General features: G+C 42.9%; 1 protein-coding gene across 1 annotated transcript; it reads left to right on the forward strand.

The window, feature by feature from the left end:
- Positions 1-257: 257 nt before the first annotated feature.
- nmbr (neuromedin B receptor) lies at positions 258-65027 on the forward strand. The gene is made up of 3 exons (XM_059986766.1): positions 258-661; positions 27016-27364; positions 64641-65027. The coding sequence occupies exons 1-3, from the start codon at positions 258-260 to the stop codon at positions 65025-65027; spliced, it is 1140 nt and encodes a 379-aa protein (XP_059842749.1).
- Positions 65028-144179: the final 79152 nt, after the last annotated feature.

The raw sequence follows: 144179 nt of genomic DNA on the forward strand, positions 1-144179 counted from the left end.
GCGAATACCACTAAAAAGTAAAATGTGATGTTTTTGTTAAATTAATATTTCCAACTAATTCCCCATCAATTCATATGTGATGCTTCCTTTCTGGTTCATTCTATATTGTACGGAGACTGTTGTATTCAAGGCTTGCGGATATCACGGCTCTCCATCACATTGACCGAATGCAGAGTGCACATTTGGCAGGTGTTTCCATACATTGTGAACGAGAGCAAGTTTTATTTCTCTTGGGAAGTTGAGGAGACTCTAATAGGATGGCCAGCGGTCTGTTTTCCAACACCACCATCTTTCCCCTGGACAAACCATCTTCGAACAACTTTACCAAGGAGATCGCCTACCCTGATACCGTCTTTTTCGCTATTAGATGCATCATCCCACCAATTTACCTTCTGATCATCACCGTGGGCTTACTGGGGAACATCACTCTAGTTAAGGTCTTTGTGTCCAACAGCTCAATGAGAAGTGTCCCCAACATCTTTATCTCCAGCTTGGCGGTCGGGGACCTGCTTCTCTTAGTGACCTGCGTCCCCGTGGATGCTGCCAGATATTTTTTCGAGGAATGGGTCTTTGGCACAATGGCTTGTAAACTCATTCCCCTTATCCAGCTCACTTCAGTGGGAGTGTCCGTGTTCACACTAACTGCTCTCAGTGCCGACAGGTAGGAGGATCTCCCAGACTATATGATTGTAATTTAAGTAAAAAAAACTTAAGTTAGGAAAAATTCTCTGCCTGCATGCCTATCTGTCTGTCTGTCTATCTATCTATCTATCTTTCTTGAATTCCTCGTGTTTATGGTTTGTTGCTCCACCGCAAAGTCTCTTTAAGAGATGCCTACTCCTGAAAAAGTTTAAATTTTCTTTTAACAGGAATTTATTGAGATCCTCTTTCACTGCTCCTACTCTGTCATATCCGCACTCCTCCAATTCTCCGAGCATGTACTCAGCCAGACTTGCTACCACAGCCACATATTCTTCCTGGCTAGCTATCCCCCTTCTCCTACCACCACTGACATTCTGGCATCTTCCCCCTTCCTTTCTAGTTCTGAAGAAGAGTCTTGGTCTGAAAAGTTGACAGGTTGTTCATTTCCATGATGCTGCCTGACCTGACCTCTATCACCTCTATCATTGTGTGTGTGTGTGTGTGTGTGTGTGTGTGTGTGTGTGTGTGTGTGTGTGTGTGTGTGTGTGTGTGTGTGTGTGTGTGTGTGCGTGTGCGTGTGTGTGTGTGTGTGTGTGTGTGTGTGTGCGTGTGCGTGTGTGTATGTGTGTCTATATCAGCCCAAGGACTGCAGACACTGGGATCTGTAGCAACATATTGGTAGAACTCAGCATCTGTGGATGAATGGAAGGGAAAGGGTGCCGGTAGACCAAGTGAATAAATTGACAAATGTTTTTCTTGTCAGAATCTTACATATGTCTATCATTTTGCTAGTCTTCCTCACCTGTTTCCTTCACCCCTCTACTTGCCTTCTATGTTTTCTGTGTTGGTTTTGAGTGGAGGGTCAATCTCATCAAATAGCTCTCTTGCTGTGTTCTAGGCAAAGTTTCAAATAAGTGTGCAAGGTAAACAAACTCCCTTTGTAGAATTTCTAGTTTAGTCATCTATAAATTTTCAGCTACTTATCTACTCTGTTTATCACCTATCCATCCATCTGCCTCATAATTAGTTGGATTGCTTGTCTCTCTGTTGGTTTCTTAGTATATACACTCAATTGTCACTTTATTAGGTACACCTATACACTTGCTCAGTAATGCAAATATTGAATCAGCCAATCATGTGGTAGCAACTCAGTGTGGAAAAAGCATGTAGACATGGACAAGAGGTTAAGTTGTTGTTCAGACCCTACAGCAGAATGTGGAAGAAATATGATCTAAGTTACTTTGATTGTTGGTGCCAAATGGGATGGTTTGGGATTCTCAGAAACTGCTGATCCCCTGGGATTTTCACAATGATCTTTAGAGTTTATGGAGAATAGTATGAGAAACAAATAGAAATAGGCATCAGGTGCGTGGCAGTTCTGTGTATCAGTATACCTTATTAATGAGAGAGGTAGGAGGACAATGCCCAGACTGTTAAAGTTGACAGGAAAGTGATGTGTTACAACAGTGATGTGCAGAAGAGCATCCCCGAACACACAACATATCAAACCTTGAAGAGGATGTGGAATAGCAATAGAGGACCATGAAAATATAGTGAGTGACCAAGATGCATAAGAAAGTTCACACTGAGTGAATATTCCAGTATCAGAAGCAGTAGCACCGACAGGCTAATATTAAAACTGAAAATGCAGAAGGAAGCTCAAGGTCATCCTTTTTGATGGTAAAGTGATGTCAATAACTTCACAAGAATTGAAAGCAGAATAATTGGTATAACAAATTTGCTCAGCTTAATTGCAGTACGAGCCTCATTGATGATGGAAAGGATTTTCTGATATTTCCTGCTTTGATTTTGCTTCAGGGATATGTAAGTCTAAGAAACTGTTAGATTCAATTGCAACAGAGCTAATAGACATGAAAGGCAAACGCTCTAACATTTCCCATCATAGTGGTTAGTTGGGAGTATTTGACCTTTTCTATTACACATGTATTTCATAGCTACAGTGATTTTCTTGTCACTGACCTATGAAATGAAATTTTTTGTTTGAGGCATCCCATTAGAACTTATTGAATATTGAAAGGCCTAGATAGAGTGGATATGGAAAGGATGTTTCCTACAGTGCTGGTGGGGTGGGAGGGGGTTGTCTAGGACCAGAATAAAGGATCATCACTTTAGAACAGAGATGAGGAGGCCAAATCATTGTGTATATTTAAAGTGGAGGTCAATAAATTCTGGATTATTAAGATGCCAAAGGTTAAGAGGAAAAGGCAGGAGAATGGAATTGAGAGGAATAATACACCCAGTGGCCACTTTATTAGGTCCACCAGTAGAACTGCACATTCTGTAACTATTTAATCAGTCAATCACGTGACAGCAACTCAATGCATAAAACCATGCAGACATGGTCAAGAGGTTCAGTTGTTGTTCAGCTTAAACATCGGAACAGGGAAGAAATGTGATGAAAGTGATTTTGACTGTGGAATGATTGATGGTGCCTGACTGGATGGTGTGCATATCTCAGATACTTTTGACTCACTGGGATTTTTCATACAACAGTTTCTAGAGAGAATGGTGTGAAAAGCAAAGAAAAACAAATCCAGTGAGCAGCAGTTCTGTAGGTGAAAATGATTTGTTAATGAAAGAGGTTGAATGAGAATGGTTTAAACTGATATGGTAGGCAACAATAACTCAACTAACCACACATTACAACAGTGGTGTGGAGAAGATAACACATTAAACTTTGAACTGAATGGGCTACAGTGGCAGAAGTCCATGAACGTACACTCTGTGGGCACTTTATTATGGGCAGAATGAACCTCATGAATTGGCCACTCAGTGTAAATCACAAAAAATGGGGACCCAGCCTGAACTATCAACTGTTCATTCACTTCCATAGATGCTGTCTGACTTGTTGAGTTCCTCCAGCATTTTTTGTGTGTTGCTTTGGATTTCCTGTATCTGAAAACTTCCTTGTGTCGCTGAGTGTAAATCAGTCTGAAAGGAATGGTGGTACGGACTTGATGGGCCAAGTGGCCTGATTCTGCTCCTAGCTGTTGCAGTCTTACGTTTTGTGGTAGCAATACTGTACAGTAGAGACACACAAATCTATAAATTACAAAAGGTAAATAAATAATGCAAAAAAGGAATAACAAGTTAGTGATCATGGGTTCAGAAATCTGATGGTGAAGAAGATGTTGTTCCTAAATCATTGTGTGTGTGTGTGTGTGTGTGTGTGTGTGTGTGTGTGTGTGTGTGTGTCTTTGGGGTCCTGTACCTCCTGCTGATGGTAGTAATGAGAAGAGAGCATGTCCCGAGAAGAGGGTGAGACAAGATTCTCTGATGATGAATATCAGTCGTGGAAATTAAACAGATGTACACTGATGTGGATTACTTAATTTAGTTCTTAATTTCAGAGAGAAAAGTTTATTTAAGTGTGTAATCATGGCAGGATGATGAGCAGAACAAAACATTAATGTGTAGGTGTGCAGTTGATTGCAACGGGCAAAGAAACTGCCCAGCTGGTTGTTAGATTATTCTAGTTATTGCAAACAGGATATTGCAGAGGCATTCTCTGCAGGATCCCAGGGTCCTAGAGCTAATAAACTAAAGAACCTTCAATGCTGCTTAAAAAGTGTGCATGTTAGGTGTAGAAAGTGAAAGGCAACAGAAATAAAAGTTGCATGAGGAGCTCCACACTTCACCTGCAGATCTGCTGGAACTGTCTGTTGTGTCCAGTGGTCTTGATGCAGCCTCCTCCATATTGGTGAAACCCATCATAAATTGGGGATCACCTCCGCACCATCCACCACAAGTGGGACTTCCCGGTGGCCAAATACTTTAATTCCGATTCCAATTCCCATTCCCAGTCCAATGTGCTGCGCCAAAATAACGCCACCCTCAGAGTGGAGGAGCAACACCTTTTATTCCACTTGGATGCCCACCAACTCGATGGCATAAATTTCAATTTCTCCTTCCGGTAATCAAATTCCTTCACTTGTACTTTTATGCTGTTGTTGATTTCAATTGTCACCAATGGTTGCCTCATTCTCCCTTTAGAGTACTTCTTTGGGGTATACTGTATCTATTGTGTATCTTCCACATTGCTCCCAGTAACTCCAGCCATTGCCAGTCTGCCATCATCCCTGCTAATGACCCCTTCCAATCAACTTTGGCCAGCAACTCTCTTGTGCCTCTGTAATTCCCTTTATTCTACTGCAATAGTGATGCATCTGACTTTACCTTCTCCCTCTCAGACTTTAGGGTGAATTCTATCATATTGTGATTACTGCCTTCCGAGGGTTCGTTTACCTTATGCTCCCAAATCAAATCTAGTTCACTTCATAACACCCCATCTAGAATTGCCTTTCCCCTAGTTGACTCAACTATGAGCTACTCTAAAAAGCCATCTTATAGGCATTCTACATATATCCTCTCTCGGGATCCAGCACCAATCTGATTTTTCCCATCTAGCTGCATATTAAAATCTGCCGTGACTATCATAGCATTGGCCTTATCATAGTCCTGAAGAAGGGTGTCAGCCTGAAATGCAGTCTATTTATTCATTTCCATAGAAACCACCTGGCCTGTTGAGTTCCTCCAGCATTTTGTGTGCAATGCCCTTATTACATGCTTTTTCTAATTCCCGTTGAAATTTATATCCCACATCCTGGCTGTGGTTTGGGGGATTGTATACAACTCCCATTAGGGTCTCTTGACTCTTGCAGTTCCTTAGCTCTGCCCACAAGGATTCTACATCTTCTGATCCTATGTCACCTCTCTCTAAAGATCTGGGTTAATTGTTTACCAACAGAGTCACCCCAACCCCTCTGCCTACCTGCCTGGCCTTTTGATACAATGTGTATCCTTGGATGTTTAGCTCCCAGTTATGATCTTCATTCAGCAATGACTCAGTGAAGTCCACAACAACATACCTGCTGCAAGATCATCTACCATATTCCGTATACTCTGTGCATCCAAATATCACACCTTCATTGTCTTAGTTTAATCCCTCCCCAACAGCTCAAGAAAACTTGGCTACCAGGATACTGGGAGTCCCTTAAGTTCAGGTGTGACCTGTCTGTTTTGTACAGCTCATACCTTCCCCAGAAGAGATCCCAAGATCAAGAAATCTGAAACCTTAATCCCTATGTCACTTCCTAAGCCACTCATTCACCTGTACCATCATCCCATTCCTGCCCCGACAAGCACATGGCACTGGGAGAAATCCAGAGATTGCAACCTTAGAGGTCCCGTTCTTCAGCCTCCTAACTAACTCCCTATGCTCACTGTGCAGGATGTCTTCTCTCTTCCTGCCTATGCCATATGCTCCATGCCATCTGGCTGCTAAACTCTCCTTCTTGAGGATCTTCTGCACTTGCACTAGGACATTCTGGACTCCAGCACTTGGGGGCAACACACCATCCTGGATTCTCTTTTGCGTAAGATAAGATGCATATTAGATTTTTGGAAAATTATAGAAGGGATTTCATATCAGATGCCTAGAGAGTGTGGACAGCTAGAGAATTTTTCCCAGGATGGAAATGGCTAATCTGAGAGGACATAACTTTGAGCTGAACGGAGGGATGTACAGGGAGATGTTTTCTATACAGAGAGCAGTGAGTGCATGGAACGTGGTACCAGCTGGTGATAGAGGCAGATGCAATAGGGATATTTAATGGAGGTCTATGTGAGGGGAGGGGTGAGGCAGGGTGGAAGAGTTTGATTGATCTTGAAGTAAGTTAAATGGTAGGCATGACATTGTTGGCCAAAGGGTCTGCATGGTGCTGTATTGTTCCATGTTTTCAAGTCAAGTCAAGTCATGTCACTTTTTATTGTCATTTCGACTGTAACTGCCAGTACAGTACACAGTAAAAACGAGACAACATTTTTCAGGACCATGGTGCTACATGAAACAAGACAAAAACTATACAGAACTACTTAAAACAACACAAAGAAATACACTAGACTACAGACCCACTCAGGACTGCATAAAGCAGGGGTCACCAACCTTCTTTACACCGCGGGCCAGTTTAATATTGACAATATTCTTGCGGTCCGGCCGACGGGGGGGTGGGGTGGGGTCGGGTGGGGTGGGGGTGTTAATCATGACTGGAATATAGGTGATGTCAACTATAACTCACTGATAAGTGGCTAATACACTCAGTTTTGTTTCTAAAAGGGTTTATCTATCGAATTTAATATTAAGCACACAGCGCATATTTTCCTCACATGAATATAGTGATAAGTCAATTATAACTCACTGATAAGTCAATAGCATCCTAACATTTTAAGTAACCCTTGGATATTAAGCACACAGCGCATATTTTCCTCGTATGAACATATAAAATCATTGCAACGCACCAGTGAGAAGACAAGGTAAGGGCCGGAGGTCCCCGTACCGGAGCCGGGGCAGTCGTAGTCCGGAGAGAGCGACCGAGCGAGCGAGCAGTGTGACAGGGCACGTGCCCGCCCTCCTTTGTAGGTCAGTAGTATCTATTGGCCGACAAAAGTTTGGCTCGATGACTTTCAGTAGATCGCAGCGAGCTGCTTTGCAACTTATGAAACCCTGAGCCCGAATTAGATCGTCTGTGAATATTTTAGCACTGGGTTCCCCATGAACATTCGGTGTGCTAAACAAGTTTAGAGGCGGCACCCATCTCTATGTTCCAGGCCAGTAGCAACGGCACTTCTCGCCGGCCGTGCAAGGTGGCCGGGTACCCAAGGCCAACCAGTGATCACTGCAAGGGTATCTCTGCGTTTAGGCGGCTGATGACCTTGTGTGCATTCAAGTTCAACAGTGGGCATGACAGGGAATGAGGAAAGGTGCAGCTGACTCATATCGTTTCATATCGCCAAATCATATCGTTTCCTCACAGCCCGGTAGCACATGCTTTGCAGCCTGTTACCGGTTCATGGCCCCGTGGTTAGGGACCACCAGCATAAAGTGCACAGAACAGTGCAGGCATTACAATATATAATAAACAAGACAATAGGCACAGTAGAGGGCAGTAAGTTGTGTCAGTCCAGACTCTGGGTATTGAGGAGTCTGATAGCTTGGGGGAAGAAACTGTTACACAGTCTGGTCGTGACAGCCCGAATGCTTTGGTGCCTTTTCCCAGATGGCAGGAGGGAGAAGAGTTTGTATGAGGGGTGTGTGGGGTCCTTCATAATGCTGTTTGCTTTGCGGATGCAGCATGTAGTGTAATTGTCCATGATGGTGGGAAGAGAGACCCCGATGATCTTCTCAGCTGACCTCACGATCTGCTGCAGGGTCTCGCAATCCGAGATTGTTGAATTTCTGAACCAGGCAGTGATGCAGCTGCTCAGGATGCTCTCGATACAACCTCTGTAGAATGTGGTGAGGATGGGGGTTGAGAGATGGACTTCCCTCAGCCTTCGCAGAAAGTAGAGATGCTGCTGGGCTTTCTTTGCTGTGGAGCTGGTGTTGAGGGACCAGGTGAGATTCTCCGCCAAGTGAACACCAAGAAATTTGGTACTCTTAACGATCTCTATCGAGGAGCCGTCCATGTTCAGCAGAGAGTGGTTGCTCCATGCTCTCCTGAAGTCAACAACCATCTCTTTTGTTTTGTTCACATTCAGAGACAGGTTGTTGACTCTGCACCAGTCCGTTAGCTGCTGCACCTCCTCTCTGTATGCTGGCTTGTCGTTCTTGCTGATGAGACCCACCACGGTCGTGTCATCGATGAACTTGATGATGTTGTTCGAGCTGTGTGTTGCAGCACAGTCGTGGGTCAGCAGAGTGAACAGCAGATCTAAATTCTATGTTATATGTTCTAAGACAACCTCTTAAATTTGTAGGCTGAGTTTTGTTTGTAGTGGTTGAGGTAACTGCCACTTTACAAAAGACCACTCGATGGTTTTAATGGCCAGAACAACATCTTTATCTGGGACGGCAAATGATATTTACAATACAGAGGCTTCCAGGTACCTCGTGCGGCCTGGATGGAGGAACTATATACAATGCATACTGGGAGTAAAAAGAGCGGAAGTAAAGACCCCGCCAACCCCGGATCCCGCCTCTTGCTACCAACAGCTTCCCGATTAGTATTAGCTTACTTTTAATAATACTCACATTACAACGGTGGTGATGATACTTTAAGTCAAGTCAAGTCAAGTCACCTTTATTGTCATTTCGACCATAAATGTTGTGTACAGTACACAGTAAAAATGAGAAAACTTTTTTCAGGACCATGGTGTTACATGACACAGTACAAAAACTAGACTGAGCTACATAAAAAACAACACAGAGAGAAAAGAAACAACTACACTAGACTACAGACCTACCCAGGACTGCATAAAGTGCACAAAACAGTGCAGGGATTACAGTAAATAATAAACAGGACAGTAGGGCAGTGAGGTGTCAGTCAGACAAGAGTTTTATAGTACCTGAGTAATCTGAAAAGGGTTTCTGAGAGTGGATGGTAACTTCTGCATTTTGCTTTAAGTGTGCAACAATTCTCAGCCAATCTGCTGTCCGATTTCTACAATAAAAAATTCTTCGGCCTCATTAAAATTTTACTGGAAACTGTGACTCGGTATAAGTAGGTTTCCATCCAGCAAGGTTAGAATATAGAACATTGATTAGTACAGCACAGAAGCAGAACCGTTGGCCTTAAATGTTGTGACAAACCAATTAAATTAGTAATCAAATTGTCAACTAAGCTAGTCCCTTCTCTCTACACCATGTCTCTATCCCTCCATTTTCTTTGCACTTATGTCTATTTAAACATCTCCTAAAAGTTCCTAATAAAAACACAAAATGCTGGCAGAACTCAGCAGGCCAGACAGCATCTATGGGAGGAGGTAGTGACGACGTTTCGGGCCAAAACCCTTCATCAGGAGTGAAGTCACATGGGATGGTCGAGGGGGGATAAGAAGTGGGGGGAGGGATGAAGTAGAGAGCTGGGAAGTGATAGGCTGGAGGGAAATAGACTAGGGGGAAGGTGGAGAATTATGGGAAATAAAAGAGAAAGAAACGTAGGGCTGGGGGGAGATTATAGTGAGGGATGGGGTAAGGGGGGGCAGGGGTATCAATAGAGGTTCAACTCACAGACCTCCCTGCCCCCTCTTACCCCATCCCTGTCTATAATTTTAGTCTGGTTCTCTTTCTCTCTCTTTCTCCCCCTGTGGTGAACTACATATACCTGTCTGGACACGCCCCCCCCCCCCCCCCCCCCCGCTGACCACTCCTGTGGCTCCTCCCATGGACCCCGGTATAAAGGTGATTGGAGACACGGCCCCGACCTCAGTCTGCAGGATGTTGTGTGGTGGTCAATTGCGACTTGTTCTTTCTTCCAGCCAATAAAACCTATATCTCGCCTCACATCTCCGAGAGTTATTGATGGTGCAACACCCTCCTCACTATAATCTCCCCCCAGCCCTACCTTTCTTTCTCTTTTATTTCCCATAATTCTCCACCTTCCCCCCCCACCGCCTATTTCCCTCCAGCCTATCACTTCCCAGCTCTCTACTTCATCCCTCCCCCCACTTCTTATCCCCCCTCGACCATCCCATGTTCCTTCACTCCTGATGAAGGGTTTCGGCCCGAAACGTCGTCACTACCTCCTCCCATAGATGCTGTCTGGCCTGCTGAGTTCTGCCAGCATTGTGCATTTTTATTTATTTCCAGCATCTGCAGATTCACTCGTGCTGTCCTAAAAGTCCCTAATGTGTTTGCCTGCACCCCCATCCCAGGCAGTGTGTTCCAGGCACCCACCACTCTCTGTGTAAAAATCTTCATCTTCACACATCCTTTGAAATTACCCTCTTCACCTTAAATGCATGCCATCCGTTATTAGAAAAAGATACTGTGTCCATTCTATCTATGCCTGTCATGATTTCATAAACCTTTATCAGATGTTTCTCAGCCTCTACTGCACCAGACAAAACAACCCAAGTTTATCCATCTTCTCCTGATGGCACACACCCTCTAATCCAGGCAGCATCCTGGTAAATCTCTTCTGCACCCTCTCCAAAGTATTGATATCATTCCTGTAATGGGGCAACTAGAACTGAATATAATACGTTTCATGTGGACGGGAAAGAGGTACTTTCACTAACCAAATCCTCCTACTTGCTCGACCTGGCCTCCCAAACTTCACAAGGACCCATGAAGGTTCAGTGTCAAGCTGCAGAAAGGTAACTTAAGGTTAGAGACAGGATCCGATGCAGGTCAGCTCTGGCAGGGTTTTCAGGCCGTTACTTCCTACGGCATGAAACCTAACATCAGTCATCCCAGATTAGCTCAACACCTTTAATGCACGCTTTGATGGGGAAAATAAACCTCACTACGTTTGTGCAAACCCCTGCAGTATCTGTAGATCATTGTATCGAAGGCCGACGTCAGAACATCTTTCAAGAGGATGAATCCTCACAAGGCGCCAGGCCCTGATGGCATACCTGGTAAGGCTCTGAAAAACTGTGCTAACCGACTTGCAGGAGTGTTCAAGGACATCTTCAATCTCTCACTGCTATATTTGCAGTTTTCCACCTGCTTCAAAAGGGCAATAATCATACCAGTGCCCATGAAGAGCAGGGTGAGCTGCCTCAATGACTATCACCCTGTGGCGCTCACATTTATTGTGATGAAATGCTTTGAGAGGTTGGTCATGGCTAGAAATTCACTCCTGCCTAACGGAGGAACTGGATGCACTGCAGTTTGTCTGACACCACAATAGGTCTACAGAGGGTGCAATTTAACTGGCTTTCCATGTGGCCTTGGATCACCTGGATAATATTAAAGCCTACTTCAGGTCGGTTAGCCAGCAGAATTGATTGTGGACTTCAGGAAGGGGATATCATGGGGATACACACCAGTCTTCATCGAGGAAGCAGCAGTGTGGACGGGTGGCAGAGGTACTCAAATGTTGTCAGCCTCCCTCACTTTGTTTCACACATACGCACAGACTCAAAATAGAGGAATGTGCATTTAGGACAGCAGTAAGGATGAACATCTTTCACTAGAGGGCGATGAATCTGTGTAATTAATTTCCACAGGTAGCTGAGGAGGCCAGGTGATTGAGTATAGTTAAGGTGGAGGTTGATAGGTATTTGATTAGCCAAAGTGGGAAAGGCTATGGGGTAAAGGCAGGAGAATGGGATTGAGAGGGAAGTGGATCAGTCATGATGAAATGGTGGAGGAGACACAAAGGGCCGAATAGCCTAATTCTGCTCCTGTGTCTTACAGTCTAACCCCGGGACAGGCACTTTGATGTACATGTGCATGGAATGATCTTTTCTGGATGGCATCAAAGCTTTCACTGTATCTGGGTACATGTGACAATAGTAAACTCATACAAGTAACAGTTTTCCTGTCCCACTCAGTAATTAAAATTTGGCTGTTCTATCAGGGAAATAAATGCCCAAAATCATCTTATCATTGAGTAACGTTGTTAACCCAGGGCAAGGGAAGACTCCTGTGAAGACTCCCATTTCCAACGGCTGGGACTCTTCACCGGAGACCTGTTTAGAAGTCCCAACTTTCAGAGTCAGAGGCTTGATGTCTGTGGGTCTGATAGTCCGGGTGCAAGGAAACATAGAAACATAGAAAACAGGTGCAGGAGTAGGCCATTCGGTCCTTCGAGCCTGCACCGCCATTCAGTATGATCATGGCTGATCATCCAACTCAGAACCCTGTACCTGCTTTCTCTCCATACCCCCTGATCCCTTTAGCCACAAGGGCCATATCTAACTCAAGGACTGGAGGCCTGGTGGTGGTCTGTCCTGTTGGTTTGTGTGGGAGGGAAAGGGTGCTGTTTTCCTGTTGTTGTTTTGTTGGAACTTGTTGTTGCTGCTTGTGCTGTTCTTTTGCTGTTGAGCATTGTGGGTTTGCTCTGTTGGCACCAGAATCTGCAGCGCCACCTGCAGGCTGCCCCCTAAGGGTATTGGATGTTAACGCAAATAATGCATTCCACTGTATGTTTTGATGTACTCATGATAAACGAGTGTGAATCTGAATCCTAATCTGGATAAATGTTTGCTGCCCACTTCCAGAAATATTCCAGAATCTGTTATCTCATAGCATAGGCATGTGAGAATCAGAAGAACATATGCTCAGCAGCCACTTAACTAGGAACAGGATGAACTTAATAAAGTGGCCACTGAGTGTAATTTGTCAATTATCTGGTGTCATGCTCCAGCAGGAATTAGTCAGACTTCTCACTTCAGATTGTTGAGTTGAGCTGAAGACAACTGGGAGGGCAAAATGCACTGAAGATTATAGGAGTTTGCAACAACAGGTCAATTTGGGCAAAAAGCCTGGAAAATTGAATTTAATGTAGGAAGGTGAGAGGTCACGCACCTCAGGAAGCGAATTACCAGATCAACAGGAGGAGGTTGCAGAAGGAGCTCATAGAGATCTCAATGCTCTTATCCAGGAGTTTATGGACGGTCTATGCTGTTTATGGACAAGAGTTTATGAAGCTTCTGTCTGTGAGACATGTTAGCAAGTAATTATAAATAGAAGAGATTCTACAGATGCTGGAAATGTTGAACAATACATACAAAACACTGGAGGAAGTCAGCAGGTCAGGCAGCAACCTTGAAGGAAATAAAAAGTTTGATATTTTGGGCTAAGACCCTTAATAAGCAAGTAATTAAGAAGTTAAATGGCATGGTGGTCTTTATAGATTGGAATTTTAAAACAGCAATGTACTTCTCCGACGGAAAGTCTGCTCTTTTGTAGATTTCTGGTCTCTTTATTGAAGGAAAGAGGCTGTCCTGACTTGATAAATTAAGCAAATTCTTGAAATCACCAACAGGATGTTAAGTACTTCATTTAATGAATGAACGATTCTGAATCATTTGGTAACTTCCTTTTCACTGTCCAACTTCATCCTGATTATATAGAGGCAACATTATGAGAAAAAATCCTCAATGCTCCAAACAGGCTAAATGGGTGCTCACAACATCTACTGGATATGTTCAATTTGCTGACAATACCCGAACAAAAACAATGAAATAACTGGTTGTAAAGAGCTTTATTTTATGTATTTAATGGTTCTGAAGTATTTATCAGCCTTTATTTAATTGTATAACTTAATCCTGATTAGTTAGAGCCCCTAGGATCATTGCTCTCATGAATGAAGCAGTATCTAGGGAGAAGAATGAACAGTTGACAAAAGACTCTGCAGATGCTGGAAGTCCAGAGTATTTTGCAAAATGCTGGAGTAACTCAGCAGGTCAGGCGTCATCTATGCAGATGAATAAATAGCCGACGTTTTGGGCCAAGACAACTTAATCAGGACTGGAAGGGTGATGAAGCCAGAATGAAAAATTGGGGAGGGGGGGGGGTGCGGGAGGAGGGGAAGGATTGCAAGCTAGGTGATAGGTGAGACTAGATGAAGGAGAGGGAAGGTGAGTGGTTCGAGGAGGGGGATGATATAAGAAGCTGGGCGGTGATAGGTGGAAGAGCTGAAAAGGCTGAAGAAGAAGGAATCTGATAGGAAAGAAGAGGGGACCATGAAAGCAAGGGAAGGAGATGCAGCACCAGAGGGAAGAGCTGAAATGTTGACTTGTTTATTGCCCTCCATCGAAGCTGTCTGACCTGCAGAGTTCCTGCAGCAGTTGGTTTGTTGCTCTGCAACTGAGCATCGGCGGATTCTCTTGTGCGTAGATGACCTTGTCTTGACGACCGCCATTGTGGCAATAAGTGTGGCGGCACTTGTGGGCTGCCCCCAGCCCACCCTTGGGTGTGTTGGTTGTTGATACAAATGACACATTTCACAATATGTTTTGACACACATGTGATAAATAAGTTCATCTGAATTTGAATCAATATCACTAAGTACTTCCAGTGCTTCAAAAAGGCTCAATGGGTGTTTGAATTGGAGACCAGACATCTTCATTCCATAAGACCATGAGACTTCGGAGCAGAATTAAGCCATTCATCCCATAGAGACTGCTCTGCCATTCAATCATGGCTGATGTATTTTCCCTCTCGGCTCCATTCTCCTGCCTTCTTCCCACAACCTTTGAGGCCCTTACTAATCAAGAACCTATCAACCTCCCAGGTGATGGGATGGAGATACGTGTCTACCAAAGGAGGTGTAAGGTACCCCTTCCTTCCGCTAGCGTGCAGGTCACTCTTGGGCAAGGTGTGGCACCTGCTTAACCCCCGATCAGGGTCACGTGAAGCCATGGCAGCAGCTGGTGCTCATCACAAGTCCTGCTTATGTGATCACTGACGCCAGGCAGACAATCTCTGAAGAGTATTGATAATGGTTGGGTCACCCATTTTGTAAAGAGCTGCCCAGAAGAAGGCAATGGCAAACCACTTCTGTAGAAAAATTTGCTGAGAACAAACATGGTCAAGAGACCATGATCACCCTCATCCTATGACACGGCACATAATGATAATGATGATGATCAACCTCTGCTTTAAAGATATCCAACATCTTCGCCTGCACAGCTTTCTGTTGCAATGAATTCCACAGATTCATCACCAACTGTCTAAAGATATTCCTCCTTATCCTTATTCTAAAGGGATGTTCATCTATTCTGAATCTGTACCCTTTAGTCCTAGATTCCTCCACCTTAGAAAGTATCCTCTACATGTCTAATCTATCTAGGGCTTTCAATAATCAATAGGCTTCAATAAGATTCTTTTGCATTCTTCTAAACTCCAGCGACTGATGCAAAGGGTTGTAAATCTAGTCAGCTCCATCTTGGGTACTAGCCTATAAAGTACCCAGGACATCTTCAGGGAGTGGTGTCTCAGAAAGGCAGCGTCCATTATTAAGGGCCTCCAGCAGCCAGGGCATGGCCTTTCCTCACTGTTACCATCGGGTAGGAGATGAGTGAAGGAACCTGAAGGAACACACTCAGTGATTCAGGAACAGCTTCTTCCCCTCTGCCATCTGTTTCCTAACTGGATATTGAAACCTTGGACACAACCTCACTTTTTTAATATACAGTATTTCTGCTTTCTGTGTGTTTTTAAAATCTAGTCAATATATGTATACTGTAATTGATCTATTTATTTATTATTATTTATATTTTATCATTTATCATTTTTTCTCTGCTAGATTATGTATTGCATTGAATTGCTGCTGCTAAGTTAACAAATTTCACGTCATGTTCCAGTGATAGTAAACCTGATTCTGATTCTGATATAAGAAATTAGATCTACATCAATTGGAGTTTATAATAACAAAGGTGATTTTATTGCTCCTGGGAAAAAGACAAAAGAGATTTTGTTTCAGCTCTGAATTCTGTCAGAGCTGGGAAAGAGGGAAAACAAGTTAATTTTCAATAACAGAAGAGGTGAGGGAGGGGTGGGTAGGACAAAGAGATGTTGTGGACAGGGTGAGACCAAATAGGTTAATGGGAGTAGTCAGAGAACCAGTTTGAAACAGTTCTTGTTTCTGTACTTGTGAGTTATGTTGTTAATAGAAAAACTGTGAGACGTGCTCAGAATGCTAGACTATACTAACAGAAAAAAGAAATACTGAGTCAAAATGAACAACAGATAAAAACGGCCCATTCTGAAACAAAGAGAGAAGAAGGAGAAGGATTGAGACAGAGAGATAGGGAGAGAGAGAGAGAGGGAGAGGGTCTCAGAGAGAGGGAAGAGGACTCAGAGGAAGAATGAGAGAGAGATAAATAGAGGGAGAGGGAAAGAAAGAGCCCATCCTCATAAAACATGGTCTCTGATCTACACAGAACCCTCTCTAAAGCATCCACATCCTTTGTATATTGAGGGGACCAGAAATTAACACAATGCTGTTCCAAGTGTGATATGACTACAGTTTTATAGAGCTGTAGCATTACCTCATGGTTCTTGAACTCGATCCTCCAACTAATGAAAGCCAACACACCACCCACCTTCTAAACCTCTGTACCAATTTGTGTGGCACACTTGAGGTATTTATGGAGATGGACCCGAAGATATTTTTGTTTCTCCACACTGTTAAGAATCCTGCCATTAACCCTATAGTCTGCCACCAAATTCAATCTCTTCATACTTTTCTGATTGAACTCCATGTGCCACTTCTCAACCCAGCACTGCTTCCTGGTCAGGAGGGAGTTCCAGTTCCTACTAAGCTGTGTGTGTGCGTGGCCGCGTAGTAACTGAAATGCTCCCATGCACATACCCTTTGTTGCTGCAGAGCTGGAATTTCCTTAACATTTAAACATTGAAAGTGCCACGCAGATTTCAGACCAGGTAAAATTCCATGCCCAGAGCACTGGATGGTTCACACATCTGTAAAAGATATTGGAGGGAATATTGACAGTGATGGTAGAGAACTGGTGATATATTTCCAAGTCTCTTGGTGAGTCTGAAATGGTGTATTGGTCAGCCATAGATGTGTTCCCTTGAAGGACATTATGAATCAAATGGCTTTTACAAGTTTTGTCCACATCTTGGATATCAGATTTCTCATAATACACTTTCAGACTAAGCAATTAACTGGATTTAATTAAATTTTCATAATAAAAGTTTGCTGGGAATCAAATGAATCATATCCTTTTCAGCCATGTTTCATAATAGCCCTAGCTACTGGGCTCAATTATTATTTAATAACCAACTAATACAAAGTAAAAGTCAAATTTCTTATCAAAGTTCATATATGTTTGCATATGAAATTCATTTTCTTGCAGACTTTTACAGAAAAATAAATAACTACAATAGTATTTAAGAGAAATAAGATCTGACAGATAACCAACGTGTAAAAGAAAATAAATTTTGCAAATAAATCCATAAATAATACTGAAAACGTACTGTAAAGTCCTTGAGTCTGGAGGTATCATCTAGAAAATTCAGTGTACTGTTGAGTGAAGTTTTCCATTGAGGTTGGGTGGGATGACAACTGGAGGTCATGGGTTAAGGGTGAAAGGTGAACATGAGGGGAAACTTCTTCACTCAGAGGGTCAGGAGAGTGTGGAATGAGCTTCCAGCACAAGTGGTCTATGTGATTTTGATTTCAATGTTTAAGAGAAATTTGGATAGGTAGCTGGATGGAAGGGGTATGGAGGGCTATTGTCTCAGTAAAGGTTGATGGGAGGAGGCAGCTTAAATGGTTTGGCATGGACAACTGGGCCTGTTTCTGTGCTGTACATTTCTGTGACTCTAAGTTATCTACGCCAGTTCAGAAGCCTGATTATTGTAGGGTAATATCTGTTCCTGAACCTGGTGGTGTGGGACGTAAGTCTCCCTTACCTCCTGTATGATGGTAGTAGCGAGAAGAGAGCATGGGCTGGATAGTGGTGGTCCTTTCTTGTGGCAGTGCTCCATGTAAATAAAGCACAAAATTATTACTATTGATGACTTGGGCCACATTTACATCAGGTGATTATTTGTGCAACTACATATTGTAAGTCAATAAGCATCTTCCACTGCTTGGAATCTCAAGGAAAGGGTTGGGAACTTTATTCCTTCTACATAATCTGAAGAGAGAAAGATCAAACCGAGCTGATTTTGTTATGTTAATGACATGAACTCAATAAATGAGACAGAGGTCATTAGCAGTTAGTGTAACACTATGAGAGTGCCAGTGACCCGGGTTCAATTCCCACTGCTGTCTATAAGGAGTTTGTATGTTCTTCCCATGACCACTTTAGTTGCCCCTGGGTGCTCCAGCTTCCTCCCGCATTCCAAAACCCACAAGTTAGTGGGTTAATAGGTCACATGACAGTGATTCGGTAGTGCAGGCTTGTTGGACGTGAAGGGCCTGCTATTGAGCTGTAACTCTAAAAAATAAATAAATAATGCACAAAACCATCAGACAATGACCTGAAGGGAAGCATGCCAGCATCTTTACTTTCTCGGGAGGGTTAGGAGGTTCGGCACGTCTACGGACACTCCAACAACCCCCTACAGATGTACTGTACTGTTGAAAGTATCTGTTTGATTGCATCCTGGCCAAGCTAGAGACGGTGCTGAAGAGATTTAAAAGGATGCTGCCTGGACTAGTGAGCCCGAGTTCTAAATTCTTTGGCCACCTTTATTCCTTGGAATGTAGGAGAATGACGGGTAACTCATTTGTGTGCAGTTCTGGATACCTACCTACAGGGTACAGGTAAAGTTTATAAGGATTTTGCCAGGATGTGAGGGAAGGTTGAATTGGTTGGGCCTTATTCCCTAGTATGTATGCAAATGAGAGGAGATTTGACAGAGGTATACAAAATTATGAGAAGTATAAATAGGATAAATACAGTCTGGCCTTTCCCACCGAGGTCGGGTGAGACAAGAAATAAGGTACATAAGATAAGGGTGAAAGGTGAGCTGTTCAAGGGGAAGATGAGGGGAAACATTCTCATTCAGAGGGTGGTGAGAATGTGGAATGAGCCGCCAGCAGAAGTGGTGAATGCATGTTCAATTTCAACATTTAAGAGAAATCTGGTTAAGTACATGGATGAGAGGGTTATGGAGGGTGATATTCTAGATGGGACTAGGCTGAATAATAGTTTGGCATGGACTAGATGGGCTGAAGGGCCTGTTTCTGTGCTGTAATGCTCTATGATCCTATGAGTCATAGATGTTTATAAAATCATAAGGGGTATGGATAAAGTGGGTGGTCATAGCATTCTCCCCAGGACAACAGAGTACAAAACTAGACACAAGATAAGTGGGGAGAGATTTAAAAAGGACCTGAGACCATAAGACCATAAGACAAAGGAGCAGAAGTCAGCCATTCGGCCCATCGAGTAAAGACATGACTTCTTTACACAGAGGGTGGTGAGTACCTGGAATGAGCTGACAAAGGAAGTGGCCAAAGTGGGTATCATGCCAACATTTAAGAGGCCTTTGGATAGGTATATGGAGGGGAGAGTTTAGGATGTTTGTGTAATGAACACGATCATCTGGGACTACAGGGTGGAGATTGTGGATGGCATAGACCAGTTGGGCCAAAGGGCCTTTTTCCTTGCTGTATTACACTTTGACTCTATGACTCTGTGGTATGACATGACAATTCAAATATGCAGGAGCGTAATAAGCTTCAGCAGGTTGTCGGCTCAGACCAATATGTCACAGGCAGCTCCCTCTCCATCATCAGTAGTATTTACAGGAGCAGGTGCCTCAGGAAGGCAACAACCATCGCCAAAGATCTCAAACATCTTGTGCCTCGCAACTTGTAACTTGGACAGCGATTACAGAAACCTGATGTCCCTCACGATCAGATCCGACTGGCAAAACCCTAAACACTACGTTTTAGCTTTGATCACTCTGTGCTAAAATGGACTAATTAAGTTGTTTGTTTGCCAAAGGTGTGTATAATTTATGTTTAATTTGTTTTGTTGATGACTGCTGCTTATCTGATGCTATGCAAAGTTGCTGCAAGTAGGGTTTTAATTGTACCTGTGCATACTGAACTTGAGCAGATGATGGTGAATTTGACTTCGACTTTGGTAAGCTAACTGCAAGGGTTTCTGCACAGAGATGGAATGTAAGCTTCTCTGGTATCATTGGATTTATAGGTTAAGAATGCTGATTCCAGCTCTATGCTTTTTATGAAAATATATCTTTTGAAAACTGAATTTTGACTGATGACCCTCAGTTTATAAATCAGCTCAGACAACAGGCATTGATGAACAAACTCAGATGTTTTCAATTATTTATCCAGCTTGCTTTTGAAAGAAACTGATGACCTCGAGCCCTTTTGCTGGCATTTCAGCAGTCAGTCCTCAGCAGGGTGCTCCTTCAGCCGGTTTTTGAAATCTGCACGTGAGTTTTACATGGCAAACACGAGGAAATCTGCAGATGCTGGAAATTCAAACAACACACACACAATGCTGGTGGAACACAGCAGGCCAGGCAGCATTTATATGAGTTTTACATGGTGGGTTGTGTTCAAGAGTTGGTAGGATAATGTAACGGGTGCAGATGGCATATATTGTTCATAATAGAAACTGATCTACATACTTCACAAACACTGTAATAGAGCTGTTGAGTTCACTTTAAGAGATGGGGTTTGATGTCGTGATGACAGAGTAAAACAACTTCTTTTGGTTTGTTCAAATTAGAAGTAAATGGCTACAGCTTTTGTTAAGCACATAAAATGACTCTCACAGGTTTTATTCACAAAATCCTACAAGCTGGTGACTTGCTTTGGCTGCTTGACCACTGGACAAACCTTTGAGACCAGGGGCAGAGACTGAACACTCTGAGCTAAGTGGGCAGCATGCACTTCACATCTGACCCCGCGGTTTTGGAGCAGGCGTGGCTGCCAAATGTAACATGACCCCATTCATGTATATGAGGCCACTGTCAATGAGTAAAAAGCTGAGTATTACCAAATTTTTTTTTCTTTATATTACTTTAAAGTTTTTTTGAAATAATTATTTCAATCATAAACGTGTTTAAATCTTTTTAAATTATGTAGCACCGTGGTCCTGAAAAACGTTGTCTCATTTTTACTGTGTACTGTACAGTAGTTATGGTCAAAATGACAATAAAAAGTGACTTGACTTGACTTTAATTGTTTAAATTACTTCTGAATCTTTTAAGTCAATTAAGATCACCAGAAAAGCAAAAACTGTTGGGACAGACCTTTATAGAGTCATAGAGTTGTAGCAGTAGTGCAATCCCTTTGGGAGAGTTTGATGTTCTCCCAAAGGGGTGTCTATTGGTGCATCGTGGAGTGGCTTTAAAGGTTGATCCAGAATCCAAATATTCTGGAGTAGTGTTGCCAAAAGTAAGTGGCGGCTGTGGTCAGTGGTTTGATTGCTCATCCTCTCCTTTCACAGTTTCTGACTACATACTGTCATCCCTCTGGATGCAGTAATCCAGTGAGGAGGTTTTGAGGCTGGCTATTTCCAGCTCCTTTCCTGAGAGGGGTAAGCAGAGTAGATCCTAAATGAGGCTGCTTAGTCCTGGGTGCAGTTGCTGAAATGTTCTTTCTGCCTCAGTCCTAGAGCCCAGCGACTGAATCAAACACTCACTGACCAATGCACCAGCTTGTGACCAGGGACTTCCAGACCTCGTAATCCTCCCCCTTGCATCACTTGCTGATCTCCACAGGACTTAATATGAAATGCTAGTCTGGATCCCCTTACTGGAGAATGCGTGACTTTCTTTAATGTGAGGAGGCTGATGCATGGGCAGCCACCACATGGTCTTTGTCAGATCAGAATCAGGGTCCAGTGGCATTAAATGCTAGATGGCTGGGGACTGTCCTCTGCCTACAACCTTTCTCCACCTTCACTGTCATTGGGACATGTCACCATCTTCCGCCAGCTCCATTGCTGAGATCACTGCTTGTCTGGAACCACTCCCTTGTTCTTACCGCCATGGGTGACCCTACCAGGAGCAAAAGTCCAGACGGCATCACTCTTGGGAGCTCCAGAAATCACAAGCCTTTCCACCGCAACAAGGTGACGATCCTCAGAGAAGAGTCATAGAAACTGACTTTTTGGTTCATCAGGTCCATGTCAACCAAGATTCTCATCTAGGCTTATCCTATAAGTCCGTATTTGGCATGCATCCCTCTTAACCTTTCCTAGCCATATACCTGTCCAAATATCAACACATCATTTCATGAACTTCAGAGTCCAAGCCACGAACAACATTTAAATGTTGTTAATATACTTGCTCAAGTACTTCCTCTGCCAGCTCAATATATAAACTGACCACTCTCTGGATGAGAAAAGATTACCTTCTGAATCCTATAAAATCTTTTCCTTTTTGCCTTAAACCTACAGTATGCCCTCTAGCTCTTCATTCCCCAGCCTTGGGAAAGATAGTACAGAGTCCCTATCCCTTATGAATTCACACACCTCTATGTGGCCACACCGCCATGTCCTACACTCCAGTGAATAAAGTTCCATCCTACTTGTTCTTTCTCCATAACTGAGGCCCTTGAGTCCTGGCAGCACCTCTTAATTGTCCTTTGTGCTCATCTAGATGAGTAGCAACTTTTTTGTAACAAGAACACAACAGTAGCCTGGTGGTTAACATAACACTATTGCAGCGCCAGTGACCCAGGTTCAGTTGTGCCATTGTCTGTAAGCAGTTTGTGCATTCTCCCTGTGACCACTTGCGTCTCCGGTTTCCTCCCACAGGCCAAAGACGTACCGGGTAGCAGGAAAACTGATCACTAATATGGGTTAGGTTTCGACATTTAAGACAAGTTTGGATACATGGATAGGAATGACGTGGAGGGCTATAGTCCAGGTACGATTTGATGGACTGGACAAAATAACAGTTCAGCACGGACTTGAAGAGCCTGTTTCTGTGCTATAGTCCTCTACCAATGTAGGGGACTATGTAGCCTCACCAATGTCTTATGCAACTGGAATTTAACCTCCTATCTCCTATACCCAGTGGCCTGACTGATGAAGGCCAGTGTGCCTGGACATCTTTGCCACCCTGTCTACTTGTGATTCCATTTTCAGAGAACCCTGAACTTCTGTTTTAAAAGGTCATCTGGACAGCTCATAGACAAGGGGAAGGGTCCCAGGAACCTCCACCTATCCATGGGCCAACTTCTCCAGCGACAGAAGTGCCTGCAGGAGAATTGGACCCAAGAGGAAATGCCTCTACAGGAAGAGCCCAGTGAGGCGAGGCGGTAGGGAGAGGGGAGTGCATGTGGTGCGCGTGGAGGGAGTAGTGAGCCCAGGAAGTGGCACATTGGCGTACACAGTACACAAAGCAGCAAATTATATTACTTATAATAAAGCTGAACCTGGTGGGTATTGGCAACACTTATGGCCTGAGCCCAGCACATCCTTCGCTCGTGTTGGCTGTTAACGCAGACAACCCATTTGCTGTGTGTTTCGATGTACAGGTGATAAATGAACCTGAATCTGATTCCAAAACCCCTCTGTACAATGAGAAGCCCTCACTTCAGGCCCAGTTCTTTCACAAAGAGGTTCTGTCAGCCCCCTACCTACCCACATATCGATTATTTATTTATTTTTCAAAAATTTATTGACATACAGAGTGAAATAGGACCTCAGTCCAGTAACCCCCGGTTTCACCCTAACCTAATCATGAGACAATTAATGACCAATTAACTGACCAACCCGTGTGACTTTGGACTGTGTGTGGAAACCCCGGACACGCTGAGGAAACGCACATGGTCACAGAGAGAACATACAAACTCCTCACACGCAGCGGTGGGAATTGAACCCGGGTCACAGGTACTGTAAAGCAGTGTGCTAACCACTACACTACTGTGCCACTCTGCCCTGTCATGGCAGGAAAACAAAATAAATGGAGGGAAGGTGGGGTGGGGGGGGTGGGTTATAAAATCCACTCACAGGGAGAAAGTGTGAACTCCCACCTGGACAGCACTCAGGGTCAGAGCTGAACCTGGGTCTCTGGATGAGGCAGTGGCTCTACCAGCTGGGCCATTGTGCTACCCATTGCCCAGTCACTCAACAGTCCATCCAATAGTTCTACATTCCACTACAGTTTTATGCAACATGTTAAATGGTTTCATGGTACGTTTAAATTGATTCTTGACCTCAAGACCAAGCTAGTTATGAGCTTGCACCTTAGCAGTTACCTCCACTGCACGTCCTCTGGACCTGTTGCAACGTAGAATGGACATTGTGAGGATGCTTCCTTTAGTGTGAAAGCCTAGGACCAGAAGGCACAGCCTCAGAATACAAGGACTTCCCTTTAAAACAGAGATGAGGAGGAATTTCTTTAAACAGATGGTGGTGAATTTATGGAATTCATTGCTGCAGATGGCTGTAGAGGCCACCATTGGGTATATTTAAAACAAAGGCTAATGAGCTCTTGATTAGTAAACGTGTAAAATGTCATGGGGAGAGTAGGATTGAAAGGGATAATAAATCAGCCATGGTGGAGTGGTGGTTCGGGCCCAATGGGCCGGATGGCCTAAATCTGCTCCTGTGTCCTATGATTGTACTCTGCATTATTATTGTTTTACCTTGCTCTACCTCAATGCACCGTGGAATGATTTGATCTGTATGAACAGTCTGCAAGACAAGCATATCAATGTACTTCCATACATGAGACAATAATAAACCAATTCCAATGTCAGTGCCAATACTCAAGTTCTTGGCTGAAAACAATCTGTCGTGTGCCATCGCTTCACTCACCTGATTACATCTGCTACTCGACTGACTGATTTGACTCACTGCCAAAGACAAATTAATATGTAAATGACTAAAATGATCATGTATTGGCACATGGTCTGGAGATTAGCTTAATTACTTCAACTCTATCACTCATTTGGCATTAATAACTGCAACACATTTGCTTTCTGTAAGAAATTAAAGTGGAGAGACTTCACCTCCCTGGACTTATTCCCATTTGGCTCTGCAAAGAAACAGGTTAGGTTGGGAGACTGTTCAAAAGGAGTGACAGTAGGAATATGGTGTAGCAGTTAACACAACACTATCACAGCGCCAGTGATCTGGGTTTAATTCCACCGCTGTCCGCAAGGAGTCTGGCTGTGTTCAAGTGGGTTTCTTCCGGGTGGTTCGGCTTTCTCTCACATTCCAAAGCCATCCAGTTAGGATTAATGAGTTGTGGGCATGCTATGCTGGTGCCAGAAGCATGGCAACACTTGCATGATCAGCACAGTCCTCAGACTGTGCTGGTTGTTGAGGCGAAAATGACGTATTTCACTGTATGCTCGACGTTTGAATGTACTTGTTTCAATGTCCTTTCTAAAAGCAAGGATGTGCTGCTGATAATTGATGAGATTTTGGTCCAGCAGCATTTGAAATATCGTTAGAAATTTTTGACACTGAATGATTGAATGATAGTGTGGTAGTGTTATGATGGTGGAATGATCCTCGAAATGAAAGGAATAACGTGCAGTATGAGGAGTGTGTCATGTCTCTGCAGTACAGGAAAATGAGGGGGAGATCTTACTGAAACTTTACAAATACTGAAAGGCCTGGCAAGAGTGGATGTGGAGAGGAGTTTCCATTAGGAGATTCTAAGATCTGAAGGGTCATTCTTAGAATAAAAGGGCATCTTTTTAAAATTGAGGAGGAATTCTTCAGCCGTAGTGTGGTAAACCTAGACCATAAAATCAATAAACATAGTAGCAGAATTAGGTCATTCAGCCCATTAAGTCTACTCCGCCATTCCATCGTGGCTGATTTATTATCCCTCTCAACTCCATTCTCCTGCCTTTTCTGCATAACCTTTGACACCCTGACCAACCACCCTCCATTTTAAATATACCCAATGACTTGACCTCCACAGCCATCCATGGCAATGAATTCCACACCCTCTGGCTAAGGAATAGCCTGCCAGGGTAGTTGTGAAGGCTTTTTAATATTTGATAGACTTCAAATGTGCTCCTGACTCTATTTGGACAGGCACACGGATAGGAAGGGTTTAGAAGGAGCAATACACAAAAAGCTTGAGGTCTTGGTGTATCAGGCAGCGCACCAAGTGGACTGTTGACATTTGGGGTTGACCATCCATTTCCCTCCTCAAATGCTGCCTGATCTATCGAGATCCTTTTTCTTTTTCAGTGTCTTTCCAAATTCTAACCTCTGAAACCTCATGCCTCAAGGGTTAGGGCAGCACAGAAGCACAGCAGTTAGCGTAATGCTTTCAGTGCCAGCAGTCACCATTTGGGGCTCAATTCTTGCTGCTGTATGTAAGGAGATTGTATGTTCTCCCAGTGGCTGCGTGGGTTTCCGCTAGGTGGTCCCACATTCCAATGGATTAGGGATAGGAAGTTGAGGGCATGTTATGTTGGTGTTGGAGGCATGGTGGCACTTGTGGGTTGCCCCCAGCAATTTCTGGGTCTGAGTTGGTTGTAAGAATAAATGACTCTTTTCACTGGATATTTCAATGTTTCAATGTACATGTGAGAAATAAAGCTAATCTTTAGAAGCAACACAAACAAAATGCTGGAGTAACAAACAGGTCAGGCAGCATCTATGGAGAGGAATAACAGTCAATGCTACTTGCCAAAACCCTTCATCAGGACTGGAAAGGAAGGGGGTAGAAACCAAAGTCCACTGTCTTCTCCTATCAGATTCTTTCTTCTTTAGCCCTTAATCTCTTCCACCTATCGCATCCCAGCTTCTTACTTCATCCCTCCCCTCCCACCTGGCCTCACCTATCACCTGCCAGCTTGTACTCCTTTCCTTCCCCTCACCTTCTCATTTAGGCTTCTTCCCCTTTCCTTTCCAGTCCCAATTAAGGTCATATCCCAAAATGTTGACTTTTTATTCCCCTCTATAGATGCTGCCTGACCTGGTGAGTTCCTCTGTCATTTTGTGTGTGTCATTCCAGATTTCCAGCATCTGCAGAATCTCTTGTGTTTCATCTTCAAAAGATAATCTTTACCAGGATATGGCCAAAATAGAGGAAAATTGGACTAGCCTAGATGGACATTTTGGTAGATATTTTGGTTGACTCCGCTGTGAACTCATTGATGGAGGAACCAGCTGAGGAGGTTTTTATCTGGGACGTTGATGAGTTCAACTTGCATTCCGCTCTTTCTGCTCCAGGTACAAAGCGATTGTGAACCCTATGGACATCCAGGAGTCCAGCGCTGTCCTCCACACCTGTCTGAAGGCAGGCACCATATGGATGATCTCCGTGGCCCTTGCCATCCCGGAGGCAGTGTATGCACAGGTGGTGCAACACCACTTTAGCACCAACAAGACCTTCAGCGCCTGCGTGCCTTACCCGCTCTCCAACACGCTGCACCCAAAAATCCACTCCGTGCTCATATTCCTTGTCTACTACCTCATTCCCCTCAGTATTATCAGCATCTACTACTTCCATATCGCCCAGACCCTCATCAAGAGCGCGCACAACATGCCCGGGGAGAGCAGCGAACACGCCAAGCGACAGGTAAGTGGTTGTTATTTCCCTAGCAGGTTGAAGAGGTTCAGCTTGTCACTGAACACAAGCAAACCTGTACAGATGTACTGTTGAAAGCATCCTGACTGGCTGCATAATAGTCTGGTACTTGGTGCAAAGGGACTTATGCATCATAGAACATAGAAACATAGAAATCTACAGCATAATACAGGCCCATTGGCCCTCAAAGTTTTGCCGACCATGAAAATGCCTAGAGTTACCCTACTGCATGGCCCTCTATTTTTCTGTTTTTCCTCAGCACTACTTTCCACTTTAACTATCTTCATATCGTCCGCAAATACAGCCACAAACCCAATCACAGAACAATTCTATGACTTATATCCGTGAACACAGGAAATAAACACAGATAGTAGTTTGCCTCCCAGGTGCCAGAGTCCGGGATGTTACCAATCGTGTCCATGATATCCTGAGGCGGAAGGAGAACAGCCAGATGTCGTGGTACTTATTGGTACAAATAACATAGGTAGGAAAAGAGAGGAGGTTCTGAAAGCAGACTACAGGGAGTTTGGAAGGAAGTTGAGAAGCAGGACTGGAAAGGTAGTAATCTCAGGATGACTGCCTGTGCCACGTGACACTGAGTATAGGAATAGAGTGAGGTGGAGGATAAATGCATGGCTGAGGGATTGGAGCAGGGGGCAGGGATTCAGATTTCTGGATCATTGGGACCTCTTTTGGGGCAGGTGGGACCTGTACAAAAAGGACAGGTTGCACTTGAATCCCAGGGGGACCAATATCCTGGTGAGGAGGTTTGCAAAGGCTATTGGGGAGAGTTTAAACTAGAATTGCTGGGGGGTGGGAACCGAACTGAAGTTATGGAGGAAAGCTAGGAGACAGTGCGAGAGGGAGGAGAGATAGGTGATAGAGAAGGGATGCGCTCAGACTGATGGTTTGAGATGTGTCTATTTTAATGCGAGGAATACTATGAATAAAGTGGATGAGCTTAGAGCATGGATCAACACTTGGAGCTATGATGTTGTGGCCATCACAGAGACGTGGATGGTGCAGGGGCAGGAATGGCTACTTCAAGTGCCAGGCTTTAGATGTTTCAGAAAGGATGGGGAGGGAGGCAAAAGAGTTGGGGCGTGGCACTGTTGATCAGAGATAGTGTCACGGCTGCAGAAGAGGAGGAAGTCATGGAGGGATTGTCTACGGAGTCTCTGTGGGTGGAAGTTAGAAACAGGAAAGGGTCAATAACTCTCACTGGTCGTTTCTTATAGACCACCCAATAGTAGCAGGGACATCAAGAAGCAGATAGGGAGACAAATTCTGGAAAGGAGTAATAATAACACGGTTGTTGTGGTGGGAGATTTTAATTTCCTAAATATTGATTGGAATCTCCCTAGAGTGAAGTTTGTGGAGTTTGTTAGGTGTGCTCAGGAAGGTTTGTAGATAAGCCTACAAGAGGAGAGGCTGTACTTGATCTGGTATTGGGAAATGAACCTGGTCAGGTGTCAGGTCTCTCAGTGGGAGAGCATTTTGGAGATAGTGATCACAATTCTATCTCCTTTGCCATAGCATTGGAGAGGGATAGGAACAGACAAGTTAGGAAAGTGTTTTATTGGAGTAAGGGGAAATATGAAGCTATCAGGCAGGAACTTGGAAACAGAATTTCTCAGGGAAATGTACAGAAGAAATGTAGCAAATGTTCAGGGGATATTTGCACAGGTTCTGCATTGGTACATTGAAATGAGACATGAAATGGATGGTAGGGTCCAGGAACTGTGGTGTACATAGGCTGTGGTGGTGTAACTCTAATCAAGAAGAAAAGAAAAGCTTACGAAAGGTTTAAAAAACTAGGTAATGATAGAGATCTAAAAGATTAGAAAGCTAGCATGAAGCAGCTTAAGAATGAAATTAGGAAAGCCAGAAGGGGCCATGAGAAGGCCTTGATGGACAGGATTCAGCAAAACCAAGGCATTCTACAAGTATGTGAAGAGCAAAAGGGTAAGACGTGAGAGAGTAGGACCAATCAAGTGTGACAGTGGAAAAGAGTGTATGGAACTGGGGGAGAAAGCAGAGGTACTTAATGAATATTTTGCTTCATTATTCACTATGGAAAAGGATCTTGGTGATTGTAGTGATGACTTGCAAAGAACTGAAAAGCTTGAGCATGTAGATATTAAGGAAAAAGATGTGCTGGAGCTTTTGGAAAGCATCAAGTTGGATAAGTCACCAGGACCAGACAAAATGTAGCTCCAGGCTGCAGTGGGAAGCAAGGGAGGAGATTGCTGGGGCTCTGGCAATGATCTTTGCATTATCAATGAGGACAGGAGAAGTTCTGGAGGATTGGATGGTTGTGGATGTTGTTCCCTTATTCAAAAAAGGGCAGGGCAGATAGCTCAGGGAATTATAGACCAGTGAGTCTTACTTCAGTGGTTAGTAAGTTGATGAAGAAGATCCTGTGAGGCAGGATTTATGAACATTTGGAGAGGCATAATATGACTAGGTATAGTTAGCATGGCTTTGTCAAAAGCCTGTTGTGTCTTACGAGCCTAATTGAATTTTTTGAGGATGTGACTAAACATATTGATGAAGGTAGAGCCATAGATGTAGTGTATATGGATTTAGCAAGGCATTTGATAAGGTACCCCATGCAAGGCTTATTGAGAAAATAAGGAGGCACGGGATCCAAGGGGACGTTGCTTTGTGGATCCAGAACTGGCTTGCCCACAGAAAGCAAAGAGTGGTTGTAGATGGGTCATATTCTGCATGGAGGTCTGTCACCAGTGGTGTGCCTTAGTGACCTGTTTTGAGACCCTTACTCTTTGTGATCTTTATAAATGACCTAGATGAGGAAGTGCAGGGATGGGTTAGTAAATTTGCTGATGACACAAAGGTTGTGGGTGTTGTGGATAGTGTGGAGGGCTGTTAGAGATTACAGTGGGACATTGATAGGATGCAAGACTGGGCTGAAAAGTGGCAGATGGAGTTCAACCCAGAAAAGTGTGAGGTGATTCATTTTGGTAGGTCAAATATGATGGCAGAATATAGTATTAATGGTAAGACTCTTGGCAGTGTGGAGGATCAGAGGAATCTTGGGGTCCGAGTCCATAGGGCACTCAAAGCAGCTGTGCAGGTTGACTCTGTGGTTAAGAAGGCGTACGGTGTATTGGCCTTCATCAATCGTGAGATTGAGCTTAAGAGCTTGTCAGACACCACTTGGAGTACTGTGCTCTGTTCTGGGCCCCTCACTACAGGAAGTATGTGGAAACCATAGAAAGGGTGCAGAAGAGATTTACAAGGATGTTGCCTGGATTGAGGAGCATGCCTTATGAAAACAGGTTGAATGAACTCGGCCTTTTCTCCTTGGAGTGACGGAGGATGAGAGGTGATCTTATAGAGATGTACAAGATGATTGTGTGGATAGTCACAGTCTTTTCCCCAGGGCTGAAATGGCTAGCATGAGAGGGGATAGACTTAAAGTGCTTGGAAGTAGGTACAGAGGAGATATCAGGGGTTAGTTTTTAAACCCCTGACATCTCCTCTGTACTTACTTCCAAGCACTTTAAGTCTATACCCTCTCGTGCTAGCCATTTCAGCCCTGGGAAAAAGACTCTGACTCTCTCTCTGCAGAGAGTTGTGAGTGTGTGGAAAGGGCTGCCGGTGGCAGAGGTGGAAGCGGAAATGATATGGTTCTTTAAGAGACTCCTGGATGGATACATGGAGCTTAGAAAAATAGAGGGCTATGGGTAACCCTGGGTAATTTCGAAGGTAAGGACGTGTTCGGCACAGCATTGTGGGCTGACGGCCTGTATTGTGCTGTAGGCTTTCTCTGTTTCTCTATTAAACCTGATCATGATTTTAATTCTGATCCTCCCATTTTCCACTATCTTCTAGCCATCATTTCCAATCTGTGTGCCTTGGACCTTACCCAAGCCAAGAATAGTTGTAGCTTCTTCATGTTTACTCTGGCTAAACACATGTAAAACTATAGGAACTTGGATTTCAAGTTCAATTTACTGTCATGGTTTAATTAAACTATTCTAAAACTAATTCCTGATTCAGCAGAAAACAGTATTTGCAAACAAAGGAGGCACTGTACATGCATACGTACATGTCGGTTGTCCGTCATATCCAACGGACAACCTGTGCTGGAGAGTTTTTAAGTGGAAAGAGCCATTCCATTGGGGAAGTTCCTCTCCTTCAAAGTTAGAAGTCTGTGTCCAGTAGGACGAGTAGTCGCCACAAACTGGGGTCTTCCTTGGTTCCAGTGGATGACCATGACATCTTCTGTTCCTTGTCACCCCCTTCGCTCTGCACTGAGTGTTGCAGAACCACCTTCTTGGCCATTGGATCTCACCGTCGATCTCATCCGCCCACTCTGCCAAAGCTCACCACATGCTAGGACAGGCATAAGAACTCAAGGTATAGGAACAGAATTAGGCCATTTGGCCCATTGTGTTGAAAGGACTAGATAGGGTGGATGTAGAGAGGATATTTCCTATCGTGGGGGTATCTGGAATTAGAGAGCACAGTCTCAAAATTGAGGGGTAACCCTTTAGAACAGAGGTAAGGAGGAATTTTTTTTAGCCAGAGAGTAGTGAATCTGTGGAATGCTCTGCCACAGACTGTGGTGGAGGCCAAGTCTGTGCACATATTTAAGGTGAAAGTTGATGAAAGTTGATAGTTTCCTGATCGGTCAGGGCTTCAAAGGATGTGATGGGAAGGCAGGTGTATGGGGTGAGTGGGATCTGGGATCAGCTATGCTGGAATGGCGGAGCAGAATTGATGGGCTGAATGGCCTAATTCTGCTCCTATGTCTTATGTTCTTATGGTGTCCGCTCCGCAATTTCATCATGGCTGATTCATTTTACTCTCAACCCCAGTCTCCTGCATTTCCCATTTTCTCATTGAAAGATGTTTCAATGAGATTGGTGAACTTCTGCTGCTGTGGTTGAGTGCCGTCGAGCCGCCAATTACTCATGGCAACCCTCTGGATAGTGTAGTTGTCCATAGGGTTTTTGGGGAAAGATACAGAAGTAGATTTCCAGGCCTTTCTTCTGAATTTATGTTAAAACTATCTTAACAAAAGGAAGACACAAAGACATTGACAGTGACCATAGGACCATAAAACATGGGAGCAGGATCATTCCATCATGTCTGCTCTGCCATTTCATCATGGCTGAACCATTTTCCTCTTAACCTCATTCTCCTGCTTTCTCCCATAATCTTTCATACCTTGAAAAATTGGAGTGCTATAATAACAGGGTTGTTATGACGGGAGATTTTAATTACCTGATATTGATTGGTATCTCCAGAGAGCAAGGGGTTTAGATGGGCTGGTGTTAGGAGTATTCAGAAAAAAATGTCTGATGCAATATGTAGATAAGCCTACAAGAGGAGAGGCTGTACTTGATCTGGTATTGGGAAATGAACTTGGTCAGGTGTCAGGTCTCTCAGTGGGAGAGCATTTTGATGATAGTGCTCATAATTCTATCTCCTTTGCCATAGCATTGGAGAGGGATATGAAAAGACAAGTTAGGAAAGCGTTTAATTGGAGTAAGGGGAAATATGAAGCTATCAGGCAGGAACTTGGAAGCATAACTTGGAAGCAGACATTCTTGCAGAAATGTATGGCAGAAATGTGGCAAATGTTCAGGGATATTTGCATGGTGTTCTGCATAGCTATGCTCCAATGAGACAGGGAAAGGATGATAGGGTACAGGAGCTATGGTGTACAGAGGCAGTTGTAAATCTAGTCAAGAAGAAAAGCTTATGAAAAGTTAAAAAAACTAGGTAATGATAGAGATCTAAAAAATTATAAGGCATCCAGGAAGGAGCTTAAGAATGAAATTAGGAGAGCCAGAAGGGACAATGAGAAGGCCTTGGCAAGCAAGATTAAGGAAAATCCCAAGACATTTTACAAGTATGTGAAGAGCAAGAGGATAAGATGTGAGAGAATAGGACCAATCAACAGTGACAGTGGAAAAGTGTGTATGTAGTCCTTATGTAGAACTTAAAGTCCTTTAACATCTTTGTATTATTTTTACTGTGCCCATGGTCTGTTTTTTTTAATCAATTATGCTATTGTTTGCACTGTTGTAACTATATGTTGTATCTATGTGGTTTTGTGCAGGTCTTGTAGCTTTAGTTTTTGGTCTTGTTTGTCTGGTGGATTTGGAGCTCCTTTCTGGGGAACGCGCTAAGACGGTAGTGTGATATTAATACGCAGCAGCCTCTCCGGACTCTGGATTGGGGATTGCCAAATGTTATGTGGATTTTCTAGTGTAGTCTGTTTTGTCATATGCTTTTGTGATATCATTCTAGAGGAACGTTTTCTCATTTTTTAACTGCATTGCATTTGTTGTTTCTAAATTACAATAAACTGAATCTGAATGTAACCGGAGGAAATAGCGGAGATACTTGATGAAAACTTTGCTTCAGTATTCTCTACGGAAGAGGACCTTGGTGATTGTAGGGCTGACTTACAGCAGACTGAAAAGCTTGAGCATTTATATATTAAGAAAGAGGATGTGCTGAAGCTTTTGGAAGGCATCAAGTTGGTTAAGTTGCTAGGACTGGATGAGATGTACCCCAGGCTACTCGGGAGGATGGGTGGGGGAGGAGATTGCTGATCCTCTGGCGATGACCTTTGCATCACCAATGAGGATGGAGAGGTTCCGGAGGACTGGAGGGTAGTGGATGTTGTTCCCTTATTCAAGATAGGGAGTAGGGTTAGCCCAAGAAATTATAGACTAGTGAGTCTTACTTCAGTGGTTGGTAAGTTGATGGAGAAGATCCTGAGAGGCAGGATTTATGAACTTTGGAGAGCCATAATATGATTAGGAATAGTCAGCATGGCTTTGTCAAAAGCCTTTTGTGCCTTACAAGCCTGACTGAATTTTTTGAGGATGTGACTAAACATATTGATGAAGGTAGAGCAGTAGATGTAGTGTATATGGATTTCAGCAAGGCATTTGATTAGGTACCTCATGCAAGGCTTATTGAGAAAGTAAGGAGGCACGGGATCCAAGGGGACATTGCTTTGTGGATCCAGAACTGGCTTGCTTACAGAAAGCAAAGAGTGGTTGTAGACGGGTCATATTCTGCATGGAGACCGGTGACTAGTGGTGTGCTTCAGGGGTCTGTTCTGGGACCCCTTCTCTTTGTGAATTTTATAAATGACCTGGATGAGGAAGTGCAGGGAGGGGTTAGTAACTTTGCTGATGACACAAATTTTGGGGGTGTTTTGAATAGTGTAGAGGGCTGTCACTTTAAAACTGGGCTGAGAAGTGGCAGATGGAGTTCAACCCAGATAAGTGTGAAGTGGTTCATTTTGGTTGGTCAAATATGATGGCAGAATATAGTATTAATGGTAAGACTCTTGGCGGTGTAGAGGATCAGAGGGATCTTGGGGTCTGAGTCCATAGGACGCTCAAAGCTGCTGCGCAGGTTGACTGTGTGGTTAAGAAGGTGTATGGCGTATTGGCCTTCATCAACCATGGGATTGAGTTCAAGAGCCGAGAGATAATGTTACAGCTGTATAGGAACCTGGTCAGACCCCACTTGGAGTACTGTCCTCAGTTTTTTCACCTCACTACAGGAAGGATGTGGAAACCATAGAAAGGGTGCAGAGGAGATTTACAAGGATGTTGCCTGGATTGGGGAGCATGCCTTATGAGAATAGGTTGAGTGAACTCGGCCTTTTCTCCATGGGGCGACGGAGGATGAGAGGTGACCTGATAGAGGTGTCCAAGATGATGAGAGGCATTGATTATGTGGATAGTCAGAGGCTTTTTCCTCAGGGCTGAAACATCTACCAGGAGAGGGAAGAGTTTTAAGGTGCTTGGGAGATGTACAGAGGAGATGTCAGGGGTAAGATTTTTACGCAGACAGTAGTGAGGGCTTGGATTGGGCTGCCAGCGACGTTAGTGGAGGTGAATACAATAGGGTCTTTTAAGAGACTCTTGGATAGGTACATGGAGCTTAGAAAAATATAGGGCTATGGGTAACCCTAGATAATTTCTAAAGTAAGTACGTATTCAGCACAGCATTGTGGGCCTAAGGACCTGTATTGTGTTGTAGGTTTTCTATGTTTCTAAATCAGGAACCCACCAACCTCCACCTTAAATGCACCTAGTTACTTAACATCCACAGCTGCCTGACTGAATGAATTCCACAGATTGAACACCCTCTGCCTAAAGAAATTCCTGATTGCACTTCTAAAGGGATGTCTCTCTGCTTTGATGCTGTGCCCTCTGGTCTTAGAGCACCCCTCCCCACCAAAGGAAACATCCTCTTTACATCCATGCTATCTAGGCCTTTCAACATGCGAAAGCTTTCAATGAGATCCCCTCTCATTCTTCTAAATCTCAGCACATACAGGCCCAGAGCCTTGAATAGTTGCTTATATGATAACTGTTTCATTCCTGGAATCATTCTCGTGAACCTCTCCTGCACCCTTTCCAATATCGGCAAGTCGTTTCTTAAATAAGGGGCCCAAAACTGTTTACAAGTGAGATCTGAATAATGCCTTATAAAGCCCCAGCATTACATCCTTGCTTTTATATTGGAACAAATGCCAACATTGCATTCACCTTCCTCACTGTTGACAGAGGGGAATGGAAAGAGGTGAGAGGAGGCTTTTTGTATACCCAGATCAACAGAACTGTCTCAATGGGAGAGTGGCCTGTCTCCGTACTGTAATAATCAATAACTTTAGAAAGGTGGTGTGCACAACTTAATTTAGAGCAATGGGTCAACATCAAATAAAAGATAAGTCAGAAATGGAGATTATTTTTTGCTGACATTTGTCTTTGTAAGCAGTACACAGACAGAGTCAGAATCAGGTTTATTATCACTGACATATGTTGTGAAATTTTTCTTTTGCAGCAACAGTACAGTGCAATAGATTTAAATTGCTATAAATTGCATGTACATTAAGCATTTTATATATATATAAAAATAAAATTGCGTGGCCAAGTGGTTAAGGCATTGGTCTAGTGATCTGAAGGTCACGAGTTCGAGCCTCACCTAAGGCAGTGTGTTAGGTGGACTGAAGATGGACTGAAAGGCCTGTTTCAGTACTGTACTTTCCTGTGACTCTCTGACTCTATGACTCTAAAAAGAGAACCAAAGAGTAAGGTAAACATAAGAGATTCTGCAGATGCTGGAAATCCAGAGCAGCACACCCAAAGTGCTGGAGGAACTCAGCAGGTCAGGCAGCATCTGTGGAACTGAATAAATAGTTAATGTTTGGAGCCGAGGCATTGACTGTTTGTTCATTAAAATATTAAAGTGGTGTTGATAAGTTCATGAACCATTCAGAGATCCGCTGGCCGAGGGGAACAAGTTGTTCCTAAGCTGTTGAATATGTGTCTCCAGGCTCCTGTACTTCCTCCTTGATGGTAGTAATAAGATGAAGGCATGTCCCAGAGGTTGGGGCCTTCATTATGGATGCCGCCATCTTGAGCCACCTTTGGAAGATGTCCTCGATGGTGAAGAGGCTGGTGCCCATGATAGGGCTGGCTGAGTGTACAACCCTCTGTAACCCTTTCTGATCTTCTGCGTTGGTGCTTCCATACTGGACGGTGATGCAGCAAGTCAAAATGCTCGACCGCAGTGTAAAGGAAAAAACACCATAAGGAAAAATACACAAGGTTGCCTTGGAAACGAGACTTGTCACAGTTCATTGAGCCTGATTAAAATTAGCCGCACGTCAAGAGCATTGATACCCTAGAACAGGTTATTCCACTGTTGCTCAGATCACCCTTATCTTTAAGGTGTAAGCACCTGTCAGACTTGTTTATATTTAATGCATTTTCTGTGACATGGAGCAGGATGAACAAGTGAAATTGTAATTCTGTCTGAGTGGTGGATGGGCCTTACTTGTAGAATATAACCACACTGGACGTGGGCCAGGGCTGATGTCTGGGTTTGAGTACTGCATTCCAAACCAGTTCATTTGGCACAGGTTTAGCATTGCCTGGCGTGGGTAACTCAGTAGAAAGTGGAACCAAGTACCTACCTCGGGCAGTCACGGTAGCATAGCGGTTAGACCAGGGGCTCTTTCAGTGGTAAAGGTTGCCAACCCCTGGGTTAGACAGACACTACTCCAGCTGGGGGCATCAAAGTTTGGAGTTCATTTCTGCAGTCCTCTGTAAGGAGTCACTGTACGTCCTTCCCATGGAATCCATGGGTTTTCCCTGGGTATTCCAGCTTCCTGCCACAGTCCAAAGGTATTCCATGTAGGTTAGTTGGTCATTGTAAATTGTTCTGTGTCTAGGTTAGCGATACTCGGGGCTGTGAGGTTGCTGGGGTGCCATGGTTGAAAGGGATGGAACAGCCCACTCCACTCTGCATTGCAACATAAAATTTAAGCTGCCCTTCACACTGGAGGGCTTGAGTTGTAAGGTGAGACTGGATAGGCTGGGGCTGTTTCCCCTGGTTCTCTCATGGTCCCATAATATATTCTACACCATCAAGAAGCCTCACCAGTTCCTTTCTGAGAAAGCTGAAAAGAGCTGGACTATGTACATTTATACAACATCATCCTACAGATGTGTGGTAGAGAACACCCTGCTGAATCACTGCTTGGTAAGGAAACTGCTCTACTGTAGACAAGAAGGCTTTACAACAGGTAGTCAAAACTGCCCCTCTTATCACCTCCATCAGTCTAACTGCTATCAAGGACATATATACAGAAAGGTGCTGGAAAAGGGCAAGCAACATCATGAAGGATTCCACCCACCCTGTTCATGGACTGTGTGTCCCACTCCAATCAGGGAGGAGGCTACATAACATCCACACCAGGACCTCCAGGCTCGAAATCAGAAATTGCTGGGGCTCTAGCAGAGATATTTAAATTACCCTTAGCAACAGGTGAGGTAACTGAGGATTGGAGGTCAGTTAATGTTGTTTCACTGTTCAGGAAACTCTAAAATTAAACCAGGAATTATGGAACTGTGAGCCTGACATCAGTCATGGAAAGTTACTGGAACGTATTCTGAGGGACTGGATATATACGCAAAGAATTTGCATAGATAGGCATGAACTGATTTAAGGAGAGTTAGCATGGCTTTGTGCATGGTGGGTCATGACTAACCAATCTTACAGTGTTTTTCAAGGTAGTCACAAGGAAAGTAGATGAAGGCAAGGCAGTGGGTGTTGTCTACATGGACTTTAGCAAGGCATTTATAAAGGTCCTACTTGGGAGGTTGGTCAAGAAGGTTCAGTTGCTTGGCTTCAATAAGGTTCAAAGGTTCAAAGTTCAAGCTTGATGTCGGAGAAATGTATACAATATACATCCTGAAATGCTTTTTCTTTGCAAAACATCCACAAAAACAGAGAAGTGCCCCAAAGAACGTGAGAACTCCAATGACCCCCCCCCCAGCTTCCCCCTCCCGTGTGTGGGCAGCAAGCAATGATCCCCTCCCCCCACCAGCAAAATTAAATGAGCATCGGTACAATCACTGAACCTGAGCGTGTGCTAAGTGATAGCAAAGATACAGACCTTGCAGTTACCCCAAAAGCTTCGCATTTCATCTGAATTTGACGCTGCACAAGTTCTCTCTCTCCCTGGCAAGGGAGAGGGTGGCATCCCCCATTTTCACAGCGGGTGGGAGACATAACAAGAACCCACTGGTTTATGATGTTAAAAGTCCGTTTTGTCGCTTTTTTCGAGCTTTGTGTCCGAAGATCACAAAGACCTGGGGTCCTCGGGCTCATAGCAAAAGATTTTCCGGCCTCCCCGATGACACACGAGTCTCTGGCCATGACACCGACCCGCGATCCGCCTGTCTCCAGGCCTCAAGATCATAGGCTTCCGAACAAAATTGAGACTCTCAGTCCAAACCCTTGGCATGTCAAATAGCAGCTAATTGTGGAACCCTGAGAATGGGTCCCATTCCTGCAAAGGACTGAAGCTTGCACGTAACTTCAGGTCAGGGTCTTCAAAATAACCCTGAAAGAAAAAAATAAAGATATGAAAGGTAGAAATAGAGTTGTTTCTGAAGATGCAAGCCAAGGAGTCGTTAACTTGGAGAAGGAAGTCGGAGGATCAGAGGAGCAGAGTGACGGCTTAACGGCTTTTGCTCAACAGGCTTAGGCTGAAGCGGGCGAGGCAAGGTAGGTTTAGGTTGCAGTTTTTCCTCTTATTTGAGGAAAGGGGAAGTATGAGTGTGAGGCAGCTTGTTGTGCTGGGTGTCGGATGTGAGAGGTCCTGGAGTCTCCTAGCCTCCTGGATGTCCACATCTGCACCAGGTGTGCCAAGCTGCAGCTCCTAAGGGACCGCATTAGGGAACTGGAGCTGCAGCTCGATGACCTTCGTCTGGTCAGGGAGAGTGAGGAGTTGATAGAGAGGAGTTACAGGCAGGTGGTCACACCGGGGCCACGGGAGGCAGACAGGTGGGTCATGGTTAGGAGGGGGAAGGGGAAGAGTCAGGTACTAGAGTGTTAGCCCAGTGGCTGTACCCCTTGACAATAAGTACTCCTGTTTGAGTACTGTTGGAGGGGGGGGAACAGCCTACCTGGGGGAAGCAACAGTGGCCGTGCCTCCGGCACAGAGTCCGAACCTGTAGCTCAGAAGGGTAGGGAAAGGAAGAGGAAGGCAGTAGTAATAGGGGACTCAATAGTTAGGGGGTCAGATAGGCGATTCTGTGGACACAATCAGGAGACCTGAATGGTAGTTTGCCTCCCTGGTGCCAGGGTCCGGGATATTTCTGATCACGTCCAAGATATCCTGAAGTGGGAGGGTGAGGAGCCAGAGGTCGTGGTACATATAGGTACCAATGACATAGGTAGGAAAAGGGAAGAGGTCCTGAAGGGAGAATATAGGGAGTTAGGAAGGCAGTTGAGAAGAAGGACCGCAAAGGTAGTAATCCCAGGATTACTGCCTGTGCCATGCGACAGTAAGAGTAGGAATGGAATGAGGTGGAGGATAAATGTGCGGCTGAGGGACTGGAGCAGGGGGCAGGGATTCAAATTTCTGGATCATTGGGACCTCTTTTGGGGCGGGTGTGACCTGTACAAAAAGGATGGGTTAAACTTGAATCCAAGGGGGACCAATATCCTGGCGGGAAGGTTTAATAGAGCTGTTAGGGAGGGTTTAAACTAATTTGGCAGGGGGATGGGAACCAGAATGATGGAGCGGAGGAGAGGGAAAACAGAAATAGTTCTAAGGTAGTGAACAGTAATGATATCAGGAAGGACAGGCAGGTGATGGAGCAAATTTGCAGCCAATGGGATGAGTTGCAGTGCAATAAAGTTAAAGTGCAATCAATACAAACCGTAACAAATACTGGACTTAAGGTGTTATACTTAAATGCACGCAGCCTAAGGAATAAGGTGGATGATCTTGTTGAACAGCTACAGATTGGCAGGTATGATATTGTGGCCATCACTGAGACGTGGCTAAAGGATGCATGTCTCTGGGAGCTGAACGTCCAAGGATACACAGTGTATCGGAAGGATAGGCAGGTAGGTAGAGGGGGTGGCTTGGCTTTAATGGTAAGAAATGACATTAAATTGTTAGAAAGAGTTGACATAGGATCGGAAAGTACAGAATCTTTATGGGTTGAGCTAAGAAATCGTGGGGGTAAAAGGACCCTGATGGCAGTTATCTACAGGCCTCCAAACAGCTGCAGTGATGTAGACTACAAATTACACCAGGAAATAGAAAAGGCTTGCCAGAAGGGCAGTGTTATGATAATCGTGGGGGATTTTAACATGCGAGTGGATTGGGAAAATCAGGTCGGCACTGGATCTCAAGAGAGAGAATTTGTAGAATGTCTATGAGATGGCTTTTTAGAACAGTTTGTTGTTGAGCCCACTAGGGGATCGGCTGTACTGGACTGGGTATTGTGTAATGAACCAGAGGTGATTAGTGAGATGGAAGTGAAGGAACCCTTAGGAGGTAGTTGTCACAACATGATTGAGTTCACTGTGAAATTTGAGAAAGAGAAGCCAAAATCTGATGTGTTGGTATTTCAGTGGAGTAAAGGAAATTACAGTGATATGAGAGAGGAACTGGCCAAAGTTGACTGGAAAGGGACACTAGTGGGAAGGATGGCAGAGCAGCAGTGGCTGGAGTTTATGCGAGAAGTAAGGAAGGTGCAAGACAGATATATTCCAAAGAAGAAGAAATTTTTGAATGGAAAAAGGATGCAACCGTGGCTGACAAGAGAAGTCAAAGCCAAAGTAAAAGCAAAGCAGAGAGCATACAAGGAAGTAAAAATGAGTGGTAAGACAGAGGATTGGGGTTTTTAAAAGCTTACAAAAGGAAACTAAGAAGGTCATTAAGAGGGAAAAGATGAACTATGAAAGGAAGCTAGCAAATAATATCAAAGACAATACTAAAAGCTTTTTCAAGTATATTAAGAGTAAAAGAAAGGTGAAAGCAGATTTAGAACTGATAGAAAATGATGCTGGAAAAATTGTAATGGCAGATAAGGAGATGGCGGAGGAACTGAATGAGTATTTTGCATCAGTCTTCACTGAGGAAGACATCAGCAATATACCGGACATTCAAGGGTGTCACAATTACGACAGAGAAAGTACTCAGGAAGCTGAATAGTCTAAGGGTAGATAAATCCCCTGGACCAGATGGAATGCACCCTTGTGTTCTGAAGAAGGTAGCAGTGGAGATTGCGGAGGCATTAGCAATGATCTTTCAAAAGTCGATAGATTCTGGCCTGATTCCAGAGGACTGGAAGATTTCAAATGTCACTCTGCTATTTAAGAAGGGGGCAAGGAAGCAAAAAGGAAATTATAGACCTGTTAACTTGACGTTGGCGGTTGGGAAATTGTTGGAGTCGATTGTCAAGGATGAAGTTATGGAGTACCTGGAGGCATGTGACAAGATAGGCAGAACTCAGCATGGTTTCCTTAAAGGAAAATCCTGCCTGACAAACCTAGTGCAATTTTTTGAGGAAATTACAAGTAGGCTAGACAAGGGAGATGCAGAGAATGTTGTGTATTTAAATTTTCAGAAGTCCTTTGACAAGGTGCCGCACATAAGGCTGCTTAACAAGATAAGAGCCCATGGAATTACGGGAGAGTTACATATGTGGATAGAGCATTGGTTGATTGGCAGGAAACAGAGAATGGGAATAAAGGGATCCCATTCTGGTTGGCTGCCGGTTACCAGTGATGTTCCACAGGAATCCGTGTTGGGACCGCTTCTTTTTACGTTGTATATCAACGATTTGGATTATGGAATAGATGGCTTTGTGGCTAAGTTTGCTGATGATACAAAGTTAGGTGGAGGGGCCGGTAGTGCTGAGGAAACAGAGAGTCTGCGGAGAGATTTGGATAGATTGGGGGAATGGGAAAAGGAATGGCAAATGAATTACAATGTCAGAAAGTGGGCTATCATGCACTTTGGTAGAAAAAATAAACGGGCAGACTATTATTTAAATGGGGAGGGAATTCAAAGTTCTGAGATGCATCAGGACTTGGGAGTCCTCGTGCAGGATACCCTTAAGGTTAACCTCCAGGTTGAGTCGGTGGTGAAGAAGGCAAATGCAATGTTGGCATTCATTTCTAGAGGAATAGAGTATAGGAGCAGGGATGCGATGTTGAGGCTCTATGATGCACTGGTAAGACCTCACTTGGAGTACTGTGTGCAGTTTTGGGCTCCTTATTTAAGAAATGATGTGCTGACATTGGAAAGGGTTCAGAGAATATTCAATAGAATGATTCTGGGAATGAGAGGGTTAATGTGTGAAGAATGTTTGACCGCTCTTGGACTGTACTCGTTGGAGTTTAGAAGAACGAGGGGGGACCTCATAGAAACATTTTGAATGTTGAAAGGCATGGACAGAGTGGATGTAGCAAAGTTGTTTCCCATGGTGGGGGAGTCTAGTACGAGAGGACATGACTTGAGAATTGCAGGGCACCCATTCAGAACAGAGATGCAAAGAAATTATTTTAGCCAGAGGGTGGTGAATCTGTGGAATTTGTTGCCACGGGCAGCAGTGGAGGCCAAGTCGTTGGGTGTATTTAAGGCAGAGATTGATAGGTATCTAAGTAGTCAGGGCATCAAAGGTTATGGTGAGAAGGCGGGGGAATGGGACTAAAGGGGAGATTGGATCAGCTATGATGAAATGGCGGAATAGATTTGATGGGCTGAATGGCCGACTTCTGCTCCTTTTTCTTATGGTCGTATGGTTAGGCGCCATCATTCCTCCTAAGCTCCCCCCCAAGAGGTAGCAAACTGGATTAGACATTGGCTTTGTGGGAGAAGCCAGAGAGTGGTAGTCGATGGTTGCCTCTCTGACTGGAGGCCTGCGACTTTTGTGTGACACAGGGATCGGTGCTGGGTCTGCTGCTGTTTGTCATCTATATCAACTATCTGGATGATAATGTGGTTAACTGGATCAGCAAGTTTGCGGATGACACCGCCGTGTATAGTGGACAGACAGGAAGATTATATCATGGCTTGCAGCAGGACCTGGACCAGCTGAAAATGGTAGATGGTGTGCCAATCCTTTAACCTACTGAGCATTCTGCTACCATCCAGTGTAAATGATCTATGACACTGCCAGCAGCAGTATATTTAGCAACATGAGAGGATATTTAGCAACAGGGTAGGATTTGCATGGTGAGCAGTGGGGCACTGTGGTAGAACAGAGGGATCTGGGAATACAGGACCATAATTCATTGAAAGTAGCATCACAGGTAGATAGGGTTGTAACAAAAGCTATTGGTACATTGGCCTTCATAAATTAGAGTATTGAGATGACGGGATGTTATATTGAAGCTGTATAAGACATTGGTGAGGCCCAATTTGGAGGATTGTGTGCAGTTTTGGTTACCTAGCTAAATGAGAGAAAATTTTCAAGGATGTTGCCAGGTCTGGAGGACCTGAGTTGTAAGGAAAGATTGAACAGGTTAGGACTTTATTCCTTAGAACATAGAAGATTGAAAGGAAATTTGATAGAGGTATACAAAATTATGAGGGGTATAGATAGGGTAAATACAAGCAAGCTTTTTGCACCAAGATTGGGTGGGACTCACTGGAGTTGAGAAGAATGAAGGGGATCAAACCTATTGAATGTTGAAAGGCCTAGATAGAGTGCATGTGGAGAGGATGTTTCCAATAGTGAGAGAGTCTAGGACAGGGGTTCCCTACCTGGGATCCATGCACCACTCAGTTTATGGTAGGACCTGAGGGCACAGCCTCAGAATAGAAGAACCATAAGACATAGGAACAGAATTAGGCCATTTGGCTCTTCAAGTCTGCTCCACCATTGAATCATGGATGATCTACCTGCATGTTAAACTCTCCCATGACTATCATAACATTTAAAACAATGATGAGCAGATATTTCTTTAGCCAAAGGGTGGTTAATCTGTGTACAGGACAGCTTTGGAGACCAAGTTATCAGATATGTTTAAAGTAGAGGTTCTAAATTAGTAAAGATGACAAAGGTTTCTGGGAGGAGGCAGAAGAGTGGGGTTGAGAGAGATAATAAATTAACCACGATGGAATGGTGGAGTAGACATGGTGTGCTCCTATGTTTTATGGTCTTATGGTCTAATATGTATTTACCTCTCAAAAGGAATGGCTAAAACAGATCTCTTCGCTTCTGTCTTCTGCTCCTTTCCATTCCAGTTCTAATGAAGGGTCTCAGCCCGAAACATCGAGTGTTACATATTAAGGATCAGCTTTATTTCTCACATGTTCATTGAAACTTTGAAACGTACAGTGAAATATGTCATTTGTGTCAAATCAGTGAGAGTTGAGCTGGTGGCAGCCAGCCTCCTAGTGTTGCCACAGTTCCAGTGCCAATATAGCATGCCCACTGCTCACTAACTCTAACCTGTGCGTGGTTTTAATGTGGGAGGAAAGGGAGCACATGGAGGAAAGCCAGATAAGTTGATTGCTGGTGCGATAAAGCAATTGCGCTAACTGCTATGCTACGCTCCATAAGTGCTGCCTAACCATAAGACCATAAGATATAGGAGCAGAAGTAAGCCATTCAACCCATCGAGTCTGCTCCGCCATTCAATCATGGACTGATCCAATTCTTCCAGTCATCCCCACACCGCTGCTTTCACTCCTTACCCTTTGATGCCCTGGGTAATCAAGAACCTATCTATCACTGTCTTAAATATACCCAATGACTTGGCCTCCACTGCTGCTCGTGGCAACAAATTCCACAGATTTACCACCCTCTGACTAAAGTAATTTCTATGCATCTCAGTTCTAAATGGACGTCCTTCAATCCTGAAGTTGTGCTGGGTTTCTCCAGAATCTTTTTGTGGAAATTTTCCGGCCTCTGCAGTCTCGCTTCTATCTGCCAATCTTTTTTACACCTCTGCGATCTTGCTCCCTGGAAATTGACTTCCCCTTTCTATCGTTTACAGCAATCCCACTTCATTAGATGTAATTAGGTTATAATTTTATTGCTTTGGCCATCCTGAAAAGTGATCTATAAGTTCTGCACAAGTCTTTCATTTTTTATAAGGCAATGATATGAAGTAGTGTCCAGGAGATTAGGCTGCCTTGCTTTACACTGAATGACTTAGTGCCAGTGTGATAGAACATTGAATGTACAACACCTCTGAACAGTATAGGTTCTTTGGCCCACGATGCGGCACTGCCTTTTTAACCCATTCTCTGATCAATCTAACGCTTGTACTTTACTTGTTAATCGGCACTTCTCTTTCTCTGCAACTGCAAAACGTTATTCTGTATTCTGTTTTTCTTTTTGCTAAATTGATTTAATTACAGCAAAGCCAATTTTATTGTCAGTTGTGATGACGAGAAATATTTTCAGCAGCATCACAGGCACCTAACGTCAGCTGAACAGTGATGACAAGACAAAAAACAGAAACAAATTATTCCCAATTTTTACAAAAAGGTTGATTGTAGTTCGAAGTAGTCATAGTGTTGCTGTACTGAGGCCATGTTTAAGGTTCTTTCAGCTTGTTCAAAAACTGAATGGTTGAAGGAAAGTAGCTGTTCTTGAACCTGTTGGTGTGAGACTTCAGTCCTCTGTACCTCCTGACTAATGGTATCATGAGAGAGAGCATGGCTGGATGGTGGAATGGTTGGAAGGTTGATGATAGATATTTCCTTTCTGAGGCCGTCCCTCATGTAGATATTACCTTGGGCAGTGCCTGTGATGGATAGAGCCCACTGCTCTCAGCACTGTCTTATCTAAGGAATATAAGAGTAAGGATGTAATGCCAAGGCTTTATAAGACATTGGTCAGACTACATTTGGAGTATTATGAGCAGTTTTGGACAGCTTGTTTAAGAAAAGATGTGCTGACATTGGAGAAGGTCCAGCGGAGGTTCACTAAAATGATTCTTGGAATGAAAGAGTTAATGTATGAAGAACATTTAATGGGTCTGGTCCTGTTCTTGCTGGAGTTTCGAAGAATGAAGGGGGTATCTCATTGGGTCTGGATAGAGTAGATGTGGGGAGTATGTTTGCTATAGTGGGTGACTCTTGGATCAGAGGGTACAGCCTCAGATCAGAGGGATGTCCATTTAGAACAGAGATGAGGAGAAATTTTTTTAGTCAGAACATGGTGAATCTGTAGAATTCATTGCTACATATAGCTGTGGAAGCCAAGATATTGAGTATATTTAAAGAGGATGTTCTTGATTAGTCAGGTCATCAAAAGTTATTGCAAGAAGGCTGAAGAGCAGGATTGAGAGGGATAATAAATCGGCCATGATGGAATGGTGGAACAGACATGGTGGAATGAATGACCTAATTCTGCTCCAATGTCGTACGCTCTTATGGGCACGCGAAGGCATGTAGCAAAGCTTCCAGAAATGGTGGATTTGAAATATGTGGAGAAATTGAAGACAGTAGTATTTTTATCTAATTTTCTGAAGAATTGGTGCTTCAGCCCACAATATCTGAGCTGATCATGATGTCAATTAAACTGCACTATGTGCCTGAACAATGATTCAAATCTCTCCATTCCCCGTATGTTCATCAGCCTGTTTAAATGTCGATTGAACACCACCGTCATACCTGCTTCTACCACCAGTATTCTGACAGCACCTTCTAGGCACTTATTAATCTTCAAAATTCAAAGTAAATTTTTTATCAAGGTACATAAATGTCACCATATACTCAACTCAGAGTCATTTTCTTTTGGGTATTCACAGTCGAACTAAGAAATACAATAGAATCAATGAAAAACTGCACACAAAGGCTGGCAATCAACCGATGTGCAAAAGTAGACAAATTGTGTAAATACATAGAAAACAAATAATAACAATAGTAATAAATATGTGAATAAATAATACCGAGAACAGGAGTGGTGGAGTCCTTGAAGGTGAGCCCATAGGTTGTGGAATCAGTTCAGAGTTGAGGTGAGTATAGTTACCTACACTGGTACAGGAGCCCGATGGTTGAAAGGTAATAACTGTTCCTGAGCCTGGTGATCGGGGACCTAAGGCTGCTGTACCCACTTTCTAATGGCAGCAGTGAGAAGAGAACAATGGTCCGGTTGTGGAGGTGTTTGATGATGGATGTTACTTTCCCATGGCAGTGCTTGTCGACCATGTGCTCAATGGTGGGGAGGGCTTTTCCTGTCATGGACTGTGCGTTGTCCCTTTAAATTTTGCCTCTCTCAACTTAAAGGCATGGCCTACAGCGTTTGACATTTATACTTCAGGACAAAGACTCTATTGCCCCTTTCCATAACTCTCATAATTTTATAAAGCTCCATCAGGTCTCCCCTGAGTGTCGGACACTCCAGAGGAAACAATCCATGTCTGTCCAACCTGTCCTTGCTTCTAAGGTCAAATTATGCCGAGTTCCTGATTCCCACCACGACTATAGAATGATCACATTTGTGATTCCTTGGAGACCAGGCAATACAGGCAATACAATTACATCCTGAAAACGACTTTAACAGCCTTTAAGAGATTCTATTGTTCAGTTCCCTCTTGTGGTCAGATAGTGAAGCCAAATGGCTTTCAAAAGTTTGTTGAAATGGAAGTGTTACTTTCTTGATTTCTGCTTAGGCCAAAGAGTACTGTTACCATAGTTACAATACTGAACAGCGGGTTAATAATCTGGAGGAATGAACACGAAGGAACTCAGTGGGTCAGGCAGCATTTTACTATCTAACATAATAATCTAGAGGCCTGAGTTTAAATCTCATCACAGCAACTTGACAATTTTACTCTAATTTGAAAAAAATATATAGAGATATAAATCTGAATTACGTAAGAGTTCAGAATCAATGTCAGGTTTATTATCACTGACTGAAATAATGATTATTTTGTTTTTTGTGCAGTGCAAAGATATAATAATTACAGAATTAAATAAATAGTGGAACATAAAAAGAATATCTAGATAGTGTTCATGGGTTCATTGTCTGTTCAGAAATTTATTAATTTATTTAAGCCTTTCTCACCATTCAAGTCACCCGCCCAGCAACCCTGATTTAATAAAGCACACACAAAATGCTGGAGGAACGCAGCAGGCCAGGCAGCATCTATGGGAAAAAGTGCACTTGACGTTTTGGGCTGAAACCCTTCCGTAGGACTCGAAAATAAAGCTGAGTAGATTTGAAAGGTGAGGGGGGGGGGAGGGGAGAGAGAAACACCAGGTGATAGGTAAAACATGGAGGAGGGGGATGAAGTAAAGAGCTGGGGAGTTGATTGGTGAGGGACAGAAGGTCATGGATGAAAGAAAAAAAGGGGGGGGATGAGCATCAGAGGGAGGTGAATGGTGGGCAAGGAGATAACGTAAGAGAGGGGCAAGGAGATGGGAAATGGTGAAGAAGGGGGTGGAGGACATTACCCGAAGTGAGAAATCGATGTTCATGCCATCAGGTTGGAGGCCACCCGAATGGAATATAAGGTGTTGTTCCTGCAACCAAACGTGGCTTTATCCCTACAACAGTGGAGGCCATGGATGGACATATCAGAATGGGAATGGGAAGTCGAATCAAAATGAGTGGCCACTGGGAGATCCGGCTTGTTCTGGCGGACGGAGCATAGATGCTCAGTGCAGCATTTTCCCAATCTACGTCAGGTCTCACCGATATACAAAAGGCCAGACCAGGAGCACCAACCGCAGAATATGACCCCAACAGACTCACAGGTGAAGTGTTGCATCACCTGGAAGGACAACTTAGGGCCCTGAATGGCAGTGAGGGAGGAGGTGTAAGGGCAGGTGTAGCACTTATTCTGCTTATGAAGATAAGTGCCAGGAGGGAGATCAGCGGGGAGGGAAGAATGGACAAGGGAGTTGCATAGGGAGCAATCCCTGTAGAAAGCAGAAATTGAGGGCGAGGGAAAGATGTGCTTAGTGATGGAATCCCGTTGGAGGTAGCAGAAGTTTCAGAGAATTATGTGCTGGACGTGGAGGCTAGTGGGGTGGTAGGTGAGGGCAAGAGGAACTCTGTCCCTGGTAAGGTGGGAGGAGGATGGGGTAATAGAGCAGATGTGCACAAAATGGAAGAGATGCAGTTGAGGGCAGCGTTGATGATGGGAGAAGGGAAGCCCCTTTCTTTGAAAAAGGAGGACATCTCCTTTGTTCTAGAATGAAAAGCTTCATCCTGAGAGCAGATGTGGCGGTGATGGAGGAATCGAGAGAAGAGGATGGCATTTTTTTAAGTAGCAGGGTGGGACGAGGTATAATCCGGGTAGCTGTGAGGGATTTAATCACTGGACAATTTATGACTAATTAACCTACCAATTGGTATCTCCTTGGACTCTGGGAGGAAACCAGAGCACCTAGAGGAAACCCAGATGGTCATGGGGAGAACATACAGACTCCTTACAGGCAGCGGTGGGAATTGAACCTGGGTCTCTGTAAAGCATTGTGCTGACCACTATGCCAGTGTGCTGCTCCACTGATGACAGAGGGGAAGAAATTATCCCTGAATCACTGAGCATGAATCTTCAGGCTCCTGTACCTTCTCCCTGATGGTAGTGATGAGAAGAGAGCAAGTTCCAAATGATGAGGTCCTTAGTGATGAATGCTGCCTTCTTGAGGCATTACCTTTTGAAGATGTCCTCAATGGCGGGGAAGGTTGTGACCTTGATAGCGCTGGCTGAGTCAACAACATTCTGGAGCCTCGTTTGATCCTGCATATTGGAGCTTCCATACCAGGTGAAAATGCAACCAGTCAGAACGATCTCCACTGCAGACCTATAGAAAATTTTAAGACCAAATCTCCTCAAGCTCCTAACAAAGTAGAGCCACTGACATGTTTTATTCTCATGATTCCGTCAACGTGTTGTGCCCAGCATAGTCCTCTGAGACATTGCTGCCCAGAAACTCAGATTTGCACCCCCATTCCACCACTGACCCCTTGATGAGGACGGCTGCATAGTCTCCTTCCTGAAGTCTGGGAAGAATTTCATGGCATTGCCGACACTGAGTGCCAAGTTGTTGTGACACTACTCTACCACTATCTGACTCCTGTGCACTTCCTCATTGCCATCTGAGAATCTACCAACAATAATGGTGTCAGCAAGAAATTTATCAATGGTGTTCGAGCTGTGCCTAGCCACACTGTCATGAGTGTAGAGAGAAAAGAGCAGGGGGCTGAGTTCATATCCTTAGGGTGCACCTATGTTGATTGCTAGTGAGAAGGAGATATTAGTACTAATTCATACTGACTATGGTCTTCAGTTAAGGAAGTCAATGATCCAGCTTTTATTGAACAAGTCTTTGGTCCTCTATGTCTGTTCCAGCCATAATGTCATACTAAGCAAATAACATTTGCTTGCACATTGTCCATATCCTTCAATTCCTGCCTGTACTAACTGCCTCTTATTTATTGCTATCATGTCTGCTTGGAACACTTGGGGTAGCACAGTAGTGTAGTGGTTAGCACAAAAGCTTTACGGTACAGGCGACCCAGGTTCAACTCCCACTACTGCCTGTAAGGAGTTTGTACGTTCTTCCTGTGACTGTGTGGGTTTCCTCCGGGTGCTCGAGTTTCCTCTCACAGTCCAAAGACGTACTGGTTGGCAGGTTAAAAGGTCATTGTAAATTGACCCGTGATTAGGCTAGGATTAAGTCAGAGGTTTGTTGGATGGCATGGCTCAAAGGGCCAGAAATACCTAATCCATGCTGTATCACAATGAATAAATAAATAAACTGGCTCTGGCAGCCCGTTTAAACTGTAGGCGGAAGGAACTGGTGTGGAGTTGGGGGTTCACCTTCAGAACAAACAAGACAAACAAGACGTCAACTCAAAGTTCAAAGTAAATTTCAATACTTAAAGTAAATTTATTATCAATGTACATATATGTCACCATATACAGCCCTGCGATTCATTTTCCTGTGGGTGTACTCAATTAATCCATAATAGAATAATAACCATAATAAAATCAATGAGAGACTGCACTTAAGAGGAGGCCAACAACTGTGTAAATGACAACAAGCTGTACAAATACAAAAAGGAAAATAAAAGAAATACTTCTACCAATAGATATAGCCATTCCAACCACAAACAACTTACAGAAATCAATATGTGAGAAACACCGGAAATATGCTGAATTAAAAGAGGAAATTGAAAGACTATGGAACATGAACAGGGTATACATTGTCCCAATAGTAATATCTACAGCTGGTATCATCTGAAAGGCACTACACAATAGCATTAAACAATTAGGGTTACACAGCAATATCTATGTAAACCTCCAGAAAGCCACAGTGCTAAACACCACTAGAAAAGTCGCAAATTCCTAGCAATTGAGATATGAGTGTGCTTGGCTATGCCTGTACCTCAGGTTTTACCAGCTTGAGCTGAGAAAAAATAAACAATAATAGTAATAATTGTGGCAATACAGTACCAGGAGGTTAACGCAAAGAATTATCAAAAGTACATAATAAAAGACCAACAAATTCAAGAAGATAAATGTAGAAAATGCAAAGAAACCAGGAAAAACCCATCACATTACAAGATCCAGCAGCAGTTTAACTCAATCTGATTCCTTACACAGGCACGATCAAGAGGCAAACATCATTCACCAAAATCTTGCTTTAAAATATAAACTCATAAAGGAAATTGTACCTTACTATAAATTCAAGCCTGGTCCAGTTTTAGAGTCAGCATCCCACAAATTATATTACAACCAATCCATTATTACAAATAGGACAATCCATAATAACAGTCCGGGTGTAATATTACAGGGTAATACACGCCAAGAACAACTTACTGAATAATGAAACCATTCCAAACATACACAACACTCAGATATCCATGAGTGTAAAACACCAGAAATATGCTGAATTAAAAGAGGAAATTGAAGGACCTTGGAACATGAACAGGGTATATTTTGTCCCAATAGTAATATCTACAACCTAAAGTCACTACACAATAACATTAAACTATTAGGGCTACACAGTAATATCTATTTCAATCTCCAGAAAGCCACAATACTAAATACAACCAGAATAATCGAAAAAATTCCTTGCAAATGAGAAATGAGTGTGTTTGGCTATGCCCGTACTTCAGGTTTTACCAGCTTGAGCTTTGAACAAAATATTTTTAAAAATAGATAAGCAAGCAATAAGTAGTGAGAACATGAGATCAAGAATATTTTGAAATTTCAATTACTTGACTTCCTTCTTTCATTTCCAAAATTTTCAGAATCCATTCTTGAAAGAACTTTATTGGATTTTCTCCCTCTGTACCTTCCATAAGACCAACAATTTTAATATTATTTCGTCTACTAGAGTTCTCAAGTGCATCCATTTTTTCCAACATCCGTTTTCTTTCTGTTGTCCAGGCAAGATGATCGTATTCTACCTTATCTACTCTTTCCGTGTTTTCTTCTATTTTTACTTCCATCTCTTTAACTTTATTATCCATCTTCTTTAAGACCAAGATCTCAACAAGATCAAAATCCGAGATCAATTTTGATAAAATGTTTAAGGTACCAAGATAAAGAAATGATCTTGAAGGCAGCTACTCAAGGTGCTAAAAAGAGAAATGGGCCATTGATAATAGAAGGGAAAAGAGTTTTTTTTTATCCAGACATAAGCTACGATCTGTTGAAGAGGTGGAAGGAATTTAATCCAGTGAAAAAATCTTTATGGGAAAAGGGCTATAAATTTTTATTGAGCTATCCAGCAAAATTGATAATTTTCCTGGATAATGGAGAAAGAAGATTCTTTGTTGACTACTGGAAAGCGGAGAAATTTGTACAAGAATTACCTGATGTCCATGAAGAGGACTAAAGAATTATAGAAATGAAATGGACTAATGATGAAGACTGAAACAAGGTTGGACTTATAATGGAATTATAAGAGAAAAAAATGGTCGAGGAGTATTAATTGGGAGTAGAGACATTAATTATTTTTTTCTTTATTAATATATTTTCTTTTTTTTTTGCAAGGGAGCTGGAGGAGCTCTTGATCAATGGCTGCGAGTTTCGCGTGTACAATCATGGCGATTGCCATGACCTGTAAAATGGGGGGGGGGGGTAATGTTGTGTTCTTTCTATTCGCAACATTAGTGGGGGTATTTTGTTTTTTTTCTTATATATTAGTTATCTTTCTTCTATTTTTCTTCTTCTTTGCCTGGATGATTGGGGACAGACTCATAGCAACATGGGGAATTTTAAAGAATGATTAATTTACTTAATTTTTTAAGTTTTAATGTTAATGGAATTAATGGACCTGTGAAAAGAAAAAGAGTTTTAACATATATTAAGAAAATGAAAGGAGATATAGCTTTTTTACAAGAAACACATTTAACAGAAACAGAACACAAGAAATTAAAGAGAGATTGGGTTGGAAACGTCATTGCAGCTTCATTTAATTCAAAATCGAGAGGAGTTGCAATTCTGGTTAGTAAATCTTTACCAATTAAAATACAAAATGTAATAATTGATTCTGGGGGGAGATAAGTGATTATACATTGTCAATTTTTTTCAGAATTATAGACTTTTATGAACATTTATGCACCAAATGAAAATGATGCAAAATTCATACAAGAAGTTTTTTTGAACTTGGCTGATGCACATGATAAAATATTAATAGGTGGAGATTTTAATTTTTGTTTACATCCAGTTCTGGATAAATCAACTAAAGGTGCTATAAAATCAAAAGTAACAAAACTAACTTTATCATTAATGAAAGATTTAAACTTGATTGATATATGGAGAAAAATTAATCAAAGAGAAAGAGATTATTCATTTTACTCAGACATAAAACTTACTCAAGGATTGATTTTTTTTAGTATCAAAAATATTCAAGATAGAGTGAAAAGTGTGGAATATAAAGCAAGAATATTGTCAGATCATTCCCCCCTGATAATGACAATGATAATGATGGATAAGGAGGAATCGATTTACAGATGGAGATTTAATTCAACTCTATTAAAACGTCAAGATTTTTGTGATTTTATGAAAAAACAAATTCAATTTTTTTGGATACAAATCTACATTCAGTTGAGGATAAAATTGTATTATGGGAAGTGATGAAAGCATATTTAAGGGGTCAGATTATAAGTTATACATCTAAAATTAAAAAGGAATACGCAGCAGAGATAGATCAATTGGAAAAAGATATCATAAAGTTAGAAAAAGAATCTCAAAGATATATGACAGAAGAAAAACGAAGACAACTTGTTAATAAAAAACTACAATATAATACACTACAGACGTATCGTACAGAAAAAAGTAATTATGAGAACTAAACAGAAATATTATGAATTAGGTGAAAGATCGCATAAAATTTTTGCTTGGCAGTTGAAAACAGAACAGGTTTCTAAAACAATAAATGCAATTAGAACAAGTGTAAATAAGGTTACTTATAAGCCTTTAGAAATTCATGAAACTTAAAAACTTTTATACTGAACTATGTCAATCAGAATCACAAAATAAGATTGCTGAGATAGATAAATTTTTATCACAAATAACCCTTCCAAAATTAAATTTGGAAGAACAGAAAGGATTAGATATGCCCTTTACATTAAGAGAGGTTGAAGAAGCTTTAGGATCACTTCAGAGTAATAAATCCCCAGGAGAAGATGGTTTTCCTCCTGAGTTTTATAAAAAAAAATAAAGATTTATTAATTCCTCCTTTTATGGAATTAATATAGCAAGTGGAAAGAATGCATAAACTTCCGCAATCTTTTTTAACAGCGATCATAACTGTATTGCCAAAAAAAGATAGAGGCCCTTTAAAACCAATTTCATATAGGCCTATTTCTTTGTTGAATACAGATGATAAAATACTAGCAAAAATTTTATCTAATAGAATGTCTAAATATTTACCAAAATTAGTACATATGAATCAGACAGGTTTTATTAAAAATAGACAATCAATGGATAATATAACTCAGTTACTTAGTTTAATTCATTTGGCACAAAAAAGAGAGGAAATGAGTGTGGCAGTTGCTTTGGATGCAGAAAAAGCATTTGATAGATTGGAATGGGATTTTTTTATAAAATATGAGTTAGGAAAATCTTTTATACAATGGATTAAAACTTTAAATACTAATCCTCAAGCTAAAGTAGTTACAAATGGTTAGATTTCGGCACCATTATGCTTAACGAGGTCAACTAGGCAAGGCTGCCCATTATCACTTGTTTTATTTGTATTGGCAACAGAACCATTAGCAGAACTAATTAGAACAGATTCAGATATTGGGGGCTTTAGAGTTAATCAAGAAGAATATAAGATTAATTTATTTGCTGATGATGTTTTGATTTATTTAACAACCCATTGCAATCCTTGCAAAGATTATCTTTTAGATTGGAAGAATATGGGAAAGTATCAGGCTATAAAGTAAATTGGGATAAAAGTAAAATTTTGCCCCTCACCAAAGGAAATTATAAACAATATTGATTAACAACTCAATTTCGATGGTCAATGAATGGGATAAAATATTTAGGTATTAGAGTTGATAACGATGTAAAAAATTTATATAACCAAAATTATTTGCCTTTATTAAAAAAATAAAAGAGGATCTTGATAAATGGATGATGTTACCAATAACATTAATAGGTAGAGTTAATGCTGTAAAAATGAATATATTTCCTAGATTGCAATATTTATTCTAAACTTAACCAATACAATTACCTCAGAAGTTTTTTCAAGAACTGAATAAATATGTAAGGAAATTTCTTTGGAAAGGAAAGATGTTAAGAATATCATTGGAAAAATTGACATGTAAATTTGATTTGGGAGGGTTACAACTTCCAAATTTTAAGAATTATTATAAAGCAAATCAACTTAGATTTATTGCGTCTTTTTTTGATGAAGAAAAACCGGCATGGATTAGAATAGAATTAGATAAGATAGGAGAAAACATACCAGCAGATTTTATATATAAATGGGAATCCAAATGGATACGGGAAAAAAAAGAATCTCCTATATTAAGAAACTTGATTGATTTATGGAATAAGGTAAATATGGACAATGAGATAAAGAAATCTTTATTAGCAAAAAGAACTTTAATTCAAAATAAGCTTATTCCTTTTACAATGGATAATAAACTTTTGCATAATTGGTTCCAAAAGGGGATTAAATATATAGGTGATTGTTTTGAAGGAGGTATTGATGTCGTTTGATCTATTAAAAATAAATATAAAATATCAAATAACACTCTTTTCTGTTATTTTCAATTAAAAGTCTATTTACGAGAAAAGCTGGGACAAACAATGTTGATGCCAAAACCTAGTGAAATAGAAATATTAATTCAGAAAGGAAAAATTAAAAAATTTACATCTTGTATGTATAATTTGATTCAAAAGCAAACAAGTAAATTAGGAATTCATAAATCAAGACAAAAATGGGAATCTGATCTGAATGTTAAAATTGATGGAAAAAACTGGTCAAGATTATGTTTTGATAGTATGAGAAATACAATAAATGTTCGACTTAGATTAATACAACATAATTTTTACATCAATTATATATAATACCACAGAAAATAAATAGATTAAATTCAAATATGTCTGACCAATGTTTTCGATGTAATCAAGAAATTGGTACTTTTTTACATTCTACCTGGTTGTTTTAAAATTCAACCATTTTGGATAAATTTAAGACTTTTATTGGAACAAATTATTGGAGTACAACTCCCACATAGTTCACTATTATTTTTATTAGGAGACAATGAAGGGACAATACCGAAACTTAAATTGAACAAGTATCAGAAAAAATTTATAAAAATTGCATTGGCAGTAGCCAAAAAAGTTATCGCAGTTAGTTGGAAATCTGATTTATATTAAACTATGGATCGTTGGAATATTGAAATATATAGTTGTATTCCATTTGAAAAAATTACATATAATCTAAGAAATGAATATTATATATTTTTGAAAATTTGGCTCCCATACTTACAAAAGATAGGATTAAATACACAGGTCCTTTGAAGATAAAATTATAGTAATTGGGGAAAGTAAAAACAAATATTAAAATTATTTTGAACTCCATGGAGCATGTGGGGATCCTCTGATATCCAGGCAATCTTTCTCTTCTTCCTTTTTTTTTTCTTTCTTTAGATAGGGGTTGGGGGGGGAGGGTTAAGGGGATGGGGAGGGTCAATATTATTTTTCTTACTATTTTATTATCACATTTATTCTTTGTAATTTCTAAAAGTTAATAAATTTTAAAAAAAGAATATTTTGTAAGTGAGTGAATAGGTTATGAGAACATTTCAATAATGGGGGCAAGTGAAGGTGAATGAAGTTATCCCCTCTGGTTTAAGATGCAGAAGGTTCAGAAGTAATAACTAGTGGTATGAGTCCTGAGACTCCTGTACCTTCTTCATGATGGCAGCAATGAGAAGACAGCGTAAACTGGGTGGTGGGGATCCCTGCTGATAGATACTGCTTTCCTGCGACAATGCTCCTCATAGAGATGCTCAATGATGAACCTGAAAAGATTAGTATCAAAGTACATATTTGTCACCATATACTACCCTGAGATTTACTTTTTGCAGACATTCACTGTAGAATAAAGAAAAATGGTGAAATCGATGAAAAAGTTTGCACAAAGACTGACAACAACCAATGTGCAAAAGAAGAAAAACTGTGCAAATATGAAAAACAAATAATAATATACTGGATTCCAGTAAATTTCTCCATTGATTAATCAGGGCAGCCACTTATTTAGGTCGACTCTTAAAGAACAAAAATTAATTGAGGAAATAGCTGGGATTCCATGCCTTTATTTCGAACACTATGCCAATTAATTGGGATAAGAGACTTTAGCTGAATATTTTTTTAACTAGTGCCAGAAACATGCACTACACAATGATCAGAGTGAACAGTTTTTAAATAATGTCAAGCAATGCCTATACAAAGTATTCACCCCTTTTGGAAATTTTCAAGTTTTATTGTTTTCCAACGTTGAACCACAGTAGATTTAATTTAGCTTTTAATGACACTGATCAACAGAAAAAGACTCTTTCATGTCAAAGTGAAAGCAGATCTCTACAAAATAATCTAAATTAATCACAAATATAAAACACAAAATCATTGATTGCATAATATTCATCCTCTTTAATATAGCACACCAAATCATCAGCCAATTGAAACGAGGGGTGATTGATAAATTCATGGCCTAAGGTAGAAGGAGTCAATTTTAGAAAACCTAGCACATTTATTTTTCAACATAGTCCCCTCCTACATGTACACACTTAGTCCAGCGGTCGTGGAGCATACGGATCCCTTCTTCGTAGAAGTTGGCATCTTGGACCTCCAGAAGTGGTCCACAGCAGGGATGATTGATAAGTTCATGGCCTAAGGTAGAAGGAGATGAGTTATTAACTTCAACCTTTCTGTGTAATCACTCAAAGAGTTGAACTGAACGTGCATGTAACGAGAGCTCACCATATACAGTCAGGGTGTTTCAATTGATTGTGGTAAAATACACCTGTACTTGCAAGGTCGAGCTGCTGGACTGTCACTATCCAGGCAAAAACTACACCATGAAGACAAAAACACATTCCAATCAACTCTGTTTAAAGAAATAAATGGAATTACAGAGGCTTATCCAGGTGGATTGGAGGAGGATACTGCTGGGGATGGGCAGAGCAGAGATGGCTGAAATTTCTGGGAATAGCAGGATAGATATGTCCCATAGAGGAAGAAGGGAAGAAGCTCTCAAATGGCAGGGCTAGGCAACTGTGGCTGACAAAGGACTGCATAAAAGCCAAGGAAAGGGCATATAAGGTGGCAAAAGAGAGTGGGAAGTTGGATTATTGGGAATCTTTTAAAATCCAATAAAAGGCAACTAAAAAGCTATAAGGGAAAATATGAAATATGAGGGCAGACTAGCCGATAACATAAACAGAATACCAAAAGGATTTTCAGTTATATAAACAGTAAAAAGGAGGGTGGAGTTGATATTGCACCACTGGAAAATAATGCTGAGGTACTAGTGTGGGACAAAAAATGACAGATGAATTCAATGGGTACGTTGCACCTTTCTTCACTGTGGAAGACACTAGCAGTGTGCCAGAGGTCCGTGAGTATCACTGTTATTACAAAGTAAAAAGTGCAAAGAAAACTGAAAGGTCTTAAGGTGGATGAGTCACTTGGGCCAGATGGACTACCTCCCAGAGTCCGGAGGAAGGGTGCTGAAGAGATCATTGGTCATGATCTTTCAAACATCACTTGATTCTGGCATGGTTCTGGCGACTGGAGATTGCAAATGTCATTCCAGTCTTTAAGAAGGGAGTGAGGCAAAAGGAAGGAAATTAAAGTCAGTTAGCCTAACGTCAGTGGCTGGGAAAGGGATAGAGGTTCCCTCATTACTGAGGATGAGGTTTCCAGGTATCTGGAGACCAATGATGAAATAAGGCAAAGTCAGCACGGTAAAGGGAAATCTTGTCTGACAAATCTGTTAGAGTTCTTCAGGGAAGTAACAAGCAGGGTGGGAAAATGCAAGGATAAACTTAGATTTTCAGAAGATGTTTGATTAGGTGCCAAACATGAGGCTGCTTAACAAGATAAAATCATATGACATTACAGGAAAGATACTGACATAGATAGCGGAATGGCTGACAGGCAGGAGACAGCGAGTGGGATTAAAAAGGGCATTTTCTGGTTGGCTGCTGGTGACTAGTGGTGTTCTTCAGGGGTCAGTAATGGGACCGCTGCAGTGCAGTGATTTTTCTCAATTACTGTTGGTGAGAAATAAGTCGTAACACAATTCTGTATTGCTTTGCTCACTGCGGTTTCAAGCATTCAGGCTTGCTGATGCTAGAAATGGTTGGCAGTGAAAATTATATGATTTCACGACTTCAACAAGTTAGAAACTATAAAGAATTTGAAGGTATTAACAATCGATCTGAATGTTACAATGAGAATCAAAATTTGGAGGATGCAGTTGTCGAAAGCATTGTATGAAGGCAGTCATTATCCGCTCTAGGTGTCTGTGCTGATTTTGTTCATTTAAAAGAACATGACAACACTACCGTTGCATGAGGAAATCTGCAGATGCTGCAAATTCAAGCCACACACACAATATGCTGGTGGAACGCAGCAGGCCAGGCAGCATCTATAGGAAGAAGCACTGTCGATGTTTCAGGCCAAGACCCTTCGTCAGGACTAACTGAAAGGAAAGAAAAAAGAGATTTGAAAGTGGGAGGGGGAGGGATGAAGCCAAGAGCTGGAAAGGTGATTGGCAAAAGGGATACAGAGCTGGAGAAGGGAAAGGATCATGGGACGGGAGGCCTAGGGAGAAAGAAAGGGGGTGGGGAGCACCAGAGAGAGATGGAGAGCAGACAAGGAGTGATTGTGAATGGGGCAGAGAGAGAAAAAAGAGAGAGAAAAAAGGTGGGGAGGAATAATAAATAAATAAATAAATAAATAAATAAATAAATAAGGGAAGGGGTAAGAAGGGGCACTAATGGAAGTTAGAGTAGTCAATGTTCATGCCATCAGGTTGGAGGCTACCCAGACGGAATATCAGGTGTTGTTCCTCCAGCCTGAGTGTGGCTTCATCTTGACAGTAGAGGAGTCTACGGATAGACATATCAGAATGGGAATGAGACGTGGAATTAAAATGTGTGGCCACTGGGAGATCCTGCATTCTCTGGTGGACAGAGCCCAGGTGTTCAGCGAAGCGGTCTCCCAGTCTGTGTCGGGTCTCACCAATATATAGAAGGCCGCACCGGATGCGATGCTGCGAGCTTGATGGTTGACGGTAATAACTGTTCTTGAACCTGGTGGTGTGCGACACAGACCCTTGTACCTCCTGTACAACACGTACAACAAGCTGGAGGAACTCAGCAGGTCAGGCAGCATCCGTGGAGGAGAGAAGAGAATAGCCTGAATGGTGGGGATTCTTGATGATGGATGCTACTTGAGGTAGTACAAGTGAAAACAATAGCAGAATGTAGAATAAAGTGTTACAGTTACAAACAAAGAGCAGTGCAGGTAGACAGTAAAATGCAAGGCAATAACAAGGCAGATTGTGTGGTTAAATTTCTGCTTTATTATACGGGGGCCATTCAATATTCTTATTACAGCAGTGTAAAAGTTGTCCTTGAGCTTGGTGACGTGTGCTTTTAGACTTATGCATTTTCTGCCAAACAGGAGGGGATGGGGCAAAGAGAGAAAGTCTCGAGTGGGCAGATCTTTGATTATGCTGGCTGCTTTACTGAAGTAGTGAGAAGTTTAGACAGAGTCCATAGAGGGGAGGCTGGTTTCCATGATGTGCTGAGCAGTGTCCAAATAAGATGCTTTCAATGTTACATTGATGAAAAATTGGTGAGGCTCAAATAGAACATGTAAAATGTCATTAGCCTGCTGGGGAAGCTGAGGCATTGGTGAGCTTTCTTGGTTGTGGAGCCGGCATGGTTGGACTAGGATGGGCTATCGGTGATGTTGACTTTGACAAACCTGGCCCCCTCTGCACCATTGGTGTGTGCATCACCCCCTTTCCTAAAGTCAATGACCAGTTCTTTGGTTTGGCTGACATTGAGGGAGCAATTGGAGTGCATAAATTGGCAGAGATTTCCCTTCCTGTGTGAAAATTTTCACGAATGTTGAGTCACCGGATACCTGCTGCCAGAAGTCAGGAATGCACTCGCAGGCTTTTGCCAACTGAGGTTTATCACCCTGGCACCGTTCCTGTAGCAAGAAGATATTTCTCAGCAGTGTTTATGCAACGCTGTGTCCCTTAGCTGGATGACCAAGTGATACGATACTCTAAATTAATTCTGACAGCAGTTTCACAGTTGGATGAGTGGAACTATCTGTTTCTGGTGTTTTACGCTATAATTCTTCCCCACAATAAGCGACTCCAGTCCACTTGGCTAATTCAGCAGTACTGCAGTCAGAAGCTGTGAATGTTCAGACCAGCTTAGAGCACCGAGCGGCTCCCAGCACCTGTCCATCAGTGGTGTAGACCTGTCTCAATAATCTTCACGACACAGACTGAGATCTTACAGAAGCAGTAAGGCGATGTCAGATTCCCAGAATTCACCACAAACATCTTGTCAATTACCTTAGCCTCTATCCCACTGTTATCAGACTCTTGAATGAATCTGAGTAGTGGACCTTTGGAATTCTTTGCCACAGGTAGCTGTGGAGGCCAAGTCTTTATGTATAGCTAAGGCAGTGGTTGGTAGATTTTTGATCGGTCAAGCATGAAGGGATATGGGGAGAAGGCAGTAGATTGGGGCTGAGAGGAAAATTACATCTTGATGAAATGGTGCAAACTCAATGGGCCAAATGGCCTAATTCTTCTCCTATATTTGATGGACTCTTGACCTCACAATCTACCTCGACATGCTCTTGCACTTTATTGTTTACCCACACTTTCGCTGTAGTTTTTAAATTTTATTCTGCATTGTTATTGTTTTGCCTCGTTCTACCTCAATGCACTGTGATGAAACGATCTGTATGAACGATATGCGAGATAAACCTTTCACTGTATCTCAGTACATGCGACAATAATAAACTCCTTTAGCATTACTTATTAATTAATTTTAATTGTAATTTATAGTAATTTTTAAGTCTTGTACTGTTGCCACAAAACAAACTTCATACATGTCAGTGGTAATAAACCTGATTCTGATTCTGAAGAAATTCAAAACAAAGAACCAGGAGACCTAAAAGGAACATGAAATATCCTCAGTGAGCAGGATTAAAGACAATATCAAGGCATTTTATACAAGCATTAAAAAGAAAAGGTTGTCAGGGAAAGAGTATGTTTACTCAAGGACAGACTGTACGAAGGTCTCACACCACAAGAAAGCAGACCGTCACCATGCAGTCCATGCTCTCTTCTAGCTGTTGCCATTGGGAAGGAGGTACAGAAGCCTAAGGTCCTACACCACCAGGTTCAGGAACAGTTGCTACCCTTCAACCATCAGGTTCCTGAACCAGCTTGGATAACTTCAGACATCTCAACTCTAGACTGATTGCACAGCCTATGGACTCTACAGCTCATGTGCTCAGTATTAATCATTTATCTATCAACTGATCTATCTATTTAGTTATTTGCCCAGCTTGCCTGCCTTTGAACAGTTGTCTGCCATTACAGAAACATAGGAACATAGAAAACCTACAGCACAATACAGACCCTTCAGCCCACAAGGTTGTGCCGAACATGTCCCTACCTTAGAAATTACTAGGCTTACCTATAGCCCTCTATTTTACTAAACTCCATGTACCTATCTAAAAGCCTCTTAAAAGACCCTATTGTATCCACCTCCACCACCATTGCCGGCAGCCCATTCCACACACTCACCACTCTCTGAGTAAAGAACTTACCCCTGACATCTCCTCTGTACCTACTCCCCAGCACCTTAAACCTGTGTCCTCTTGTGGCAACAATTTTAGCCCTGGGAAAAAGCCTCTGACTATCCACATGATCAATGCCTCTCATCATCTTATACACCTCTATCAGGTCACCTCTCATCCTCCTTCACTCCAAGTAGATTTTCATTGATTCCGCTCTATACCTCCATTCTACTGTGAATGCTGACAAGGACATGAATTGCAGGATAGTATATGGTGAATATATATACCTTGAAGATAAATCTACTTTGAACTTTGGTGCACTGATGTGATGTGATGACTTGTATGGATGGCATGCAATGTTTTTCACTGTACCTTGGTACATGTACCAATAATAATCCAAACTGCCGATTTAAATGTACCAATTTAAGTTGTAACCCTTTGTCAGCTATCGCCCAGCAATGCTCGATGAACAGATGTCTCAAATTAATCTCTTCACTACTTCCTGAGAGGTAAGGGTAGTGACATGTTACATGAGCAAGTTGCTTCAGATAAGAGAGAGTTGATGGTCGTGTGAGAGGGAATAAGGGCTAAAAGAAGGAAAAGGGCTGAATCACCTTCTGCTACTTAGTTGTTTTCCTTTGCCTTCTAGATGGAAACACGGAAGCGTCTTGCCAAGATCGTGCTGGTATTCGTTGGCCTGTTTGCTCTGTGCTGGTTCCCCAACCACGTGCTGTACATGTACCGCTCCTTCCATTATGGCCAGATTGACCTTTCTCTTGGACACTTCCTGGTCACCGTGCTGGGCCGGGTGATGAGTTTCTGCAACTCCTGCGTCAATCCATTTGCCCTTTACCTGCTGAGCGAGACCTTCCGGAGGCACTTCAACAACCACCTGCGCTGCAGGGGGCGCCACCACCGCTCCGCCTCCAGCAGCTACTTCCAGAGCACCTCCGCCATGCGCATGACATCCATCAGGAGCAGCAACAGGAACATTGTCACCAACGGACTCAGCCTCAAGCAGGAGTCAATGGCTTGAAGCAACACGCGTCTCCCGCCATCACTTCGCACACATCCACATTCACTGGAAAAGCCTCACAATTCTCAGCAGCCAAAATGACGAGTGGAGAGAATGCAGATGCCCCTCTCCCTTTTCTGATCCAAGCTGGGAGGAGACCATTTGACCTGTCGAGCCTCTGCCAGCTTCCTTTCCCTCAAAAACACCAGATTTTATAGACGATCTTGAGCAACACTCAAAATGCTGGAGGAGCTCAGCAGGTCAGGCAGTGTTTATGGAGGGAATAAACAGTTGACATTTTGGGCCAAGACCCTCGAAAGGATTGGAAAGGAAGGGGAGAAGCCAGAATAAGAAGATGGGGGTAGAGGAATAAGTATAAGCTCTAAGGTGACAAATGAGAACAGGTAACTGGGAAATTGGGTGGGTGCGGGAGGGGGATGAAATGAGAAGCTGGGAGGTGATTGTTGGAAGAAGTAAATGGCTGAAGGAGAAGGACTCTGATAGGAGAGGACAGTGGACTATGGGAGAAAGGGAAGGAGGAGGGGAACAAGAGGGAAGTGATGGGCAAGTGAGAAGAGAATGGCTGAGTGTTGTCCCGAAACATTGACGGTTTAATCCCCTCCATAAATGTTGCCTGACTTGCTGAGTCCCGCCAGTATTTTGTGTGTGTTGCACCCCCTCACTTACTCAAGTCACAAACCTATTCTCCCTCTCGAACACTCACCACTTCCCCTTTGAGTCTTGTGCCATTACCCCACACCAAATAGTAATTTACAGTGGCTCATTAACATGCCTACGCCCCCCGGGGATGTGAGGGGAAACTGAAGCATCAGGGTGGGGTTGGGTTGGATGGGGACCGAACTCAGATTACAAACCACGATGCCGCTCTGCTTCCTGCATCTAGGAGAGATGGTTTAAGGATGGTTTCAATACAGTAAAGTAGATGCATTTAAGATCTTGTGATCTCAGCACTCTCCAAGGAGCTATTTCTGAATTATCTCTGGAGTTCAATATAAGGCCATAAGATGTAGGAGCACAATTAGGTCATTCTGCCCACTGAGTCTGCTCTGCCTTTCAATCGTGGCTGAAATTTTTCAAACCTCATTGTTCAGCCTTTTCCATGTATGCCTGAATCCCCTTACCAATTAAAAAATCTATCAATCTCTGCTTTGCATTCACCCAATGACTTGAACTCCAAAGTCCTACGTGGCAATGAATTCCACAGATTCACCACCCCCTGCCTGATCTCCTCATCTCCTCATTTCTGAGGAGATTCCTCCTCATCCCATTTCTGAGGCTATACTCTGAAATCCTGGTCTCTCCTTCTAACCAAAACGTAACAGTTTGGAGAAAAATTAGGCCATCTGGCTGATCTATTTTTCATCTCAAGCACATTCACCTGCCTTCTCTCTGTAACCTTTAACACCCTGATTAATCAAGAACCTATCAATCTCTGCCTTGAATGCACCTAATGACCTGGCCTCCACGGACACCTTTGGCAACGAGTTCCACAGATTCACCACTCCCTGGCTAAAGAAATTCTTCCTCATCTTCATTCTAAATAAACGTTCCCTTTCTCTGAGGCAGTGCCCTCTGGTCCTAGACTCTCCCACTATAGGAAACTTTCTCTTCACATCCACTCTATCCAGGTTTCAATATTCAATAGGTTTCAATGAGATTCACCCCTCATTCTTATAACTTCTAGCAAGTACACACCCAGAGCCATGAAACACTCCGCATTGGATAATCCTTTCATTCCCAGAATCATTTTTGTGAACCTCCTCTGGACCCTCCTCAGCACATCCTTTTCTTAGATGAGGGGCCCAAACCTGCTCACAACGCTCCAAGTGAGACCTCACCAGTGCCTTATAAAACCTCAACATTACATCCTTGCTTTTATATTCTAGTCCTTTTGAAATGAATGCTAACATTGCATATGCCTTCCTCACCACAAGCGTAATCTGCAAGTTAACCTTTAGGGAATCCTGCACAAGGATTCACAAGTCACTTTGTACCTCAGATTTTTAAATTTTCTGTCCATTTAGAAAACAGTCTATATTCTTGTTCCTTCTATCAAAGTGCATGACCATACACTTCCCAGCATTATATTCCATCTGACACTTCTATGCCCATTCTGCTAATCTGTCCTTCTGCAGCCATCCTGTTTCCTCACACTACCTTCCCCTCCACCTATCTTCATATTGTGCACGAATTTGTGCACAAAGCCATCAATTCTGGTATCCAAGTCACTGCATATAATGTGAAAAGAAGCAGTCGCAAAACCAACCCCTTCGGAATACCACTGGTCACAGGCAGTCAACCAGAAAAGTCTCCCTTTATTCCCACTCGTTGCCGCCTGCCGATCAGCCAATGCTCCATCCATGCTAGTATCTTTAGCTTTTATCTTGCTAAGCAGCCTTATGTGTGACACCTTGTCAAAGGCCTTCTGAAAATCCAAGTACACATCAACTGATTCTCCTCTGTCTATCCTACCTTTTATTTCTTCAAAGAATTCCAATAGTTTTGTCAGGCAAGACTTTCCCTTAAGGAAACCCTGCTGACTTTGGCCCATTTAATTATGTGCCTCCATTTACGCCGAAACCACATGCTTAATAATTGACTCCAACATTTTGCCAGTTGCTGAGGTCAGACTAGTCAGTCTATAATTTCCTTTCTTCTGTTTTCTTCCCTTCTTGAGTCCTCTGTAATTTTCCAGTCCTCTGCAGTCATGCCAGAGTCTATTGATTTTGAAAGATAATTTCTAATGCCTCCACAACCTCTAGCTACCTTTTTTGGAACACCATCTTGCCCAGATGACTTATCTATCTTTAGATCTTTCAGTTTCCCAAGAACCTTCTCCCTAGTAATAGCAATGACACTCACTTTTGCACCCTGACAGATCGAAATTCTGGCATACAGGTAATGTATTCCACAGTGAAGATGGATGTAAAATACTTAATTAGTTCATCCGCCATTTCCTTGTTCCCTATTACTACCTCTCCAGTGAAATTTTCCATTGTTCCAATATCTACTCTCGCCTCTCTTTTACCTTTATGTATCTGAAAAGAAAACATTTCCATTTATACTCTCTCCAAAATATTTGGTATTCAGTAGTTTTCAAAGATATCCCCCTGCCATATCCTTCTGAGCTTCATCAAGTATAGATCCAGAGATAAAAAATGCTCCTCATATGTTAAGCTTCTCATTCTTCTGAACCTCTTTGGAATCTTCTCCAGGGCCAACACATCTTTCCTTAGATACAAGGCCCAAATTTGCTGACAATATTCCACATAAGGTCTGTCCAATGCCTGATCAAGTCACAGCAGTACATCCTCATTTTTATATTCTAGTCTTTTCAAAATGAATGCCAACATGACATAGCAGCTAATGTTCACACAACAAGATCACACAAGAAAGAAGAAGGCAAACGATTAAATTATCTTTCTTTGGTTATGTTAGCTGGAGGACAAACACTGGCCAGAGGCAGATGGAATACATTGCATGTAACTGGTAAATAGTGTGTGCCATTTCCTAAATGGGGAGTAAATTCAGAAAATGGAGGTGCAAAGGGACTTGGAAGTCCTTGTTCAGGATTCCCTGAAGGTTAACTTGTCAGTTGATTCGGGAGTAAGGAAGGTAAATGTAATGTTAGTATTTAGTTTGGAAGGACTAGAAAGCAAGGATGTAATGCTGGGGTTTTAGTCAGACTGCATGGAGTATTGTGAGCAGTTTTGGGTGCCTTATCTAAGAAAAAGATGGCAGTGTAGAGATATGTTTCTACCAAAGGAGGTGTAAGGCACTCCTCCCCTCCTCTATCCTGCAGGTCAACCTTGGGCAAGGTGTAGCACCTGTTTAGCCCCCCCCCCCCCCCCCCCCCGATCATGGTCACATGAAGCCATGGGGACAGGCACTGGATGGTTGCATGAGCAGCTGGTGCATATTACAAGTCCTGGTTATACATCCACTGATGCCAGGCAGACAATCTCTGAAGAGTGTTGCCAAGAGGAAGGCAATAGCAAACCACTTGTGTAGAAAAATATGCCAAGAACAATCATGGTCATTGAGACCATGATCAGCCATGTCATACGATGGCACAGCACATAATGATGATGATGTGAGAAAGGATGGGCACAGGGCACAGCCTCAGAATGGAAGGAAATCCTTTTAGAACAGGGGTGAGGAGGAATTTCTTTAGCCAGATACTGGTGAATCTGTAGCAAACATTGCTACAGATGTCTGTGGAGATTAAATAATTGGGTTTATTTAAAGCGGAGGTTCCTAACTAGTCAGGGCGTCAATGGTTATAGGGAGAAGGCAAGAGAATGGGGTTGAGAGGGATAATAAATCAGCTGTGATAGAATGACAGAGCAGATGCAATGGGCTGAATGGACTAATTTTGCTCCTATATCTTAAATGTATCTTCATTATCAGTATACAAATGACCTTCCAAAGATTTACAATCAAATGTAATAGCTATTCTAAGAGATATTCTAATAAACCAACAATGTTCATGGAAAGCAGATTTCCACCTCCATAGCTTAAACAGGAACCTGGCAGGATTTTGAACTCAAAACCAATTTATCTTCATTAACTCCATTTCAGTGAGTGTTCCAGCCATTCAGCATGAAGGAGTGGCAAATTACAAATATCACTTCAATTCCTTTCAAATCATTTCAATTCCTGTGGATAAACCCTTTAAGACCTCACTCAGTTTGAATAGATTAACACCGTATGGCAGCCTTTACCCATTCATGCTTTGGGAAGTGTGCTGTGATTTTTATTTTTGTTTCACATTTCCATGAGAATTGAATCAGTGGTTGAGCAGAGACTATGGTATGATTAAAGATGAGCCTTTTTTTTTTGAGGCACATCGAAGCGTACAGTGAACTTGCTGACCCAAACCTGCATGTCTTTATTGAATCTGGGAGGAAAACCAGAGCACTCGGAGAAAACCCACATGGTCAGCGGGAGAACATACAACCTTTCTTACAGATTGCGGCAGGAATTGGACCCATATCTTCCGACCGCTGCGAAGCATTATGCTAACTGCTACACTGCCGTGCTGCATTTCTATGCTACTGTGACGCCCTTCTATGCTACGCTTGAGGTGGGCGTGTAAGTTAGTTGTGATCCAGTCAGAGTGATGCCAAGACAGGACCAATGGGATGGAATATCTTCGCCTCTTCATTGGGCTTCTACCAAAAGCATGTGTTTTGGGAGTGTTTAGCTGTCAAATTGGCTTGCTCAGCAACCCAACTCCATTCATCTGTCAGGAGTATCTGCATTCATTACAAAAGTTCAGATGTCTAGATCAGTTTCAAGTTATCACCAGAACCCTGGTAACAGCATCTATTTGGTTGCTTCTGCTACTCACCCCACAATGATAATAAAGACAGAGAGGTCATCGCTATGACTCCCATAAGACAGAGATTGAATTAACCTTCCCGCTCCTGACTTGGTCTCCATGAGACCTTTGTGAACAAAGAACATGAAGTGGTACAGGACAGGAACAGGCTCTTCAGTCCATGATGTCCGCTCCGATCGTGACACCACTGTTACGTTTGCTAGTACGTCGTCCACGCCTCTCCATTCACTGCCTCTTCATGTGCCTATCAGAAAGCTTCTTAAACAGGGAGCCCTTGTGGAACAGGACACAATGGAAAAGCCTGGAATAAAACCAGCTTCTGAACACCTCCTCTCTGACTCAACAACAAAGACAACTGTTTTGACCCCGCAAAGAAAGTCAGAAGAGTTGTGAACCAGATCTAAAGCAAAGCCAGGACACAGGAGATGCTTGATGCACAAATGATGCTCTGAGAGGTCAGCAGAAACCCTGATCAGACTCTGGGCCACGAAACAAAAATCTGCCCTCGTTAGAGATTTGGTGATGATATTGAAAGATGAATGATTGGCTTTATTTGTACATTGAAACATACGGTGAAATACATTATTTGCATTAAATCAAATCAGTGAGGATTGTGCTGGGAGCAGCTCACAAGTGTTGATATGCTTCCAGCGGCAACAGAGCATGCCCACAACTCACTGACCCAAACTGTACATCTTTGGAAAGCAGACAGCCCAAGAGAAACCCACGTGTCTGTGGAGAGAACATACAAACTCCCTACAAACAATGGTGGAAATTGAACCTTGACTGGTGATTGCTGGCGCTGAAACAGTGTTATGCTACAATGCTCTTTTTTTTTGCAGAAATTGTTAGTAATGTGATTGCAGAAATACAAGCATGTATATTGGTTAGCTAACAAAATGGATGTATAATAAGACATCAGATGTAGCAGCAGAGTTAGACCATTTGGTCCATCAAGTTTGCTCCGAATAATCATTGCTTCAGTTGACCCACATGATGTGAACTCCGTACCACGCCACTGGGTGTAGTTACGGCAGACGATTGAGGAGGAAGCTTCCCAGATCACACAGTTTTCCCTCTCTTTGGGTGGTCACTCAACAGCAGGCGGCCATGATTATAACACCAATATGGATGATGAAACTCCAAGTGCAATTACCTTCCTTCCAAATGATGTCCGTGGTTTCCCATCGATTTGCCCAAACACACAACCATCAGAATCAGATGCTCTGCACTTTATCTGAGTTACTTGCTTTGAAAATTGCTCTTGATCTGTGAAGTTCAGGCCACTGTCTGAAGGGAAAGCAAAGCTAACAGCTGCTGGAATCTGAGGGAAAAACAGAAATGCTGGTGGAACCTAGCTGGGATGAGACGTCTGTGGAAAGAGAAACCACTGAACAGTTCAGGTCAGGAAGTCCTCCTCCTCCCACTCCTACACACTGTTCATTCCAAGCTTTCTACTTCCCTACTTAACTTTGTTAAGTTTCTGATTTATCAGGATGCCGCCTGGATTAGAGAGGATGTCTTATGGGGATAATTTGAGTGAGCTGGGTCTTTTCTCTTTGGAGCGAAAGGAGCTGAGAAGTGAATTGATAGAGGTGTACAGGATGATAAGAGGCATCAATTGAATGGACAGCCAGAGGCTTTTTCCAGGGTGGAAATGGCTAATAGAAAGGGGCATAAGCTTAAGGTGAATGAAGGAAAGTACAGGGACAATGTCAGAGGTAGGTTTGTACTCACAGAGTACTGGGTATGCAGAACATGCTACCAGGGGTGGTGGTAGAGGCAGATACATTAGAGGCATTTAAGAAACTCTTAGATAGGCAGATGCATGATAGAAAAGTGGAGACAGATATGTGGAGAAGAAGGGTTAGATTGATCTAGGAGTTGGCTAAAAGGGCGGCACAGCTTCATGAGTTGAGGGCCTGCACTGTGCTGTAATGTTCTATGTTCTGTGTTTTCTCCAGGTTCTGGGCCAATTTCTCTTTCTGCAGATGCTGCTAGACCTGCTGAGTTTCCTCAGCATTTCTGTCTGTCGGTTTTGAGAAGAATTCAGGCAGTGAGACAGAATGGGATGGGGCAGCTTGCAGGTGAGACTGACTGGAAAGCCTATGGCTCCGTGATCACTTTCTTGCCTTTAGCCCATGTGTTGGTTCAGGTCCCACTTCAGGTTGAAATCTGGCAGTGTAGTGGGCTGTGAAGAAGGTTGTCTAGTTTACAACAGGATCTAAGTCATCTGGGGAAGTCAGCAAAGGAACAACCACCGGAATTTTGAGTAATGCACACAAAATGGTGGAGGACCTCAGCGAGCAGGCAGTATCTCAGGAGGGGAATGAACAGTGAATGTGCTGGCTTAGACCCTCCAGTGGGTCTGGAAAGGAAGAGGGTAGAAACCAGAATATGAAGATGGGGGAGGGGGAAGTGCTGAAGCTGACAGGTGATAGTTGACACCAGGTGAGGGGGAAGGCGGGAGACGAGAAGATATAGGAGCAGAATTAGACCATTCAGTCTATTGAGTCTGCTCCGTCGTTTCATCATGGCTGATTTATTATCCTTCTCAACCCCATTCTCCTGCCTTCTCACTTTGATGCCCTGACTAATCAAGAACCTCTCAAACTCCTCTTTAAATATTCTCATATTTAGTAGGGTGGGAGGGGGTGAAGTAAGAAGCTGTTAGGGGATATGTGAAAAAGATAACAGGAATCTGATGGGAGAGGAGAGTGGACCATGGGAGAAAGGGAAGGGTAAAGGGCACCAGAGGAAGGTGATGGGCAGGTGAGGGGAAGAGTAGAGGTGAGAAGGGAACCAGAATGGGGAAAGGAAAAGGAGAGAAAGGGGAAGGGTGTGAGATATTGGAGAAAACGATGTCTGTGCTATCAGATTGGAGGCTATCCAGACAGAATATGAGATGGCTGTTCCTCCAACCAGAGGGTGGCCTCATCCTGGCAGAAAGAGATGAATTGGAATGGAAAGTCATATTGAAACGGGTGGCCATTGGGAAATCCCACCTTTTATGACTCATGTTTAATTATTGGAGTATAAGACTATCAAGTGCAAAATGATACATTTGGGAAATTAATGGAGAGAAGGAAATATATAGTGAATGGTGGGGCCCTGAGGAGTGCTAAAGAACATGAAGACCTCAAAGTATAAGTACATTAACTCCTGAAAGGAGCAACAGAGGTTGCCAAGGTGTTGATATTGGTGTGTTACCCATGTGTGCTCATTAGCTGAGACAGTGAGGTTTATTATTGTCACATGTAGCGAGGCACAGTGAAAAATTCTTCATGCTGTCCATACAGATCATTCCATTACACGGTGCATTGAGGTAACTCGAGGCAAAACAAAAGTAGAATGCAGAATATCATTTTACCGTTACAGAGAAAGTGCAGTTCAGCCAAACAATAAAGAGCAAGTCCATAATTAATTATCTTTTAAAGAGTTAGAGATACAGCATGGAATGGGTTCTTTAAGCCCAGCAGACCCCGATTTAGCCCTAGCATAATCACGGAACAATTTACAATAACCAATTAACTTACTACCCCATACTCTTTGGACTGTGCAAGTACCTGAGGGAAAAAACCATGCTTTCCACACAGAAGAAATTAAAACTCCAGAATTGAACTGTAAACTCCAACACCTGGAGCTGTAATAGTGTCACCTTAACTGCTACACTACCATTGTGGTTAATAATGAAGTAAATTATGAGATCAAGATCCATCTTATTCAATGAGAGGACCATTCAATAGTCTTAAAACAGCAGGATAGATGATGTTCTTCAGCCTGGTGCCACGTGTTTTCTGGCTTTTGCAACTTGGGTGGAGGGGTGGAGGTACATCTCTACCAGAGCAGCTGTAAGGCACTCCTTTCCTCTGCTAGCTTGCATGTCACCCTTGGGCAAGGTGTGGTACCTGCTTATCCCTCAGATGGGAGCAGGTGGTGGTCATATAAGCATCTGTTGCATATCACAAGTTCTGGTTAAGTGACTACTGATTACAGGCAGACAATCTCTGAAGTGTGTAGATAATATCTGGAGACACCCAGAAACTGCCCAGTAGGAGGCAATTGCAAACCACTTCTGTAGAAAAATTTGTCAAGAACAATGATGCTCATGGAAAGATCGTAATCACCTATGTCATTCGCTGGGGGCACATTATGATAATGGCGGTGTTCTGCCTGATAGAGAATGCCTGGGGTGAGTGGGGTATTTAATTACTTTGACTGCTTTACTAAGACAGTGAGAAGTATAGATAGAGTCCATGGAAGGGAAGCTGGTTTTGGTGAGTCTACAACTTCTTGTGGTCTTGGGCAGAGCAGAAGCCATGATACATCCAGAATGGATGCTTTCCGGGGTGCATTGATAAAAATTGGTGAGGATTGGTGGGGGGCATTTTGTGTTTCTTTATTCTCCTGAGGTAGTAGGGGTGAGCTTTCTTGACCAAGGTATCTGCACAGTTGGACTAGAACAGGCTATGGGTGATGTTTTCTCTCAAGAACTATAAGCCCTCCACACCCTTGTCCTTAGCACTTCTGATGTAAACCGTAGGGTGCACATCCTACCCCACCACCCCCTTCCTGAAGTCAAAGGCCTGTCAGTGGTACTTTCCCATGCATCCTGGGGTGACATAGCTCCTTGGCTTGCCCCTTCCCTTCCTGCCAACCAACTTCCACCCTTCCCCTTCAACTTTGGCCAAGAAGTCTGGAGCCTGAGGCATCAACCCTGTCTCTCTTTTGTCATCTGCAGCCTGTCCTTCATAAGTGTTTCCATCCTTAAGAAGCATAGATGGAGTGGGCAGCCAGAGGCTTGTTCCCAGGGCAGAAATGACTAATATGTAGGAGTGTATATTTAAGATGATTGGAGGAAATTATAGGGGGAGATGTCAGAGGTAAGCTTTTCTACACAGAGAGTGGTGGGTGCTTGGAACATGCTGTCAGGGCTGGTTATTGAGACTGATACATTTGGGCTATTTAAGAGACTCTTAAATAGGCACATGGATGAAAGTAAAATGGAGGTCTGAGTGGGTGGGAAGGGTTAGATTGACCTCGGAGTCAGTTAAAAGTACTGGGCAGTGGTGTTCTATGTTCTCTGTTTTTATTTTGGCAGTGGTTTGGACGAGTCAGCGAGGTGGTTCTGGGACAGTGGGCACATCCTCTCAATGCTCTACCTACTCTTTTTCTTTGTCACTTTCTCCTCCAGCTGCCTTGTACTCGGAGCCAGCCCTGTACGGCATTGATTAGAGGCCTGTCACCTGTGGTTACACATCAGTTCTTGATACTTTACTCAAGCTCTTTGATTAAAGCAATTTACTGTTAATGAAACATACTTGATTCAATCAATACCAGTGACTCCTGATTCACACAGTGGGGATAACATGCCCTTTTACACAAGAACTGAAATAAATAATGGCAGGACTGGTCTATGATCTCTTCAAGATCACAGAACACCACAGTACAGAAAAAGGTCCGTCGGCCCAAAATGTCTGCCACAAGCACGATGTCAAGTCCATCACAGGAAAAGTCCTCCCCATCACTGAGCGCATCTATAAGACATGCTGCCGCAAGAAAGCAGTGTCCCTCTTCAAGGACCCATCACCACCAAGTCATCCTTCCTTCTTGCTGCTGCTATTGGGAAGGAGGTACTGGAGTCTTAGGTCCCATACCACCAGGTTCAGGAATTGCTATTACCCTTCAATCATCAGGCTCCTGAACCAGTGTGGATAAATTCATTCAGCTCAACACTGAACGGATTCCGGGACCTGTGGGCTCACTTTCAAGGACTCTGCGACTTATGTTCTTAGTAGTTATCTGGATGTTTATCTATCTGTTTATCTGTCTATCAATCTGTATATCAGTCTATCTATCTGAGTATCTATCTGTCTATTTGTCTATCAATGTATTTATCTATCTACCTATTTATTTGATTAATTTTTTTAGTTACATAGTTTGCCTTCTTTTGCCGATTGGTTATTTGTTAGTCTGTGTTTGTGTGTAGTCTTTCATTGGTTCTATTGTATTTCTTTTTTTCCCTGCAAGAATGTCAGAGTAATATATGGTGACATATACATACTTTGATCATAAATTTACATTGAACTTTGAAATTATACAAGATCTCTTTTGCCTGGACATGATCCATGTTCTCCCCATTCCCTACACATCCGTCTGTTTGTCTAACACCAGTCTTGCATCTGCTTCGACCAACACCCCGGGCAGCCCGTTTCAGGCTCCCACCACTCTCTGTGTAAACATACTTTCCTCACACATCTCCCTTAAACTTTCCCCCCTCTCATCTTAAATGCATATCTGGTCACCCCATCACAGGAAGAATGTGGAGTGTTTGGAGAAGAGGTTTAGCATTTCTACCCTGCAAAAAAAGATCCTAATTGTCTACTCAGTTTAATGGTCTCATTTTTTGACAAAATTAAGTTAGTTCTCCCCTCAGCCTCTGACACTCTTTTCATTGTCTGTCATATCCAACAATACCAGCAGATTTTTTTTAAGTGAGATAGCCATTGCACGGGGACAGTTCCACGAACTCGACTTCAGAAGTCCAGGTCCACTGGTACGGAAACGTCATCACAAACTGGGCACTCGCTTGGTTGCAGTAGGTGAACATGACTACCTCCATGCCTCCTAATGCTATTCTCTCTCTGCAAAGCCTTACACAACCATCTTCCTGGCCATTGGATCTCACCGTTAATCTCAACTGCCCGGTGCATTTGAGTTGACTTCACGCGCTAGGACAGGCATGTCCCAATCTCAACAGCGTATGAGGTCACATGTTCTGGAGAAGACAAGACAAGTATGTTGAATTGCTCCTTATAGCTCATACCTTCTAACTAAGGCAACTTCCCAGTGAACCTCTTCTCCAAACACTCTGCACTATTTCTGTGACAGGGTGACCAGAACTGTTCACAATACTCCAAGTGTGGCTGAACCAAAGTTTTATTTAATTCCAACATGACTTGCTGACTCTTGTACACGATACTCTGACAAATCAGTGGAAGCACAGCATAGACCTCTTCTCATTTTCTGGGTTAGCTCTTAATACAATTAATTTCCCTATCTTTCAGTAATATATCTACCTACTCTATAAATTGGGTGGCGGGGTGAAGATATATTTCTAGCGAAGGAAGTGTAAGGCACTTCTTCCCTGTGGTAGCTGGCAAGTTGTCCTTGGGCAAGGTGCAGCAGATGCTTAGCACTCCTGATCGTGGTCACATGAAGCCATGGGAACAGGTGGTGGATGGTCACATGATCAGCTGGTGCTCATCACAAGTCCTGGTTAAGCGACCAACTGACACCAGGCAGACAATCTCTGAAGAATATTGATAATGGCTGGGGTCACCCGTCTTCTAAAGACACTGCCCAGAAGAAGGCAATGGCAAACCACTTCTGTAGAGAACTTTGCCAAGAACAATCATGGCCATGAGACTAGGTAGAAGACCTGTTTGGCATGAACTAGATGGACCATCGGACTTGTTTCTATATTGTAGTGCTCACAACAGCAACCACAATTCAAGAGCCAGATATGTCCCTCTCAGGCTGTCCCCCTTAGTTGGAGAATGAGTTTCTAGCACTCTGCAGTCTTTTGCAGAAGGTGCTTGATGCTAGTGAGATGGTTCATTCTTTCTGTGTTCTCCTGACCAAAGTTTCTCAACCTCATCCTGAATAATCCTTTGAGTGACAGCATAAATTAGAGGCCAGGGGAAGGGCCTTAACCTGTAACATTGTCTATCCATTTCCCTCCACAGACTTGCCAAGTTCCTACAGCAATTTGTGTGTTTCTCCCTGGAGTGTGGATCAGAGGTTCTTGGGACTCAGTGGGCATGTTGCATTTTTCCAATAGGCTTTGAGCACTCTTTCCCTCTGTCTGCTTGGTTGTTCATCTCCTTATGTAAAACTCGGAATCGAGTACCTGTTTCAGGCATGTGGGGTCAGAAATGTGAATGATGTGTCCTGTATTGTGGAGGTAATTGAGCACAATTAGGACTTTTAGTGCTTAAGGATTCTTTGGTGGAGAAGGACACTGGTTTCATCATCTTTTACAAGGAAAATATTGATGTATTTTCCAAATGCTTTGAGATACTTTGGGAGGGTGTGTGGGATCTTTCACATAGCAGTCTGTGGAACACAAGGGGATAGTGCTGGTACCATCCTAGTGCTGTGGAAACATGTCATGATAGTGTCCATCTGAGATACAGTTCCCTGAGAATTCTGCAGCGGTGGTCTTCTGCTGCTCGCTTAGAGACTCATCCTTCAGTACTGTCTCAATGTTTACAAGATCTTTTGCTCTAATGGTGGTGTAGTGGCATCTGCACCTGACTTCAGGGTGAATGGTCCTGAGTTCAAATCCAGTCAGCTCCTCGATACTTTCCATCTCTACTGGGTTAAGTGTTGAGCTGGCAATTTGACCTCGTAAAAAAACAGACAAAAATCGACAGAAATGGGAAGGTTGCTGCTGGATGTGCCAAACAGGGCCGGGGAGGAACTTTTTTCAAACCCTAAATGGCTCTCTGTACGAGTCAACTGACTGACTATTACAATGATATCCTGCTTGACTCCCTCTGTGCTGTTCAATAAACGGAATCTCTCCTTCAGTAGCACTTGTTATGCCTGTGTTTACAGCTCCGTGTCCAATGTTTGCAGTCTGCAATATGCTTGCTGATGACCTGTTGCACTGAGACAGTGGAACCCATTCACTTCCAGCTTGGATTTATGCTTCGCTGTAAACATGTACTTGATTAAATTCGCTGAAGCTGTTCGAGTGCATAATGCTCTGGCAATTTGAAATAAAAGATGAATTGTTCAATTATTTTATACGCTGTCGCCTAACTGCTTATTTTGTGTAATTTTGCAATCAACTCTTCTCTGTACATTTTACTAAAATGTACAGCCTCATCTCCATCCTGAGAACTGTGACCTGGCTGACATGTTTTATAAAGCACCATATATTAAAACAATTGGAATATTCAGCTCTAAAGTCACATGCTCAGAAATTATCTTAGAAGATGCCATTCAGAACAAAGAATGTAGAACAGTACAGAACAAGAGCAGGCCCTTCAGCCCACAATGTTGTGCTGAAGCATTTAAATTAGCAATCAAATGGCTAACTAAAGTCTTCTGCCTACACCAAGTCCAAATCCTTCCATTTTCTTCACATTCATGTGCCTCTCTAAATGTCTTTTAAAAGTCCCTAATGTATCTGCCTCCACCATCACCGAAGGCAGTGCAGTCCAGACACCCACCACTCTCTGTATCAAAAACTTGCCCCTTACATCTCCTTTGAATTTACCCCCTATTAACTTAAATGCACGCCCTCTGGTATTAGACATTTCAACCCTGGGAAAAAGACACTGTCTGTCTACCAGATCTGTGCCGCTCATAATCTTATAACCCGCTATCAAATCTCTTGTCAACCCTTGCTGCTCCAGGGAGAAAAAAACAAATTTATCTAACTTCTTTTTATAGCACATGCCCTCAAATCCAGGCAATACTTTCGTAAATCTCTTCTGCACCCTCTCCAAATTCTTGTAATGGGGCAACCAGAACTGCATGCAATACTTCAGATAGGCCCTAACTATAAAGTTGTCACCAAACTCCCGGGCTTTTATCTACAGTCTGTGGCCTCTCTAGCGAGTGCAACTGTACAGCTGCTTGCTGATGCACCATCAATAACTCACTTTGAGACGTGAAGGCGAGATATTGGCTTTTATTGACTGGAAGAAGGAACAAACAGTGAGTGACCACCATACTACATCCTGGAGACTGAGAGGCCGGGCTCAGGCCTTGATCGCCTTTATACAGGGGTGTGTGAGAGGAGCCACAGGAGCAGTCAGCAGGGGGCGTGTCCAGACAGGTATATGTAGTTCACCAGACTTGCTAATCCAAATATTGAATCAGCCAGTTATGTTGCAGGAGCTCAGTGCAGAAAAACATGCAGCCATGGGGTTTATCCCACCTCCAAGCACATCTTTCCCTCCCCCTACTTTCTGCTTTCAGCAAGGATCGCTCCCTACACAACTTCCTTGTCCCCTCGTTCCTCCCTACTGATCTCCCTCCTGCTACTTATCTTCGCAAGTGGTACAAGTACTACACGTGCCACTACACCTCCTTCCTCACTACCATTCAGGGCCCCAAACAGTCCTTCCAGGAGAGGCGACACTTCACCTGCGAGTCTGTTGGGGTCGTCTACAGTATCCGGCGCTCCTGGTGTGGCTCCCTGTGTGTCGGTGAGACTGAACGTAGATTGGAAGACCTCTTCACTGAGCGCCTACGCTCCGTCCACTAGAATAAGATCTTCCAGTGAACATCTCTCTTAACTCCACTTCCCATTCCCATTCTGACAGGTCATTCCATGACCACACTCAGACTGAAAGCACAACACTTTATATTCCACCTGATGGTATGAACATTGACTTCTCAAACTTCCGGTAATTGCCCCCCTCCTTCTTTATTTCTGTTTGCCTCTCGCACCTTATCTCATTAACTGCCCATCAGCTCCGTCTGATGCTCCTTCCCCTTCCCTTTTTCCCATCATCTTCTATCGGCTCCTATTAGATTCTTCTCATCCAGCCTTTTATCTCTTTTCACCAATCAACTTCCCAGCTCTTTACTTCACCCCCTCCCCTCTCGCTGTTTCACCTATCACCTGCCACCTTGTACTTCTTCCTCCCCCCCACCTTCTTACTCCAACTTCTCCCCTTCCTTTCTAGTTCTAAAGAAGGGTCTTGTCCCAAAACGTTTACTCTTTTCCATAGGTACTGCCTGGCCTGCTGAGCTTCTCCAGCATTTTGCATGTGTTGCAAGGTCCAGAGGTTCAGCTGCTTTTCAGACCAAACATCAGAATGGGGAAGAAATGTAGTCTAAGTAATTGCCACCATGCAAAGACGTCTGGGTGGTTTGAGTATCTGAGAAGCTGCTGATCTCCAGGGATTTTCACACACAACAGTTTCTAGAGTTTCCAGCATGAAAGGCAAAAATAAAATCCAGTGAGCGGCAGTTCTGTTGGCCAAAGTGCCTTGTTATGAGAGAGGTTCAGACTGGATCAACTGACAGGAAGACGAATATTCCCCATCTCTAATTGCCCTTGCACTTAAGGTGAGGGAGTAAAGGTAGAGGAGGAATACAAGGCAGATAAGTATCTGGAACACACTGTCAGGGGTGGTGGTGGAGGTACATACCATAATGGTCTTTAAGAGTTGGAGGCCCATGTGAGACTGAAGGTCAAGGCTCTGAGCTTAAAGTCCTGTGATCGGTGAGTCTTGAGGTTGAATCCGGAGGTCGCAGACTGAAGTCAGAGTGTCTAGAAATCAGAGGCCCAATGTTTGTGAGTCTGCGAATGCAAGCCAATGATTCGAGCATGGAGACCTGATGTACAGTATGCAAGACAGAGAGTCTGGGGCCAAGAACTCTGGTGGCAGCCTGTTCTGGGGTTGGAGGTGCTTTTGTGTGTGAATGGGTGGGAGGGTGGGAAAAGGGGCTTGTTTTCATCTTTTCCTTCTCTCCATAACCTTTGCTGTGCTTACTAATTAAAATCCTATCAACTCTGCTTTAAACATCTCCAATGACTTGGCCTCCATGGCCGACCGTGGCAATGAATTTCTCAGATTCACTAGCCTCTGGCTAAAGAAATTCCTCCTCATTTCTGTTCTAAAGGTACATTATTCTATCTTGAGCCTGTTGTCATAGACTCCCCCACTAATGGAAGCATCCTCTCCATGTTTACTCTATCTAGGCCTTTCAATTCTGATGGGTTTCAATGAGATCCTCGTGATTCTTCGAATCTCCAGTGAGTACAGGCCCAGAGCCACTTCTTCTTTTTGCACAGTCCATTTCACTCCTTTCCTCATCTATTCATGTGTAGAAAGGCCTAGGTAGACAGGCAGCGCAGTGGCCCAGCTGATGGAGCTGCCAACTCACAGTTCCCGTGATGTGAGTTCAATTTCCAGCTCTGGGCCTGCCTGTGGGGAGTACGCACATTCTCCCTGTGTCTGCATGGGCTTCCCCCACCAGGAGGTTTGGCTTTGTCCCACATCCAGTAGAAGTGAGAGTCGGTGGGTTAATTGGGGATCAACACCTGGTCATGGTGGAGAGGCTTGTGAGTTCCTGAGATCCCAAAGGCAATGCTGTCTGGAGTTTAGCCATCTAGCACTTAACACCTGGTAGGGTCACTCATGGCGGTAAGGTCAATGGGGAGGTTCCAGAGAATGAGTGATCCAACCAAGACCTTCCAGTGGAGCTGGTAGAAGATGATGACACATCACGATGGCAGTGAAAGTTGAGGTAGGCTGCAATGGTGAAGAGTTCCCAGTCATCTTGCATTCCACGCCACTGGAATCTGACCCTCATCTGTCAAGGAGCGTGTGGTGGCTGCCCGTGCAGTAACCTCCCTGCGTTAAACAACGTCACGCACAGGCATTCTCCGTTAAGAGAATTCTGTGGATCTTGGATTGGCCTCTATGACCACCGACAACCCACCAATAGACAATCCCTTCAGGCCCTTCAGTTCATCTAGCCCGTGCTAAACCATTTGAGTTGCTTACTCCTATTAACCTGAACCAGGATCATAGACCTCCATACCTCTATCTTTCATGTACTTATCCAAGCAACACATAGAATTCAGCAGGTCAGGCAATACATATGGAAAAGAGTATAGTCAACTTTTCAGGCTGAGATTCTTCATCAGGACTTATCCCAAACCTATCCAAACTTCTCTTAAGTGTTGAAATTGAGCTCACATACACCACTTGTGCTGGCAGCTCATTCCACGCTCCTATGACCCTTTGAGTGGAGAAGCTTCCCCTCGTGTTTCTCTTAAACTTTTCACCTTTCACCCTTAATCCATGAACTCTGGTTGTAGTCTCACCAATCTCAGTGGAAAAAGCCTGCTTCCATTTACCCTATCTATACCCCTCATAATTTTGTACACCTCTGTCAAATCTCCTCTCGATCTTCTACGTTCTAAGGAATAAAGTCCCAACCTTTTCAATCTTCCCTGATAACTCGGGTCCTCCAGACCCAGCAACATCCTTGAAATTTGTCTTTCAACATATTTACATCTTTCCTGTAGGTAAGTGATCAAAACAGTGGACAATACTTCAAATTAGGCCTTACACAACTTCAACATAACAACCCGACTCCTATATTCAATTATGCAGGCCAATAAAATGGGGGGGGGGGAGTTGGATTAGTGTAAAAATTAATGCTTGATATTTGTTCTTTTTTGAGTCACATAATAACTGAACTTGTCCATACCTCTGTGAGCTATTCCCATTTGCATATGTTTGTCCCGTAACCCTCTAAAACTCTCCTATCCATGTAGCTGTCCAAATATCCTTTAAATATTACAAGTACACCCAACACTATCACTTCCCCTGGCAATTGTTCCCATTTGCTCACATCTTCTGAGTGGAAAAAGTTGCCACGCAGGCCTCCTTTAAATCCGTCCCCTCTCACCTTAAACACATACGCTTCCGTTTTAGATTTCATCTTGAAAAAATAGACTGTGATTATATACCTTAGCTACACAGGATTTAAAAACACACTTAAAATACTGGAGGAAATCAGCAGGTCAGGCAACATCCAGGTAGAGGAATAGAGATGACATTTTGGGCTGACACCCTTCAACGGAAAGGAATTGGAAAGGAAGGGGAAAGTAGCCAGAACAAGAAAGTGGGAGGAGGAGGAGTACAAGCCGGCAGGTGATAGACTGAGGAGGAGGGTAAGTAAGCGGGGACTGGTGGATGAAATAAAAAGCTCAGAGGTGAAAGGCTTATTTCATCCACCCCTCCCCCACCTAATTATCCTCCACCTCAGTCAGTCTCACCTGAGGAGGAAGAGGTAAAGGACTGAAGAAGAAAGAATCTGATAGGAGAGGACAGTGGACTCCAGAGGGAGGAGAGGCATCAGGGGGAGTTGATAGGAAGATCCTGAGAGGAAGAATTTATGAGCATTTGGAGTGTCACCATCTGATTTGGATGGCTTTTTCAAGGGCAGGTCATGCCCTGCGACCCTGATTGAATTCTTTGAGGATATAACAAAGCACGTTGATTGAGGTGGAGCAGCGGATGTAGTGTATATGGACTTCAGTAAAGCATTTGATAAGGTTCCCCATGCAAGGCTCATACAGAAGATAACGGGGCATGGGGTTCAAGGAAACCTTGCTTTGGGGATCCAGAAATAGCATATCCACAGAAGGGAAAGGGTGATTGTAGATGGTTCATATTCTGCATGGAGGTTGGTGACCAGTGGCGTTCTGCAGGGATTTGTTCTAGGACCCCATCCTCTCTGCAATTTTTATAAATGACCTGAATGAGGATATAGAAGGGTGGGTTAGTAAGGTTGCTGATGACACAAAGGCTGGGGGTGTTGTGGATAGTCTGGAGGGTTCGCAGAGGTTACAGCGGGACATCAATAGGATGCAGAACTGGGTTGAGAAATGCCAGATGGAATTCAAAATAGATAAGTGTGAAGTGGTTTGTTTTGGTAGGTCAAGTTTGAAGACCAAATATAATATTAATGGTAAGACTCTTGGGAGTGTGGAGGATCAGAGAGATCTTGGATTCCATGTCCATAGGACACTCAAAGCTTCTACGCAGGTTGACAGTGTTGTTAAAAAGGCGTAAGGTGTGATTTGCATTACGTTCAAGAGCTGTGAGTTAATGTTAAAGTTATATAAAACCTTGGTCAAACCCCACTTGGAGTATTTTGTTCAGTTCTGGTTACCTCACTACAGGAAAGATGTGAATACTATAGAGAGAGTGCAGAGATTTACAAGGATGTTGCCTGGATTGGAGAGCATGCCTTCTGACAATAGATTGAGAGAACTTGGCCTTTTCTCCTTGGAGCGATGGAGGATGAGAGGTGATGTGATAGAGGTGTATAAGATGATGAGAGGCATTGATCGTGTGGATACCCAGAGGCTTTTTGCCAGGGCTGAATTGGCTAACGTGAGGGGCATAGTTTTAAGATGCTTGGAAGCACGTACAAGGGGGATGTCAGAGGTCAGTACTTCACACAGAGAATGGTGGGTGTGTGGAATTCACTGCCAGTGATGGTGGTAGAGGAGGATACAATAGGGTCTTTTAAGATACTCTTAGGAAGGCACATGAAGCTTAGAAAAATAGAGGGCTATGTGGTAGGGAAAATTCTAGGCAGTTTCTAGAGTAAGTTAAATGGCGCAACATTGTGGGCTGAATGGTCTAAAATGTGCTGTAGATTTCTATGTCCTATGTTCTATATTAGGGTGAGGAGAACAAAAGGGGGGGGGGGGTGCCTGAATGGGGAAGAGAAAAAGAGAGAAGTGGAAAGGGGAGAAATTACTGGAAGTTTATTGCTTCATCTACTGGCACAATGAGGCTACTTTCACAATGGAGGAGAAACATCTCATATTCCATCCAGGTAGCCTCCAACTTGATGTATGAATATCCAAGCAACGCACACAAAATGCAGGAGGAACTCAGCAGGCCAGGCATCATCTATGGAAAAGTGAACAGTCGACGTTTCCGGCTAAGACTCTTTATCAGGCAAGTATTGGGTAGGTCATGGCAGCTGGCCTACTGCTGCACCTAGTTTCTATGTTTCTATGTTTTTATCAGGTCTCATCCCACCTAAACCAATCCAAACTTCTCCTAAATGTTGAAATCGAGCTTGCATGCACCACTCACTCCGGCAGCTCGTCCCACACTCTCACGACATCAATGTCTACTCTCAGATTCCTTTTTCTTCAGCCCTTTGATTCTTCCACCTTTCACCTGCCAGCTTCTTAATTCTGTACCACCCCCACAGCCACTCACCTTCTCTCTCACCTGCTTTCCCTTATCTCCTGCCAGCTTGCATTCCTTCTTCTTATTACTCTGGGCTTCTGCCCACTCCCTTTCCAATGCTGATGAAAGGTCTCAGCCAAAAACATCAACTATTTATTCCTCTCCATTGATACTGCCGGACTTGCTGAGTTCCTCCAGCATTTTGTGTTTGTTGCTCTGGACTTTCAGCATCCATAGAATCTCTTGTGTTTGGGATTTAATAAACCTCTGTTAAATCAAAATGGTCAGAATCAGATCTATCATCACTTTCTTTTGTTTAGCAGCAGTACACTGCAGAGACATAAAATTACAAAATAAATTAATTTAAAAATAACTTACAAATATAAATAAGTAATGCATAAAAATAGAGAATCAATGTAGTTTTAATGAGATGATGGACCATTCAGATGTCTGCTGAGAGAGGAAGGAGTTGTTTTTACTCACTCGGATTGAAGCTCCTCCCTCATGGAAGTAAAGAGAAGAGGTCAAGTCCTGGATGGGGAGGGGTTCTTGGTGCTGGATAACTTATTATTGAGATACAGCACAAAATAGGCCCTTACAGCCCTTAAAACTGCACTGCCCAGCAATTCCCCCAAGTTAATCCTAGCCTAATCATGGGACAATTTACAAGGACTAATTAATCCATCAGTTGATATGTCTTTGGACTATGGGAGGAAACCGGAGCACCCGGAGGAAGTCCACACAGTCACAGGAAGAACCTACAAACTCCTTACTAGCTCACTGCAACCCTGAACTGAATCCACAACCTGCAGACTCACCTTCAAGGACTCTAAAACTCAGGATGATTTATTTTAATTATTTGCATGATTTGTCTTCTTTTGTACGTTGATTGCTTGTCAGCCTTTATTATTTAGAGTTTTTCAGAAATTCTATTGTTTTTCCATATTTTCCTGTAAATGCTTGGAAGAAAATGAATTTCAAGGCAATATATGGTGCAATATTCATACTTCGATAATAAATTTATTTGAACTTTGACTCAAGTTTTCGAGACTGAATATTTAGATCACCTCCCTGTATCTTGGTATTCAAATGAAGATCTGCAACTTAGTCAAATCAAAATAACTGATACCATCAGCTTTTTATATTTTCCATAATATTCACCAGCCGTTGTGTGGTTATTAAATATTTAATCTCTTGACCTCTCTTTCTTCTCTGGCATTAACATCACAGGGAAGTTATTAGGCTGTCTGCATGGCCTGTTTCCATGGGATGCCACTTCTTTGAGGCACTGCCTTTTGAAGATGTCTTGGATGGTGACCCCTTCTGCCTCTTAGCTCCAGAGAAAACAGCACCGGACTATCCAATTTCTGCTTATAACTCAAGCTCTCCTGCCTCACTAACATTTTTGGGAATGTTTTCTGCACTCTCCTACTCTGTGATGTCCAGATCTTCACACAATATTCCAGGTACAGTCTCAACCACATCTTCCTCAACTATTTTCTCTCTTTCTCAATTCCAGTCATGAGTCTCCAGTCTGATCCAGGAGCTCTCTCCACAGATGATGGCTGGACTACTGAGATTTTCCCAGCATTTTCTGCTTCCATTTTGAACACAGAATATCCACCCAGTGGTACACCTGTACACCTGCTCGTTAATGTAAATATCCAATCAGCCAATCATTTGGCAGCAACTCAATGCAGACATAATGATGAGGTTCAGCTGTTGTTCAGAAGAAACATCAGAAATGAGAGGAATGCAATGACAGATGGGGTGGCATGATGTTGTGGAAACCTATTAACCTATTCAAAGATCAATTCAACCCTTTCCTCCTAAATCTCCTATTTTATCATCTATGTGGCATCTAAAAGTCTCTTAAATGTCCCCAAAGCATCTGCCCCTAACACCTCCCTGTGCAGCTTTTTCTGCACACCTACTACAGTGTGTAAAAAATCTTACCTCTGGCATACTCCTATACTTTACTCCCATCATCTTAAAATTATGCCCTCTAGTATAAGCTATTTAGGCTGTGGGAAAAAGTCACTGGCTATCCACCCTATCTATACCTCTTACCGTCTTGTACACCTCTATCAAGTCACGTCTCATCCTGCTTTGCTCCAAAGAGAAAAGCCGTAGCTCACTCAAATTTATAAAGACACGTTCTCTAATCTGGGAAACATCCTGGCAAATCTCCTCTGAATCTTCCACATCTTTCCTATAATGAGGCGACTGGACAGAACACTATTCCAACTGTGATCTAACCACAGTTTTATTCTGCTTGGCTGTTGAATTCAATCTCCTGACTAATATAGGCCCAACACACTGTAGGCCCTCTTAACAACCCCACCAGCTTGCATCTGGATTTACAATATCTGATTTTCCTGAAGCTTTGTTACACTAGTTACCCTCAGAGGTCACTTTATTAAATACATCTTGTACCTATAAACCTGCCAATGACTGTATGCTCATAGTCTTCTGCTGGTGTAGCCCATTCAGTTCAAGGTTTGACATGCATTCAGAGATGTCCTTCTGCACACCGCTGTTGTAACACATAATAATCTGAGTTACTCTCAACTTCCCGTCAGCTTGAACCAGTTTGGCCATTATTTTCCAACCTCTCTCATTAGCAAGGTATTTTTTGCCTGCAGAATTGCCGTTCACTGGATGTTTTCTATTTTTTTGCCCTGTTCTCTGTAAACTCTAGAGCAAGGTTTCCCCACTTGGGGTCCATGAACCCCTTGCTTAATGGTATTAGTCCATGATGTATAAGAGTTTGAGAAGCCCTGACTGTTGTGCATGAAACACCCAGAAGATTAGCAGTTTCTGAGATACTCAAACTACCTCTCTGGCACCAGCAATCATTCCACAGTCAAAGTGACTTAGATCACATTTCTTCCCCATTCTGATGTTTGAGCTGAACAACAACTGAGCCTCTTGACCATGTCTGCATGCTTTCATGCAGTGAGTTGCTGCCATATGATTGCCTGATTTGATATTGGCATTAATAGGCTGAAGTACAGATCCACCTAATAAGGTGGCCACTGAGTATATTTTTAACATGATTTTCGTTTCTTTTTGATATTAGAGGGATGGAAAACATGCAATATTGGATTGGAATCAAAGGTGCCATCTGACTAACTGCACTCCGCAATTAACTAACAACAACTTTAAAACTCTTCAGGGTTAGATTGATCTTAGAGTAGGCTAAAGGATCAGTATAATATCATGGGCTGAAGGGCCTGTATTGTGCTATACAATGTTCCAGGTATGGTCTATGACATCCCAGAGCCTCTGGATAAAGTTGCCTGCCCGTGTGCGGCATTACCATTGTGGAGGAGGTACAGTAGCCTGACGACCCACGCTCAGTGATTCAGGAACAGCATCTTCCCCTCAGCCAGCAGATTTCAGAAAGAGCCACGAAGCACACACAAAACTACCTCGATTTTGTATCTTTGTAATTTACAGTAAATGTTTTTGTCACTGTGCTGCTGCTTTGAAAGAACACATTTCACATCATATAAATCAATTCCACAGCAGACGTGATTTCCCAGTGCCACCATGTTAAATCTACTTAGCATTCCCATTCTGATATGTCAGTTCGTGACCTAATCTACTGGCACAATGCGGTCACTCTCAGGTTGGAGGAGAAACATCTCATATTCCCCCCGGGTAGTTTTCAACCTGATGCATAAATTCAACATCAAGCTCCCAAACTTCTGGTTATTTGTTTCCTTCCCCCTTCTCTCTTTTTCCATTCCCCATTCTGGTTACCTGCTTACCTCTTCTCATCATGTGCTCATCACATCCCTCTGATGCCCTTCCATTTCCCTTTCTCCCATGGCCCACCCTCTTCTTCTATCAGATTCCTTCTTCTTCAGCACTTTACCTTTTCCATCTATCACCACCCAGCTTTTCACTTCATCCCCTCCCCTCTAGACCAGTCACCTACCTTACCAGGTCTGATTCCTTCCTCTCCAGCCTTTTATCTTTCTTACCCATCTGGCTTCGCTATCCTCCTTCCCACCTTTTTATTCTAACGTCTCCCCCCACCCTTCCTTTCCAGTCCTGATGAAGGGTCTTGGCCCGAAATGTCTACTGTCCATTCATTTCATAGATGCTGCCTGACCTGCTGAGTTCCTCCAGCATTTTGTGTGTGTGTTGCTCACCTATCAACTGCCAGCTTGTACTCCTTCCCTTTCCCCCACCTTCTCATTCCGGCTTCCTCCGCCCCTCCTTTCCAGCAGTCGACTGTTCATTTCTCAGCGTAGATGTTGCCTGACCCACAGAGTTCCTCCAGCGGCTTCTGCGTGTTGCTCAAGATTTTCAGCATCTGCAGAACCTCGCGTGTTGGTGATAAATTTGACTCTGAAGGACACAGTAGCGGCTCTGTCATGGATCTCTGTAATGCCTTATGCTGCAAGCTTAAATATAGCAACCCTTATCTTGTATAGGTGAGTGAAAGAAGTGATGACTGAGTTTGCACTTAAAGATACAACAACACATTTGAGAGGTTAATAGAGCTGAGAGCCATATCTGCATGCTCAAGTTAAGACAAAGTTCAACTTGCTCCTCTGATTATTTTTAAAATCTCATTAACACATTGTTATTTTATTCTTGTTAAATGTGACTATTTTCATAAGCTCTATTTACAGATAGTGTCACACACTGTAATCACCGTCAGGGACAATGCAGCCATGTGAACAGCAGCTGTTTGTGGGGCTTCGTGCCTGTACCGTGAATATCTGCACCGGGACGCATTGGCAGAACCTTCCAAACCTGCATCCTCAATTGACAGAAAGGACATTGACATTATTCTGCATTGTTCTTGATTTAATTTGTTCTTCCTCACTTTAGGAACAGCTTCTTCCCTTCCACCATCAGATTTCTGAACAGGCCATAAAACCCATATTTATGAAAGTGATCTCACTTTTTGCACTAATATACCCTCGGTGGCCACTTTATTAGGTACACCTGCTCATTTATGCAGATATCTAATCAGCCAATCGTGGCATCAGCTCAATGCATTAAAGCATGTGGACATTGTCAAGAGGTTCAGTTATTGTTCTGAAGGCACACACTCAGCGATGCAGGAACAGCTTCTTCCCCTCTGCCGTCAGATTTCTGAATGGCCATTGAACCATGAACATTACTTAGAAGCTGTCCTTGTGCCTGCTGATATAGAGATTCAAGCTCACAAACAAGAGAAAATCTGCAGATTTGGAAATCCAAGCAACACGCACAAAATGCTGGAGAAATTCAGCAGGCCAGGCAGCATCTATGGAGAAAAAGTACAGTCGGTGTCTCAGGCTGAGACTCTTCCCGAAACGTTGTCTGTACTTTTTTTCCGTTGATGCTGCCTGGCCAGATGAATTCTTTCAGCATTTTGTGTGTGTTGCTTGGAGATTCAAGCTCTTCTGTTTTCTACCACTCTCCCGCCCTCAGCTGTTGCTGTTCAGTTTTGATTTAAATGTGAAAATTGAACAGAGCTAGGGCAGCACAGTAGCATAGTGCTTAGCACAACACTTTACAGCGCCAGTGACACGGGTTCAATTCCTGCCATTGTTTGTATGTTTTCCCCGTGATGCTTTGGGTTTCCTCAAGGTATGCTGTTTCCTCCCACGGTTGAAATACGTACCAGTTGTTAGGATAATTGGTAATTGTAAGTTGTCCAGTGATTAGGCTAAGGTTAAATCAGGGGGTCATTGACATCGTGGCTCAAAGGGTCAGAAGGCCTGTTCTGCACTGCATCTCAATAAATAAATAAAACTGTTCAGGAATGGAACTGTTTGTTATCTGGGTCTGACTGAATTTTTTCATTTATCTATCTCTTAATTTCACCATCTCTCCATCTCTGTTTCTCTGCTCCTTAATTTCCCCGTGTTGCTTTCCCTGTCTCTCTACTCCTGTTTCCCATTCTACTGTCAGCTCCAACAGAGATAATGCATTAGTATTGGTAAACATAAGTGATACCACGTGGCCAAGTGGTTAAGGTGTTGGTCTAGTGATCTGAAGGTCGCTAGTTCAAGCCTTAGCTAAGGCAGCGTGTTGTGCCCTTGAGCAAGGCACTTAACCACACATTACTCTGCAACGACACCGGTGCCAAGCTGTATCGGTCCTTGCCCCTCCCTTGACAACATCGGTGGCATGGAGAGGGGAGACTTGCAGCATGGACAACTGCTGGTCTCCCATACAACCCTGCCCAGGGATGCACCCTGGAAACTTTCCAAGGCATAAATGCATGGTCTCTTGAGACTAACGGATGCCTATAAAGAGACACTGCAGATGCTGGAAATCATGAATAAAGTGTAAAAACTACAGAGGAAATGCAGTGCAGGAAAATGAAAAAGTGAAAGATCATTTTGGGATAGATTGTGAGGGCAAGAGTTAATCTTATTATACAAGAGTCTGATAACAGGCTGGTGATAACAGGGTCTCGGCTCAAAACATTGACTGCTCATTTCAACGGACGCTGCCCGACCTGCTGAGTTCATCCAGCTTTTGTACGTGTTGATTTGACCACAGTGTACTTTGTGTAGGCTTTTACCTTTCCTGGGGAACAGAAGGCACAGCCTCAGAATAAAAAGACATCCCTTTAGAGCAGAAATGGGAAGGAATTTCTTTAGCCAGAGGGTGGTGAGTCTGTGAAATTCATTACCAGAGATGGCTGTGGAGGCCAAGTCATTGGGTATACCTTAACGTGGAAGTTGATAGTTTCTTGATTCGTAAGGGTGTTAAAGGTAATGGGTGAGGCAGGAGAATGTCATTGACAGGGATAATAAATCAGTTATGATAGAATGGTGAAGAAGATTTGATGGGCTGAATGGCCTAATTTTGCTCCTATGTTTCATGGCCTTCCAGTCTTTTTTTAATATTTCCTTCACTTTATTAAATATCAGTAGCTTTATATTTCCTTAATACTTTGGCTGGAAGAACATATAAGCACTTCCAGTCTTCATTGCTATTGAAGTCTCTCCATCAAAGTACTTCAAGCATCTATGACAGACTAGCAATAAACTTTTTGATTGCCGGAGATAAGCTCTTCACTGGAGATTTTGCATTAGCGGATTAGTGACGATCTTGATAAACTTGACTCGTCTCCCACTCTTTAGAGAGATTCTGTGGAAGCATTGATTGTGTTTGTACATCAGTCAAAAACACAAATCCTCAGAAAGGCAATGAATTCCAACTAACACAGGAGGTTGTGCTAATAGTTTGACATGTTGTTATCCATCATATTGTCAATTCCTCCCTTTCTATTGTTCCCTCATCCCCTCCCCCCACCTCTTAATTCTTCAATGCTGGTGCAGACAAAGCTGTCACAATAATGTTCATGCTCTACTCATCCTGGCCTCACTGTAATTATGATCTGGCTATTCAGGCTGATCAACACCTTCTCCAACCACCACTACTTCTACATCAGCCACTCATCGCCAAAGTTCAAAGTAAAAAATATTATCAGAGTGCATACATGTCGCCTCATACAACCGCGAGATTCTTTTTTGCAGACATACTCAGCAAATCTCTAGAACAGTAACTGTAAACATCAAGAACTGTTAACTGTAAACCAACTGCAAATGCAGATGTAAGTAAATAGCAAACACGAATTAACAATACAACAGAGCTCTTGAAGCTGGTGGTGAGTCACGGGCACCTGTAACTTCTACTGACGGCAGCAGTGAGAGAGGAGCACAGCCTGAGTGGTGAGGATCTTTGATGATGCAGGCTGCTTTTCTACAGCAATGTTTCATGCTCAATGGTTAGGAGAGCTTTACCCGTGATGTACTAGGCCAAATCCGCTACCTTTTGTCGGATTTTCCACTCAAGGGCATCAGTGTTCCCATACCAGGCCGTAATGCAGCCAGTCAACACACTTTCCACCGCACATCTATAGAAGTTTGCCCACAACCCCTCAGAACCCTTCATCCCACCCCACTCCACACCTCATCCCTACACTGACTGTCACTGTCCTATTGTGTTTGCATGTGTCCTGCTGCTACCACGAAGAGTTCCTCTTGTTAGGAGTCACTTTGTCACTTTATCATCTCCTGGAAGAGTCACTTTATCTACAGATACTTCTGCACCCAGTGAGGCTTCATATAGATACAATAAGTCTGTATATACAGTACTATGAAAAGGTCTTTCTCTGTTCATTATGTACCGTGTCATAAGATGTGGGCGAAAATGGTCTATGCGCGACCATGATTGTTCTTGGCAAATTTTTCCACAGAAGTGGTTTGTCATTGCCTTCTTCTGGGCCGTGTCTTGACAAGACGGGTGACCCCAGCCATTATCAACACTCTTCAGAGATTGTCTGCCTGGTGTCAGTGGTCGCATAACCAGGCCTTGTGATCTGCACCGCCTGCTCCTACGACCATCCACCACCTGCTCCCATGGCTTCATGTCACCCTGATCGGAATGAGGGTGGGGGAAGTGGTGCTAAGCATGTACTACACATTATCCAATAGTGACCTGCAGGCTAGGGGAGGGAATGAGTGCCTTACACCTTCTTTTGTAGAGACTTATTGGCTTATGTTGGGAATAAAGAAGGTGGAGTGCCACAGGAGGGTGTGGGAGATGTCCAGAATCAGTGGGGACATGACATAAGTGCAGACACACCCAGCCCTGAGACACTGAATGTCCCTCTGATGCTTCCCAATCCTTCCACAGCCCCCTCCCGTTTACCGAGTGATGATTCCCCTCTCCCTGCCCCCTTCCCACTCTCAGTCCACAACAGAAACCTATATCAGAATCAGGTTTATCACCACTCACATATGTCATGAAATTAGATTTTCTTCGTGGCAACAGTACAGTGCAGTTAATAAATTTACTACAGTGCTGTGCTGAAGTCTTCAGCACCAAGGTGTGTGTGTCTATATACTGTATATATATACAACTTGGGTGCCAAAGACTTTATATCTATATATTTCGATGTGTGTGTGCACAGTATTGTATAAGCTAATTCAGGCATATCAAACAGTTCATTGTAAATGGTGGTTTATAGGATTGCTTTAATATTTATATTTTTGTTCTTTATGATAATCGTGTGTTTCATGCTGTTTAGGATTAGGAGTAACAATCATTTTATTCTGTGTTACACTTGTGTACTGAAGAATGACAATAAATATTCTAAATACTGGATGGTGATGTATTGTTTGTATACCTGGAATGAAGACCATAAGATTATCAGACTGTAAGATATAGGAACAGAATTGGACCATTGAGGCATTACTGCCATTCAATTCTGACCATTCCCCTGCCTTCTTCCCGAAACCTTTAACCTCCTTACCAATCAGGAAGCTAACAATCTCTGCCTTAAGGACACCCCAAGAATTGGCCTCGACCATCCCCTGTGGCAACAAATTCCCCATATGTACAACCCTCTGGCTGAAGAAGTCCTGATTCATCTCATTTGCAAAGGGATGTCCCTTTATTCTGAGGTTGTGCCCTAGGATCCTGGATGCACCTGCTGATGGAAACATTCTATCTCTGTCCAGGACTCAGTATCTGGTAGGTTTCAATGAAATTATCCCCTTCCCTCATTGATGCACCATCAATAACTCTTGGAGACGTGAGTCAAGGTAGGCTTTTATTGGCTAATGCGAGAGGGGCAGTAAATCAGGCATGGTGGAATGGAGGAGCAGTCTCAACAGGCCAAATGACCTAATTCTGCTCCTACGTGTCACGGTCTTATAGTCTTAAAAGATAATCCACCCATCCTTAATATATAAATAACCTTCTGTTAATTGCTGTCAATGCATTAATACATATGTCGTAGCCCGGGGAAAAATTATGCACTCAGGACAACAACTATTTTTTCGGGTTTTAATTCCTTTATCTGTTTTAGATGTTTAGGTGCCAGAAGAGGGTCTTAAAACAAAACGAACCACTTTACTCTCAGGCCCTGCCATTACAATCTCCGTTTGACCTTCGATCCACACAATTGTGTCTCGACCCATTTTGTATGCAGTATAAAAAATACAAAGAAAATCGCACAAAACTAATGCAGTACTAAAACGGTAGTGGCAATTCTGAAGGAACACAATACAAACAACATTAGAATCTCCCCAACCCTGGACCTTATACATAGCAGTGAAAAATGTAAGCAAATACATCTCATCTAAGATGTCTATTATTCTTTAGGACACACGTGCTGAACCCCGAAATGGAGACTAAACATTCAGGTTACGCGGTTACATGCACAATCAGTCATGATACAATAAAGTTAGACAAAAGGTACTTGGGTACTTGTTACCTGGGTTTCAGCACCTAAATTACAGGGAAAGGTTGAACAAGTTAGGTTTTTATTCTTTGAAGCGTAGAAGGTTGAGGGGAGACTTGATAGAGGTATTTAAAATTATGAGGGGGATAGATCGAGTTGACGTGGATAGACTTTTTCCATTAAGAGTAGGGGAGATTCAAACAAGAGGACATGATTTGAGAGTTAGGGGGCAAAAGTTTAAGGGTAACACAAGGGGGAATTTCTTTACTCAGAGAGTGGTAGCTGTGTGGAACGAGCTTCCAGTAGAAGTGGTAGAGGCAGGTTCGGTATTGTCACTTAAGGTAAAATTGGATAGGTATATGGACAGGAAAGGAATGGAGGGTTATGGGCTGAGTGCGGGCCAGTGGGACGAGGTGAGGGTAAGCGTTCGGCACAGACTAGAAGGGCCGAGACAGCCTGTTTCCGTGCTGTAATTGTTATATGGTTATATGGTACACTTTGGCACAACTTTTACAAGATATTGCCTGGTTAGTTATATTACAGGAAGACTGCCCTACTTGGCCAGTGAGGAACTTTGCAAGCCAAGCTATCCAGCGTCAAGCGTCAGGAGGGTGATGAAGGGTTTCGGCCCGAAACGTCGTCACTACCTCCTCCCATAGATGCTGTCTGGCCTGCTGAGTTCTGCCAGCATTTTGTGTTTTCATAAACAAATTCACATGGATATTGTCAATTAACGCTCACCTTTCCTCACCATGCCTAGCAGCTCTGGGGGAACTTGATTCTAACGCCCCAACAGCTTTGGCAGCAGAAAACAAAATGTTCTCTCCGTTATCCCGCGCGTGCATCATGACGTCACCATCTCCACTTAAAGGCACAGACACCTATTCCAGCATTGCCTGGATGAATGCCTGAGTACAATTTTAACAATACTGAATAGCTTTCGATAGTCACCCGGTTACACATATCATTAAAGAAACTAATATTCATAGTTGGCATGGAAGCCATCCACATACTGATACCAGCTATCAATACCTTTTTCCTATTGGTAGCTTTCTTCACCATGGCAACATAAGTGGTCATCTACTTAGAGACCTAGAGCCATGGATCTAAAGAGCGTGGAAGGAGGCCCTTTAGGCTGACTTGTCCATGCCAACCACGTTGCCCACCTGAGCTAGGCTTATTTGCCTGCATTTCTCTTATATCTCTCGAAACTTCTTCCTATCCATATATTGTAACTGTCCGAGTACCTTTTAATTACTGTCTCAGTCTGATCAGATCTCCAACACTCTTTAGCCAGCCCAATGCATCTCAACAGGCTGAGTCCTCCAGCCCTGGTAGATTCCTCTGGAATCTTTCCAGTTTAATGAAGAGTGTCCAGAGGAGGTTCTCAAAAATGGCCTTCATTCATAAAGGGCGCCAAAGGTTACAGGGAGAAGGCAGGAGAGTGGAGTTGAGAGGGATAATAAACAGCCATGATAGAATGGCCGAATAGCTTTTATTCTGTTTATACATTTCATCATCTTAGTGACATCCTTTGTATTGCAGAGTGACCAGAAATTGAATTGAATTGACTTTATTACTTACATCCTGCAGATACATGAGGGGTAAAAATCTTTACATTATGTCTCCTTCTAAAAGTGCAATGTGCAATTTATAGTAATTTGTAGTAAATAGTATGTACAACAGGATAGTCAATATGACTTAGAAATACAGTTGCGTCAGCTTGTATTAATCAGTCTGATGGCCCGGTGGAAGAAGCTGTCCTGGAGCCTGTTGGTCCTGGCTTTTATGCTGTGGTACTGTTTCCTGGATGGTAGCAGCTGGAATAGTTTGTGGTTGGGGTGACTCGGGTCCCCAGTGATCCTTTGGGCCTTTTTTACACACCTGTCCTGGTAAATGTTCTGAATAGTGGGAAGTTCACATCTACAGATGTGCTGGGATGTCCGCACCACTCTCTGTAGAGTCTTGCAACTGAGGGAAGTACAGTTCCCATACCAGGCAGTGATACAGTCAGTCAGGATGCTCTCAACTGTGCCCCTGTAGAAAGTTCTTAGCACCTAGGGGGCCAAACCAAACTTCTTCAACTGTCTGAAGTGAAAGAGCTGCTATTGTGCTTTTATCACTTCAGAGCCGGTATGTACAGATCACGTGAGATCCTCAGTGATGTATATGCTGAGGAACTTAACCTCTCAACCCCAGATCCATTAATGTCAATAGGGGTTAGCCTGTCTCCATTCCTCCAACAGTCCACAACCAGCTCCTTTGTTTTTGCGACATTGAGGAAAAGGTTGTTTTCTTGACACCACTGTGTCAGGGTGATGACTTCTTCTCTGTAGTCTGCCTCATTATTATTTGAGATTAGGCCCATCAGTGTACTGTCATCAGCAAATTTAATTAGTAGATTGTAGCTGTGGGTGGCATCACAGTCATGGGTATACAGAGAGTAAAGGAGGGGGCTTAGGACACAGCCCTCAGGGGCACCTGTGTTGAGGGTCAGAGGTGAGGGAGCCCTCTCTTACCACCTGCTGGCGATCTGACAGGAAGTCCAGGATCCAGCCGCACAAGGCAGGGTGAAGGCTGAGGTCTCTGAGCTTCTTGTCGAGCCTGGAGCTGTATGGTGGTGAGTGCTGAACTGTACGCATTGCTTCAAATGTGACTTTAACAATGATTTGTACATCCGCAACATAACGTCCCAACCCTTGTACTCCTGATGAAAGGTTTCAGCCTCAGACAACAACACTTTACTTCTCTCCACAGATGCTGTCTGACTTGTTCCTCCTGCATTTTATGTATGTATCTCTGGATTTCCAGCATCTGTAGAATCTTGTGTTTTTTTTAAGAGACCTTGTACCTTTTTCTCTATTCTACAAATGATGTGTATTTTCTGTCATCGATACTCCACCCGATGCGCTGAGCTCGTCCAGAGTCCTGTGCATTACTCCAGATTCCAGCATCTGCAGTCTCTAGGGCCTCCAATAGCTATTAGCTGCCCCCTTGAAAAGGTTAATTGGTTAAAAAAATTGCATTTCACACCAAAATTACTCAATTTAAGATCTCTCATGAAAATTTAAAGGCTTAGAAGCCTGGATGTCGAGAGTAATTTGCTGGCTTTTGAACTCTTTATTCTTCAGTTTGGAGCCTATTTGAGGTATAACTCACAGTTACCATAGCCCAGGACCTGTGCCGCTGAGAAAGGGATTATGTCTGATTGAGCTGAGGATTGTTCATCATCTGCTTCCTAGCCTGAAGGAAGAAATAAGCAGGCCAAAAAAAATCAATCGTCATTATATTCAGAGGCTAGTCAGCAATGAGGCAAATCACACTCTGCCTGCCTGGGTGAGTGCAGTTTCAACAATTCTCAAGAAGCTGAGCTCCACGTGGGGCACAGTAGCTGGTTTGATTGGCATTGGTTTATTATTGTCATGTGTACCAAAATACAGTGAGAAGCTCATTTTACACACTGTTTATACAGGTCAGTGCATTGAGGTAGAATAAGGTAGAAGAATAACAATGCAGAATAAAGAGTAAGAGCTACTGATTTAAGTTCACTGGCGATCAATTATAAAGTGCAAGATCATTATTTATATTTCTTTATTTATTGAGCTACAGCGCAAAATAGGTCCTTCCAGCCTTTTGAGCCGTGCCACCCACAAGCGCCCCTACTTAACCCTAGCTTAATCACCGGACAATTTGCACTGAACAATTAACCTACCAGCTGTGGGTGGAAACTGGAGCACCCGAAGGAAACTCACGGAGAAACAGGAGAATGCACAAATTCCTTACAGACGGTGGAGGGAATTGAACCTGGGTTACTGGCACTGTAAAGAGTTGTGCTAACCACGAAGCTACCATGCCAGCCCGTAATGAGGTAGATTGCAAGGCCATGAGTCTGTTTTATTGTGCAAGAGATTCGTTCCAGAGTTTGATAGCAGCCCTTGAGCCTGGTGGTACATGCTTTCAGACTTTTGTACCTTCTGTTCAATGGGAGGGAGGGAAGAGAGGACATCCAGCGTGGGTGGGGTCTTTGATTATGCTGGCTCCACAACTCTCTGCAGTTTATCGTGGTCAGATGCTGAAGCGTTGCCATACCAATACGTCATACCAAGCCGTCATGAATCCAGACAGGATGCTGTCTGTGGTGCGCTAGTCAGAATTGGTGAGTGTTGACAAGAACATGACAAATTTCCTTAGACTTCTGACATCAACATGAGTGTGCCAGAACAGGCACACCGAGATGCTCACACCTCGGAATTTGAAGCTCTCAACTCTCTTAGCCTTAATATCCTGCCCAGAACCATTCACTCACTCCACTTCCAACACAGTGTGGCTGCAGTTTGTACCATTAGAGCACCCAAGACTCCTTAGACAGCAACTTCCATATACAACCCTGAGATTCATTTTCTTGCAGGCATACTCAATAAACCCACAATGGAATAATAACCATAATACAATTGATGAAAGACTGCACAAACTTGCATGTTCAACCACTGCGCAGAAGTGCCCCACCTCTACCAGCTGGAAGGGCAACATATGCAAAGGGAACACCACCAACCTGAAGTTATTCTCCAAGCCACACACCGCCTGACTTAGAAATACATCGCTGCTCCTTCACTGACGATGGGTCAAAATCCAGGGACTCCCTCCCTAACAGCATTGTGGGTCGACCTATACCTTAAGGTCTAAAGGACATGGGTTTAAGGTGAGAGGGCAAAGATTTGAAGGGGAACTGAGGGGCAAGTTTTTCACACAGAGGGTGGTGGCATACGGAATGAGCTGCTAGCGAATGTGGTAGAGGTGGGTACTATTAGATTTAAAAGACATTTAGACAGCACTTGAACCAAAGGGGATAACTTCACTCAGCTTCACTCAATTTCAAAGACTCTTTATCTCACGTTCTCAATAGTTTTTGTTTGTTTGTTTGTTTATTTATTTATTTATTATTAATTCTTTCTTGGAAGGATAGGTTTAAAAGGAAGTGGGCCAAACACAGTCAGATGGGTCTGGTTTAAAACATTGAACACCTCGGCACAGTACAGGTCATTTGGCCCATATCTTTGCAGACCTTTTAAGGTCAATCTAACCCTTTCCTCCTTTAAAGCCCTCCATTTCTCTGTCATCTATGTGCCTATCTGTTCGGACTTTGGTCTGTTCTGGGGTTGGCCAGTGGAGCAGGCATAGTTCCCAAAGGATCTTTCCAGAACTGATTGGACTCTCTTGTTATTGATCATTGACTGCACATTTTCCCAATTAACATGTCTTTAAAACTTGCTTCCTGTACTTTTCTTTGCTAAGTCTTAAAATGTGATCTTATAAGTAGTAGGAGCCTCTGGTGTGTATACATATTTTAAAGTCTGTCCTGTATTTTTTTGATGTCTGCTTTCTGACCGCCATTTCTGGATCTCATTTGTGTTGGATTACTGAGCTTGTGTTTGGATTACTGAACCTTTGAGCTGGGCTGCTCTTTGCCTGCCTTGGCAAAAAGAAAGTAAAACTTGGTTTTGAATCTGCACACCAGCTGCTGCCTGCGTCGTGGTTTCTGCAACTGGGTTGCCTCCCAGTCCTCGGTGGTACAGTGGCAGAGTGCAGGGCCTCCAACCCAACAACCTGAGTTTGATTCCTGATTGGCTCATTTCATATACACCTATCTAAGAGGTACTTTAATGCCCCCAATATGTCTGCCTCCACCACCACTCCTTGTAGGGTGTACCCCACATTCACAATTCCGTGCTTATTAAAAAAATCTTACCTCTAGCAATGCCCCCACTATATTTTCCTCAAATTACATTAACATTATGTGCCCTAGTATTAATCAGTTCCACCTTGGGGTGGGGGTGGAAGAGTCTTCTGGCTTCAGGTGATCCTGGTGAAACACAGCAATGTCTTGTTGGTGCAAATGAGACTACTCACGATTCTATTTATCACACATTTATTCTGGCAAAAGAACACTGCAATCAATAGCCTGTAACTTCCCTTTCACACCTGAGCTTCTGAAATGTCTGTACGGCCTGGCATTATTGTGATGTGAACTGAAGTCCTGAAGGTGCAAGACGGTTGTGACATGACTTGCGCAGATTGAATGGAGGTGATGGGCAGAGCGAGGAACAGCCCCAGTATCCTGCCATTACTGGAGCAGTCACGGAGGCAATTTGAAACGGCGGAACCAATGTAAGCTGAGCCAAGGCAAAGTTAATATGGCAGGGCCCTGGCCTGAGAGCGAGGATCAGGCCGATGTTTGACCGACTTAAGGCTGGGCCGGATTGGAAGAGTTGGGTACAGGCTGAATTGAGGCTGCAGGGCTCAGGCCTGCAGGCATATCAAGCGGCAGGGCCCGGATCCGAGAACAAGGAACAAACTGATGTTTGGCCAATTTAAGTGCTGGGCCAGATTGAAAATGTTAGGATGTTGGGGCTGAAGTTAAGGGGGGAGGGGGTGCTGGTGATCAGCTTGTTGTTTGGGAAGGTTTACTCATCAGGGTGTTGAACCAAAGCTGTGGCCTGTAACTAATGGGCTCTTGGACCTGTAGCCACGAGCTCACTTTTGTAAACTTCAGTACTGATTGTTAGTTGCTTACCTTTTACTGTATTTATTTATGTATGTATGTATTAATTGATTAAGATACAGTGTGGAATGGGCCCTTTGAGCTGTGCCACCCAGCAATCCCCGATTTAACCCTGGCCTAATCACGGGACAATTTACAATGACCAATTAACCTAGCAACCAGTACATCTTTGGACTGTGGGAGGGAACGGGAGCACCTGGAGGAACCCCACGCGGTCACAGGAAGGACGTACAAGCTCCTCACAGAGAGTGGAGGGAATTGAACCTGGGTCGCCTGTACTTCAAAGCATTATGCTAGCCACTATGCTACCCACTGCACAATATGTTCTTCTTTTTTGCACGTTGAGTGTTTGAGGGTTTTTTTTAATGGGTTCTATTGGGTATCTTTGTTTTCCGGCTATCTGTAAGGAAAGAAATCTCGCGGTTGTATGTAGTACAAATACTTTGGTAATAAATGTTCCTTGAACTTTGAACTTTGTGGCTGTCCACTCGACATATGCTTCTTATCATCTTGTACACCTCTATTAAATCGCCTTTATCATCCTTTGCTCCATAGAGAAAAACCCTTCCTACTCAATTTATTATCATAAGACAAGGTGATTAGGTAGGCATCTTGATGAGTTAGGCTAAAGGCCTTCTACCGTAAAACTCAACTACTCAGTTCAGACAATATATCAGAGCATTTGATTCCGCGAATAGTGTTAGCAAAATCTCTTCACTGAAGTAGGAAGCTGAGGCAAGATCATTCGCTGCGGTAGCAACCATTGACAGTGGTAAGCACAACAGAGCCACCTTCAGCTCTGCCAGTTCCTTTTATGAAAATGCAGACCCCCAGATGTGCAGAAACATTGAAAAGTGTCTCACCGCTCCCGCAGATGAAACAACAATCATAAAGACAAGTAAAGAACTTGTGTGAGAGCTTGTCAGGTAACCAAGACACTTACAGATATTGAATGTGTTAAGTTCTGAGCTATTCTGAGTAATTTCACTTGCTCCCTTGTTATGGAGGGAGGGTGAAGTAATGACCAGAGTACCGCAAAGGATGCCGTGCAATGTTATGGGATATATAATGTTTTGGTAGCTTGTAAATAATTCGTATTTTATTTAAATTTTGACAACTTTATGTAGAGGTAGTCATTCTACGTACACTCAAATAGAACACAGAAGACCACAGCCCACGATGTTATGCTGAAGCAGCTAAAAACCAAATAAAAAAACACCCAAATATGAATCCCTCCTACCTACACAAAACCTTCAATGTGTTTGCCTCTACCACCATACCAGGCAGCACATTCCGGGCATTCAAGACTCTCTGAATAAAAATAAACTTACCCCTCACATCCCCTTTGAACCTACCCCTCTCACCTTCAACACATGCCCTCTGGCATTAAACATTTCAACTCTGCGAAACGGATGCTCTTTGTCCACTCTGTCTATACCTCTCATAATCTTGTAACCCTCTATCAGATCTCCTCACAGCCTCCAGCACTCTAGAGAAAACAACCCAAGTTTATCAGGCCTCTTGTGATAGCACAGTCCCTCTAAATGAGACAGAATTCTGGTAAACCTCTTCTGCACCATCCCCAAAGCCTCACCATCCTTCCTACAGTGGGGTGACCAGAGAGGTGTATGCACTAAGTGGCCACTTTATCAGGATTGTGATCTTCTGCTGTGGTAGCCCATCCACCAAGGTTCGAGTAAGATAGTGGCATGTTTGATTGCAGCAGCTTCTACGGGGTCAGCAAAGGGGGCTACTGTTCTTTTTAAATGTATTTTTTAAGATCGCAAGCTCCTTCTAGACATAAAGAACTTAAAGAACAGCAGGTCTATGCCATCAGCGAGTTGTTTATTGACAGAGAAACTGAAGGAGCTGGACTTTGTGTAGACTTTGCTGTGCATACTTTGAGCAGTGTGTGACCGTTGGCATTGTGTTTTGTACCTTTGGCCCTGGAGTAATGCTGTTTCGTTTGGCTGTATTCACAGGTATTCATGTATGGTTGAACAACAATTAAACTTGAATTGAATTGCATGTCCAGAGATGCTTTTCTCCACATCACTGTTGAGATACATGGCTACTTGATTGTTACTCTGAATTTCCAGCATCTGCAGATGGTTTGCTATTCATTTCCATCACTGCTGCCTGACCTGCTGAATTGCTCCAAATTGTGTGTTGCTATTTAAGTTACTGTTGCCTTCCTGTCAGCTTGACACAGTCCGGCCATTCTCCTCTGACCTCTTTCATTAACCAAGGAATATTCACACATAGAATTGCTGCTCACTGGAGTTTTTGCTTTTGTTTTTGACACTATTTTCTGTAAACTCTAGAGCAGGTGTTCACACCATTTTTATGCCATGGACCAATAACATTAAGTAAGGAGTCTATGGACCTCAGGTTGAGAACTTCTGGTTTCACACACTGTTGTGCGTGAAAATCCAAGAAATCAGCAGTTTCTGAGAAGCTCTCTGTCTGGCACCAACAATCATTCCACGGTCAACGTCACTTAGGCCACATTTCTTTCCCATTCTGATGTTCGGTCTGAATAATAATTGAACCTCTTGATCTTGTCCGGATGCCTTTCTGCATTGAGTTGCTGCCACATGTTTGAGTGATCGAATATTTGCATTAACAAGTAGGTATACAGGTTACTTGTTAAGAAGTGGTATTCTAAAAATTAATGGGAAGTTAGAGGATTAGAAAGCTTTTAAAAACCAACAGAGGACTACTAAAATACTCAATAGGAGGGTAAAGATGGAATACAAAAATAAGCTAGCCAATAATATTAAAGAGGATACCAAAAGTTTCTTTAGATACATACAGTGTAAAAAAGGCAAGACTGGATATCAGACCACTTAAAAACAATGCTGGATGGGTAGTACTGGGGTACAAGAAAATGGCGGATGAACTGAATAAGTATTTTGCAACAGCCTTCACTGTGGAAAACATGATCAGCATGGTGGAAGTTCCAGGTGATAGGGGTCATGATGTGTGTGAAGTTACCATAACTAGAGAGAAGGTTCCTGGGAAGCTGAAAGGTCTGAAGGTAGATAGGTCACCTAGACCAGAGTGTGTACACCCCAGGGTTCTGATAGAGGTGGCTGAAGAGATTGAGGAGGCATTAGTAATGATTTTTCACGAATCACTAGATTCTGGAATGGTTCCGGAAGAATGGAAAATTGCAAATATCACTTCACTCTTCAAAAGAGGAACGTGGCGGAAGAAAAACTATCTCTGGTTGGGAAGATGTTGGAGTTGATTGTTAAGGTTGAGGTCTCGGGGCACTTGGAGGCCATAGTCAGCATGGTTTCCTCAAGGAAAAATCTTGCTTGACAAATCTGTTGGAATTCTTTGAAGAAATAACAAATATAGACAAAGGGGAATCAGTGGTTGTTGTGTGCTTGGATTTTCAGAAGGCCTTTGACAACATGCCACACATGAAGCTACTCAACAAGCTACGAGCCATGAAAGATAGCAGGAAAGATTCTAGCATGGATAACACAGTGGCTGATTGGCAGGAGGCAAGGAATGGGAATTTCATGTTGGCTGTTGGTGACCAGTGGTGTTCCACAGGGATTTATGTTGGGACTGCTTCTTTTTACACTATTTGTCAATGATTTATATGATGGAATTGATTACTTTAATGCAAAGTTTTCAGACAATATGAAGATAGGTTGAGGGGCTGGTAATTTTGAAAAAGTAGAGAGGCTACAGAAAGACTTAGACAGATTAGGAGGATGGGCAAAGAAATAGCAGATGGAATACAGGGTCAGGAAGTGTATGGTCATACAGTTTGGTAGAGGAAATGAAAGAGTTAACTATTTTCTAAATGGAGAGAAAATACAAAAAAACTGAGGCACAATTAGACTTGGAAGTCCTTGTGCAGGATTCCCTAAAGGTTAATTTACATGTTGGATCTGTGGTGAGGAAGGGAAATGTGATGTTAGCATTCATTTCAAGAGGACTGGAATATAAAAGCAAGGACATAATGTTGAGATATTATAAAGAACTGTGACGCCTCACTTGGAGTATTGTGTACTGTTTTGGGCCCCTCATCTTAGAAAGGATGTGCTGAAACTGGAGAAGGTTTAAAAGGGGTTCACGAAAATAATTCCAGGTTTGAACAGCTTGTCATATGAGGAGTATTCACTGGAATTCAGAAGAATAAGCAGTGACCTCATTGAAACCTATCAAATGGTGAAAGGCCTTGATAGAGATGTGCAGAGGACAGTTCCTATGGTGGGAGGATCTAAGAGCAAAACAGACAGCCTCAGAATTGAGGAACATCCTATTAGAATAGAGATGAGGGATTTCTTTAGCCAGAGAGTGGTGAATCTGTGGAATTCAGTACCACAGCAGCCATGGAGGCCAAGTTTTTATCTATAGTTGAGGCATAGGTTGATATATTCTTGATTGGTCAGGGCATAAAAGGATACAGGGACAAGGCAGGAAATTGGTGCTGAGAGGAAAATTGGATCTGCCATGATGAAATAGCAGAGCAGACTCAATGGGCCAAATGGCCTAATTCTACTCCTACAGTGTATCTTGTTGTCTTATCTTATAAAGTGGCCATTGAGTGTATAAAGAACTGAGATCAATCTTTAAGTTGTTCTGGCTCCAGTTCAGATATTAAAATGAATCATAGAAGTAAAGGGAGAGAACTCTGTCATGTTCTGACATGTAATATGACATCTGAGTGGAGGTCTGTGGCTAGTGGTGTGCCACAGGGATCAGTGCTGGGTTCATTGTTATTGTCATCTATATCAATGATCTAGATGGTAATATGGCAAATTGGATCAGCAAATTTGCTGAGGATACAAAGATTGGAGGTGTAGTGGACAGTGAGGAAGGTTTTCAAAGCTTGCAGAGGGATTTGGACCAGTAGGAGGAATGGGCTGAAAAATGGCAGATGGAGTTTAATGCAGACAAATGTGAGGTATTGCACTTCGGAAGGTCAAACCAAGGTAGAACATACAAGGTAAATGGTAGGACACTGAGGAGTGCAGTAGAACAGAGGGATCCGGGAGTACAGATACAAAATTCCCTAAAAGTGGCGTCACAAGTAGATAGGGTCATAAAGAGAGCTTTCGGTACATTGGCCTTTATAAATCAAAGTATTGAGTATAAGAGTTGGAATGTAATGGTGAGGTTGTATAAGACATCGGTGATTCTGAATTTGGAGCATTGTGTGCAGTTTTGGTCACCTAAATACAGGAAGGAAAGAGTTGTAGAGAAGGTTTACAAGGATGTGGCCCACACTTGAGAAACTGAGTTACAGAGAAAGGTTGAATAGGTTAGGACTTTATTCCCTGGAGCATAGGAGAATGAGGGGTGATTTGATAGAGGTGTATAAAATTATGGTGGGTATAGATAGAGTGAATGCAAGCAGGCTTTTTCCACTGAGATTAGGGGAGAAAAAAAACAGAGGTCATAGGTTGAGGGTGAAGGGGGAAAAGTTTAAAGGGAAAATTAAGGTGGGCTTCTTCATGCAGAGAGAGGTGGGAGTGTGGAATGAACTGCCAGATGAAGTGGTGAATGTGGGCTCACTTTCGACATTTAAGAAAAACTTGGACAGGTATATGGATGAGAGGGGTTTGGAAGGATATGGGCCAAGTGCAGGTCAGTGGGACTAGGCAGAAAAATGGTTCGGCACAGCCAAGAAGGGCCAAAAGACCTGTTTCTGTGTTTCTGTACTGTAATGTTCTATGGTAAGGCTAATAACAATGCTCCTTAGTTAAAAACGCACACAGCTGTTAAATTGGCCCATTAGTTCCTGCAGTTTGAACTTTTTCATCATAATCCATGAAATTTAGGCTGTCAAGTTCTTGGGGAAATTAAGAGTTGCTCTGTAAGATGACATCTAGACAATAATCCATTGGGCAAAAGATACAAAAGCCTGAAAGAACGTACCACCCTTCTACCTCACTATTATCAGACTATCAAACAGTCCCTTTAGAAACATAGAAAACCTACAGCACAATACAAGCCCTTTAGCCCACAAAGCTGTGCTGAACATGTCCCTATCTTAGAACTACCTAGGCTTACCCATAGCCCTCTATTTTTCTGAGCTCCATGTACCTATCCAGGAGTCTTTTAAAAGACCCTATTGTTTCCACCTCCACCACCGCTGCCAGCAGCCCATTCCAAGCACTCACCACTCTCTGCGTAAAAGAACTTACCCCTGACATTTCCTCTGTACCTACTTCCAAGCACCTTAAAACTGTGCTCTCTCGTGCTAGCCATTTCAGCCCTGGGAAAAAGCCTCTGAATATCCACCCTATCAATGCCTCTCATTTCTACAACAGGGATGGAGTCTTCACCTCACAATCTCCCTGTCATGGCCATGGACCTATTGACTTCCTGTACTGCTTATTTTCACTTTCCATTCCAGCTTCTCCCCAACCCTTTTCATCTCCTCACTTACCCATCCCCTCCCTCTGGCCCTCCTCCCTACTTCTTTCCTCCATGGTCTACTCTTCTTTCCTATCAGATTCCTTTTTCCTCATGCCTTTATCTTTTCCTCCTATCACTTCCCACTTTCTCACTTCATTGCCTCTCACCAATTACCAAGCTTACCCTCCTGATCATTCCCTATTGCCTGACAGCTTGTACTCCTTCCCCTTTTCGACTTTCTTATTCTGGCTTCTGCTCCCTTCCTTTCCAGTCCTGATAAAGGTCCTCGGCGCAAAAGACTGATTGTTTATTTGTCTCCGTGGATGTTGCATGACCTGCCGAGTTCCTTCAGCACTTTGTTTGTGCTGCAACTTCTCTGTAGCTGCTGCACTTTATTGTACATTGTTATTGTTTTACCTAGTTCTGCCTCAGTAGACTGTGTAATGATTTGATCTATACGAACTATATGCAAGACAAGCTTTTCTCTATGTCTGGGTACTTGTGACAATAATAACCCAGTTTTCCAATATAGCTGGTGAATCTCCTGTCCCTCCTCTCCGGTGCAGCCAGATCCTTTCAAACATGTGCTTGTGTCGATTGTTTAGGTCATGCTTTTCATTATGTGCTGTGTTGTACGATGTAGGTGATCATAGTCTATCCTTGATTGTTCTTGGCAACTTTTTCTACAGGAGTGATTTGGCATTGCCTTCTTCTGGGCCGTGTCTTTACAAGACGGGTGGCCCCAGCCATCATCAATAATCTTCAGAGATTGTCTGCCTAGCATCAGCGTTGCATACCCTGGATGTGATATGACCCTGCTGCTCATACGACCATCCACTGCCTGCTCCCCTGGCTTAATATGACCCTGATCAGGGATCTAAGCAGGCGCTACATCTTGCTGAAGAGTTACCTGCAGGCCAGCGGAGGGAAGGAGTGCTTTACACCTCGTGTGGTAGAGACATATCTCCACCCTGTCACCCACAAAGATAAAGATTAGCTTTATTTATCATATACATTTTACATCGAAACAGACAATGAAATGCATCATTTTGCATCAATGACCAACACAGTCTGAGAATAGGTTGGAGGCAGACCACTCACATCGCCATGCTTCCGATTGTGGTCTTCCAATTAGGAAGCCGAGGTTCCAATTGCAGAGGGAGGTACAGAGGCCCAGATTCCGTAGCTTATCAATCAGGAACTGTGGGAATGATGTTGTTAAACACTGAACTATAGTCAACAAACAGCATCCTGATATAAGTCTTTATATTGTCCATGTGATCTAAGCTCAAGTGAAGAGCGTCTGCCATAGACCTATTGTGCTGATAGGCAAATTGCAGTGGGTCCACGTCCTTGCCGGAGTTGATTTTGGTCATGACCAACCTCTCAAAGCATTTCACCACCATAGATGTGAATTCTACTGGATAGTGGTCATTAAAGCAGCTCACTGCTCTTCTCGGGCAGTGGTATAATTGTTGCCTTTTTGAAGCAGGTGGGAACTTCCAGCTGTAGCAACGAGAGGTTGAAAATGTCCTTGAATAGTAAGTTAGATGGACATGATAAACTGCCCTGTGATTAGGCTGTGGTTAACTTGGAGGTTGCTGGGCAGCAAGGGCTGGAAGAGCCTATTCTGCACTGTATTTCAATAAATAAACTAAATTAATAGATTTTATCCTGTGGGAATACAATTAGGAACAGCTTCTTCCCCTCCACCATCAGGTTTCTGAATGGCCCATGAACACTACTTCACTATTCTGCTCTTTTTTCATATATTTACTTATTATTGAAAATTGTTTCTTAAATGTATTGCACTGTACTACTGCTATAAAACTAATCTCATGACGTACCGTGTGCCAGTGATTAAAACCCTGAATCTGATTTGGAATTGGTAGATACAAGTTCTCACAGCATTTTCTATTTACAAAATTTTGCTTGTTGTACCCCTGGTGAGTTGAAGGACGCTTCACAGCAGTACTGTTCCATCATCTCACTCAGAGAAGTGTGATTTGCAGAGTCACAGATACTCACTGAGAGTCTGCATTGTAAGTGGGAACTTACATCAGAGCAGAAGTCACAAAACTCCAAAGAAAACATCACAGAAGAATGAGAAATTCTCCAGGGGGTGGGGGTGGGAGCGTTGGTTTGACACAATTGCAAGCTTATGGGCTATAGCAGCAGAATTAGGTACATTGTGGCAATGAATTCCATAGATTCATCACTCCCTGGCTAAAGAAATTCTTCTCATTTCTGTTCTGAAAAGACAGCCCCCTATTTTGAGGCTGTGTTATGACCTCAGTTAAGACCTTGCACTTTATTGCCTCCCTTGTAGGCAATAACTGTAATGTGAACAGTTGTTTTCCCATGTACTGACTCAATGCACTTGTTATGAAATGATCTCTATGGGTGGCATGCAAACAGTTCTTCACTGTATCTTGGTACATGTGACAATAATAACCCTAAGTAGCAGGACAGTGAAAACTTTGTGTTTTGTACCATCCATAAAGATCATTTCATCATATCAGTATGCTGGTACTAGATAAAACAATAACAGAATGCAGAAAAATGTGTTACAATTACAGAGAAAGTGAAGTGCAGGCAGACAATAAAAGCAAGGATGTAATGTTGAAGCTTTATAAAACACTGGCGATGCCTCACTTGGAGTATTGTGAGCAGTTTTGTGCCCCTTATCTAAGAAAGAATGTGCTGGCATTGGAGAGGGTTCAAAAGAGGTTCACAAAAATGATTCTGGGATTGAAAGGATTGTCATATGAGGAGCATTTGATGGCTCTGGGTGTGTATTCGTTAGAATATAGGAGAATAAGTCATGATCTCATTGAAATTTATCAAATGTTGAAAGGCCTCGATAGAGTGAAGGTGGAGAGGAGGGTTCCGATACTGGGGGAGTCTAAAACCAGAGGACACAGCCGTAGAATAGAGAGGCCTCTTTTTAGAATGGAGACAAGAAGGAATTTCTTTAGCCAGTGAGTGGTGAATCTGTGAAATTTGTTGTTATAGGGGCTGTGGAGGCTGTGTCATTGGATATGTTTAGGTAAAGGTTGATAGATGCTTAATTGGTTAGGGCATGAAGGGATATGAGGAGAGGGCAGGAGATTGGGGCTGAGATCACCCATAATGAAATAGCGGAGCACATGGCTTAATTCTGCTCCTATATTTTATGGTCTTTTGGTGTTACAATAAGGCACAATTCATAATGAGGTTGATTACAATGTCCAATCACTCTTATCATTCAAGGGGATCATTCAATAGTCCAGCACTAGTATAGAAGCTACCTTAAGCCTAGGCATTTGTATCTTCTGCTCAATGGGAGAGAGGAGAAGAGAGAATATCCAAGGTGGGTGGTGTCTTTGATTATGTTGACTGCTTTACTGAGGCAGTTGGAAGTGTAGATGAGTTCCTGGAGTTAAATGTCAATCCTACACTAAATCTGTGTGTGTTACTGCAATGAATCTCCACTTTGTAATTCTCCCCACATTCCCATCACCTCTGCCCAGATTCTACCACTCACTTACATGAGGGTCAGTTTTTTTTTACCCCCAACTGACACACCTGAGATGTAGGACAAAACCTACTTGGCCACAGAGGAACATACAATCTCCACCACCAACATCTCCCGAGCTCAGGATCGAACTGAGACTCAGGAGTTGTGAGGCCCAGTCTCCAGCTGCTGCCTCAAATTCTGATTTTTTCTTTGTAATAATTTTAGTTTCTTACTCACATTTGTGAGTCAGGTGAAATTCAGCTCAAGCAAGGGCCTTATTTGGAGGTTAAGGAGGTTCAGCTTGTCACCAAACACCAACAAAATTTTGCAGATGTACAGTTGAAAGTGCCCTGATTTGTTGCATCAAGGTCTGGGACAGAAATTTCAAGGCAGAGAACATAAGCTGCAGAGAGTAGTGGACTCTGCCCACACATCATGGGCATTTCCCCCTCCACCGTCAGTAACATCTCCAGGAGTCGCTATCTTGAGAAGGCAATGGCTGTCATTAAAGATTCACACTATCCGGACCATGCCATCTTTCAACAGGCAGGAGGTACAGGAGCCTGAAGTCCACAACTCCAGGTTCAATAACGTAGTATGAGGGCATGCGATTTTGGCAGCATGGTGACACCTATGGGTTAGTTCCAGCACATCTCGGACTGTACTTGTCATTTCCAATGTATGTGACAAATAAAGATAATCTTTAAAAATCTTCTTCAACATTTACCTTCAACCATCTGGTTCTTGAAGAAACTCGCATAACCCTGATCAGTACAGTTTAACAATGTTATTAAAAATTTGATCTCTTTTCTAAGTGGATCTTTCTAATGTCTTGATTGTGTTTTTGTAAAAAATGTGTATGATTAATTTTTAATTTACATCTTTCCTCTGAATGCTGCTTATACATTTAATGGCCACTTTATTAGGTACACCTGTACTCCTGCTTGTTAGTGCAAATATCTAACCAGCCAATCATATGGCAACAACTCAATGCAGACATGATCAAGAGGTTCAGTTGTTGTTCAGACCAACATCAGAATGTGGAAGAAATGTGATCTAAGTGACTTTGACCATGGAATGATTGTTGGTGCCAGATGGGGTGGTTCGAGTATTTCAGAAACAACTGATCTCCTGGGATTTTCACGCTCAACAGTCTCTGGAGTTCATGGAGAATGGTGCAAGAAACAAAAAAAAATCTAGTTCTGTGGGTGAAAGGGCCTTTGTTAATAATAGAGGTCAGAGGAGATATGGCCAGACTGGTTCAAGGTGACAGTAGCTCAGACAACAACAGGTTACAACAGTGGATGGGCTACAGCAGCAGAAGACCATGAACCTACTCCCAGTTGCCACCTTATTAGGTACAGGAGGTAGATAATAAAGTAGCTACTAGGGATCTGAATGATGCATGTAATATGTCTATGAAGATTCTCAGTCATCCAGGTCATTGTATATCAAGCAGTAGTAAATCAAGGCAACTGGACTTGCTGTGTTGTCCAGAAGATGTTTTTCCACTCGTCCCAGAGGCTTCTTCAGTTCTGATCCACGGTGGGTAGTTTTCCGGCTTATAAACGCTGAGTTATTTAAAGGTATAGCAAGAGTTGTAGAGGTAATGAAAGGGTCATTGGTTTTATCTTTGCATGAATGGAGGTGTGAAATGTTGTGGAGATACCAGATTAGAGGAGTTACTCTCCCCCATTGGGTCATCTGTTTGTGAAGTGGTTGTTTCGTCTCGCTGATATACAGTTCTCATTGCATTGGACAGCATATATAATATTGCTCTGTTAATGTTTGGGTTTTGGATCCTTTGGCTGGACGAGTTTCTGTCTGAGTGTGTGTGTGTAGGTTTGAAAAACACACAGAGATTTGGTGTTGGTTGAAAATCCTCCTGATTTTCTCTGAAACTCCAACTACATATTGGTGAGACAAATCAACCACGTCACCAACGAATGGCCTAACGTAGGATGGCTAATACCTCAGGCCAAGACATCTACACAGACAAGGGACACTCTTTTGATGATGAAAATGCACACACTTTGGACAGGGAAGATAGGTGGTCTGAAGTAGGGATTAAAGAAGCCTATAGCTTTAAACAACTCACAGAATTGTTTAAGATAGGTGGTCAAGAAAGAGGGAGTGAAGAAGCGTATAGCTTTAAACAACTCACAGAGTTTATAAGAAAATTACCTGCCATGAATCAGAACTGAAGAAGCCTCTCAGCTGAATGGTGAAATGTCTTCTAGACAACACAGCAAGTCCAGTTGCCTTGATTTATTACTGCTTGATGCGACAAGTAAGTTTCTCATTACAATTATGCATACATGTACGTGAGCAGATGAAAATAAATTTGACTTTGATTAATTCCCTTGACTACTGCCATTTTAAGAGTTAAATGACAGCTTCTTCAATGATGATTTTTGTCCTGATCTTCGTCTAGTGGACAACAACAGTAATTGATTCATTTTCCTGAAATAATTAATCTCTTTGTTTTTCAAGTTAATTACTTTCTTGAAGATATCCGGGTTTCTGCTGGTAGGATAGGATGTGATCTCTTTTCCCTGCAGAGAGATTACAGCTCCCCTAGTGAGGAATGACTAATGTCTATACAATATCAAAGGAGATTTCCCCCCCACCCCTGTATCAGAAAGCAATAAGTGTTAATATATGCAGAGAGAGCTTCACCGCCTCCATAACCTGTGTGGTTTGATTACAAAGTCAACAACAGAAGCATATGAGACAGGCTAATGAAGTTTACTTATTTACTGCCTGTTACACCACTGGCATTTAGGGCAGCAATGAAGGTCCTCCATCTCAGGCAGTGTTCAGCATTTCCTTCATCATGTCAGTAGCTTCTTCTCGGTTTTTACTTCTGTCACTTAATGCAAGTCCCGGGTGGAGACTCAGGAATCCCATTGCATTCAGATGTGAAAGGATTGCTCATTGCTCTTTCCATTGCAATTTCATTTTACCAGATAGGATTGTTAGCCCCTGGACCAGAAGGACCGGTAGATCACTCTTAGTTTGACCTGTTTGGCATGGGTGTCCCTACCACAGGCCAAACATAAAGCCCTGGCTCCAGCCAAAATAGCTCTCTGGGCCATTGAGGAATGCAAGCCCAAAACCACAACAAGATTGTGGTCCTCTTGGAGGAATGAAGTTTAGGTTTGATAAATCAAATGCAGAAATTAGGACATAGACCTACACAGGCCCTTCAGCCCACAATGTTGAGCTGAATATTTAACCACTCTCGGATCAATCTAACCCTCTCTTCCCATACTATCATCTAGTTTTGTCATCCATGTGCCTATCTAAGAGTCTCTTAAATGTCCGTAATATATTTGCCTCTACTCTACCATTGCTGGCAGTGTGTTCCGTGCACCCATCACTCTCTGTGTGAAGAGCATTTTTGTTATGTTTTGTAACTTCAGAATATGAAACTAATTCAAAGAAAGACTCAGGAGTCTGAAACGTGAGTCTAACTTTGTGTTTATTTCAAGAAAAGCACACACATATCACGTGGTAGTGTCTTGACACATGCAATTTATGTATGCTTACATATAACCCATAATGAATTATTTAAATAAACAAAAATGCTTCATCAAAATAATTTTACCAGATTGCTCAATTACTGAAATATTAAATACATAACAACTACCTCTGACGTCCTCCTGATAGTTTACTCCAATCGCCTTAAAATTGTGTCCCCTCCCATTAGCCATTTCAGCCCTGTGGGGAGAAGCTATCTACTGTCCACTTGATCTATGGCTCAAGGATATCTTAGGAAAGATGTGACATCTCTGGAGAGGATCAAGAGGAGGTTTACAAAAGTGATCCTGGGACTGAAAGTTTTAGCTCATGAGCAACTTTGGTGGAGGACGGAAGGATGGGGAGCTCACAGCTCAAGTGCAGCACAGGCCAGCAGTGAGGTACGAGTGCAATGATGGTTTAGAGAGAGATCAAAAGTTTGCCTCCAACTTCCACTCTGCCCTCAAATTCACCTGGTCCATTTCCGTCACCTCCCTTCCCTTTCTCGATCTCACTGTCTCTACCTCCAGAGACAGCTTATCCACCAATGTCTATTACAAACCCACAGACTCTCACAGCTACCTTGAGTGTACCTCATCCTACCCTGCTACTTGTAAAACGTCATCCCCTTTTCTCAATTCCTCCTTCTTGCTGCATCTGCTCTCAGGATGAGGCTTTTCATTCAAGAACAAACGAGAAGTCCTCCTTTTTCAAAGAAAGGGGCTTCCCTTCCTCCACCATCAAAGCTGCCCTCAACTGCACCTCTTCCATTTCACGCACATCCTCCTGCCATCCTACCAGGGATACAGTTCTGCTTGTCCTCACCTACCACCTCACCAGCCTCCATGTCCATTCTCTGAAACTTCCACCACCTCAACCGGAATCCTACCACCAAGCATATCTTTCCCTCCCCCCCCCCCCCAGCCACTTACTGCTTTCCACAGGGATTGCTCCCGACGTGACTCCCTTGTCCATTCATCCCTCTCCACTAATCTCCCTCCTGGCACTTATCCTTGCAAGTTGAACAAATGCTATATCTGCTGTTACACTTCCTCCCTCACTATCATTCAGGGGCCAAGACTGTCCTTCCAGGTGAGACGACACTTCACCCGTGAGTCTATTGAGGTCATGTACTGTGTTCAGTGCTCCAGGTATAGCCTCCTGTATATCGATGTGACCCAACGTAGATTGGGAGACCACTTCACTGAGCATTTACGCTCCATCTGCCAGAACAAGCGGGATCTCCTGGTGGCCACTCATTTTAATTTCACTGCCCATTCCAATTCCGATATGTCCAACCATGGCCTCCTCCATTGTCATGAAGAGGCCACACTTAGGCTGGAGGAACAACACCTTGTATTCCATTTGGGTAGCCTCCAACCTGATGGCATGAACATTGATTTCTCAAGCTTCCAGTTATGCCCCCAATGCCCCCTCTTTCACCATTTCCCATCCCTTACCTTACCTCCTTACCTGTCTATCGCCTTCCTCTGGTGCTCCTCCCCACATTTTCTTCTTCCATGGCCTTCTGTCTCATTCACCAATCAATTTCCCAGCTCTTTACTTAATCCCTCCCCTTCCAGGTTTCACCTATAGCCTGGTGTTTCTTTCCTCCCCCCCTCCCTTCCCCCTGCCTTTTAAATCTGCTCCTCAGCATTTTTTCCCCAGTCCTGCCGATGGGTCTCGGCCTGAAATGTTGACTCTTGTCCATAGATGCTGCCCGGCCTGCTGAGTTACTCCAGCATTTTGTGTGCGATCCTCTTATTTCCAGCATCTGCAGATTTTCTCTTGTTTGTCTAAAGTCTGAGATCATGCAAGCGGTCCATTCATGTCACCTAACACCGAGATAGAAGTTTGAGCCTGGTGGTATATGCATTCAGACTTCTGCATCTTCTGCCTGATGGGAGAGGGGCAAAGATGTCTGGGGTAAATGGGGTTTTTGATAACACTGGCTGCTTTACCAGCGCAGCGATGTGATGTGCTGATGTGATGTGATGACTTGTGATGTGCTGAGTTGTGTCCATAACTCTCTTTAGTTATAAACACATGAGATTCTGCAGGTGGTGTTTCTTGCCTAACTTCCCTGGTATCCTTTGTTGTTCTGTATGAATCTTTGCTATAAAAAAATTCAAAGATCAAAGAACATTTATTACCAAAGTATGTATACTTTATACAACCTTGATTTTTTTTGTCTCCTTACAGTCATCCATAAAACAAAGATACCCAATAGAACCCATTAACAACAAAATCATCAAACACCCAATGTCCAGAAAACAAAAACAAATCGTGCAGGAACTATGCATGAAACTGTTTTTTTTTTTGGGAAGTATGATACCCAGAAGTCAATAAGGATGTATATTTCTCTTTGGAAGTTGATATCACACAGAAAGACTTAGTCCAAAATGCAAGATTTAATAAGGAGGGAAGAGTTGGAGGGGAGAGATACAGAGAAATATCAGAATTTAAGGTTTAAGCTGCAACAATAAATGTTGATACAAACGTCAAAATTGTGCATTCTTCAAAATCTGTACCACGAAGTAATTTGAAGAAAGACAATTTGGGGCACATTTAATATACTGACAACAGTAGTTCCAATGTCACCCTTTGTGATGTAACTGCATTTTTTGTAAAATATGGAGCTATTAATCACTCCACCACTTTTTGGTGATAAACAAAAATGAGCGCAAATTCCCTAGGAAGCTGTCAATTGGACAAAAGAGATTTATCTTGCAAATCTTGTAGGTAAGTAGCACTTAGACAAGAGCATGAACAGCTGAGAAATAGGGTAGATATAGACTTTAACACTTGAATGAACCTTATAAACAATAATAAATTCTTGATCTAATTCATCATGGCATTTGCACCTGTCCTCACTTTCTCCGTGAGCTCCCCTATGTTTCTGGCCTCTATCAAAAACAAGCACAAAGCCACTTAACGCTCCTCATGTGTTCAGCTCCCAGGACCCAGCTTGGATTGGCTTCAAAGCCGGCACAGATATTGTGGGTTAAAGGGCCTGTGCCTGTGTTGTATTATTTGATATCCTATGGGCATTCTAGGTACCTTAACAGTTGTCTTGCTGCTGTGAAATTAGGCTAAAATCTTCTGATTGGGCTCACATGGACTGGAGAGAATGGTTCAGATCCACCTGAATCCCGAATTCCTCCAACTTCTTCACATTTTCTGGGAGAGAATCCAGTGATCAGGAGGGATCCCTTTTCTCAGAGTAATGATGAGAGGTGAAATTGGATTCCATCACTCTATGAATCCGTGTGCATTTCCTTCACCTTCTACTACAAGACTATTGAACAATCCCTAACAGGATGAGATGGACTGTTGAGCTCAGTCAACCTCGCTATGAATGTGCACCTTATTGTCTGTCTGCACTGTACTCTCTCTGTAGCTGTAATGTATTAGTACTATTGTCTCTACAATCTCTTCAGCAATCTCTTTCAGAACCCTGGGGTGTAGTTCATCTGGTCCAGGTGACTTATCTACCTTCAGATGTTTCAGCTTCTTTAGCACCTTCTCCTTAGTAATAGCAACTACAGTAGACTTACCTCTGCCCCTGACACTCCTGAACTCCTAGCATACTGCTAGTGTCTTCCACTGTGAAGACTGACACAGAATATGCTTTAGGTTTGCCTGCCATTTCCTTGCCCCCCCCCATTACTACCTTTAGAACGTCATGATTTCTCAATCTACCTCATCCCCTGCCCACTTCTCCATTTGTCTGTCTGTACTGCACTCTCTCTGTAAATGTTCCACTGTGTTCAGCATCCTGTTATGAGTTTTCCTTCCGTCGACCCTCGAAGCATTTATGTATGGCATGGTCTTAATGGATGGTACATATAGCAATACCCTTCACTGTATTTTGCAACATTTAACAATTCCCAGTCTGCCTCTCTTAGCCAGAGTGGTGAGTAAATGTGTAAAGGCATTCATGCATTGCCCACAATTCCAGCCACCCCCTTGCTTGCTCTCTGGGTTGAGTTTGCATGTTCTCCCTGTGATTAAGTGGATTCCGTCAACCTCCCTGGGTCTCTTCTTTCCTCCCACATCCCAAAGACAATGAGCAACACATACAAAATGCTGGAGGTCAGGCAGGATCTATGTATGGATGGGCATAAGTAGATGATGTTTCACGCTGAGACCCTTCATCAAAACTGGGAAGGAAAAGGGAAGAAGATCGAATAAGAAGGTGGGGTGGGGAAGGTGATAGGTGAGGCCAGGTGAGGGGGGGGGAAGTGCTTGAGGGGAGGGGCTGAAGTAAGAAGCTGGGAGGGGATAGATGGCAGAAGGAGAAGGAATCTGACAGGAGACGACAGAGCACCATGGAAAAAAGGGATGGAGGAGGGAAACTTATGAAAGTTGAGGGGGAGATGAGGAGAAGTGAAGGGGTAATAGAGGAAACAAAATGGGGAACATAAGAAGAGAGAAAGGGGAGGGGGGAATTTCTGGAAGTTGGAGAAATTGATGTTTATGCCATCAGGTTGGAGGCTACCCAGATGTAATATGAGGTGTTTCTCCTCCAACCTGAATGGGGCCTCTTTGTGGTAGGAGACAGGGCCGTGGACAGAGTTGTCAGATTGGAAAGGGGAAGTGTAATTGGAATGAGTGGCTACCAGAACATTATTTGGTTGCTGTAAATTACCCTTCAGTGTAGAGAAGTGACAAAAATGTCAAGGGAGATGATGGGGAAATGCATTAAGTTGAAGGGTTACAGATCATTACAGAGAGGGGGAATGCTGATTGGATTGTGGTGTTAGGAGCAGGCAAGGATCCGATGGGTCAAATGGCTTTCTCTGTCTCATAACGTCACTGTCACTCATTGTCCACCTTTCCAAATCAGGATCAGCTTTATTATCACTGACTTCTGTCATGAAAATTATCTGTTGAAGCCTTTGTGATTCTCCTTCACCTTAACTGCTAGAGCAACCTCATGCATTATTTTATCAGAATCAAGTTTACTATCACCAGCATGTCGTGAAATTTGCTAATTTTATGCCAGCAGTACAATGAAATATATGATGAATAAATATAGACAAAACAGTTACATTAAGTATACATTATATATTTGTTAAGTTAAAATAAGTAATGCAAAAAAACTGAAGTAAAAGAGTAGTGAGGTAGTGGTCATTTAGAAATTGGATCATAGAGTTGAAGAAGCTGCTCCTGAATTGTTGAGCGTGTGCCTGCAGGCTTCTGAACCTCCTTCCCAACAGTAATGTGTAAAGAGGTCATGTCCTATCTGTTCCTAGCACAACTCCTTGAAGATGTCTTGGGTACTACAGAGGCTAGTGCCCATGATAGAGCTGAATGATTTTACAACTTTCTGCAACTTAATTTAATCTTGTGTGGTAGCACCCCCCCCCCCCCCTATATCAGACAGTGATGCAGCCAGTCAGAATGCACTCCTTGTAGAAGTTTTCAAGTGTTTCAGATGACGAACCAAATCTCCCCAAATTCCTAATCAAATATAGCCACTGTCTTGCCTTCTTTATAGCTGCATCAATATGTTGCATCCAGGTTACGTCCTCAGAGATGTTGACACCCAGGAACTTGAAATTGCTCACTCTCTCTCCTTCTGATCCCTCTATGAGGATTGGTTTATGTTCCCTCGTCTTACCCTTCCTGAACTCCACAATCAGCTCTTTGGTCTTGCTGACATTGAGTGCCAGGTTATAACTAACTGGTATATCTCCCTCCTGTATGCCTTTCAGTCACCACCTAAAATTCAGCCAATAATGGATGTATCATCAGCAAATTATAGATGGCATTTGAACAACACCTAGCCACACAGTCTTGGGTGTTTGTCCTCCTGCTTTCCTTCTTAAGTGTTCCATTGTATTCCTTCTACTCCTCAAGCACTTCACTTGCTCTTTCCTGTCTATAATTGCTATACACCTCATTCTTCTTAACCACAGCCTTAACATCTCTTGAAAACTAAGGTTCCCTAAACCTGTTATTCTTGCTGTATTCTGACAGGAATGTATAAACTCTGTGCTCTCAAAATTTTGTTTTTGAAGGCCTGCCACTTACAGAGTACATTTTTGGCAGAAAATAACCTGTTCCTCTCCACGTTTGCTGGATCCTTTCTGATACCATTAGTATTGGCCTTTGTCCAATTTAGAATCTCATCCTGACAACTAGACCTAACCTTCTCCATGATTACCTTGGACCTAATGACATTATGATCAGTAGATGCTAAATGTTCCCCTACGCAGACATCTGTCACCTGCCTGTCTCATTCTCTAATAGGAAACCTGGTATTTAAAAAAAATTTAAACCAGTAATAAATATAAAACTTCTGACTGATGGTGATACACTAATAAGCAATCCTCAACTTTGTTGTGTTTGTGGCATTAGTTCAGTACAAGACATTCATTGATATTGGTATTGATTTGATATTTCTTCTTTCGGAGGTTCAGGCGAGAGGAAGGTGTACCAGTGTCAGAGCCCTACGGAATTCGGGAGATAAAGCAGAAGGAGCAGATTCAGACAAGGCTAGTCTTCTTGGACTGCGCAGGTGTGGGAAGTGTTGGCGTCAGAGGCCTAACCTCAGCTTCAAATAAAAGGAGGACTAAACCCAAGCAGAGGGGCCATTGTCCGACTGTCCCAGAGACAGGGTGTGAAGGCTTTGGTTTAACAAGCTTTGGTGTGTACAGATGGAGGCACAGTTAAGAAGAGGCAAGCCTGTTTCTTTTGAAGTATAGAGTAGTCAGGATGGAATATTTCTCCTGTCAGATATGGGAATTCAGGATACCTGATGGTTTCCCTGATGACCAGGCCAAGGATTTGGAGCTGGAGCTGGACGTACTCAGGATCATTCGAGAGGCTGAAGAATTTATGGACGAGACTTTTAAAGAGGTGGTCACACCTAGGGTACAGGCTTCGGACATTAGATGGGTGACCACCAGGAGAGGTAAGGGGATTAGGAGGTCCGTGGTGGGTCCTCCTGTCGCTATTCTACTCAGCAACAAGTATACCCCTTTGGGTACCATTGGGGAGGATGACCAATCAGATCGTGGCAACAGCTGCCAGGCTGGTGACACTTTGGCTGGCTTTGAGGCTTGACAGGGAAGGGTAAAGCCAGGCAGTGTGGTAGTTATAGGAAACTCAATAGTTAAGGGGATAGAATGAAGACTTCGTAGCCACAAAGGGGACACCAAGATGATGCGTGGTTTCCTGGGTGCTAGGGTCCTTGATGTATCAGAGCGGCTGCAGGATATTCTCGGTGGGGGCAGAGGAACAGTCAGAGGTTGTGGTGCAAATTGGCACCAATGACATGGGCAGAAAAAGGGAAGAGGTCCTATGTAGGGAGTACATAGAGTTAGGAAAGAGGCTGAAGAGAAGAATTCCAAGGTTGTAATCTCCGGATTACTTCCTGTGCCACAGGCTGGTGCAGGTAGGAATGGGGTAATAGTATGGATGAAAGAGTGGCTGCAGAGATGGGGCAGAGGCAGGGTTCCAAGTTCTTTGTACCCTTTTCTGGAGAAGTGGTGACCTGTACAAGAGGGACGGGTCGCACCTCAGCTGGAGGGGAACCAATATCCTGGCCGCGAGGCTTGCTGATGCTGACCCGCTGATGAGTTTAAACTAGTTTTTGCAGGGGGCTGGGAACCGGAGCCCTGGGTCATTAAGTGAAGGATTGGACTAGAAGGTGTGGGGGAACGTTTGCTTGGATGCAGGGAATGTGAGTGAGGTACTTAATGAGGACTTTGCTTCAGTATTTACCAAGGAAAAGGATATGGAGGACTAGCAGATCAGTGCTGAGTGTGTAAGTATGTCAGGACATTTAGAGGTCAAGGAGGAGGAAGTGTTGGTGGATGTCCCCAGGGCCTGATGGGAGTTACCCCAGGATATTGAAGGAGGGAAGAGATGAGATTGCTGGGCTCTTGACCAACATCTTTGTGTCCTCTCTAGCCACAAGCAAGTTCCAGAGGGTTGATGAGTATCTACTGATGAGTACTCCCTCAGCAGTGTGTTCAGTTCTACCCTAGCCGTGCCGCTCTCTTCTAGGTGCATATTGACCATTGTCTTGGGAGGGCGCCTGGTATTCATCCGCCCATGCTTGGGCCCCCATGTGATGACCAGGCTGGCAGGTAGCTCAGGCTGGCGTAGACAGTGCCTTGCCCATTCTCCACCTTGTTGCATATGGAGTAGGTCGCTCTCTCTCTTCTAATATACTTTATATCCCACTAACATATTCCGTTTAATTTTGATGATTTACTACTTCTACTGAAGGAATTATTATTTTTATTGAAGGAATCAAGACTTAATTACAATGGCCGAAAAAAGTCATTCTGGTATTGAATTGCGTAGTGGCAAGACTTTCTCCGAAATGGAGCAAACGGAACAAACCAAGAAAACGGAGGAATCTTTTACACTAGTGGGAATATTTTCTTCAATACAAGACATGAAATCGGAATTCGGATTGCTTAATATTAAAATTGATAAGCTGGCCGGTTCAAACGCGAAGCTCGAAAAGCTATTTCTACGATTCAAGACTTTTTGAAAAACTTGGACTCTCAACTTCAAACACTATTAAAGATCAAGGAAAGAAGATATCTTCGGTGGAAAAGAAAATTAATGAAATTACCTCAGAACTATCTAAAATGAAGAAAAGAATGGTTGATTTAGATAGTAGTGGGTGTCAGAGGAATCTGCGTATTCTGGGACTGCCTGAAAATACTGAAGCTGGCGATCTGTTAAAACTCTTCTCAGAGGATATAGAGGACTAGCAGATCAGTGCTGAGTGTGTAAATATGTCAGGACATTTAGAGGTCAAGGAGGAGGAAGTGTTGGGCCTCCTAATGAGTATTAAGGTGGAGTGCTGTATTCACTTTTCAATGAGACCCTCAAGACTAGACCCTTAATTGACAGAGCTCACAGGATTCCATTTTCTCGGCGTTCAGCTGGATCACGTCCTCGAGCAGTTGTACTTTCTTTGCATTTTTACACGACTAAAGAAGCTATTATTCGAGAAGCCAGAAAGAAACGGAACTTATTCTTCAATTCAACACAAATTCGTATAGTTGAAGATTATTCACCCGAAATCTTTGCCGAAAGGAAGAAATATCGAGAAGTTATGAGTGAAATGTATAAATTAAATTTAAATCCCTCCCTTCGCTTTCCAGCAAAGCTGATAATTTTTCCTGAAAAATCTCAATCATTGAGAACCTACTCTCCTCGGGAGAGATGGGCGTATATTAAAAACCTTAAAGTTAAGTAGGCAGTTTTGAAGCATCTTCTGTATGAGTTCTTTATGGAGCTTTTTAGTTAAGTACATGTTATACCTTTTCATTCTCTGGTATGGGACATGGTCGATTTATTTTTTCCTTTATTTTATTAATAATTAGTACATAAATAACTGTCTTGTAGGGAACCTTCAGTGGTCCAGTGTATTAACCTGTTGTGTATTAACCTTCTTATTTCATTGATTTGCTTCAATACTTATAGTTTTAGGTCTGTTTTACATATATACTCATTTACTTTTTAAGAAAGGAACAAGGGAACATGCTGTAAGCTATAGACCAGTGAGTCTCACATCAGTTGTGGGGAAATTGTTGGAGAAAATTCTTCGGGATAGAGCATTCGGAAATCCATGGCCTAATTAGAGACAGTTGCATGGCTTATGTGTGGCAAGTCATGCCTTATTAACTTGATTGAGTCTTTTTGACAAGATGATGAGAAAGATAAACAAAGGTAGGGTAGTGAATGTCGTCTACATGGATTTTAGTAAGGTGTTTGACAATATCCCTTATGGGGGGGGGTTAATTCAGAAGATTAAAGTGCAGGGGATTCGCAGTGAATTGGCTGCTTGGATTTAGAACTGGCAAAGAATACTACACAATATAGATTAGTTGCAGATATGGGCTGAATACTGGCAGGTGGAGATTTACCTAGGTAAATGTGGGGTGCTGCACCTCGGTAGGGCAAATGCAAGAAGACAGTACACTATTAGCAGCAAGATTCTTAACGGAATTGCTGAGCATGGAGATCTTGGGATCCACCTCCATAGCTCCTTGAAAGTGGCTGCACAGATTGATAAGGTGGTTAAGGAGGCTTATGGAATGTCTGCTTTCATTAGTCAAGGCATTGAGTTCAAAAATTAGGAAGTTTTGTTGCAACTTTATAAAACACTCATTAGGCCACATCTGGAGTATCGCATACAGTTCTAGATGTCCAATATGGGAAGGATGTCAATGCTTTGGAGAGGGTGCAGATGTCCAGAATGCTGACTGGTTTAGAAGGCATGTGCCATCATGAGAGGATGGATGAACTTGGGTTGATAGCTCTGGAGCATCGGAGGCTGTGGGCAGACCTGGTGGAGCTTTACAAGATTATAAGAGGCAAAGGTAGAGTGGACAGAAAGTATCTGTTTCCTGAGGTTGAAATATCGAACACCAGAGGGCACAAATTGAAGGTGCGAAGGGGTAGGTTCAAGAGCAATGTGAAGGGTCATATTTTTACTCAGAGAGCCTGGATTACACTGCTTGGAATGGCGGTGGAGGCAAATACATTAGAGGCTTCTAAGAGGCATTTAGACAGCCACACGGATGTGAGGAAGTTGGAGGGATTTGGATAAGGTGTAGGTAGGAGGGATTTGTGTTTGGGTATTTTGATCTGCTTTTCAGCTGGTTCAGCGCAACAGTGTGGGCTGAATGGCCTGTTCCTGTGCTGCACTCTTCTATGTTCTAAGTTCTATTGTCACGCGTACCAAGATAGCATGAAAGGCTCGACCTGCATATTGTTCATATAACCATATAACAATTACAGCACGGAAACAGGCCATCTCAGCCATTCTAGTCCATGCTGAACGCTTACTCTCACCTAGTCCCACTGACCCGCACTCAGCCCATAACCCTCCACTCCTTTCCTGTCCATATACCTATCCAATTTTGCTTTAAATGACAATACCATAGCTGCCTCTACTACTTCTACTGGAAGCTCATTCCACACAGCTACCACTTTCTGAGTAAAGAAATTCCCCTCATGTTACCCTTAAACTTTTGCCCCCTAAGTCTCAACTCATGCCCTCTTATTTGAATCTCCCCTACTCTCAACGGAAAAAGCCTATCTACGTCAACTCTATCTATCCCCCTCATAATTTTAAATACCTCTATCAAGTCCCCCCTCAACCTTCTACGCTCCAAGGAATAAAGACCTAACTTGTTCAATCTTTCTCTGTAACTCAGGTGCTGAAACCCAGGTAACATCCTAGTAAATCTTCTCTGTACTCTCTCTATTTTGTTGACATCTTTCCTATAATTCAGTGACCGGAACTGTACACAATACTCCAAATTCAACCTTACCAATGTCTTGTACAATTTTAACATTACATCCCAACTCCTATACTCAATGCTCTGATTTAGAAAGGCCAACATACCAAAAGCTTTCTTCACCACCCTATCCACATAAGATTCCACCTTCAGGGAACTATGCACCATTATTCCTAGATCACTCTGTTCTACTGCATTCTTCAATGCCCTATCATTTACCGTGTATGTCCTATTTGGATTATTCCTACCAAAATGTAGCACCTCACACTTATCAGCATTAAACTCCACCTGCCATTGCTCAGCCCACTCTTCTAACTGGCCTAAATCTCTCTGCAAACTTTGAAAACCTACTTCATTATCCACAACGCCACCTACCTTAGTATCATCTGCATACTTACTAATCCAATTTACCACCCCATCATCCAGATCATTAAGGTATATGACAAACAACATTGCACCCAGTACAGATCCCTGAGGCACACCACTAGTCACTGGCCTCCAACCTGACAAACAGTTATCCGCCACTACTCTCTGACATCTCCCATTCAGCCACTGTTGAAGTTATTTTACTACTTCAATATTAATACCTAATGATTGAACCTTCCTAACTAACTTTCCGTGCAAAACCTTGTCAAAGGCCTTACTGAAGTCCATATAGACTACATCCACTGCTTTACCCTCATCAACTTTCCACGTAACCTCTTCAAAAAATTCAATAAGATTTGTCAAACATGACCTTCCACGCCCAAATCCATGTTGACTGTTCCTAATCAGACCCTGTCTATCCAGATAATTATATATACCATCTCTAAGAATACTTTCCATTAATTTACCCACCACTGACGTCAAACTGACAAGCCTATAATTTCTAGGTTTACTCTTAGAAACCTTTTTAAACAATGGAACCACATGAGCAATGCACCAATCCTCCAGCACCATCCCTTTTTCTAATGACATTTAAAATATTTCTGTCAGAGCCCCTGCTATTTCTATACCAACTTCCCTCAAGGTCCTAGGGAATATCCTGTCAGGATCCGGAGATTTATCCACTTTTATGTTCCTTAAAAGTGCAAGTTCTTCCTCCTCTTTAATCGTCATAGTTTCCATAACTTCCCTACTTTTTTCCCTTAACTTACACAATTCAATATCCTTCTCCTTAGTGAATATGGATCAAACCATTACACAATCTGTTCAGGCAGGACAAGGTAAGACACCAAAGTGTACAAGCTACTGAGAAAATGTAGTGCAGGATCATAATGAGGTAGATTGTGAGGCCAAGTGTCCAGTTTATTGTACTAGAAGTCCATTCTTGACTCTGATAACAGTGGTATATAATTTGTCCTTGTGTTTGGAGGGTACATGCTTTCAGGGTTTTGTATCTTCTGCCTGACAGGAGATGAGTGAAGAGAAAACATCCATGGTGAGTGGGTGGGGTCTTTGATATGCAGGCTGCTTTACTGAGGAAGTTACAGTAGCTGTAGATGTCCTTGATGGCGGGGTCACCTGTACCCATGATGCAACTGGATGTATCTCTCTTTGACTATAACCCTATCCAATAGTTGTGTAAAGAAACAGATCTATAAGAGGTGATATATTTACTCCAACATGATCATACCATCAAAAATATCCCTGAAGAAAATGAAATTGTTTTTAATGGTCTAGTCAACAGCACTTACTAAAAATAAGGTACTTAGTGAATTCAGAATTCCATTGCCATCAGCATATGTTTAAGTAGCAAAACCAATTTGATTTATTGGTTGCCTAAACATAAATGTCATGACAATATTACCCATGCAATCAATCACCTTTGATCAACTAACATTCTTTTGTTGATGCTGTCAGTGGGTTATTCACTACTTTGTCAATTATATCCCGGTTCTTAATAGCCAAGCAATTTATCTTCTGTATGTTTCCAAATTATCCTTCACATTAAAGGCGGGGTATGCCTTTGAGACAAATGTTCATCACTCATGCCTGACATAAGTGCTGATTAAATATACGCTAAGGTCCCTGGGGAAAGAGAAGGGCATCCACTTTCAGTAAATCACAGGTGTAAGAATTAACTGTGTGGTGTTCAATAGACATGTACATCTAAACTCTATAATTGCCAGGAACTTGATCCATACTTGTGCTGCAGTATAGTTGCTTCAGCTCACTTATTAATGAGCTTGTTATGTCAGAGTCAGTCAATGAGTTGACTATTGACAGGTTCATGGAGTCACTGAAACAATTCATTAGCACAACATGTCAAGGTGCCTTTCCAAAATGACTTTCCTTGAAAGGCCTAGATAGAGTGAATGTGGAGAGGCTCTTTCCAATAATGGGAGACTCTAGCCTTGACCTGGAGTATATAATAACTAAGTGTCGACTGTTCTACTGATCAAGAGGGTTCTCCACTGTAACCCTGATAGTTTATATACTGCTATCACCAAACAAGAAAAAGCCTACCCTAAAACATTTCAAATCATATTCAGGGACTTCAATTAAGCTTAATTGAAGAAATGTCTGCCCAATTATCGCCGGCATATAGGTTGCAGCGCCAGGGGTCCCAACACATTATCCGCTGTCCTCCTACCGGTATACAGGTAGAGGCTAAAGAGCAAGGCTCCAGAAATAAGGACAACACAGAGGTGGTGACAGGAGTTGGTAGACTGGGCCGTGTTCAAAGACTCATCAGAGGATCGTAATGAATATATTTGGTTGTCACAGACTTTATAAAAAGAGTATAGAGATGTGTGTCCCCACAAAATCATTCCGTCTTCCCCAACCAGCCCTGGATGAACCATGAAGTTGACAATCTGCTGAGGGCTCGTTGAGCGGCATTCAGGTCTGGCAACCAAGTAGAAACTAAAGGTCCAGGTACAAACATCCCATGTGTTAAGTGGCAATTCTGGACCAAATTTGAATCTCTGAAGGATGCTCAACGACTCTGGCAGGGCTTGAATACTATCACCTCTTACAAGGTAAAACCATGAGACATAGGTGACAACAAAGCTTCACTGACAGGTGAGCTTAATGCCTTCTACGCTCACTTTGACTGTCCAAATTTGGAGGAACCTTCACGAACTCCCGCAGCCTCCGATGACACTGCAATTTCAGACAGAGGCTGATGAGAAATCATCCTTCAGTGTGGTGAGCCTACAGAAGGCATCTGGCTCAGAAAGGATACCTGGCTGACTACTACAGACTTGTGCTGATCACTTGGCTGGACTGTTATTTATCTCCTAGCTTTGACAGTCAGATGTACCCACACGCTTGAGGTAGGGTTCAGTTATTCTGGTGCATAAGGAGAACGTGGTAACCTAACTCAATGACTATCGTCCAGTACTCTTACATCCACAGTGATGAAGTGCTTTAAGACTTTGGTGATGAAACGTATAAACTCCTGTCTTAGATGTGACTTGGATCTGCTCCAATTTGCTTACGGGCACAACCAGTCCACAGCGGATGCCATTTCATCAGCTCTTCACTCAACTCTGGAGCATCTGTAGAGCAAAGGTGCATACATCAGAATGCTCCTTCTTGACTACAGCTCAGCATTCAAAACCATTATCCTCTCAAAATTAATCAATGCTTCAAGACCTTGGCCTCAATAGCTCCTTGTACAATTAGATCCTTGATTTCCACACTTGCAGACCCCAGTCAGTTCAGAATGGCAACAACATCTCCTCCACAGTCTCCATCAGCACAGGTACACCACAAGGCTCTGTGCTTAGCTCCCAGCTCTACTCAAACAATACTTATGAAACCCCCAGTTTCCTTGGCTGTGTAAGTCTAGGGAGGACACTCTCCAGTCCCGTCAAACTCATGAGATTGAGACGGCTGTCCCACCCCAAACCCCGGTTTGTGTGGATGCTTTGTCATTTGCTACCCTGTTACAAATTAGTGCCATGAAATAACAGATGGAACAATGCATACAATTAAAGGAATTATAATTATGAATCTTAACTTTAGGGTTAGTAAAGAAAAGACAAAGAAAAGGTCCCATTTTAATTAAACGGTCAAATAAGCACAGGTTGGAGCTCAGCTTGAAGCGCTCAGTCACTCACGCGCTGGGCCCTCGGTTTGTGTGAAAGCACACACCACCTTCCGAATGTTGCTCGCAATCCATCTCGAACAAACGGGTCTCCCACTGGATCGTAACCTACGACCAGTTCTCCCCCAGCGTCTTCTCTCTTCATCTCCTGCCGAGCAAAAGCCCCAAGACCAACCTAAGTGTCCCTTACAAAAAAACTCTCCCCAGTTCTGGCATCCTAATTGGATGGCACACATTCCTCATCATCCCTTATCTTCAACAATAACCCAAACAGGCTGAAAGCAGAGCAAACAGCTCTTACAGAGCTGCTAAGTAAATACCTACAGCATAACAGTAAAGGTGTGAACCAGGGCATTCCACTTTTGAGTGTGTGGCTAAGCACAGTTCCAATGCCAGATTAAGTTTGCTGATGATACAACAGTCATAGGCTGAATCAAAGGACATAGGAGGGAGATTGAAAATCTGGCTGAGTGGAGCCACAACAATGACCTCTCATTCAATTTCAGCAAGACCAATGAACTGAAGGCAGAGCTTAGGAGAACGACGGCACCTAATGGCGACTCCTTTGCTTGCATCTTCGGAAACAGCTCTATTTCCATCTTTGGTATCTCTTTTTTTTCCCTTTCAAGGTTTTTTTGAAGAACCTGACGTGGAGTTACACGCTGACTTCTGTTTCTTGTGGAAATGGGAACCACTTTCAGGGTCTCATGACCGGCTGCTTTTCGATATGCCAAAGGATGCGGCCTGGAAGACGAGCGCGCCTTCAGGGTGCCGGGTTTTCGTGGCTCTCGAGGCGGGCGGATTCAAGCCCAGTGCCACTGCCTGATATGCCGTGGGAGTACACGGAAGATCGTAAGCAGCGAGCTGGCTGCTGGCTCTGTGCCCTTTGGGTTCTTTGAGCACAGAGCTCGGAAAAAGCAGCGCAGCAGACTTTAAACACCATAAATCAGTGAGCTGCTTTGTCTCCCCTCTTGCTGTGAAACGGGGTCACCTCCTTTTCCCTTATTAGGAAGAGAACTTATTGAACCTATTGATTATTGACTTCAGGAGGAGGAAACCAGAGGTCCATGAGCCGGTCCTCATCGGGGATCAGAGGTTATGGAAGTCATCAAGTTTAAATTCCTCAATGTTACCATTACAGAGGATCTGTCCTAGACCCAGCACGTAAGCGAAGAAAGCACAGCAGTGCCTCGACATCCTTTGAAGTTTGCGAAGGTTCGGCATCAGATCTAACACTTTGACAAACTTCTATAGATAAGTAGCGGAGAGTATATTGACTGGTTGTATCCCAGCCTGGTATGGAATACCCAAGGCCTTAAATGGAAAATCCTATGTAACCTACTGGTTATGGTCCAACCCTCCCCACCATTGAGTACATCTACACAGAGCACTGCTGCAGAAAAGCAGCACCCATCATCAACGACCCCCACCACCAAGGACATGCTCTCTTCTTGCTACTGCCAGTGGGAAGATGGTACAGGATGATGTAGGGAGCAGGGAATCTTTTCTGGGGGAGGTATGACCTGTTTAAAAGTGTCAGGTTGCAGCTGAAGAAAAAGGTGATCAATATTCTCGCGAGCAGGTTTGTTAGAGCTATTGGGGAGGGTTTAAACTAACTTGGCAGGGGAATGGGGACCAGAGTGAAGTGACTCAGGATAGGACAGATGGTAAATAAGTAAAGACAGCGTGCAGTCAGATCGTCAGTAAGGGCAAGCACGTGATGGGACTTAGTTGCAGCCAACAGGCTGAGTATCAAAGCATGCAGAATCGGAAAGGATAGCAAATTTGGTACTCAAAGTGTTGTACCTAAATTGGTGTAGTATAGATTGTTAGGTATGATGTTGTGGCTATCATTGAATCATGGCTGAAGGATGACTGTAGTTGGGAGCTGAATGTCTAAGGTTACACGTTATATCGGAGGAATAGGAAGGTAGGCAGAGTGGGTGGTGTGGCTCTACTGGTAAAGAATGGCATCAAATCAGTAGAAAGATGTTGAATCCTTGTGGATTGAGTTAAGAAACCGCAAGGGTAAAGGGACATTGATGGTAGTTATATACAGGCCTCCCAACAGTGGCTGGGAGGTGGACCACAGATTACAACAGGAAATAGAAAAGGCAGGTCAAAAAGGCAACGATTTGATAGTCATGGGAGACTTTAATATGCAGATTGATTGGGAAAATCAGGTCGGTAATGGATCTCAAGAGAGTGAGTTTGTTTAATGCCTAGGAGATGGCTTTTTAGAGCAGTTTGTCGTTGAGCCGACTGGGGGATGAGCTATACTGGATTGGGTGTTATGTAATGAACTGGAGGTGATTAGGGAGCTAAAGGTAGAAGAACCCTTAGGAACCAATGATCACAATATCACTGAGTTCAACCTGAGATTTGATTGGGAGTAAGTAAAGTCTGTTGTAGCAGTATTTCAGTGGAGTAAGGGAAATTATAGTGGTATGAGAGAGGAGTTGGTCAAAGTAAATTGGAAGGAGCTGCTGGCTCCTTTTACAACAAGACCTATTGTAAAAGCAAAAGAGAGGGCATGCAACAAAGCAAAAATTAGTGGGAGGATTGGGAAGCTTTTAAAAACCTACAGAGAGCAACTAAAAAAAATTGAAGGAAAATAATGAAATATAAAAGCAAGCTAGCAAATAATATCAAAGAGGAAAGTAAAAATTTTTTCAAGTATGTTTAAAATAAAAGAGAGAGGAGAGTGAACATAGGACTGAAAAAAAATGAGGCAGGAGAAATAATGAGGAGGACAAGGAGATGTCTGATGAACTAAATGAGTATTTTTCATCAGCCTTCACTGTGGAAGACACTAGCAGTGTGCCTGATGTTGTAGTGTGTGGAAGAAGAGGAGTGGGTGCAGTTACTGTTAGAAGAGAGGAGGTGCTCAAAAAGCTGAAAGACCTAAAGGCACTTAAATCACCTGGACCAGATGAACTGCACCCTAGAGAGTGCAGTTCTGAATGAGGTAGCATTAGAGATTGTGCTGGCGTTAGAAATGATCTTTCAAAAATCATTGGCATGGTGCCAGAGGATTGAAAAATTGCAAATCTCTCTCCACTCTTTAAGAAAGGAGGAAGGCAGCAGAAAGAAAATTATAGATCAGTTAGCCTGACCTCAGTGATTGGGAAGATGTTAGAGTCAATTGTTAAGGATGAGTTGATGGAGTACTTGGTGACACGGGACAAGATAGGACAAAGTCAGCATGGTTTCCTTCAGGGAAAATCCTGCCTGATGAACCTGTTGGAATACTTTGAGGAGATTACAAGTAGGATAGATAAAGGGGATAAAGTGGATGTTGTATATTTGGACTTTCAGAAGGCCATTGACAAGGTGCCACACATGAGGCTGCTTACCAAGTTAAGAGCCTATGCTATTACAGAAAAGTTACTAACATGGTTAGAGCATTGGCTGATTGGTAGGAGGCAGTGAGTGGGAATAAAAGGATTCTTTTCTGGTTGGCTGCCAGTGACTAGTGGTGTTCCGCAGGGGTCTGTGTTGGGACCACTTCTTTTAGATGGTTTTGTTGCCAAGTTTGCAGATGATATGAAGATTGGTGGAGTGACAGGTAGTGTTGAGGAAACAGGTAGGATGCAGAAGGGCTTAGACAGATTAGGAGAATGGGCAAGAAGGTGGCAAATGAAATACAATGTTGGAAAATGCATGGTCATGCACTTTGGTAGTAGGAATAAATTTACAGACTATTTTCTAAATGGGGAGAAAATCCAAGAACCTGAGATGCAGGAGGACCTGGGCGTCCTTGTGCAGAATACCCTGAAGGTTGACTTGCAGATTGAGCCGGTGGTGGGGAAGGCAAATGCCATGTTAGCATTCATTTTAAGAGGTCTAGAATATAAGAGCAAGGAAGTGATGCTGAGCCTTTATAAGGCACAGATGAGGCCTCACCTTGAGTATTGTGGATAGTATTAGGAAAAGATGTGCTGGCATTAGAGAAGGTCCAGAGGAGGTTCGCAAGGATAATTCCAGGAATGAAAGGGTTATCATACGAGGAATGTTTGATGGCTCTGGGTCTGTACTCGCTGGAATTCAGAAGGATGAGGGGAAGGTCTCATTGAAACCTTTTGAATGTTGAAAGGCCAGACAGAGTAGTAATGGAAAGTATGTTTCCCATGGTGGGAGAGTCTAGGACAAGAGGGCACAGACTCAGGATAGAGATGTGGAGAAATTTCTTTCGCCAGAGGGTTTGTGGAATTTGTTGTCACATGCAGCTGTGGAGGGCAAGTCTTTGGGCGCATTTAAGACAGAGATTGATAGGTTCTTGATTGGACATGGCGTCAAAGGTTAGGGAAAAAGGCCAGGAACTGGGGTTGAGGAGAAGAGAAGAAAGGATCAGCCATGATTGAATGGCAGAGCAGACCCGATTGGCCAGATGGCCTAACTCTGCTTCTATGTCTTATGATCTTATGGATCCTCGGGGCTCACACCACCAGGTTCAGGAATGGTTGTTGCTCCTCAAATATCTGGTTCTTGAACCAGAGAAGATAACTTCGCTCAATTTCTCTTGCCCTGTCACCATATTCCCACAACCTATGGACTCACTTTCAAGGACTCTTCATCTTATGTCTTTGATATTTATTGCTTTTTAAATTATTATAATTATCTCTTTTTTATTTGCAAAGTTTGTTGTCTGTTGCATGCTAGTTGTTTGTCTGTCCTGCTGGGTGATGTCTTTCATTGATTCTTTTGAGTTCTTGGATTTACTCTGCATGCCTAAAGGAAAATGAATCTCAGGTTTGTCAATGGTGGTGTATATTTACCTTGATAATAAATTTACTTTAAACTTTGAAAGGACTAGAGAGAATGCTTATGTGCATAGAATGTTTCCAATTAGGAAGAGTCTAGGACCAAAGGACACAGGCCCAGAATAGGAGGACGCCCCATTTGAACAGAGACAAGGAGGAATTTCTTTAGCCTGAGAGTGATGAACCTGTGGAATTCTTTGATACAGGCCCTCTCGGAGGCCAAGTCACTAGGTGTCTTGAAAGTGGAGGTTGATAGGTTTTTGACTTTTAAGTTTGTTAAAAGTTACTGGGCAAAGGCAGGAGAATGGATTTGGGAGTCCCTCTAGTTCTTGTTTCCCCAATCCTGGAAAAATGTCTGTGTGCATTGACCCTCATGATTTTATACACTCCTGTCAGGGCACCCCTCAACCTTTTTCACTCCAGGAAGAACAACTCCTGCCAATGCAATCTCTTACCTTAAGCCTGTGATCACAGTTTAGGATGATAACTGAAAGAAAATACTGCAAAAGATGAACAACATGTTGGAGGAATTTAAAGAGCAAAGGGAAGTGCTGTGTCTAAGTGAGGTAATTTCAGAGTGTTGGAAACAGAAGATACTGCAGTTGTTGGGATCTGGCAGAACTCAGAATCAGAATCAGAATCAGGTTTATTATCACCGGCATGTGACGTGAAATTTGCTAACTTAGGAACAGCAGTTCAATACAATGCATAATCTAGCAGAGAGAGAGAGAAATAATAAATTAAAATAACATAACAATAAATAAACAAGTAAATCAATTACATATATTGAATCGATTATTAAAAATGTGCAGAAACAGAAATACTGTATATTTAAAAAAAGTGAGGCCGTGTCCAAAGATTCAAAGTCCATTTATGAATCGGATGGCAGAGGGGAAGAAGCTGTTCCTGAATTGCTGAGTGTGTGCCTTCAGGCTTCTGTATCTCCTACCTGATGGTAACAGTGAGAAAAGGGGTGCTGGAGTCCTTAATAATGGACAACATAAAGACTTCCTCTCTTAGCACCATTCAGGGCCCCAAACAGTCCATCCAGGTGAGGCAACACTTCCCCTTTGAGTCTGTGGGGGTCGTCTATTGCATCCGGTGTTCCCAGTGCGGCCTCCTCTACATTGGTGAGACCCGACGCAGATTGGGGGATCGCTTCGTTGAGCACCTCCACTCAGTCCGCCACAACAGACAGGATCTCCCAGTTGCCACCCACTTCAACTCTCCTTCACATTCCCATTTGGATATGTCCATACATGGCCTCCTCTACTGCCATGATGAGGCCAAACTCAGGTTGGAGGAGCAACACCACATATACTGTCCCCAGACCCTTGGCATGAACATTGATTTATCCAGCTTCTGGTAATTCCCTCCATCTCCCTTCCCCCATCCCATTTCACTCTGCCTCATCCTCCAGCTGCCTATCACCTCTCATGATTCTGCCTTCTTCTACTACACATAGTGCTTTCCCCTTACATTCCTTCTTCACCTTTCCTGCCTATTCCCTCCCCCACCCCTTGATCTTTCCCTTTACTGGTTTTTCACCTGGCACCTACCAGCCTTCTCCTTCTCACCCTCCCCGCACCTTCTTTATAGGGCCCCTGCCCCCTCCCTCTTCAGTCCTGATGAAGGGTCTCGGCCCGATACGCTGACTGCTCATTTCCACGGATGCTGCCCTACCTGCTGAGTTCCTCCAGCTTGTTGTACGTGTTGCTTTAATAATGGAAGCTGCCATTCTGAGACAATGCTCCCTAATGATGTCCTGGGTACTTTGTAGGCTAGTGCCCAAGATGGAGCTGACGAGAATTACAACCTTCTGCAGCTTCTTTCAGTCCTGTGCAGTAGCCCCTCCATACCAGACAGTAATGCAGCCTGTCAGAATGCTCTTCACAGTACAAATGTAGAAGCTTTTGCATGTATTTGTTGACATGCCAAATTGCTTCAAACTCCTAATAAAATATAGCCGCTGTCTTGCCTTCTTTATGATTACATCTGTGGAGTGAAAAGGCACCATTGCCAGATTAAGTCAAAACCCTGTATCATTACTTTGGTGGTGGTGGTTGGGGAAGCAAAATAACTTTTATTGTCAAAGTTCATTGTACAGTTGAAGTCAGAAGTTTACATGCAACTTAGCCAAACACATTTAAACTCAGTTTTTCACAATTCCTGACATTTAATTCTAGAAAACATTCCCTGTCTTTGGTCAGTTAGGATCACTACTTTATTTTAAGAATGTGAAATGTCAGAATGATAGAAGAGAGAATGATCTATTTCATCTTTCATTTCTTTCATCACATTCCCAGTGGGTGATGCACCATCAATAAAGTCAGCAGGGAGCGTGTCCAGACAGGTATATGTAGTTCACCACAGTAGGTGAGAAGTTTACATACATTTTGTTAGTATTTGGTAGCATTGCCTTTAAATTGTTTAACTTGGGTCAAATGTTTTGGGTAGCCTTCCACAAGCTTCTCACAATAAATTGCTGGAATTTTGTTCCATTCCTCCAGACAGAAGTGGTGTAACTGAGTCAGGTTTGTAGGCCTCCTTGCTCGCACATGCTTTTTCAGTTCTGTCCACAAATTATTGGATTGAGGTCAGGGCTTTGTGATGGCCACTCCAATACCTTGACTTTGTTGTCCTTAAGCAATTTTGCCACAACTTTGGAGGTATGCTTGAGGTCATTGTCTACTTGGAAGACTCATTTGTAACCGAACTTTAACTTCCTGGCTGACGTCTTGAGATGTTGCTTCAATATATCCACATATTTTTCCTTCCTCATGATGCCATCTATTTTATGAAGTGCACCAGTTCTTCCTGCAGCAAAGCACCCCCACAACATGATGCTGCCACCCCCATGCTTCACAGTTGGGATGGTGTTCTTCAGCTTGCAAGCCTCACCCTTTTTCCTCCAAACGTAACGATGGTCATTATGGCCAAACAGTTCAATTTTTGTTTCATCAGACCAGAGGACATTTCTCCGAAAAGTAAGATCTTTGTCCCATGTGCACTTGCAAACTGTAGTCTGGCTTTTTTATGGCGGTTTTGGAGCAGTGGCTTCTTCCCTGCTGAGCAGCATTTCAGGTTATGCCGATATAGGACTCGTTTTACTGTGGATATAGATACTTGTCTACCTGTTTCCTCCAGCATCTTCACAAGGTCCTTTGCTGTTGCTCTGGGATTGATTTGCACTTTTCGCGCTGAAGTACGTTCATCTCTAAGAGAAGGAATGCATCTCCTTCCTGAGCGGTATGATAGCTGTGTGGTCCCATGGTGTTTATACTTACGTATTATTGTTTGTACAGATGAACGCGGTACCTTCAGGCGTTTGGAAATTGCTCCCAAGGATGAACCAGACTTATGGAGGTCCACAATATTTTTTCTGAGGACTTGGCTGATTTCTTTTGATTTTGCTGGTAAACTTCTGACCCACTGAAATTGTGATGTAGTCAATTAAAAGTGAAATAATCTGTCCGTAAACAATTGTTGGAAAAATTACTCATGTCATGCACAAAGTAGATGTCCTCACTGTCTTGCCAAACTATAGTTTGCTAATATGAAATCTGTGGAGTGAGTAAACAATGAGTTTTAATGACTTCATTATAAGTGTATGTAAACTTCTGACTTCAACTGTATATGTCACCATAACAACCCTGAGATTAATTTTCCTGTGGGCATACTCAGCAAGTCGATAGAATAGTAACTATAACAGAATTGATGAAAGATCAATCAGAGTGCAGTAGGCAAGACAAACTTTTCACTGGATCTCAGGATATGTGGCAATATTAATTGACACCCAATTAGGGTGTCATGGTAATGTAGCAGTTTGCTTAATGCTATTACAGTGTGTAATAGAGTGATTTAACCGAATATGGCAGGGCGATGGGAGCCAGTACGATAGAGCTGAGGATGAGCCAGCAGGTTTACAAGTAGATGATGGGTGTAACAAGAATGTAAGGAAGGACAAGCCAATGATTGGGTACAAATGCGGACAGAGCAAAGAGTTAAATTGTGCCACAGAAGCAAAAATTCAAAAGGGCAAAGAATGCAGGACAGAAGGCATTGTATTTAAATGCATCGAGCATTTGGAATAAGGTGGACTAACTCATGGTGCAAATAGAGATTGGTCGGTATGATGTTGTGGGCACTGAGTCATCGCTGAAAGAAGGCAAACACGAGGAAATCTGCAGATGCTGGAAATTCAAACAACACACACAAAATGCTGGTGGAACACAGCAGGCCAGGCAGCATCTACAGGGAGAAACACTGTTGACGTTTCGGGCTGAGACCCTTCGTCAGGACTGAAAGAAGGCCATAGTTGGGAGCTGAAGTTTCTGGGAATAATTCACAAGGCACAGGATAGATATGCCTCATAGAGGAAGAAATTCTCAAATGGTAGGGGTAGGCAACCGTGTCTGACAAGGGAAGTTAAGGACTGCATAAATGTCAAGGAAAGGGCATATAAGCTAACTGGTGAGTGGGAAGTTGGATGATTGGGAAGCTTTTTTGGGAAACAAAAAGCAACTAAAAAAGCCTTAAGAAAGGAAAAGATTAAATATGAGGGCAAAGAAGCTTATAATATAAAGCAGGATACCAGGAAAGACACTGGCATGGATAGAGAAATGGCTGACAGGCAGCAGGCAGTGAGTGGGAATAAAAGGGGCCTTTTCTGGTTGGCTGCCAGTGACTAGTAGAGTTCCTCAGGGGTATTAGGAATTTTCACATTGTTTGTCAATGATTTAGATAATGGAATTGATGGCTTTGTGGCAAAGTTTGTGGATGATACAAGGTAGATGAAGGGGTAGGTAGTACTGCGGAGGCAATGTGATTGTAGCAGGACTTGGACAAATTGGAAGAATGGGCAAAGATGTGGCAGATGGAACATAGTGTTGGGAAATGTACGATAAAGCATTTTGGTAAAAGTAACAACAGTGCGGACTATTATCTAAACGTGGAGAAGGTTCAAACATCAGAGGTGCAAAAGGACTTGGGAGCCCTTGTGCAAGTCTCCCAGAAGGTTAATTTACAGGTTCATTTTGTGGTAAAGAAGGAAAATACAATGTTGACATTTATTTCAAGGGGAATAGAATATAAAAGCAAGGAGACAATGCTGAGGCTTTATAAAACACTGCAGCGACCACACTTGGAGTATTGTCAACAGTTTTGGGCCCCAGATCTCAGAGAGGATGTGTTATCATTGGAGAGAGTCCAGAGGAGGTTCAGGAGATTGATTTTGGGAATGAAGGGGTTAACATATGAGGAGTGCTTGGCAGCTTTGGGCCTGTATTGACTGGAACTTAGAAGAATGCTTGGGGATCTTATTGAAACCTACTGAATGTTGAAAGGACTAAATAAGGTGGATATGGAGAGGATGTTCCCTATGATGGGGCTATCCCGAACTAGAGGGCACAGCCTCAGAATTGAGGGACGGCATTTTAGAACAGAGGTAAGCAGGAATTTTTTTTAGCCAGAGAGTAGTGAGTCTGTGGAATGCTCTGCTACAGACTGTGGTGGAAGCCAAGCCCGTGCATAAATTTCAGGCAGAAATTGATGGTTTCTTGATCGGTCAGGGCATCAAAAGATATGGCAAGGGGAGGTATATGGTTGAATAGGTTCCAGGACCAGCGGAGCAGACTCGATGAGCTGAATGGCCTAATTATACTCCTATATCTTATGGTCTTATAGTTCATAAGGAATTTGTACATTCTACCTGAGACTGCGTAACTCTCTTCCGGGTGCACTGGTTTCCTCCCATATTTCAAAGATATAGCACTTAGTAAATTAATTGGTCACATGGGTTTAATTGGGCCAGAAAGACCTGTTACCAGGCTGTATTTTAATCAATAAATTCAATTCCAATTCCCTTTCCTATTATTAAACACCTCACACCATGGGAAATAATCTTACTATCTATGTTATCTATCTTCATGACAGTTTTATATACCAAAGCCAAGTCTGCCATTACCCTCTTTTGCTTCCCAGAAAGTAAAACCCCATCTGTCCAATTTCTCCTTGTCACTGAATTCTCCAATGCAGGCAAAATCCTGGTGAATCTCCTCTACGCTGTCTCCAGGCAATTGCATCCTTCCATTCTAGTGGGGGGCTAGAACTGCACAGAGCAACACAGATGTGGCTTAGCCAATGTTTTCTGAGGTCGTAATATGATGCCCCAGCTCTTAAATTCAAAGTTAAAAGTATATTTATTATGAAACTACATTTATCACCATATACAACCTTGAGATGCATTTTCTTGTGGGTATTCACAGTAGAACTAAGTCAAAATCAATGAGAAACAATGGACAAAGGACCACAGGACACAGCCTCAAAACAAAGGGACATCTATTTCTTTAGCCAAAGAGCAGTGTATCTGTGGAATTCATTGCCACAAGTGGCTGTGGAACCCAAGTCACTGACTATATTTAAAGCAGGGCTTGATAGATACTTCATTAGCCAGGGCATAAAGAGTTACAGGGAGAAAGCAGGAGACTGGGGCTGAGAGAGAAATGGATCAGCTATGATAAAATGGCGGAGCTGACTGGATGGGTCAAATGGCCTAATTCTGCTCTTATATGTTATATTCCAAGACAGAGAAAAGAAAATCAACATGCAGAAGAAAAATTGCTTCTACAAAACAAACAAATAAAAATAATAACAACTAAATAAGTAAGTAAATAATATTGACATGATTCCTTGAAAATGAGCCCATAGGTTGTGGTGTCAGTTCAGTGGTGAATCAAGTTATCCATGCTGGTTCAGGAGGCTGATGTTTGCAGGCTAATAATTGGTCCTGAACCTGGTGGCGTGGGACTTTAGGCCCCTGTATCTCCTTATCATTGGTAGCAGTGATAACAGAGTATTTTCTTAATGGTGGGGCTCTTTGATCATGGATGCTGCTTTCCTGTGACTACGTTCCTTGTAGATGTGCTCAGCAGTGGGGAGTGCATCTCCTGCGATTATGTTCATTACGTTCCTCAGTGCGCTTCCATTTTACCGTGTAGGCTCTACCCTTCTTGCCCTTCCTAAACACAACACTTGCTGGGATAATATTTCATTTTCCACTGTGCTGCCCTGATCTATTTCCTGATTATGCCTTTGACAGCTTTTCTATGACACCAGCAATTTTCATGTCATCTGCAAATTTACTAATCATTACTCCTACATTCACATCTGAGTCTTAATGATCAAGTTAAATTATGGGTTCTGGAAGCAATTAGGAAGACAAGAGACTCTTATAGTCACTGGCATCAGCCTACATGCCATCAAGGGCATATATACAGAAAAGAGCTGGGAAAAGGCCTGCAGTATCAAGAAGAACCTCACATAAGAACATAAAAACATAAGAAATAGGAGCAGGAATAGACCATCTGGCTCATTGAGCCTGCTCCACCATTCAATAAGATCATTGCTGATCTGACCATGGACACATCTCCACCTACCTGCCTTTTCCCCTTAACCCTTAATTCACCTACTATGCAAAAATCTATCCAACCTAGTCTAAAATATATTTACTGAGGTAGCCTCCTTTGCTTCATTAGGCAGAGAATTCCACAGATTCACCACCCTTGAGAAAAGCAGTTCCTCCTTATCTCTGTCCTAAGTCTACTCCCCCGAATCTTGGGGCTATGTCTGCTAGTTTTGGTCTCACCCACCAATGGAAAAAACTTCCCTGCCTCTATCTTATCTATCCCTTTCATAATTGTATATGTTTCTATAAGATTTCCTTTCATTCTTCTGAATTCCTATTACAGTCCCAGGTGACTCAGTCTTTCCTCATAGTCTAACC

The sequence above is a fragment of the Hypanus sabinus genome, chromosome 12 (genome assembly GCF_030144855.1).
Source record: "Hypanus sabinus isolate sHypSab1 chromosome 12, sHypSab1.hap1, whole genome shotgun sequence".
NCBI classification, from domain to species: Eukaryota; Metazoa; Chordata; class Chondrichthyes; order Myliobatiformes; family Dasyatidae; genus Hypanus; species Hypanus sabinus.

What these genes read in the sequence shown, in the direction of transcription:
- nmbr (XM_059986766.1), top strand. Translation starts at nt 258, where the DNA reads ATGGCCAGCGGTCTGTTTTCCAACACCACCATCTTTCCCCTGGACAAA. An exon ending in ACTGCTCTCAGTGCCGACAG is followed by an intron (nt 662 to 27,015) that starts GTAGGAGGATCT and finishes TTTCTGCTCCAG; the next exon opens with GTACAAAGCGATTGTGAACC. An exon ending in GCGAACACGCCAAGCGACAG is followed by an intron (nt 27,365 to 64,640) that starts GTAAGTGGTTGT and finishes TTTGCCTTCTAG; the next exon opens with ATGGAAACACGGAAGCGTCT.